This window comes from Vigna unguiculata, chromosome 3, assembly GCF_004118075.2.
Source record: "Vigna unguiculata cultivar IT97K-499-35 chromosome 3, ASM411807v1, whole genome shotgun sequence".
Classification (NCBI taxonomy): Eukaryota; Viridiplantae; Streptophyta; class Magnoliopsida; order Fabales; family Fabaceae; genus Vigna; species Vigna unguiculata.
In genome coordinates, this window is record NC_040281.1 from 63,921,155 (window position 1) to 64,061,932 (window position 140,778).

Sequence of the window (140,778 nt, forward strand, 5' to 3'; positions counted from 1 at the left end):
ATTCATATTTCCCACCTCTATATTTCACCAGTACATCTTTTTTCATGGGATTTAGTGTATTTAAAAACTCTGCATGCAAATATTCTCTTACGCTATTAGTATTTTAGAATTTGATATTTGGACTTATATTCGTTTACTTAGCATAAAATTGTTTTTTTCTTTAATTATTATACTAGTCTCTATATGAGTTCTTCTGAATCTTGTTTGAATCCAACTCACCCAACAGGTTGTAAAAATGTTAGCTTCTTTTTCGTATGTTGTTTGGTTTAACTCACATAATTCATGGACAGAAGCATGTCAAACACAATAAACGGGTTCAATTTTTATATCATCCATGTCCATGTATTTTTATTTTTTTAATATTCATTTACTTTTGTTGATTTTCGTTTTTGTTATTATATGCTATTGGTTTTTTATATTTTATTTTTCTATATTTCTTATATATATATATATATATATATATATATATATATATATATATATATATGTTAAATTGTGTGAGCCTTCTAGCCTTTAGTAAGGCCCAACAACTATAATATTTTGTCTAATTTTTCCAATGATTTATACGTGTTCTATAATTTGTCAAAGTTACTTTGTGATGAAGAGGACTTGTCTTGCATTTTTGTTTATATAGTTATAGGCATCTTTCGTTGTTCATGCCATACGGAACGGTTACAAGACATTATTCAATTCAATGGAAAATTTTAGTCTTTAGGAATATTAAAATTATATATTCAAATTAAGTGCAAATTCAAGAATAATGCAAGATTGGTGTAGGGCTTGCACTATTAAAGATTCTTGTATTACATGAATTTTTTTTTTTACAAATTTGTTAAAAGAATTTACAGGAAAATACCTTTTTCTATTATTTTTCCTAAAAAAATCTTAATTGGTAGGTAATTCATTTCGTGGATAATTATTTCCTACAAAATTATAAAATTTGTAAGTATTTCCTACAAATTTTATTGTGAAAAGCGTTTTATACAAAATAGTTTTATAAAAAAATTGACAACAATTTCTTACAATTTTTTTTTTCATAACAAAATTTACAAGTATTTTTTATTAAAAAAATTTTAAAATAAAATTAACAGAAAATATAAATTTTTTTAATAGTGTTGCCCGCAGGTTCACAAGAAAAAGTGTAAGACATATTAAGTTTGAGTCTACTAGTTTGATTTAGTCCTGTTTATTTCACATCCTATAAAGCAATAACGAGTAGGACAGACTCATCGGCATAATTTGCATAAATTTATAATACAAAAAAAATTATATTTAATATCAAATGGAAAGACAAATAGTTTATTATGCAAAATAGTGTGATTTGTAATCATTTGGTGTATATAACTAAAGAACTATTAAGTAAATGTTCAGATAAATACGCATACCTAACCATTATGATTAATAATGCAAATAATTTTAATAGAATAAAATGATTGATTTAGTAACAAAGTTGTGGGATAGAGGGCACCTCTTGCCCTTTATAAGCCCCACCACTACTCCAATAGCACGTGCTCGTTTTATCACCACAAGGGATATAAGGGAATAGAAGTGAAGAGTAAAAATATGGAAAGTGGAAGGAAAAATACTCAAATGATGTGACATGATGACAATATGAAGATCACCAATGTGGTAAGTTACCAACTTTAATCAATATTGAAATAGCACAACAGATAAATTTTGGTATCAATTGAATATGTTAGAATAATTTATAAAAGAGTTCTACATAGTCCAATGGTACAAACATCGATCATATATTTTGATGTTAGAAGACTTTATAGAGTTGTACTCTAATTTTGCCACGCGAGTTAATTTTTTCTAGCATAGTTAGACATATTATTTCTAATTTATGTTTTTGATAGGGAAAAAGGATATGAAACGTTCTATATTTCAATTATCTTTTATATATGATTTTAAATACCTGTAATGCTTCATTCATTTACATATTTGTATATGTTGATAAAAAAAAGAAGTCTTAAGAGCGAACTCAACCGCTTAACATGCAAAGAACTAAATGCAGCCTAGGGTTGTTGTTGTTGTTTGCTATGGAAGGATATATACTTGTCTAATATCCACCAACTTGAGCACTGTATTGTTTGCGGTACGACGACGCTTTTAAAGCTTGGTCCACTGTGACATTTCTCAACCACTCCAACAATTACTTCCTAAAACACGAATCATGAATGATTCATTGCGCAAACTTTTATTCCCGGGGGAAATATAGTTTGCAAGCTACACCATAATCTAAACCATTAATATTTTTATCTTATTCAATAAAAAGGGTCAGCTGCATCAGTTTTTTCTTACTACTTGAGCATTCTTCTGATACTACTGATCAGTGCAAAGTCTCAAACAGTTCCACATGTTAAAGAGAAGCGAAACAGTAGTATCCATGTATAATATTTCATGTAATCACACTTTAGATTGAGATGTTTAATACTCTGAATGGAAGATTTTCAAGTGTTATAACCAGGTGACATTATCGTATAATATGAAATGCATGTGATGGTTTTGGTTAGTGTTAAAAGATGTCTAAAAAAACATTGACATGAATGTTAATGATGTGCTGTGTGTAGATGAATTATGGTTCGTGTGGCATGGTAATGGCAGTAAAATGAGACAGAAGAAGGTATAGGAATTAGGATAGTTGTTCCTACTAGTTTGTGACGTGTGGATGTGCATATAGCCCCCACGGCTACAAGTTCCATTGGTCAAGTCAGAGTCAGAAAGACCTCACAGGTGGATTCAGCACATACTAACACACTCAGAGACCTGTCAGAAACAAAACAACAAATGCATCAATTTTCTCATGTTTGTATTAGTTCAGCAGGTTCCTCAGTTTTTGGCTCAGAAATTAGCCAAGTATTAATTGCGAAAATTAAAAAAAAAGGGGAAAAAAGATGAAGCTGCATTTCGTATTGAAACGCGTATCTGGATGAATTGAATGAGATTGCTGGGAGAAATTCGTAGTTGAAAATAATAAATGGGGAAAATCAGAAGAAGGGGAATTGCATGAAACACACAAAAGTATTGGCGGGTGGGTCCACAATTAAACGGTTGGATCCATTCCATTAAATGGGTCATTGGATCCAAATGAAAGCAGTGACCGGTCAATCATTTGACCATCTGACCCTAATCCTGACCCATTTTTGACCCTCTGACTCTGCATTTATTCTTCTTTAGATTTAAAAAGACTTTGGAACTAACTTCTTGTTGGTTGGTCCGGTTGAACCCAAAAAGAAAAAAAAAGTACCGTCAATTGTTTCCTCTCAGTGTCTCTCTCACTGCCCTTCTTCTGTAGGACCATACTTCATATGCAGGCAAGCATCCCGTGATTACATGCAAGCTTGGATACCACTAATCAATGCTTTCTGTTATTTTCTACTCCTCTCTATCTCATTTAATCTTTTTTTTATTTCACCACATCACCCAAGACAACAATATCTTTTCCTCACTCCAATACAAAACCAGCTTAACCAGTTCCTCAAAACTTATAATCAATTATATTATATTTCTGCATATTTCTTCACAGATCTACCTGCAAAATTATCTCTTTCATCGTCTTCTTTTTCCTATTCTCTTCATACATGCGCTGCAGAGAATCCTAAACCATAAATAGATAAAACCTTTGTAATGTTAACATACCCACAAATCATAGTGTACCGAAAGAAAATACTGAGGGTGTAAAATGTCGACTTATGAATAACCGTGTATCAACTTCAGGAGAATTTACCAAAAACAGAAAAATATACTGACAGCTGCAGTGACCCTTAACATTTATAGTAATTAACCTATAACCTCAATGCATAAAGAATTCTGGTAATTGAACACAAAGAATTTGGATTAGCTTTTACCGAAATCATAATTTTGGATCGAAACCGAACATGCAATGTGATGCAAAAAAAAATGATACGGACAGAGTGGTGGGGTATGAGTCAGACGACCAGTGCATTGATGTCGCACTCATTCCTTGGCGTTGGAAGTTACAGGTGTAGTACAACGACTGCCATAGTCTGTGACTCCCTCTGTCTCTGTCTACCATGAGGTAAGATTTATCAATCACACTGCTGCAAACAATATTTGAATAATAGCAGATATAAACAAACATGGAAAAACAATTAGATGTTGAGAGTTACAGCATGAATCTAACCTCAAATAAACCATCATTTCATTAGCATCTGCTGTCAAATGTTCACACAAATAGCATATTATATATGCACCACATAGGGACAAAATTTATACGTAAATAGCAAATCTAATAGATTAATGTACAGATTTACATAAGCAATGGCATTATCACACACCAACAGTAAGTAAAAACACTACATAATGAAATGATGTGGAACTTCTTTGTTAATTGAAGTTAAACAAATTCACAATGAATACAGTTTAAACTAATACATATTACACTTATAAACACAAACAGTAAAAAATAACGTCTCATACTTTAGTGGTCTGGTTCAGTCGCTTGCACAAGCGAAAGAAAATCGCAGATTGTAATTATAAAATAGACGATTAACAAATGGTCAGTGATTGGCCTCCAACTGGGCTACTTGTGGAGTTTGTAAGGACTTGAAGCAGGATCTTCACATTTGATCAATCTTGCTGGCCATCGAGCATGGTCTTTCCAAACTTTGTTCTGCATAACAGATTACCGAGAAACCATCAATTTGACTGAATATTTCTGCTCATGGAGCGATCATAACAGATATCAGGTGTCTTGTAGAGTTGGTTATTGATCATGTAATATGGTAAATACAATTTGTTTTATTTTTAAGAAACACACTGTGTTCACAGCAATCTTCTACAGGTAAACCACTTATGCAGTATAGAGCATGAATTTTTAAACTGATTGGCACCTTATCACATTAACCAATACAAACTAGAGTGAATGGAACATTGCATTTGGAGAGAGAGAAATAGAAAATGTTACACTAGCAACACCTACTCCACCTCCCCCATTTCCGCTACACAGATACATGCATTGATTGTAGTATATTCAAATATTGAGTGACCTATTCGTACAAAATGTCTCCACATCAGAAACTCATGATCTTACTTATGTACCCTTTAGCCAATGGGGGACTTTTTGTCCAACCCTTTAGACAAATTGTGACTTGTCAATGTCCAACTTGGGCTTATATATTAAGTTTGGGCTTCAGAGACCACAGGTCTTGCTTTCTCTTTTTTTCAGATAAGCCAGTCTTTCTCTCATTTATTGTCCGAGTGAGCTGTTTATCCAAAAATGTTATACCATGCACTCGTGATATTTTACTTGTACACCTCTAACTTGTTTTCTAATCCATAATTGTGCAACTTGTACTCCAACACTCGCCCTCAACTTCAATTAGCTTAAGCCAATTGTGACTTGTTATTAATCCCCTGCTTGGACTTCATTTTGAGTCCTATTGTTCATACAACTACTCATGCAACAATATATTTTCTTTTAAGAAGAAACAAACGTATTTTGACTCTTACTTTGTATTCCTTGATTCAGCTTAGTGTGGAGCATTAATTAATGCACCACTATCTTTTTTTTTGAAACAATCAATGCCTAATACTAAACAACGTCAGAAGTACAAAATGGGAGTCAAAATAATATTATATCTCCTTTTTTTTAAACCGGTAAAAACATAGATCAAAAGTTCAATATGCTATTGCGGAAATCAACAAAATAAAATTGCCATAATAGTTAAATAATATCAAAAAAATATAATATCGCGATTTTTTGATGCTAAAATAAATAAAAATGAAATATAAACTTAAAGTTTCCAAGCATAAATGTTCAAATAGAATATTATCATTCTTAAATTGAAATTTCAATAATATACATCAATAATAAATAATAGAGTTAAATATGTTTTTAATCCTTCAACTTTTAATGAAAATTGAAATGGATTCCTCTCGAAAACCTTGAACCAATTTAATCTTTCATCTCTATAAACGCGTGAATGTAGTCCTTTAAATCAACATTTTTTAAATTTATTTGACGTTTTAAATGTGTTTCTCAACTAACATTGATGCGAAAATGTGTCAAATGGTATAAACAAACAAAAATATTATAATGAAATGTGTCTGAAACGTCAAATAAACTTAATAAATTTTGATTAAAAGAACTAAATTAACGTATTTAGAGAATTAAAGAACTAAATTGGTTTAAAGTTTCCAAGAGAAACTAATTTCAATTTTCACCAAAAGTTGAAGGATCAAAAACATATTTAACCCTAAATAATAACAAGTTTATGAGAAAAAAAATTGATGAACAATTTAGATTGTTTTTTCTTTTTTAAGAAAAAGAAAAGTTAAAACAGTACTCTATTTAGCTATTTATTTATTAATCTTATTTGGACCAAATTTTCCAGACTAGTTTCTCGATAGATCGATTTTTCTTCAGGCTGATTAATGATTTATTGAACCCGTTACCTAACTAGACTAACAGTTACCGGATCCTACCAGCCAGTCCTATTCCTAAAACACCTATTTCTTTCTATTTCATCATTTATTTTTTCTGGGTTTGAGCTCCTTTTCTTGACTTTTAGAGCCATCACCATCAATTCTATATATCTTTTTGCCTGACTTTTTATTTTTATAGTTTAGGTATTTTAAATACTGTGGTTTCTTGTTTTGTTTTGGGCTATATAATCTTTGATGCTTTTTTCTTCCTTCACTCCCATAATTTCTTGGGGCACTCCCATAACTTTCAAAATGACATTTTATTTTTCGTAAAAGTAACTTTTAGATGACCTGTTCTGGAAATTTTTGCAGCAAACTTTCCATAATGGAATTTCTGCAATAGGATTTTCAAAACGAAATTTTCAAATGGAATTTACAAAAACACATGATGTAGATTTTGGAACAAGCTTTTCAAAATGTACGCAATCAATTTTAGAAAGGTTTTCTAGAATGAGTTTTCTAAAAATATGAAATGTAATTCGAAAAGAGCTTTCTTTTGCAACACATTCTCTCCTTCCTAACATTCTTTATCTTTTCTTTCTCTGCAGAGCGGCAGCGGCAACGGTGGTGTAGGATGGTGAGGGAGGGTATTATAATTCTTTTTCCGTTAGTATGAAGGGCAAGAAGCAAAAGAAGTTTTCTTCTTGCACCCCCATAAATTTTAAAATGACCATTGTGACCTTTATGTTATTTCAGCGGTGATTTCAAATTGCCTATTTCAAAAATCTTTTAGAATAAGCTTTTCGAGACAATTTCTAGAACAAGATTTCTGAAAATGACTTCTAGAACATGAGATATTTTTCCAAACAAACTTTCCAAATAAGGTTTTCGGAACAAGTTTTTTAAAATAAGTTTTCTTAAACAAGTTATCCAAAACATGAGATGTTTTCGGGATCAAACTCTCCGAAACTCTAGGTAAAGATCTATCTTCCCTTTCTAGATTGAATAATCTAGAAACATTCCAGATTAAGCAATCTAGAAATTTCAAGGATTAGGCAATCTGAAAGGGGAAAAACTACATCTACACCAAACCCAATATTTTGCTCTCTCCTTATCTCTCTCTTCATTCTCACCATCTCCGACATCTCCCTGGAGAAGGCTTCAAGCTTCCTAGAGACCATCAGCAACACCCGTTAATCTTGTCATCGTCATTGCGAGACTCAATAGCAAAGGCATAGTGGCGGGTTGCAGCACAAAAGAAGAAGACGCAGTGACAGCAAGTGACAACAACATGGTGCAACAAAGGAAGATATTTTAGTCTTTTGCTGTTTACAAGGAGGTGCAGGTAGCAATCTTGGAGGTGCTGGAAGCAAAAGCCTCTTTGACATTATCTTCAAATTTATGGATTTAATTTGAATGGTCTAGATGTCCAAGAAAAGGTCTTGAATTTTGTACTCAGTATCTTGTTTCTCCTTCATTTGTTTCTAACCTACCAATGTAGGATTTGTTCTTTAACAGTTGGCTTGACTCAGTTGTGACTTCTTTCAAATCCAGACACTACACTACCATAAGTTTTGAGAACTTGTTCTCTAAGTTTATACTTCAATTTTTGGATCTCAGGCTGGAGGTCTTTTTATTTCAGTTATTGCCTAGACTTTTGTTGACTTTATAGAGGCCTTCAATGTTTTTTCTTTATTGTTATTTCTAGATAATAGTAACCTAGCTAGGTACACCATATCCCAAATCATATGTTCTTTTCATTTCAATAATCAACTGGATAATGAGGTTTGAATCAATACGTTAAACCACTTTTTTATAAATGTCGTGAAAAAAAATATACAAATGCTTATAGGCTAATTAACAAACAATAAAAAGTAACAAAAATACTCGCATTACTCCTAAACGAGTTTTGGTCATCTGCTAAGTAGAATTATTTCCTACAAATCATTCAGAGAGAAAAGAATTAGTAATACATCAGCTCTAAATTACAGTGATTTTGCATTTCTTTCATGAGCAAAAATCAATCTTAACAGTCCTTGTGAGGGTATATTATTGATCATTCAAGGTACTGATTACTAAGATATTAAAAGCATGTTGATTGATGTTAGGTGTATCAGTAAATACAATATCTCAGTTCACTTTAATGTAGGCAGTGTCATTTTCCATAGTTGACGTTGATTGTGTGCTGTTTGTGTTTAGTCATTACGTAAAAAAATATTTCAACCAAAGCGTCAAAGGTTCCAGCAGCACTATAATAAATGCACGTCTGCATGCCTAAAAATGAAAAGTATCAAGCACTAGATAAAGTATTAAAACCTTGTAGAGAATTTTTCTGTCAGACATCATATTTTACTTCAACTCATTTTCAGATAGTTGTTTCCTCAGGTCCTTTAGGGCATCCACTACTTCTGCATCAAGATTGTGCTTCAATAATCTACCTTGAAAAGAGGTGGAACTGTACACAACATGCAGCAAACAAATAAGCAAGATCTGTCACTGTGATAGCATGGTGTGTTCTCAAAAGACCAACATAAATAGCACAATCAAATTGATTCAATTCAATTGTAAAAACATTATGCGCCATAGTGATGTTCAGAACCAAACTGCTCCAAAAAAATAACCAAAAAACAATCCAAAAATCCAACAATCAATTAAATTTCTATCAATTTGAATAGTTTTTTACAGTACGGAGTGATTCGGTTCATTTGCTGAAATCAATTATTTAAATATTATTATATACCTACTTTGTTTGCGCAAGAAAAAAAATGTAATGAGTATTTTCAAAATATGAATGGAGTGATAGAGGATATATCTTGGTAGTGTGAAGATTAAATCAAGAGTCTTGGGAGAAAAAAGGTACTAAAGCAAAATAAAATATTACTAAAATAAACCGATACGGTTTTGGTTTTGAATTTTGTGTAATATTGTATAAATGTGTGCATGAGATTTGTCAGGGTTATCGGATGTATATTATGCAAGTTATACAGTATATATGTCACAATATATAAATATAACATAACCAATTTTGGTCTTTAGTTTTCTTTTATTGTAAAAGGATAAGCACCCCTTGTGTCTTTATATTTTATTATAGTTTCTTTGCTGATAAAAAATTTTGCTAATTTGTATAAACAAATTGTTTAATAATATGCACCATGCTGAAGAGAACAATCTTTAGTAAAAAATGAAACTATTTGTAACTATATAACATTAGATTATCATGTCAAAAAAATAAGATTGGATGTACTATTGCAAATTTATACAAGAAAACCATAAAACCGATCAAACCAAATTGTAAAAATTGGTTTGATTTGGATTTTTTATTTTCAATCCAAATGGCCTATAAATTTAATGTTTGGTTCAGATGCATTTATAACCAAGAGTCGAACCAAACTATGCAACAAACACCCCTAATATGTGCATTTTAACAAAGCAAAATATCAAACTTCAAAGGTTGCTTGTCATTTTTCTTTCTTTATTGTAAGTTTTGTTTTATTGGAGGGATGTGGGTAGGGTTTTGGATGCTGGTTTTGCCAATGATTGCATGAACTTACAAAAATACATGTCAAATACTGTTTTCTTTTCCTTCTTATTTTGGTGTATTTTATTTTATTACAGGAAGCCTGTCAAGAATTAAAATGGAAGCATATACAGTATAAACCAAGATGTCTATTAACTGAGTGAGTTTTGCTCTAGTAACCACTGTCTTATTTTTCTTTTTTCTTTTTTTTATTTCACGTGTCATTTTGGTATGCTACAAATGATTGATGCAGCTTGGAGTGTTAACCAACTGGAGATGGTAAACCATATAATAGCAACCTAGATTATTGCACACACTAACCCATAAAGCATACTGAGAAATAAATTATGAGAGAATAACCAAACCAAACTTCAGACACAAAATCAATATTTTCTCAAATTATTGCAGTCAGGGCACACCTTTGCTCTTGAAGCATCCTTTCAACCTCCTTTTGCGATGCTTTGATCTACTACCCAAAAAATTAGGAAAACGGACCAATGTAAATATCATTAAAGGGAATAAAATTCATATGGTATGTTAAAATAAAGAAATTTCTATATAATTTAAACAGACGTAAACTAATAAATCTAATATACCACCAGAAAACCTGCAATTGTGTGCCATGTAGAGTGTCAGATAATTTAAGAAAGAAATTTTTTTGACGATAACAGAACAATGCTGCCTCAAATTAATGTTTTACCTCTGTTACCAACGCCTTGCAACTCCAAATAAAGGCTCCCTGAAAGTAAGCAGCAATATAAATATCTCTCACCAATAAAAATAGCACAATGCAGACACTGTTACTTAATGTTCAATTGATGATATTTACCAACATTTGAAGAATCAAGAAAAGGAAAACATGATCAGATCCGAGAATTACTTTTATTTATGCAGAAATTAAATAATTTGCATATTTTGCTAAGGAGAGTCAAATACTCATAGCTGGAAAAGAATTGTGAAGACAATTGACAATCAAGTTGCATCCATTTCACTCAAGTTTTCAATTTATAGGAAGGAAGCATACAGCTCCATGTGCTGCTTGCTGATGGCAATGATCAGAAGTGACTACCCAGACTTTGGGGCAACCATCCTCTCTTAAAGCTGCAACCTAAAATGAGCAAAAAATACTACTGTTAAGTTCCACTCGAAGAATGAGAGGAAATGAAAGATGTGCTGTACTCATAAAGATGACGTGATTCTCTACTGAAGATTCACTGAATGAAAGCAAGATTGAAGCACTGTAAAAGGAGATGACCTTAGTTCTAAAGCACATGCCTGGCATTCATAATGATTCATCGCAATTTAAGGCCCGTGTGTTTATATAGAAGTGACATTGGAAACAGGATCCACAGGGCAATGGAAGAGCTTATGTGGGTTTACAGAAATGGCTTGTGACCTTCCTATAAGATCTGGCTAGCTTATTTCAATAAGTTTCATGAAACTAGTTAACATAATAAACTACATTTCAGCTTATTCCAGTAAACTTTACAGTACAGCTTTTTAATAAATTCCCAATAAATACTTATAGGAAAAGAATAAGAGATTAAAATGAATTGAACTTCTGCCTGGTAAGTTAAAATCAACTCATAAACTTCAACTTTTATAAAAGTTTTCCCATCAGACTAGATGGATTTTGTTTCTTATTTTGTTCTCTTATAGGATACAAGTGATTATGAACAGGTTTATTCAAACTGATCCAAAGTATTTAAGTTATTTACTCAAACACATTAGTAGTATATCAAACTGACAGTAAAATTCAGTTTCCTAAATCCTGTTACAAAAGAAGGAAGTTGGGAGCTACAGTAAAGCATCCTGTAGTAATATCTAACCTCTTTTTCAATCCATGTATCAGCGCATGTTTCCCCTGAGAAAATAATATCAAGACTGCAAAATGGCCAAAATACAACATCAGAACATGGAGGAATTTAAAATGTAAATTGATATGTTAAAGAAATGGTCCTTCACTGCGACTATATAGTATGGCAAAAATAGATAAAAGAGTACCCTGCGAAATCTTCTTTGTGGCTGGGGAGTCCAGACATCATTGCATCAAAGACAACAACCACTTTGACCTCTGCACAAAAGAAAAGACGACTAAATTTAGAGACAAAAAAAATACTTGCAGTGTGGGGATTGATAGGCAAATAAGAGGTAGAGAGAGGGACCTCTAAGCATGCTGAAGGTCACAAGCTCGTCAATTAGCTTTTGGCGAGCAATATCAAGTCTTCCTTTCATGAAATGTTTCTTGAGTTTCATCCAATATCCACACACATTATAGCCATCCACAAGCAATACAGGGACGGCATTGTCAATACCCACCTGGTTCGTACTGCAGAGGACATTCATATAATGTTATATTTAAAGATAATTAAGCGAAAGAAAGATGAAAGAATGATTGTGGAGTTACTAGTAGAGAGAGGAGGTGGGGTCACGATAGAGGTCGGTGTCCACAACATCCTCATCCTTCTCCACCTTCTTCTTGCGGTAACTGGTTGAAGGTCTTGGAGTTGCAGAATTTCTACTTTGGAAGCTCTATCGAATGGCATAAGAGTAGAAATGAGTATGCATATGAGGGTAGGGTTGGGGAAATTGAGTGAGGTTAAGTTACCTTCCATAGCTTGAGGAAGCGGAGGTTTTGCTTGACGTTGGATGTGATTCTTGGAGGAGTGGATTCGGAACCCTGAGTCTCGTGCTGCTTCCTGTTTTTGTTTGCAACTATCACAATGCTTTGTCTGTGACAGGATGATGATGATGATGAAGAAGAAGATGAAGAAGCAGCAACATTGTGATTGCAGTCTCCACCTACTACAAAGGAATTACGCGATGAAGGAATAGCTTTCAATTTCATAATATTATTCTGCTAATTCAGTTTCATATTTTTCAACGTTCCTGCTTTTTTCCTCTCTTCTCACCATTCATCCGTTCCTCCGGTTCTCATCCTCAGCCACCAATTCCAAACAAATACCAACTTATTATAATTAAATAAAATAATAAAATAAATAAACAATACTACATCTTTCTCTGTTTTGCTTTTTGTGGTTCTGGGGCTCTTACGTGTTCAATTTGGGGGTTATTCGATGTTATTCGCTCCCTTTATTTCTTCTTCCACCCCTATTTTTTCAAAATTTATTTGAGATTCAATTTACATTCTTAACTAAACTTATAAAATCAATTACGAGGTCTGTGTTACTTTATTCGAAGTTTTTTTTTTTTAATAATAAGCTTTTGAAGAACAAATGTACAGTAACTTATTCTCTCTATAGAAAATTGATGCATGGCCAGTCAAGTTCTTTGTCATAATTTTCTTTTATGACAGGTGTATAATTTATTTCTGAGTCAATGTATAAATTTAAATAATTGAGTTTAGAGAATGTATTTTTTTAATAAATGTTTGAAATATGTTATTTTATGATGTGATAAGTTTAATTGGTATATGATTTTTTTTTATGAACTGATTTACCCTCTTTTATTGTTGTTTATATATATTGTGTTTTTCTCTTACAATGATCATCTTATTGGTGTGGAGGGATGGAGATAAAAATGAGAGACACCTCTTGATGTTGAGAAATTTGATGTCTTAGAAATGAACAACTTTATATCATGTTATGTAGAAGCATGATATTGTAATAGGATCATGATATAATAACTGTATAATAACTTGAGAATGTATATAAGTGATGTGAGAATAGTATTGTAAAATTATATTAATTTATGCTATATTTTAGTAATATTTAAACTATTAAAATGGGACATTATAATTGTTATTGTTATAATTATGAAATTTAATATAAATAAATTTTGTAACTTTGTGATAAATAGTTTTTATTTATTTTATAACTGCTTTTTTTTTAATTTAAAAGTGGTTAAATTTAAGAAAATGATCAAATAGAAAAAAATGTTAAACACAAATAGGGATGGCAACGGGGCGGGGCGGGGCGGGTATCATGATCCCATCCCCATAATAAAAATTCATCCCCATCCCCATCCCCAAACCCAACGGGTATACAACTTTTGACCCATCCTCATCCCCACCGGGTAACGGGTATTTTCTTATACCCATACCCATACCCATTTTTTTATTGTTCCATATATCAATTAAATATTTTTTATAAAAAAAATTTAAAAATCACACCAACGGAATCATGATACTATCAAAATATTCAATATTAAAATAACATACTCTTTTTGATTTTCATGATGTCAAATATTAAGAAAAATATTATAATAGTATAAATCTCAAATTAAAGTATCAAATAACAACTAAATAAAATTCAAATAATTATATAAAAGCTAAAAAATTACACATTACTAAAATTTTATAATAACCAAAATATTTATTAATTTTACAAATGATCAGTGGTTTCATTTGCATTCGATCCACCTACACATAGAAAAAAAATGAAAAATTAGATATGATATAATAATTGAAATTGAAAATTTTAATTACTAGAATATAATGTACCTTATTCATCAGATTCATTTTCACTCATGAGAACATCTTTTCCTTTTAATTTTTTAACACCTACAAACACCAAATGTAGAATATTAGATGAGAATTCACAAAAAATACTAACAAAAAATATTAATAAATTTGAGTAACTTACCTAAATGGTTTGAGTTCCATATCCAACTTCTTGTACACATCAAAGCCTCTATAGTAATATGATGAAGTCGACTACGGTGAGAAGTTAATATCTGACCACCAGTACTAAAAGCAGATTCAGAAGCTACAATTGTTATTGGAATAGCTAAAACATCCCTTGCAATTGCTTGAAGGGTTGGAAACTTTAACCCATTTGTTTTCCACCATGATAGGATATCAAATTCTTGTGTAACCGGCAAATTATCTTCTTCCAAGTAATAATCCAACTCTGTTTTCATAACTGTAGTTTTAGATTTTTTCTTTTTTGCCATAAACTCTAAAAATTCATTCGCATCATTATCAACATCCTTTCCCAACTCCAATGATGTAGCTCTATAAGAAGAAGTTTCATTCTTTTTTTATTGATATTCCAAAACCAAATCATAGCACATTTGACGAATCCTACTAAGTTTCAGATCAAAATCATTACCATACAATTTATAAAAATAATATTCTAACATGTCCATCTTGTACCTTGGATCTAAAACTGAAGCAATTGCCAATATATCATGAATAACACTCCAGTAACTTTCAAATTTCTTTAACATTTGTATTGCCATATTTTGAATGGTTATCTCAGGAGATTTAACCCAATCATTTATTGCAATCTTGATCTCACAAATCTTTGGGAAAAAGATGTTGGCAGTTGGGTATTTGGAGCCAGAAATGATTTCTGTGATGTCATTAAATAATTTTAGCCTTCGACAAACATCCTTTGCAAATTCCCACTGCATATCAGTTGGCAAAGAAGTGTATTGAGCTTCACGTTGCTTTAACCTAAAAAACACATCCTTATAACATATGGCAATATCAAGCATCTTGTAAGTAGAATTCCATCTAGTTGGGCAATCCAAACTTAACTTTTTAGTGAAAGAAATTCGCAATTGTCTAGCTGTTTCCTCAAATTTTTACATTCTTTTAGGAGTTGCTGTCCAATATGCTACACTTTCTCAAATTTTTTCCACCCCTTCTTTTAGGACGGCTAACCATTCTTTCACAATCAAATTAAGGATATGTGCTGAACAACGCATATGAAGCAAAGACCCTTTCTTAATGAGTGTGTCCAACTTCAACTTATCCTTAATTTTTTCAATCATGCTATCATTTGTGCTGCAGTTGTCTAAAGTGATAGTAGACAATTTTATATCAATATTCCAATCGAACAAACAATCAACTAATACATTGCAAAGTCGATCAGCTGTGTGAGGTGCGGGAACATAAATGAACCTATAAATTAAGCAATATTTTGTAAGACATATAATCTTTCTAGAGGTGCATAAAAAAATTACTGGAAAATTTATAAATTAAAAAAGGTGTACCTCAAAATTATATTTTGCAATGTCCAATTGTCATCAATATAGTGAGCTGTGATAGACATATACCCTTTCTTTTGATTGCTTGCAGTCCACATATCCGATGTAATTGCTATTCTTCCTTTATTTGTATCTATCAAATTCATAACAACTTGTTTTTCATGTTCATAGATGCTGAGTATCTCTTTCTTTATCGTATTTCGTGAAGGAAGTTGAAATAATGGTTGAATTGTTGTCACGAATCTAATAAAACCAATATGGTCCACTATTGACAATGGATATTCATGCAATATAATCATTGTTGCAAGTTCCCTCTTGGCATTTTCTTCATTATAAGCTCCACAAGCCAATTCCTTTTTGCCACTTGAAATCTTAGAAAAAAGTGTTTTTTGTCCCCCTTTTCCTTTTGCTAAAGCCTTCTTTTGAATACATATGTTTGTATGATGGTGCAAGTGCTTTGTTCCATTCTTTGTTTCTCCACCAAGCAGTTTCTTGCAATAGTTACATTTAGCTTTGTATTTTCCATCAACTTTTATCTTTTCAAAGTGTTCCCACACAACACTTTTCAATTTCCCTTTCTCAGGCTCTACTTGTGTTGTTGAATGTATTTCATCATGAACTTCTGAAGGTGTTTGCGTAGATGGATTCAATGGAGATTGACTGTCATTATTGGAACTTTGAAAGGGAGTTGGTTGTTGTGAACACTGTGGTGGACTTGGTACCTGCAAATCTTGATCTCCTGTGCTCATTTTCTCTAGAAACTAACATACGTAACAAAAAAAAATCAAACAAAGTAAAAAGGTTAATTTCTTTTTTAACAAAATATAAAAGAAAAACCAATAATCAAGTTTAAAAATATTTCAAATATTTTTTATACTATTAAAAATTTATATTATACCACTTAAACGAAATAGCACAAATAACAAAATTAAATTAATAATAATTCAAATTTAAACATAGATTCTTCATCTTTTGATCTTGAATTAAATTAAGGATTTATGCAATTGAGCACTTAAAATTGAGAATTAAACATTATCATGAAACAAAAAATAAATAATAAATAAAATTATCATAAAGGAGTAAAGATAATTAAATGTGTGACCCAAATTTGAGAATATCCATTTGAACATAACATAACGGAAAAAAAATGTATAATTAAGATTATGATAAAAGGAAAAGTACCTTGAAGATCTGCTTAAACCTTACAGAACAAGCCAAACAATTAAAAGAGAGTAAAAAAGTGTATAACCAAAGTAACAAAAAGAAGAGCTACAAAATAAGAGTCAAACATTTTCATGAAAATAAATAAATAAATAAAGATAATCAAATGTGTAACCTAAAAATTATTTCATAGAATGAAATTGAGGAACACCTATTTGAACATAACCATGTACAGAGAGTAAAAATTATGTAATAAGAAGAAGAAAAATTACCTTCAAAATTAAATCTTGAAAAACAAACCAGACAATTGAGAGAGTAAACAAAGTGTATAACAAAAAACAAAGAGAATGAGAAATATGTTATATATATATATATATATATATATATATATATATATATTATATTATATTATATTATATTATATTATATATTATATTACTATGTATATATATATTATATGTGTGGATATCTTATGTTTATATATATATATATATATATAATTATTTATATATATTATATTATATTATATATTATATTATTATTACTATGTATATATATTATATGTGTGGATATCTTATGTTTATATATATATATATATATATATATATATATATTTTTTTTATAGATATATATTTATTTTAAGTATATATTATATTATATTATATAATAATATAAATATAATAATATATATTATATTATTATGAATATATATTATATGTATATGCGTAGATATTTTATGCTTTTATATATATATATATATATATATATATATATATATATATTTCTTTTAAATTTTTATAAATTTGTAATGTTATAAATTTGTTTATAAAAGATCTCACTAGTTAAATGATTAATTTGTTTTATACGTATATATTATATATTATATATATTATATTATATTATTATGTATATATATTATATGTATATTATATTATATTATATTATATTACATGTATATGTGTAAATATATATATATATATATATATATATATATATATATAAAAGTATATTTTATTTATATGTATATATACTATATTATATTATATTATATTATATTATATTATATTATATTATATTATATTTTATGTGTAAATATATTATTTATTTATATATATTTTTTAGATTATTTAATAAATTATAAATAGTTTAGTAATTTAAGCGGGGACGGGTATTTGGGCGGGTATATATATATCCCCATCCCCATCCCCAGTTGAAAATTTCGGGTATTACCCATACCCATACCCATACCCAGTCAAAGCGGGGATTCTCCGTCAAAACGGGGACGGGTTCGGGTGATACCCACGGGCACGGGTTTATTTGTCATCTCTAAACACAAAGATATTAATAAAATTGATAAAATAATTATTTTAATTTAAAAAACATTAAATGATAAAATTGAAAAATATGTGTACACTGAAAAGAGAAATTATTTATATTGGAAAATATTGTTATAATTATAAAATTAAATGTAACTTTTTTTATAACTTCAGTGTAAATATTTTTTATTTTTTATAAGAATTAGTTACATAAAGAGTAAAATTGATAAAATAATTATTTTAATAAAAAATATTTTTATTATAAATTTGGACACTCAAAAAGAAATATTTTCTTTATAGATGTATAGAAGATATTAATTTTATAATAGTTTTTTGTTTAAATATAAACTCAATGTATACTAATTTTCCATCAAACTTTTGTTAAATCATAACAAAATTTGTTAAGAAATTTAATTATATATAATATATAAAATACATTTTTTATCACTGCAAATTTAAAATTTAATTCTTAAAATGTATTTAAAACACAAATGTTTTATAAATTATACTATTTAAAACTTTTTTTAATTATATAATAATCTCTTGAATTGCACAATAAAAAAAAAAGTCTTTTTTAATTGTTAATCTCTTTGATGTTTTAACAACCGAAGAATCAATAGGAACAAAATGACAAAAAATCATGAGTACCTTCTCATATCATATTATTGATTTTTTTTTTTAGAAAATTCCTTAGAAAGACATAATAGAAATGAAAGATAAGTTTAATCCACAAGTTATTAATATAATATTTTTTCTTATATATTACTAAATTTGTTAATTTCTAATGGGTTAAATATGTTTTTCTCCTTCATTTCCTGTGAAAATTTGAATTAATCTTTTTTCAAATTTTGATCAAATTTAGTCCTAGAATTTTAGAAATGTCTGTATTTAGTATTTTTAAAACAAATTTTGTTAAATTTATCTAACGCTTTAAGTTTTAAATGCATTTATCAACTAACATTGAAATGAAAATTTGTCAAACGGTCTAAATAACTGAAATGTGATCATGAAACATGTTAGAAACGTCAAATAAATTTAATAAAATTTGGTTAAAATGACAAAATGTATGTATTTCTAAGGTTGGAAGACTAAATTAAGTCAGAATTTGAAATATGGACTAATTTTAACTTTCATCGAAAGTTAAGAGATCAAAAACATATTTCACCATCTTCTAATCAATGTGAAACTAAAAGTCACACTTACATTTTTAAAACATTCATCCAATCTAGTCCCCTCTACTTTAACTTTATAAATGTGTATATTTAGTTTTTCTATCCCAATTTTGTTAAGTTTATTTGACGTTTCAAACACGTTTTATGATAACATTTGAGTTGTTTAGACCATTTTACACATTTTCACTCTAACATTAGTTGACAAACACGTTTTAAATTTTAAATAAATTTAACAAAATTTTGTTAAATGGACTAAATCTATGCACTTTTAAAGATGAGAGACTAAATTGTTTTAAAATTTTGAAGATGAACTAAATATAATTTTGATTGAAAGTTAAAGGACAAAAATTATATTTAACCCAAAAATATTATTTTTCCTAAGGTCTTTCTCCTCTACTTAGATCATATTTGTTCTTTATGTAGTTTTGTTCGAGATGAAAATATTTTATTACCTAAATTATAGGTTTGTATAACAACACAAAATATTGTATAATAAAAAAATCATTAATTTAGTTTTTGATTTGTAAGAGAGTAAAATATTATAATAACATATTATTTGTATATAAAAATACTTAATAAAAATCATATAATAAATCATACTTTTCAATTTGGTACGAGAGCTTAGGATTTTCTTTTTGTATGAATTCTTGGAGAGATGTAAGAGAAACCAAATTTAATGGTAGTTTAATTCAATGGTTATGAAATAAGTGTACAGGACATGCATGTTATATAAAAAAATTATTATCAATTGTATTTGATTAAATTGACACTTCAAAATTATATTGTGAATGTGCAAAGAGTCACAAAATTCATTTTCCTCTAATTTTAATAAAAATCTTTTTTTGTGATCATTCACTAATGTATGGTCCATCCAAGGTTAAAAGGTTGGGTGAGTGGTTTGTAATCATCTAAGGTTAAAAGGTTGGGTGAGTGGTTTGTAATATCAGTGATGATTGTACTTGTTTATGTTCAATGAAGTCCTTAAGTGAAATTTAAAGAAAATTTGAGAAATTTTACAAAATAATTGAGACTCGGTACACAAAACAAGTTACAATCAAAACTTAGGTGTTGTATAAGGAGAATGGAGGATAATATATGCAATCAAAACTTTAACTTTAACTTTTTTGAGTATTTAACACGAAATTTCACGTTAATTATAAATAAGAAAATTTCGTAATACATAAGTAAAGTACAAATTTTACTTTAAAAACCAATTTTGTAATTTTGTATGAATTAGACTTTAAACTCACGTGTAAAATTAAAGAATTGTTCATCTATGATATCGTTCAAATAGCCATCATAATTTAAATATTTCTTGTTCTCTTCACCCTCCATGGCGCGTTGAAAAAGTGTATCGTTTACTCCTGAAAATGTTTGGTTACATATTGGGCTTCCCCACAGGCCGCATCTGGATAAGAATTAGTTTGGTTTGATTTTTGAAGAGTAGCATAATGGTGGTTTTCGGCCCCCATTATTATACTTATTTGTAGTGCTGTCCAAACATGTCTAATAATTCCGAGTCCCACCTTTTGGTTCGTGGGGTTTCATCCACATTATTGGTCTCTGCATTTACATCCAACACAACCATGTGTGGCTAGTACCCAACAACTTACAAGCTTCCAAACTCATGTTCTAGGTTCCCACTCGACTTATGTTATGTGCGAACCTACTATGTCACATAAATAATGTAGTTGTGGAAGCACAATTCAAAGACAGTGATTGTATTGCAATTGACCATGCCGCTGTTTCCCTTCTCAAGCCAAAGGTTGGTTTCAGCTCCCCCATTGAGTAGGTCATTGATTTTTTTATGCGAATCTTTCATCTCTCTCACAATATTGTTTTTCAAAAGATAGATAGAAAAAATTAGTGGTATAAAAATAGTTACTTTGAAGCCGATGTTTAGTAAAATTCTAGGTTATGAAATCTAAGTCCAAGAACATTGAGAATTGGTGAACCAAAAAATAAAACATTGAAGACTTTGCAGGTTTGAAGCATGAAAAGCAAAAGTGGATCTCCTTTTAAGTATTATTCTGTGTATTGTCTTTAAGTGGGTGATCTTGACTTGATGAAAGTCATGATCCTTATACACATAATAATTAAACATCACATTCAAAATTCTTTCCCCCTATCCCGCCTCTGCTCTTATTTTCTTTTGTTGATGTATGGGCAATGATTGGATTGGAGAAAAGCAACTCGATGATCTGCTTTCTAATAAATGGTTTTTGTAACTTTACTTGGCATTTTAAGGCAGGATCAGTTGTCAATATGCCTCATGTTGGAAACAGGACAACCTGGATTCATAGATCAATACAAAATCACAGTTTATCTAATTAAGCATGATGCAAGTTGGACCATCTTCATGGCTACCCTATACTATTTTCTATTTTCAATTTACAGTTGGCACATGTTACATAAAATTCTGTTCCTTTTTAAAACTGTTCCTGTACTTTTGTTCTGCTAAATTGTCCTGCTATGCTACTTCTAACAAAGTTTACATTAAAATGAATTCGAATAAACATAATATAACATAACATAACCACTCCTTTGTTTATTTATATTCGATAAGGTGGATGTAATAATGAATGTAATGAAATCGTAGAAGGCGTATCTGAATGGATAATTTTCTTGCTTTCATTATACTCTTGGGTGTCTTTTTTAAAACACCAACATTGTACACATGTACATCACTTATCACAGCGTAACGTTGTTGTCACTTTGTTAAATGTGTGAAAAAGGAGCACTACTCGGCGCCCACTTCGGTCTTTAACTGCTCCACAAACTAGAGCATGTGGAATTCAACACAAGTCTGGTCACATATCAGAACATATGTGGCTCAGTATATATATATATATATATATATATATATATATATATATATATATTATATAAAATAAGAGGCTAACACTGCAGGTACAGTGCAGGAAAAAGTTTTTGGTGAATAGAATGGGAAGTTAGTTGTTGCTACTGCACCTAACGTTACGCTTAGGACAATCCCAAATACCGTGCCAAAGACTTCACTGGGACCGCTTCTTCTTGCCTTGCTGTTTGAAATGCAATCCAGCTCTATCAACTATCATCACACGTGACTGGGGCCTCACATTCCAAAGTGGTAGGGATTTTCCATTCAGGATACACAAACAAATACACTTTCTATACCGGTTGTATCTAAAATCGTGTAAAGAGTGAAAACTTTCTATATGGCTATATCTATACCAGTTTCAGAGTCGATATAGTAAATCTTTTTTAACAAGCCTTGGTTGTAACCTTACACCATGTCTTTTTCTACAAATTCCCCGGTTAAACCGTGCATGGTATTTGAATCTTGTTATTATTTTAGTTGCTATGTGAAATACATGTAAATGACTCTTTATCTGTGGATGAATTTCTTGTATTTTTATTTTCCAATGTTTTGTTCCCCTCACAAAAGCCACCAACACTCCATGTGCATCATATTTTCGACCCTTGTTCTTGCTGCTTTTTTGGAAGAAAAGAATCTATCTTTTATCTAGAGAGAGGGTTATTGCTCTAATCATGTAAGGTTCTTCTGGCACTGCATGTGCAGCAATCACCTCTGCCCACTTCACATATTATTTTGCAGTTCTCAACCTCTCTTTAAACCACTCATATCATCACACCACACCACACAATACAACACAACCCTCTCCCTTTTACATATAACATTTGTATAAATATATATAATGCAATCGCCTTTCAATTTACCAAGTGTTTTATTGTCGTAAAGAATTCAACTTCTGAAGGCAATTGATACCCTCATTCCAGCCACGATGAGTAGCAGCCCTGCACCTTGCAGCCGATCCTGGTGAACACCAAACTAAACCTTATATTTTTTCTGGGAGTGTGTTCGTGTTTGACACATGATGCAGTGACCATTTTGTTCAATCTTGTTATGACTTATCTGTGTTCATGAAATTAAGATTCTGTGTCACCATGGTTTTGTTAAAGGTCTATTAGCGAGGACTCCCTGAGAAGGTTTGTGCAGTTTGCAAGTGAAAGCTGCATACAAGAGTTGTTGGCAGCTTCAGACACAAACAGAGGGAAGGACAGTGATGGATGGAAGGTTCTAACTCTTGACAACGGTGTGGAGATATCAAAACGAAGGTCAGGCTCACTCCACACGTTCCGCAGCCGTTGGATTCTTAGATCTGTCTCTCCCCAACAGTTCATCACAGTGGCCAATGCCATTGATGCTGCAAAGGTGAATGTCAAGTTTCTCATAAAATGACAGAAAATAAAGTGAGGGAGGTGAATGGGAGTAAAAGGAAAAGAAAATGAAAAGAGAATAAAAGTATACCTTAAACAGGAGAGTTAAGAGGATTAGATTCCCATCCAGCATGTTGAAAAGAAAACTTTTGTCTCTAGCACTGTCCTTGATCCTATCTTTATTTTTTAGTTTGTGGCTGACATCCATAGGAATGACAAAAAAAATGCACGATTCCTTGTCTTTTACTTTCTTCTTTATTCCTCCTCTTTGTACATGTGAATGTGGCTTGTTCCTTGTAATGGGGGTTCAATTTGATTAAGAAATTATTTTTGTACCTGCAGAATAGTTATTTTCTGATTACATTCTGATCTTGGTTTTTGATTATTTCTTTAAGCCAGCAATGGGACTCTGATCTGGTGGAAGCCAGGTACATAAAAGATCTTGAAGACAACCTCAGCATAATTCGTCTCAGGTTCGGAGATAACTCGAAGCCTCTCTTCAGGAATAGGGAGTTCATTGTCTATGAACGCCGTGAAACAATGGAAGATGGTACCTTGGTTAGTACGAAAATTCCTATCAAACATAAACAACGTATTCATCAAAACTTTTACAACGTTGCTGAGTTCAAATGTACTTTTTGTCTTTGAAATCATTGGACAAAATGTTAATGGGGTGTTACAGGTGGTAGCAGTTGCTTCACTGCCAAAGGAAATAGCTGCAGGATTGCATCCGAAGCAAAGTAATGCGATCAGAGGATTGTTGCTTCAGTCAGGTTGGGTGGTAGAGAAGCTTGAAGATGATTCATGTGTGGTCACTTATGTTGTTCAGGTAATTAACAATCATAAGATAAAAATGTTCTTTTAAGTTTACACGCATTTATATACTTACGAAATTAACTTAGTAAAATAAAGTTTGCACCAACGATCTCGTTGATCATCTCGTTGATTTTTTTGTTTTGTTTTGTTTTCAGTTGGATCCTGCAGGGTGGCTGCCAAAGTGCTTTGTGAATCGATTTAACACGAAACTAGTTATGATCATTGAAAACCTTAAAAAATTAGCCCAAGCATGTCCCAGTGAAGGTGAAATTTGATTACTTTGTAAAGTTGCAAAGAAAGCCAGTGCAACCAAGTATAGTATATATATATGCTCATCATTTCATAGATAAACTTAAATAACTTTTAGGTTTATAATACATACTTTTTATTTTCAATTTTTGTGGTAAATAAATTACCTAATAAATTAACTATGTTGATTTAAGTTTCTCGTGTTATCTTCCATCTGTCACAGTTTTAAGGGTTGAACAATAATTAGTATTAAATATCTTTTATTTCTCGAATTCGTACGATGTGTTCATCATATAACACAAAACAAGCAAGTTGTTATGACAAAAAAATAAAAAATAAGATTTTGGTGCTTAATATATAATTATTTTTTATTTTAATTACCTAATCCAAAATATTAAGAATATGAAGAGGGAGTTTTTTAAAAAGGTTTGAAATTTAAATATATATATATATATATATATAATTAAATTTAAGAACATAAACAAAAATAATTCAATTTAAAGAATAAATTTATTGAATATTAAAAAAAACGATGATTTCTTAGCCACTTGAAACTTACTTTAAGTCATAAATATAATTAGTTTGGTGTATGAATATGTATATTTAAGTTTGTAGTTAATAAATTACAGCTAAGCAAGCTGAACGGGTTTGGGCTCTGTTTCGGCTTTTATTGGCAATGAAGTCAAAGGCTAATTTGGCGGTTTTGGATTTGAATAAATATATATTTATAAACATGAATTATAATAATATCCAATAAAATTGTTTGGTATATCTATGTAATCAATCAATCTCACCTAGTGAGAGGAGAATAAAAAAGGTTGACCTATGCTATAAAAAAGAAAAAAATAGGCTGAAAAATATCATAAAACAAAAACAAAATAATAATATGATTAATATTTTTTAAGTCTTTGATAAATTAATTAATATACTTAATTAAATAAATTAAAATAATTACATATTAAATTAATTTATTGTTGTAATAATAATAAATAAATAAATAAATATTTTTATTGTTATTTTATTTTTTATTTTTATTCTTTTAATTATATAATAAAAATAAATTTTTAAATTATTTTCATTTTAAATTTTAATATTTTTAAAGAGTAAGTATTTAGATAAAGTTTAGTAACATAAAAAATTAATAAAGTCAATTTTAATAAAAATATAGTATAATATTTATATCAAAAAATTGATCTCAATTTAGATATAGAATTAAATAAAATTGGAATTGAAAATACAAAACCACACAAATGTCTTTAGTGTGTTGATATAATATTAATGAAAATAACTTAATTGATATTTTTTTCAAAAATTAAAACTTAATTAAAAAAAACTACTTAAAATTTTTCAATCAAAATTGAAATGAAAAACTAATAGAAAAAAAAAAGACGATACTTAATAGAGTAAAGGATTTGTGAGTTGGGCCCAAAATCTTGTGCTAAGAAGTATGACATATGCTACCTAGCGCTTTCTTTTTCCATAAAAAAATGGTGGTTAACACCTATCAAATAAATATGTGTATTTTATAATTTAAAATAATAATAATTTATTTCTTTAAAAATAATATACTCACTTTAAAATCTTTTATAATAATATAATAATACATATTAAAATTTTAAATATAAAAAATAATAATTAAAACATTATTATTTTAAGTTGTTATATATATATATATATATATATATATAAATAATTATTTGTTTATTTTTTAAACATTAACCGTTATTTGTATATGTTTTCTATAAAACTATTAGCAAAAACACAAACACTCTCGCGTACATGTGTATGCAAAAACACAAACACTCTTGCATAAAATAATTAATTTTTAAAATAATAATTAAGGGTTAAACTCAAATAACGAAATGTGGATAAAAAAATGATATCCTTTTTTATATATTGTTATAAATTCTACAGTTATTTTTTTTATTCATTAACAATTATTTTATCTTCTTTTCTCTATCTATTATACTTTAATTTTAATAAATATAAATTTACTTTATATATTAACCTAATAATATTATAATATTATTATCTATTAATATAATATCATATATATTTAAAATATATTTTTTAATTATAATTTTTAAAATAAAAATATCTTAAATTTATAAAATATATTTTTTTATGACATTGATTATAGACAATTTTTTATTGTAAATTGAGTTTAAAAATAATTATAAAATTTAAAAATTAAAAGTAAAATAATAAAATAAATTATATAAACGAAGATACAACTAATATGGAGTTGTTACACTAAAAACAATTACAAAGTGTCAATAATTATAAGGAACAAAAATTAATGTCCTTTAAAAGTGATAGATTATGTTTGATTTGAAGTGATAAGAGAAAAAAGAAAAAGAAAAAACAGTTTGTAAAGAGAAAGACTCTGGAGGCTAGTTGAAAAGAAAAGTATTTTTATTTTAAATTAATAAATCATTTTTTTCTCATTTTGTTTTTGCGCCAAATAAGAGTTTATTTTCGATTTTATCTCTTTTGGTTTTAAGAATGACATTAATTTTCTATAAGCATTTTATTTTATGATTGATTTTTTAATATTAAACAACCTTAATCCATTATTAATTTATCATTAAAACACTAATAAAAATGCTTACATAATAAAAAATATAAAAACTTCTGCACATTCAATAGCATTATTGAAGTGTCATAAAACAACAACAAAAACATTAAACCACACTAATAAAATATAATTCACTAGTTTTTATCTTTACTTGGATCATTTTGTGCAAAACGTCCACACCCCACACCAGTGCTTCACAATGAGCCAAATCCCATAGGATAACTATAAACACAGAATTATATTTCTTCCCTGCTTCACCTCTCTATCAACAATCTCTGTAAATTGCATAACCATTGGTTCACTTCTTTGCACTTCTGCCACATCGCCATTGGAGAAGAAATATAGCCAGTAAAATAATGCAGCTCAAGATGAAGATTCCTCACAAAAGAAGCAACATCTAGCAAACTAATATATAAACAAGTTTGGCTTGGACTTGAGGTACTTAAAATGTTGAACACCACTTAATTAGGGTCAACTTTTGTGTATGGAGACCCTGCACTTACATTATCAAAGGTGTCGTTGCTGTTATAAGGATGGCTGGAACTTCCTCTGCTTACTTCTTCATAGCTAGAAGAGATGGAGGGTGATTCCTCAGTAGGGTTTGCACCAGCTGACTTCAATATGTTCTCAATTTCTCTTACCACATCACTCATTTTAGGCCTTTCTTCACCTGACTCTTCAACACATTTCAGGGTCAAATTCACAAACTTGTCAAAACCTATCAGTGTTGTGGACGACACTCCCATGGCTGGATCAATAAATTCATGAAGACCGTATAAGCCTTTTGTCTTATCCACAGCATTCCTAATCTCTTTCACTATATACTTCCCTCGTTCCAATGGCTTTCTTGCAGATATCAGCTCCAGCATTAGCACTCCAAAGCTATACACGTCACTCTTCTCAGTCAATTGTTGAGACATATAATACTCTGGATCCAGGTAACCCTACATCACCAACCAAAAGTTCTCCATTCTCAGCATTGTTAGCATTAGAGTTTTATATATTTTCAGGAAGATACTATACTAACCAGTGTTCCTTTAACTTGGGTGGTAACATGATCCTTTTCTGCATCTACCATAGACTTGGAGAGACCAAAATCAGAAACTTTGGCATTTAGGCGGTTATCCAGCAAAATATTGTTTGATTTTATGTCCCTATGTATGATGGGAGGATTAACAAGTTCGTGAAGATAAGCAAGACCACGGGCAGTACCAAGGGCTATTTTTAGCCTTCTAATCCAATCTAGCTTAATCCCTGACTTCCCTGCATAATCAGTTACAGGAAAATTGAGTTACAAATCTAACACATGAGCAATTCCTTTAGCAGCAGGTATCGTATCAAAGATGTCATAGCAGAGAGAGGAATATGCAAGTTCAATAACACTGAGTGATGTAAAAAAAGAAATAAATTGAGAATCATTTGGTAACCATTTGCTCATATACCTGATAGAGCGTCCTTTAAACTACCATTTTTAAGATACTCATAAACCAGCATTTGCTCTCCTTGGTCAAAGCAGAAGCCCAAAAGGCTGACAAGATTCTTGTGGTGAACCCTTGATAGAAGTTCAATCTCCGCTTTAAACTCGAGCTTTCCCTGCATAGATTCTTTTTGAGCTCTTTTTATTGCTACCACGTTTCCATCGGGAAGGGTTCCCTTATAAACCTGTGTGTGGACTTTTACACATTACAAAGTTGGTTTATGTATTATAAGCACAGATGAACTTATGTCACAGTTGATTATACTACGATCACAGTAGTACATTCGGTACCTTCCCAAAACCCCCAGATCCAATGTCATTGACTTGAGAAAAACTTTTGGTGTACTTTTTAAGGTCTTCAAAAGAAAACATTCTTGCTTCTTTCAACTGAGGGACATCACTCTTGCTATCAACCGTATCCCAGCGTTCTGCACTCGTGAAATTTAAGCATGTTAGTTAAATCAATTCCATGTGAATGATTAGAATGCAGGAGATATAAGTATAGAGCTATATTACTAAAAGGATTGCTTTGTCCAATCGCTTTTTCGGCCCTTTTCTTCTGGCGGAAAGCATAAAGACCAGCTAAGAGTAATAACACTAGCAAGACCAAACCACCAACTGCAGCCCCAATTATGATTCCAATGTTTGAATGTTTACCCGATTCACTCAATCCTTCTACACAACAAGAAAGGTTGAGAAGAAGGTTATCTTAAAATGGAGCAATTACTACTACAATTTTATTCCAATCGTGTGTGAAATTGTTTTTACCATGGTTCCCAAAGTGTTCATATCCATCTGCAAGAAAAAAAAATGGTCCAAAATCCGGCTGTGGAGGCTTAAAAGTCTGGTTGCTTAGCATAAAACCAATTGTTGAAGTCCCAGTTCGATTGAAATAATCTAGTCCTGATGGGAAGACTTGTAAGCTCAATTTGAGATACCCAGTTGAATCAATACTTGGATGGCTCAACAAGACCGAATCCACAGGTACAAAATGTGACTTAAAAGACCGCATAAGAGAATCCTCAAGCATTGAGTAGTGTGTTATGTTATCCAAGTCCGAAAAGGAAGGTGACCTGAAAGCTAAGGTTCCTGTATATGGATATGCGCATTTACAGTTGGGACTCGAAGTCTGTTCGGAACTGCAGGCATCAGGTTCACAGTTATTTGGTTGTGTTGAATACGAGAAATTGGATTGAGAAGAGGAGCAATATGTCCCTCGTTCATTAGTTTCTTGGCAAACTGGGTTATCTTTGAGTCTGCAGGAAAAAAAGTTCAGAAAAATGGAACACCTTATAAAACTATTCGAATTACTAATCCTATGCAGTGACATACACAAAAGATGTCAGCTTACATTATCCTGACACCTGAAACTTCATTTTGCTTAATGTTGTCGATTGAATTTGTCTCCAAATCAATAAGTCGCAGCCGGCTGCTGTTGGAGGAGCCAACATCCAAGGTTCCATTTATCTTGTTGTCTTTTAGCACCCTGTGGTCAGATGTTAGGACATAATAAATATAGATTACTATTAGGAACTTTATTTAAAAAGATAAATTCACATATTTATAGAAACTTTCCCTAGTCAAGATGCTGAAGATAGGTGTACTTACACAGTCTGTAAATTGACAAGTTCAAACAAAGAAGAGGGAACCTGTCCTTGAAGTTGTGTTCGCTCCATCTCTCTGCCATGAAAAACAAGGACTAACTGTGTAACCGGATTTCATTCACGAAAGTAGAGAGAGGGTGGTGAAAGGTCAAAGAAGTGCACAATGAAAGACTTACAATGTTACTAAGGACTTGAGAGTAGAAAACCATTCTGGAAAATCCAATGGTTTAAAACTATTGTTGCTCATGTCCCTTCAAAATAGATTAAAGAGGTTACTCACTCACCATTACAAGGTAGAATAACTTTGAGTAAACATAGGATACGGAATGATAGTAACAACTACAATACAACTATCATAACTAAATGCTTTGAAATTTACAGGTAGTTGAGGGCATTCATTCCAGTAAGGTCTGGCAGGGAGCCTGAAAGTTTATTGTTGGACAAGTACCTGAAATGCATAAATCAAAGCCAAAAAAGTTCACTTTTCAAGTAAAAGTGTGGGTGCAGGGAAAGGAAATGTTTCACATGTTCTTCATGTTTGCTTACAGATCTCGAACATTTGTAAGATTGTTGATGTTTGAAGGCACAGGTCCATCCAATGAGTTACTATCTAAGCGCCTATTCACACAACAACAGTGTATTAATGCCAAAAGCAGAAAAAAAATTCATGAACTTGTTTGAGGAGTAATGTAGACACTTACACCACCTCCAGACTCTGAACTAGTCCAAGTGTAGCTGGAATTTTGCCTTCGAGTTTATTGCTTTCCAAAAGCCTGCCAAGAAGATTTTCAGGATCACAGGTGTATATTTTAACATATATGGGAGAAACAATGAAGATTTTTTGTGCACAAAATAAATCTAGATACTTCAGCATTGCAAGGAATCGAATATTAAAAATTCCCCGACAGATAAAACAGAAACGAATATGTTAATTCAACCCTTTGTAGCAACCATAATTTGAATTCTCTATTGGATTTTACTGTATTGTTCCTCTGCTGTGCTGTGTCTTTAAGATACACCGAAGAACACTGATTTTGAAGTTTTAAAATCTATTAAAAGGATTTTTAGAATATCAACATAGTATATTTTGAATGTTCAGCAGTTCAATGCAGGGTAATGTTACACGTGTTCAATTATCTGAATGGAGTCTACATGAAGAAAAAATGTAAGAACTGTTCTTACAAATGAATGAGAGCCATTTCCGGGCTAAAAAGTCCAGGAGGGATGGTGCCTGAGAGATTATTCTTCCCAAGATGACTGTATAAAATGGAGATGTGTTAATGTTTTTAGTATGTACAACGAAAAACGTGTTAGAAAAAATTGACAAGCCAAGTACTACAGAATAAGAGATTTGACATACAAATGTTTGGCATGGTGTAACTTATCAAGACCAAATGGGTCATCACCAGATACCGGGATGCTCCCTTCAAGTTGATTGTCTGCTAAATCTAACCAATAAAGCTTTGATAGATTACCTATAGAATTCGGAATCACTCCACTAAAGCCATTGGAATTTAAAGACCTGCAATTCGAAGTCTATGATTTAGACTAGGATCCAAGATCTTCTATTATAATGCCAAAACTAAAAACACAAACGAACATGAATGATGAAACCATCATTCAGTGAATTTTGCAGCAATTAATGAATTAAAAGGCATTACAAAAACAGGAGCTCCTGCATATTTCCTATGCTGTCTGGAATAGGACCACTGAAGCTGCAGCTAACGAGAATTCTGTTGACAAACGAATAAGAAAAATTTGTTGTTAGAATTGTTTTCATCAAAAACCACTTAAAACGAGTTACTACTTTAGCAATCAATTCTGCATTACAAGGTTGTCAGCTTCCTCAAATCCCCGATGGATTGTGGAAGTGGTCCAGTCATGTCCTTGTTGTAAGATAGATCCCTGTAGAGAAAAATCACTAGTTTAAGCAGAAAAAGAAGAATCAAGAACCGAAAAATAGATCAAATCATAAAATCGCGAGCTTAATAGTTTAACTGAGATGCATTAAAATACTTACAAAATCTCCAATTCAGACAGTGATCCAATATCTCCAGAAAGCTGACCACCCAAACCAGTACTTGCTAGTGTTCTGAAATAAATAAAATGAATCTCTCAAAAACACACTTAGGATAAGCGAAAAACAATTAAACATATTCAGTAACAGACGCTACATTGATGTAACACGTGTATTCTTGCACTTGATTCCTTCCCAATCATCACAAGGATCTGAACCCTCCCACTCTGGAGGGGTGTTCTTCCAGGTACTCGTAAGAGACTTTAGTGTGCTAACTGCAAAAAAGTTACACAAAGAATACAATTCAGTAACTGAAATCTTGTGTACATAATTGTCTAACTTTTGATTGCTCTGAAGATGTCCAGAAGAAATAATTGGTCCTGACAAACTTTTTCTAAAGCTTGCAATGTAAGAAAGATGGTATTCGCAGGTGAAGAAAAGGATCAAATACACAGTATATAACTAGAAAACTGAACTTACAATCCACATCATTTGTTTCTCCTTTTGCAACCAACACATAATTCAAAACAATCAGCAGAACTACTAATATTCTTTCCCACATTATCAACTTCAATGGATCTCAAAACCTCACCACTGATAACTATGTGATTACTGAAACCCTTTCTCATCCACCTTCCGTCCAAATTTATTCACTATACATTAATTATACAATCCAAAGTCAACAATGAACTAAAAGAGAAGCAGTCAATAAAGGTTGTTCTAGGGTAAAGGCTTTAAAGTTCTTCCTTTTCATGTTCTGTCACATATAGTCCCTCGTATATGTATTTTCCTTTTCAGGAACCTCCTGACAAAAATATCTTGACACTTTTTTACTATGATCTTGTGTTACATTATTTTTTCTTCACTGTCTTCAATTACTCAACAACCTTTTTTCGAATTTAGATTCTCTGTCATGTTTCTCACCGGGGAGATACAACACTAACTAAATCTGAGCTCAACCGCATAAGGTATTGACACCATTCTCAACCCAAAAACTTAAGATAATGGGTTTATAGGTATTTATTCTTATATAGTGCTCTACTTTCTCATTTCCATTTCTAGTATAGAATTTGGACTATTTTTTTTCAAAAAAAGTGGATTTTTTATTTATGAAAAACCATATATTGAAAGAGACAGTAATCTAACACGTACATGGATATGTAGACTTAGTAAGAGTGGGAGATATTGGAGAGATAGAAAGAAAGGTAATATGTTTGAAGGTTGATGAGAAGGAGTTAGAAGAAAAAGAAGATTATTGTATTGTTATCTAGAATAGGGTTGTGGCGTCACTGTCAGCGTAGGGAAGACTGCATTGAATTAGTGTCTCTTCAGCCACACTGGAAACAGGCACTGGTGTGGTGTGCAGTTGACGTAGTCATTCAAATCTCTCTTTCTTGTTTTGCTATGCTCACCATTCAATTCCTTCAACTTGTATCCCCACTCATTACCCACTTATATGCATTAAGCTAGATTTTTAAAATCTGTTCAATTCAACTATTCTATCTACCACTTTTCCAACTATTTCATTACAATACTCTATACAGATAACAGAGCCTTGTATTCCTGACTGAGAAAGGGGTAGAATTGAATGTTTCAGCTACAATCCAATCGCTACCATTTTGGAGGACTACGTTGGTTTTGGTCTTCGCATGCTCGCAGACTTTAGTGTCGCTGTTAGGTTCACTTTTATTTAATATGAGATTTTATTACTAACATTGGCGTTTTGGAATAAGAGTCACACTGACTTTTCTTTTTCGGGTTCAAGATCCTTTTCAATTCACTTACCATGCACACTTTTTCTTAACTACTCATGTAAATTTCACTTTCTGATATATAAACTCATCAAAAACTTAAAAATGAAATTTTATTAATCGAAATAAATTATTTTATTCAATTTAATATCTTATCTTAAGAATATATACTTGTACTTTTTTATTTTGTAGTCTTTATATGATAGTATTTCAACTGATAATTTTTTTAATTTAATAAAATAGTTTTCAATAAAGAAAAATCGATGAGTTTTGACTATGATGTCTATCAAACTTTTCTTATTTTACCTATGCAAATTTTAATCACATTGTTTCTTTACAAATGTGACGATTTTAGTTTTAGTTTTTTTTTTCATTCTTTAGATAATTGACATTATTATATATATATATATATATATATATTATTAATTTATTATTATCTTTTCTAATATTTCAAGTTTTATTTAATAAATTTAAAGAATATAAATATTTGATTTATATCGTGTAGATAGGTGAAAATATCAAATATTTAAAAATATTATTAATAGAATTAGTAAAGATGATCGAATATTAAAAGAATATATCAACAAAATCAATTATCTACCTAAGTTAGTTCTTCAATTACAAATCACAATATTTGAAGAATATTTCAAAAATATAGAATCTCCAAATATTAATATATATATATATATATATATATATATATATATATTTAGGATATTCAATTATAAAATTAAGTACAAATTGAGAGATCTACTCCAATAAAAATCTATAAATTATAAAATTAAGTACAAATTGAGAGATCTACTCCAATAAAAATCTATAAATAAGAGGCTTGACAAGAATAAAAAACAAAAGTTAAAAGTTAATTATTGATGGTCCAATAACTTAAAAAAATGTATTAGATATATATAATTTATTTTATAATTACAGTTAAATTTTATAATATTTTTTATTATATCGGTAACAATGATAAAATATATAAATTTTAAATATATTATTTTGAATGTCATTAGCACCTGATAACTTGTCTTTTAAGGAAATATATAGTTTTACTATTTTAGAATACACTATTAATTTATTCATCCCAACATTTACTTAAAATTAATTTAATAAAATTTGTGATATTAAATCTGCATAAACAGTTATTGTTTTTATTTTAAAAATAGAACGGCTGCATTTCGATGCCATATTAATTTTAAAAAATATTGAATATTTATATTTAAACTTTCCTATATATTAAGGACACTAATTGTGAGATAGTAAAAAAATATTAAATATTTCTTAAAAAAATAATAATTTAATTATGAAAATGCACGATTTAACGATAATTGAACAAGTCTCGTTCAAATCTAACATCCACCACAAAAAACTTTATCCAGACTTTTTCAACTCATTAACCTTTACCAAGACTTACTTTGAGTCAATATCTTTTAGTCACACATTTCAGTTGTCAATCTCAGTTTTCTAGTACATCAGAATACTTTCTTAAGAGAATGACAAGTAAGAAATATAAATTTAAATAATATAATTATATATTAGTTATGAAGATTACAAATAATTCAGTGAATTCATAAAATTTATGTACATTTTTTAAAATTTTAATAATCTATCTGTGATTGTATGATTTAAATTATTGTTCAATCTTGTTTCTTTTATAATAATAATAATAATAAAGTATTTTCACATAAACATTATCAATGCTAATGAAAATAAATGAGTAGCAGAGCAGTGTTATTTTTTTTATAAGGTTTTGTTCATGTTTCCGTCTCAATTGGATTTTTAGATTTGAAGTCGTTTTAATTGAGTTTTTTTTATTTTTTAAATATGTATTAAATAAGTCATTTTCGTTATGTAGTGTCAAACAACATCAACATAGGTGTCATATCATGTGTTAGCTGTGTTTTTTTTCTTTTTTTCTAAATTTATATTTTTTTATAGAATAAAAAGAAATATATATATATATATATATATATATATATATATATATATATATATATATATATATATATATATATATATATATATATATATACTCTTCTAATATGTTTGTGACTTTAAATGCATAGTCCACATGACTAATTTAGTATGGGAAAATAAACATATACCAAAAAGCAGACCCATGTAAATTTTTTAATCTTAAATCCTAGAAAAAAAATGTTTTATTAGTTTTCATTAACATGAGAAATAAACTTTTGAGAAATTTTTGTACTCAGAATTTGAGTCTCAAATTTTTAACTTTAATGAAAGAGACCTTCAAAGTTTATAAAATTTCTACAATCTCCATTATTTTACTCTAAATTTGCATACTCCATTAATCACGCATCGACCATGATAGAAGGTCCAAAATGCAGTCAAGTCAATAAACCATCAAAGAAACAAAGCAGCGAATAGTAGGAACAGGTAGATCGTTAAGAATTATGTAATCTCAGTAAACTAGCAGCAGCGAGATGAAAGCTATAATCACAAGGATTTTTAACCATACAAAATAAATCACTTTCATCCACTCTCCATCATATTGTATCTAACAACTCTATTGCAAGAGTAACTAGTGACGCTGAATCAATTGCTGCTTCTGCAATATTTCCAACCTAATACCAGATATTTCTCTGATCAATGATTGGTGTTTAAAGTCATTAAAACCAAATAAAACTTGTATAATATAATGTATAATATGCCCTGTTATCTTCATCACAGAACTAAGCCAAATATGGCTATGAAAAATTGCATAGTTCTGGTCACTTACCACTCCCAAATTATTGGTTCAACTAATGAACTGCATCTGGCTGGTTCTCTGGCAAAGCCTCCCGAAATGCTGGGATTTCATTATATGCCTCATGTAATCTTGATAGAGTAGGGAATTCCTTCTGTTTGAACAAGAAAAGGAATAAAGATATATGAATCCAGACAGTTATATGAACTAAGATTTTGTATCATGAAAATACCATATGTATGTATGGAAAACGATAAAATATGAAAATATTTTACACAATGAGTTTCGTCTTGATAAAGTGTAAGTTTGAAAAATCTAACAGTATCAACTGAGGATTTAATCAGTATGGAGTAACAGTATAATACTTTTTTACACTCGTCCAATTATGGGCTGTTATCTGTGGTAAGATTATAGTTATGAACAACAGAGAAATCTTACTACTAGAGAACCATATTAAGTTTGGGAATATCACTGGCATAACTTGGAGGACGTTGAAGGGTGAGTATTAAAAAATGAAGGCAGAGAAGATCACATCACACACTTTTATCAATGAAGCTATCGTAATGATACCAAAGTAACTCAATTAAAACATCTTTTTATCACACTCTATTCCGCACCAAAATGGTAGAGGCCGAATCATGGACAGAATAATACCATGTCAACGTTGAATCTCTGGATTGCTGTATCTAACTGAGGTGCTAAAAACAAATCTGCCTGCAAACCATAATCATTTCTCTGTTATATTATAAATAGAGATGTGGAACATGCAACTGAAAAGTATACTCTGACAAAGATACAGAACAAGACAGAAAAAAGGAAGAAGCAGTGCATGCCGATTGATTTTCTTTATCCTTTCTCATTCTCTCTAGCTTCTCATCTTGTATAAAAATCTGATTTCATATCTCATCTTCTTCAAGATCGGATCATAACTTATGGATAGTTGTGAGATAGGGAGCAAATCCACCCAATTAGATTTGGAAACAGAGTAAGATAATTTTTGCTCTAAAATCCCTATGATTTCCACATTCTTCCTTAGTTGTGTAATTGAGAACTTTGATTATTCTCAACTAACCTTTAAATTGTTTGTAATTTGTGTTTTTGTTATTTTGGAATTAAAGGCTTCTGGGTGCAAAGGTTTTTCGAGACCTTGTTCTTGATCCTTTCGTGGATTTCAATTCAGTTCAAGGTAACACGGGAGTTATTACTTAGTTTTGTTTTAATTGGATGTGTAAATGTTGATATACATTGAAGATGTGTTGTTGATATTAATGAAAGTTGTATTTTTGGATGTTAGCTTCATAATGGCTTTTAAATCACCTAAACAGCAGGTCAAAAACTGTTTGTGAGTAAAGGTCAAGCTATCAGATTTAGTTGAAGTTGTTATAACTTTTTAACTTTTAAATAAGTAAATGTTATTTTTTACAACTTGAAGACTTCATATTCTCTTAGCTTTCTTATAAGTCATATTTAAGTTTGTTTGGATGAGTAGAACTTAGTATAAATTGCTATCTTTAACTATTATCGTGGAATGATTTATGTTTTATGAATTGTTTGTGTTTTGTTGGGATACCCTGCTGTGATTGTATTGGATAAGCAGGGGATGATGCAGGTATTGATGGAAACTCTGAGCATTATTAAGGTAGTTATGCATCAACATTAGCACACACATACGTATATTGGCTTATGTATTTTTTTTTTCAGCGGAATATTGGCTTATGTATTAAGTTGTTTTACAAAACCTTTGTTGGTAAAAGCTTAAACTATGTTGGATTTATTATCAGATTAGTGGATTTTTTTTTTGTGTCTTTTGAGTTAAGTTTTTAAGGGTGTAACATTGTCATTTTCAGAAATTTGTGCTGACTTTTTAGTTAAAAATGTGCTCCAAAGCATAAGTAGAAATGTTACATTACAGCAGGTGGGCATGCAAAGCAAGTGAAGATTTTTATTTTTTAGGTTATCGGACCTTGGAAAAGAAGAAAAGTTATGATATTAAACTCCATTAACATACCAGGAAAATTTCATCTCCAGTTGCATATCTTCCTGCATGGTCTTTCAACAGTTTTTCAAGTGCTGAAACACATGTACAATAGCATTTCAGTATTTAATTAATCCTAATCCACAACACTCCATTAAATGGCTCAAAATATTGCATTTTTTTGTGTTAAATTTCGTATTAGCCAAAGGGTGATATATACTTGTATACACACACAGAGAGCAGGACCCTAGAAGTTTAAAAGGCATAATTTGGAGCATTGCCCCAACCCTTCACCCTTCACCGAAAAAATAAAATGCAAATGTACAACAAGACCCCAAATCAAACTAGTGGTGATATTATCTCTACAAAGAGATAAGCTAAGTAACAACCTCAGCCATTATTCTTGGATAACAAGCTAGCTTGTAAAGTAAACAGAGTTACACAGCTGGAAAAACAGGAACAAAACAATCTTATATGTTCTTATCCTCTTAATTGGAATTTCATTCTTGTATATTGAGCTGAGTTTTAGTTACTGTAGTTAGTTTTTTGTCAATAACAGGAACAAAACAATCTTATGTGTTCTTATCCTCTTAATTGGAATTTCATTCTTGTATATTGAGCTGAGTTTTAGTTACTGTAGTTAGTTTTTTGTCAATAAGCGTTAGCTTAAATAATTTTCAGTCTCTAATATATGATTGATCTTTGGTTTGAACACTCAATAGATTTTTCTTTCAAATTGGATATGTGGTAAAGTAAACATTTTGATTTCAGTTCTTAAATGAACTATTTAATTTTTATTTCATTTTTTGCTTTAAGTTTCTAAAATAATTTTATTTTTTTCTTTCAGTTTCTCAAAATGATTTTTATCATAACAATAGATATTTTTGCATCATATGGTGATGTATAATATAGGGAATGGAAGAGACTTGTTCACTCAAAATGATGAGACACATGGATAAATTTAACTATAACTAATAGAACTGATACAGATAATATAAAAGACTTAAACCACAATGGTTAATTTATTAAGTACCCAATTTAAATGAAATTGTTATTGATAGAAGGGATTGAATAATCTGAAAGCATAGTGAAAGGATCTCAACTTATTTCATATGACTAGAGAAACTGAGAAATGAATTCTGCATTCATAATTGAAAGCAATGGTGCAATGGTTCCTTAGATAGATAATGAACTTGGCATAATACTTGACAGAGTAAATGAACTCAGAAATCCAAACTTTAAGAATACGGACAGAATGTCTTACAGTTGAAATGTTGGAATTAACTAACACAGGGAAGAACTTTTCCCTTAAGTTTTGAGCAGGCAACTTAATGAAACTGACACGAAAAACCTTTTCCAATTAAACTGTAAAGTGATGGTGAACAAGTTAGAGAAAACCTCACCCATAAAGCCTTTTCCTATTACACGTTGGGTCCAAGGAAGTTTTTCATCAGGGCCGATTTTTTCCCCTATATACTTCTGCAAATACAAAAGGACCAAAATAAATAATACATGATATACACCCTTGCGTCGTGATAAAGTTGCTTCAAGAAAAGAAATAAACGAACAATAATGTGTAACATCTAGATACGCTTAACTGATCAATAAAAAGAAAAAAGCACTTAAAATGTACCACAACAGTATAGTTTTGAAAAGGTTGTATGGACGAGGAAACAATGGTGACAGCCTGTGAATGTGGATGAAAGTATTAGAAGAGATGGCATGTGATATAGAATTCAAAGTTGAAACGAATCAAGTAATAATATTGTACCTGGAAATTGATTGCTCTTTTGAGAATGTCATGAGGCAGCAAAGGAGGGTGAGGATACTTATCTTCCAAGTACTGCATGTGAAAAATAAAAATGAGACAATGGAAAAGAAATGAGGAATCACTCACTCCGTCACTCACTTACCATAATAATGGCAAAGGAGTCAAAAATTACTGAATCGCCATCCACCAGCACAGGGACAAATCCAATAGGGTTGTGCTTGAGAAACTCTAAACACAGGTCAAAGGAAAAAGAAGAAGGTCACAAAGAGGGAACTGAATTTATCAGCACAACTCAACTTACAATTTTGGTAGAACAGAAAAGAAACAAACAAACAAACCGGGCTCGGAAAATGTGGTGACTGTTTGATAATCGTAAGGTAATCCTAAATAGAAGAAAAAAAATGGGAAGGTGAGACATTTGGAAGATAGGAAGTAAGAGAGTAAGAGGGTAGTGATGAGTGAGTTGACCTTTGATGTTGAGAGCAAATCGGACTCGGAAGGAACAGGAGCTTATCCAGTGTGAATACAGCTTCAGCTTATTCTCAGAGGCCTCCTCATCAAACATGAAATATGCACAAACAAAGAATAAAAGGGTAAAGAAAAAAAGAAAAGCAAGTTGGTGTGGTGGCTTAATGCCATAACATAGTTCCATACCCTACCATGTCAGTACCACCAATGAAGCTCAGTCGCAGGCTAAACCCTCCGCTGCTGTTAGTATTTCCGCACTACTAACCCTGTTTGACTTATTTGCATCAACTTGCACATGGAAATTATATACAATACTGTGATGTGACTAGTCAAGTCTCTTGTTTGTTTTTCATCGCACAAGTTCAAGTATTGACATCAGCAGTGACACATACAGGTTCATTTTGTGATTTTATAAGAATTCTTCTTGTAATAATCATTTTCAAGTTTGTTACGAGGAGAAAAAAAAAGTATCAAACATGCAACATTTGTAAAGTGGTACCGTTTTCAGTAAAGTATTTGATATGATTTGGATAAGTTTTATATACTCTTTAAGAACTACTATTATAATAGATTAAAGACTTCATCCGAAACGCTGAATTTGATTTATTGGTGATCAGATCGAAGGTTTTGTCGGACAAACCCTAAAGCTTAGACAAATTAAAACTTTTACTGACACGTGCATGAGTCTTGTTAGACTTCATCCATGTTTCATAAAATTCTAACACTATGGACAGATCGAAGGTTTTGTTTGACGCGATTAACCCAACAAATTGTACAAGACAAAGTGAGCTTGGAGCCTCGCGTGACAATAGTGGGGAACTTTGAAGAAAGACAAAATAGAGTTAAGATAGTGGTGTGCTAACATGGAGGTTTTGTAAAGTCGTCAGACGAGTTGCACTGATAAAATGAAAACTCCATGCTATTGATAAATCCACTGATAAATGAAAACTTCCTAAACTTTTGTAGATAGCGTTCGGCCTAAGTTTTTTTTTTTTTTTTTTGTGGGGTAATGCAAACTTCAGTTTTCGCATTTCTTATATAAAAAAAATCTGATATAGAATGTTATAAATATTATGGACACTTCTTTACTTACATTTAAATGTTTACTTATTAGTGTTACTTTTTACTAATATTTAAATTTTACTTTAACAATATATATTTTTACTAAATGCTTTGTATAGTACCAAGATAAAACTTTTAATATAATTAGAGAAAATAGATACAATATATAAGTTTTCTGTCATTATTTTTTGAGATACGAATTTGATATCACTTTTCCTATCATACACACTGAAAAAACAAGAAGCTTCTAATCTGATAAAATAATTGTAGATGATGTCCTTAAAGAATGTTACTTTGTACAAAACATAGGTCAAGTTGTTGAATTTTTTATTTTTTTATTTTTTTTTAATTTACCCAAAGTTTTGTAACTGTAAAAAAAAACGTTACTAAACAGTTTCAATTACCTAAAAGCAATAACCAAATGATATAATGTTATTCCAATTCTAACCTGTTTCTCGGTTATGTTAAACAGATTAAAACACAACTAAGAAAGCATAAAAGATAGCAATTTCAAATGATGTATAGTTATAACATATTTGATGATATAGTCAATCATAGAAGATAAAAGAGATGTAGAGGATATGAAATTCACTCCTGCTATTAATCCCACAACAATAAAGTGTTCATTATTTTCAATGGAATGTCCTAATTAATGCATTAAGTACCTGTATGTCACCTTCACGATCTAGGTACGTGACACTTACTTTAAATATGTATGATTTTCAAAGGAATGCACTGAACTTCAGATGCATAAAAGTAACATTTTTTAGAAGAAAAACGTTTTACAAATTTCAACCAACATTCTAAGAAAACGTAAAATGAAGACTTTTAATTTCTTCCAACCATGCACAATTGGAGTCAGTCTGACATAACTAATGAGAGAATAAAGGGAATGGCGAGGTTTATGGTTGGTGCAGTGACACATGTCATAAGCTTGTGTTCTCCATTCTCACATTCACATAATATGAAAATGACATCATTCTAATGCATGACTAGGACTTCACCCCATAAATCCACTTTTGACTGCGTAAGGGTTGAATAATATGTTGAACCTAATCTCCAGAACTTACAAAGTGAGTTTTAAAATTGGTTCATTGTTAAAAAACCATCATTCTCATAAGCTCAAACTTTTTTGAAACATTGATTTAACGTAAAACATGATCATTAAGATTTGGAACTAAAGATAATATAACACTTTACGGACATACAATATAACCCAAATCAAAATATCTCTTGAACTACACAGGATGTGTGATACAACAAGATGTGGTAACCTTATTACTGAGTATCTTTTTATACCTTAATAACAACAAATTCAACCGGATGACAAATCCCTGCTGCAACTTCCCCTATTAATATCAGATCAAATTTCCTGAGAACAATAAATTAAAATAGTTTGAAATTAAAAACTGCTACCCAAATAAAAGGAGGGACACCCAAAATTAGTATGATATAAAAGCCTTAATAATAATTTTTGTTTGAAGTACTCAATAATATTTTTTGAAATTGAACTTTGAATAAATTACAAAATTTTAGTTTAAGGCCAAAATAAATATTTATTAATCCTTCCAATATTTTTAAATTATCTTTTATTTGCTCAACGTATCTTTATCATGACAACCAATGTGCCACGTCAGTATAAGTGACAGAAGATACTTAATGTATATCATTCTTCAATACTCTAGATCATATGAATCGCTACTAATGAACTCCTGAATAGTAAAACCGATGGACATTAAAGAAGAGACTTAAATCAAAATGTTTAATCTATTAGGTATCCAAATCGAAAAATAAAAATAAAAATTAGGTTCTCCAAAAAAATCAGTCACATTGAAAATCTGGAATTTAATTAGGCCTAATATATACGGTTCAAATAATAAATGGAGGTTATAAAAGTTTTCTAAAGTTCGTTAGAGATTGATTACCGGTCCCAAATTATTGGTTGAATTAGTGTACTGCATCTGGCTGGTTCTCTGGTAGAGCCTCCTGGAATGCGGGGATCTCACTATATGTCTCATGCAATCTTGACAAAACAGGGAACTCGTTCTGCTTGGACAATAAAGAGCAAATAAGTTGTCACAATAAAAATATTCAACAAACAATAAAAAAATTTGCAAACAACAAACAAAAGTTGTAAATTTTAAAATTTATAATCGATATCATGTCAATAAAATGGGACCGTAGATGAAGAAGAAACAATTCAAAGAGAAGATGAGAACTTGGAAGGATAAGAATCACCTCAAGAAGTCACTATTAGGGACATGACCAAAGAAATAGAAGAGAAGTACATGGGAAGAATAACTAAAAGAAGAATGAAGGAACCAGAAGAAGAAATTAGGAAGTATAACATGATTTGTAATTTTTAGAAAAATGACGAAAACGTATTTTACAAGTTTCTAGAGAGTTCTAAACATTTATATAAATTTTTAGTAGTTTATAAAATATTCTAAGGTGGAACAAAGTGGAAAGATGCATGAACTCACCTAATCACATCATTAATGGGGAAGTTACCCAAATTCCTGAATTTAACCACATTAATGAGAAAATTATGCAAGTTCATGAACTTAACCACATCGACTTCCTCCTTAGATCACCATCATGCATATTCAGCCAAGTAAGATTCATTAGACTTGCATAGGTTTGCTTTGCTTCATTAACACTTTTACAAATGCTTCTTTAACCCTTCAACACTATAGAGTTTCCTCTCTACTCATATATTGACTAGTTCTACCCAAATTTGAAGTCCTACAATTATCACATCCTCCAGATGCTTCAAGTACCAGTTTTAGTTTTATGAAATTGCCTGCAAGTATTGTAGCAACCAATGTGTAGTTAAAGTGAGAAATTCATGTATTTTTGAGAAATACTACTGTCAAACAGATCTGAACAAACAGAGACCAAAGACAGAATACTACCATTGGGATGTCGAATCTTTTAAATGCTGTATGTAACTGAGGTGCTAAAAATACGTCTGCCTGCAAATGGTAATCATCCTGTTAGATTATAATTTTTAAATAACTATGATGTGCAAGCAACATTATGCTAAAAACTATATTCCAAAAGAAGATAACAACTCGGTGCTTGTTTAAAATAGTTAATGCTGTTCATTTTCAAAGTGTTGTGATGATTGACTTTGAGTTTGGAGTTCAATCGCATTGTAATAATGATCCAACATATTAGAGCTAGAACTGTCAACATGGACCAAAGCTCGTGAGTCAATCCGGCTCACCCCGAATTCAAGCCAGGTTTGGGTAAGAAAATTGCAAATTTTAGTACGAACCGAAATCAAACCCAACCAACTAAGAAATCCGCTCACCAACATGTGACAAAAAAAAAATTAAAGAACACCCTAAAGTGGCCCAACAACAGCACAACACAACTAAAAAAATGGGATGGGGGAAATATACATGGCAGGGGTCCGTTCTCCTCCCCAGCTCTTCTCTCCTTCAGCTCTTTTCTCTCAAAATCAAAATCTCTCACTTCACGGGTTATTTTCTCCCTCTACTCTAGGGTTATTGACTTTCCACCGCCTATTACTGCACCTACCACCTCCCGTCACTCCACTCTTCATTGCCTGATGTTGCTGAATTACATTATTCTTCCAGCTTATTTCATATCACTGCCAGCAACGCTGCACATCAAATTATTTATTATTTAATCTTTCACTGTTATTAGTTAAGTTAAGATTTCTTTTTATTGTAGATGAGAATAAAAAAGATGCTTCAGGATATGAATGTGTTTTGAATTTCTCCATTCAAGACTCTAACTCTGATGTTAAAGAAAGACAGGGGACATAAATCATTTGATGTTAGATAGCAATTTGTATTTTTATGATCTTGAATCGTATGAGTTTAAGTTTTAAGATGATTTAGATTTTATTTGGATGTTATTTAGAAGTATCGTTTAGTGTTTGTGTTTGGTATGCACGTTATTTTGATGTTTAGAAGTATCATTTGCAGGTATTTATATATACACACACATACATATGGCATGGCTGTTTTATATATATTAACATATGATGATTTATTTGTCACCGTTATTTTAAATATATTAACATATGATGATTGATTTGTCATGGTTATTCCAGTGATTTGGAATTTGGTTCCGATTTTCATATTAGAAAAAAAAAAAGTAGATTGAAGAGAAAAACAACAAAACTAGAAAGTTGCAATTTTATTTTCTTTTAAATTGAGTGAGTCGCCAAACGGTGATGGGCTGGGAATGGCTCCTTTTTCTGAAGCTCACTGAAAAGTGAGTTGGCCCATTTAACCCGCTAAACTGTGATGATTTGGCAGAGCTCAGTTTTCAGAAGCTCACTCATAAGTGAACCATGTTGGTTTGGTCTACCAAGTGGCAAACACATGGTGGCTACTACAGGTAACCCATGTTGACAGTTCTAATCAGAGGATCAATGTGAAGATATTGCATTGGGCCACCGTCAGACACAGGAACTTCTGATATTGCTAGTTAAGGCTACTATATGGGAAGACGTCCTCTTTTCCATTTATTAATTTTCAAATGACTAAACTCCAATAAGTACCAACATACCAGGAAAACCTCATCTCCGGTTGCATATCTTCCTGCGTGGTCTTTCAATAGCTTTTCAAGTGCTGAAACACAGGTTTTATAAATAGCATTTGATTAAGATAAAAACAAACCAAAATCTGGAAAGACGTACATAAACAGGATATATCTTAACAACAAGGAGGGATAACAGTGAATATTTTCTTAAAAACTACACCAACTTAGGGATAATTTGGAACATTGGATAGGATACGTTATCACCAAAGATTTCCCTCTTCTTTTTTTGCCCAAATCATAACTGCAATTTAAAAAACAAATTGTTTATAAAATGCTGTAGTGCTAACTACTGGATTCTCAATTTCCCTGCTCCCGATTGACTGTCATTTTCAATTTGGTATAGTCAAATTCTGTATGTACTGCCTATAAATGAAAACCTTACAATATTTAAGAAAACACCAATTAGGATGGTAGGATCCACTGTATAGGAAGAAAATTTTAATTAACGGGGTCATCCCCCTTTTGAGTCGTTTAGATATAAGCTATATAATATAACACTGGGCTCTTAAGTTTCAAACAAATGAGATCTACAGAACTAAAATTGAGAAAATAAAACTGTTTTATGAATTATCTGTTATGTTATAGAGAGAAATAAGCTAGTATTTCATAGTAAATTGTTTAACTTCGAACAAATTCTTGACACTTCAAAATCTCTATTTTTGCGTCTACTTCCGTTCTTACTATCTATATAAAGCAGTGGCAGCAAGCTAATCAAACCTCACCTGTAAAGCCTCTTCTAATTACACTTTGGGCCCAACGAAGTTTTTCATCAGGGCCAACTTTCTCCCCGATGTAGTTCTGCAAAGATAAAAGTAAAATAACAATAAAACATATCACAGGCAATCCAGCACCCAGCTATGGCTTCTTGGTAAACAAAAATAAATAAGGCAACAATATGTTAAAAATAATCAGCAAACTAAAAAACTGAACGCATAACTTACCAGTAAACTCAAGTTCTGAAGAGGTTGTATTGTTGAGGAAACAACACTAGTAACCTGCGGATCAAAACATCAGAAGAGAATGCACGCATTAGGTTGCGAAACTCCCCACTTTCTCTTTCCTTCAATATTGAATAAAAAGGAATAACATTATTATCGTCAGTTTCATCTTGGAGGAATGGGATGTAAGTGTACCTGGAAATTGATTGTTCTCTTAGGAATATCACGAGGGAGCAGAGGATTGTGAGGATACTTATCTTCCAAATACTGCATGCATTAGAACAGAAAATGCGATAAAGAAAAACTAACAGCGAAGATGAGACATTAAAGATTTTGAAGTGAAAGAAAAGACAGAAGACCAAAATAATGGCGAGAGAATCATAAAGAACAGCGTGGCCGTCCACTAGAACGGGAACCCAACCAACAGGGTTGAGCTGCAGAAACTCTGGAAAAAGATGAAACTCCTTCGTTAATCGATGAATATCTTGAAATTAGAGAAATTTAGGGTTAGAAAACAAACCGGGGCTAAATTGTTCTCCCTTCAACAGATTGACGGGCTTGTAGTCGTATTTAAGGCCTGAATCGAATGCAACAAACAATGGCGAGTGAGTGAGTGAGAGATAGAGAGATAAAGGAAGGAAGTTGGAGTACCTTTGAGGTTGAGAGCGATTCGGACTCGGAAGGAACAAGAGCTCCTCCAATACGAATAGAGCGTGAGTTTGTTATCTTCTTCTTTAGCAACACTTGCGCTTGCCTGTTATTCAATTACAAACAAGTGTAACAGTGATCAGTGAGTAGCCATCAACATAGCAGATTAAGGCATCAGAGGCATTGCATACCATTGCTGATGCTTCCAACTTCAGACACCGACCAGAGTAGTGTTTTGCCCATTCTTCCAACTTCATTCCTTTAAACACTGTCAGCCATTTGATTTTACTAATGCTTCAGATTTTGCCACATGTCCTCGCATTCTTCAATACGTCTTAAATACATTTTCCGTACTCATTTTCCTAGTGTTTGTTACGGATATTCACATATTGACACAATGTTTAAAATGATTCTCATATTAACGGAGTACAGGTGATACTATTTATATTACGTTGCATGTGTAGTGTATATATGGCTAATTAATGATAACTTTTTAATTTGGGAGAAATTTTGCAATTAGTGCTTGAGTTGGATTGCAATCGTGTTTTTTATCGTTGGAGACGATTTCTTCATCTTCAATTTTCCAGTTAATCATCATCAACAAGGTAGGTGGGATTAGGGTTTTCTAGGTTGTGTTTTCTCGTGGGTTAGGGTTTCTATTTTGGAGTTTGTTTTTGTTCAAACATTCGTTACCAAAATCTTAACTCACATATTTATCCTCAAATATCTAATTACACATGTACAGACCACGTAACACATTCTAATACATACAAATAGTGTCACCTGTACAGTGTTCCGTTACTGATTTAAACGGCGTCACAAAAAAGGACCAAATAAAATACGAATTACAAAAATGAGAACTATTTTAAATATTTTGTCAAAATAAAGACCATTCAAAACAAACACTACAAAAATAAGACAAAAAAAGGTATTTAGGCCTTTCAATAACAGAATTTGTTTATCAGCTCCAGGTTTTGCAAACGGGTGTTTATGCCTCCTAATTTGTCTCTTGAAAATAATCTTTGGAAGCCTTTACGAGCATGTAATAATTCTCTTGAAAATTCATATTATTCCATTGAAATGTCTATATTTAGTCATCTAATATGGCATTATTTTATTACATTCTAACTTTTTGGCATCATTCATTTTTTTTTGTGCGTGCTTGATTAGAAAGTATAAGAAAAGAGAAAAGGTAATTTATAAGAACAAGAATTTATGTTTTTTTTAATTTTTAATTCAAATTTCAATGATTTTTATGCATCTTTATTTTTCTTCTAATATTAGGAAAGAAACCATAGGATAATAATGAGAGAATAATAAATTTGGTAGTGGCCAGTTGGAAATTTGGAATGTATGCTTGCGGTCAAATTGGACGCAGCTGGACGGCCCAAAAGCCATGATACACAATGGCCCATTATGGAATCAACTTCTCCAATTTTAAGAAACGCATTATTATTTTGAGAAAGAAGATTAAGAAACGCGTTAATATTTTAAGAAAGAAGATTAAACAAGACCATATACTAAAAACTCTGTTAGAATATTAATTAGTTTTTAGGTTTATTTATTTATATTTTTATTTAATGAAGTAATTTCCACAAATTTATTTTTCATACTATTTTCATTGTGTAACTTTTATTGTTAATCAGTTAATTTGTCACCTTATATATCTGAAGAAAATATTTCAATGACTACGGATGATTAATGTATAAAATAGTTTATTGTTAACTAGTTTGAATTTCGCCGGTGCTAATTTTTACACTATCACATTGGTACATGTGTTACTAACTACTTTCATAACTAAAATACTAAAATGACAAATTTGTAAAGAAATTAAAGAGACTAAATTAACAGAACAATGATCGAAACGAAGGTAGAAATGAAAAGAAAAAGAAGATTTGTGTTGTGTGGTATACAGCTCTGTTTCTGTTCCTAATTTTGTCGTATTTAAATAATTGCATAAATTATTTAAGTTGATTTTGCTGAAAAATAATTATTAATTGTTGGTTGATAAAAAGGAAGAAAAAGAAAAAGGAGTGGAAGAGAGAGCCGTTGGATGAGAGAGTGCAGATTAGTGAGAGTGAGCTGGCTAATGGGTGTCGCGAACGTCAATAATTTAATATGCGAAGAAAAAAGAGAAAGAAAGAAGAGTAAGGCGCGTCACAGTCACGTGTCTCAGTAGTCGTCTCTTTCTTCTGTCTCCAGAACCGACACTCCCTGCACACACAGAGAAGGAGTCACTGCAAATCTACTTTTCCAATCACAACATTGCATTACTGCATTACGTTGTTAGATTAGGGATTGGGGATTGGAGATTGGGGATTGGGAAGTAGGGGTTGGTATCGAAAATGAGTATGTACGGTAGGGATCCGTGGGGTGGGCCGCTGGAGATCCACGCCACGGACTCCGCCACCGACGACGAGCGCAGCCGCAATCTTCAGGAGTTGGACCGCCCGGCGTTAGACGAGACTCAACAGAGCTGGCTCCTGGGCGCCGGAGAACAGAAAAAGAAGAAGAAGAAATACGTAGATCTGGGCTGCATCATCGTCAGCCGCAAAATCTTCATCTGGACACTTGGCACTCTCGCCGTCTCCGCTGTACTCGCCGGTTTAATCACTCTCATAGTCAAAACCGTCCCACGCCACCACCACAAGCCCGCCCCTCCCGATAACTACACTCTTGCTCTCCACAAAGCCCTCCTCTTCTTCAACGCCCAAAAATGTAACTACTCATTTCACCATTTTTATTTCTTTATCGTAATTCTTATTTAACTGATTAGTTGATTTGGTTTCTTGTGTTGTGCGTAGCGGGAAAGCTTCCGAGGCATAACAACGTTTCGTGGAGAGGGAACTCGTGCATGGCCGATGGGAAGAAGTCTCAAGGTACGTCGAGTGCGATCAAGGATCTGATAGGCGGTTACTACGACGCCGGTGACGCTATCAAATTCCACTTCCCCAAGGCCTTCGCCATGACGATGCTCAGTTGGAGCGTTATCGAGTACAGCGCTAAGTACGAGGCTGCCGGAGAGTTGGCTCACGTCAAGGAACTCATCAAGTGGGGAACCGATTACTTTCTCAAGACCTTCAACCACACCGCCGACACCATAAATTCCATCGCCGCGCAGGTTGGCTCCGGCGACACCTCCGATGGGAGCACCACTCCCAACGACCACTACTGCTGGATGAGACCCGAGGACATCGATTACGACCGCCCCGTCAAGGAGTGCAGTAGCTGCTCCGATCTCGCCGCGGAGATGGCGGCGGCCTTGGCGGCCGCCTCGATTGTGTTCAAGGACAACAGGGCGTATTCGCAGAAGCTGGTTCACGGCGCCACCACGCTGTATGGCTTTTCGAGGAGGCAGAGAGGGAGGTACAGTCAGGGTAACGAGGCATCTGTGTTCTACAATTCGACTAGCTATTGGGATGAGTTTGTTTGGGGAGGGGCTTGGATGTACTTTGCCACTGGGAATTCGTCTTACCTGAAGCTGGCTACCACTCCCGGCCTTGCCAAACATGCTGGCGCCTTCTGGGGAGGGCCTGACTATGGTGTCCTCAGCTGGGACAACAAGCTTACTGGTGCTCAGGTAATTCCTTTCGTCTTCTCCCTTCGTTTTTTCACTTATCTGCGACCTTCAATTTTGACTCAACACCTCTAAGGCAGTTTGAATTGTCAACTTCTGTGTTCAGTTCCAATCAACCATAGCTTTTGATGGAAAAGTTTATCCAAATAGCTTTCAAGTATTTACTGCGTTTTCATTCTCAATGCTTTTCAACTCAAAACTTGACCCATTCTCATTACTTGTTTAACTTCAGAAGGTTCCCTTGCTTTCACCCCATGCTTAATTTGATCATGCTGTAGATCGTAGTCATGTGGACCATTTGATTGACTGCTTCGTTTTCAATTTATAAGAAAGTCAGTTCTGGATATATGTTCAAGAGTGGAAGGAAAGTAACTTAATGTTTTGTCTTGTATTTAGGTTCTTCTGAGTCGATTGAGGTTGTTCCTGAGTCCTGGTTATCCGTATGAAGAAATTTTAAGGACATTTCACAACCAGACAGGCATAATCATGTGCTCCTACCTGCCAATGTTCACCAGCTTTAATAGAACAAGGGGTAAATAATTCTCGAGTTTCGACCTTTTTTCTGCACAACAGGTTTTCCATCTATTGTTCTAATGAGAATAACGATGTCTTCTTCACCAGGCGGCTTGATTCAATTAAACCATGGTAGGCCTCAGCCTCTCCAATATGTTGTCAATGCAGCATTTTTGGCTGCCCTATACAGTGATTATCTCGATGCTGCTGATACTCCTGGATGGTACTGCGGACCCAATTTCTTTTCAACTGATGTTCTTCGAAATTTTGCGAAGACCCAGGTGTGTGCTATTATACTCTTTTAAATCATGCATAATGAAAGCCTAAATATCATGTGTTTGGGCTAATTTATTTTCCTTTTCTCTTTTCTGGGTGATTTTCTAGATTGATTACATTCTTGGGAAGAACCCTCGGAAAATGAGCTATATTGTAGGTTTTGGCAATCACTATCCAAAACATGTTCACCATAGAGGGGCTTCTATACCAAAGAATAAAATTAAGTACAACTGTAAAGGAGGATGGAAGTGGAGGGACACATCGAAGCCAAACCCGCATACAATTGTTGGAGCTATGGTTGCTGGTCCTGACAAGCACGACGGGTTCCATGATGTCCGAACCAACTATAACTACACAGAACCAACTCTTGCAGGCAATGCAGGTTTAGTAGCTGCGCTTGTGGCGTTGTCGGGTGATAAGAGCTCAGGAATAGACAAAAACACGCTTTTCTCTGCTGTTCCCCCAATGTTTCCAACGCCGCCCCCTCCTCCTGCACCATGGAAACCATGAGGTGTTTTGTCATTCATCATCCTCTATCCGCCAAGTACCACATGTGACTTCAGTGTATCGATGATTTTGAAGATGGAGGTACATTAAAGCCAAGGAAAAGTGGAAGTAGTGCAACTAGGCATAGTGAATCTTGTTTGTCTAAGAACAATCTTCGCTTCAAGATTAGCATTAAAATTGATAGTGGTACTTGAGACTGTTTTTTTTTTTTTTTTTGTGATATACGTAGTATGTATGTATGTATCAAATCTTGAATTCTTTAAACTTGAAAACGAGCATAATGTAAGGAACACGTTGAACTAATGTTTTAGAGTAGTTACTTTACCCAACTTTCTTTTTTCTTTACAAGTTTGAGGACTTATTTTTTTTTTCAATTTTGCAAAAGCTCGTTTGTTCTACATGTGTTCACTCAAATTGCTCCTTCATTCTCAAATAATTGATTGTTGGTATAAAAAATTGCTATTTACAACGAAACAAGTGTTTATGAGATTTGAGGTTGAGACCAATTCCTCTAGACCTGCATGCACTTGCCAATTCAAATAAAACAAAAATCATTATATCAAAACCGGAGGCGGCGACAAGTTGCATTTCGTTACTGAACGCTGTGCTGATTTTATATTCCAACTTCAAAGCCGCTGAATGTTCTTTCCTGTACTGCATCGAATCAGGTGCCATATTCTAGGGACTGGTCCTCATGTCTAGTCTAGCACTGTGGGACATCATTTCTTTTTCATGCGGGAGTTGTGGAAATCATTGACCGACACATGTTCCCCATGTCTACATTGGTGCGTGTAAAAGAAATATAATTGATGAATATGGCATTACCATTAACTTGATGAAGGGGGCATCAACATCTACAATTGAGCTTCCGTGCTGTCCAATCTCTCTACTGGCAGTGGCAAAACAGGAGTGTCATACCAAGGTTCCAAACCACCGATACACTGTTTCACACGCATCTGCTGAATAAACGACTAGCACATTGTATGACAGCATAAGATGGTGATTCAGACTATAATGCAGTGTCAGTCAGTCAGCACCGGAACAGAACGACATAAGGATAGTTCAAGAGAGGTCACAAATTTACATCTGCAATATACATGGTTCCAATTTGAAACTCAGACGTATTGCACAAAACAATTCAATCAGCCCTTCTCAACTCTCTACATAAACCATTGTTGGCCTTTTTGTATTTTCTCCTTTAACCTGTTCTCAAAATATTGTTATTATATTACAACCCAAAATGGCCTATGGGAGAAATGGGGTTGTCATATGAAAATCAAAAAGACATAAAAGGGAAAAATATTATAATTTATAAATGTAATTCAAGAGCAACTTGTTAATAAACGAGTCACGAAAATTTCGACCAACTAGGCTGTTTAGGCCGTTCAAGGGGAAGCTTCTCCAGCTCAAAACACCCCTTCTCAGAAACAGAGGTCACTTCCTCATTCAACCCTGTCAATTTGAGTTCATTGAGCGTTCTCTTTGCATAAACAGTGAAAGCAATGGTGGTAACTATTGCACTAAAGAAAGAAATAATGTTGTATACGATTTCCACAGTAGTCAAGTGGTGCCTCCCGTACTGTGCGTCAGCCAACGTCTTTAATAACCGACCACTGACGAAAAACATTAAGATGTTAGTGTGGGGGTTAAGAATTATAAAGAAAAACACAAACACCCTGGTAATCGTGGTAAGAAAAAAGAGTTTGAGTTAGTGAGGGTATTTGTCTGAAGATCTAACAGAACTCCAAAAAACTTCGTCTTCTAGCCATATAAGAATGGAGGAAATGGCAAGTGTCTTTGCAATTACAATACATTTACAGTTCCTCTTTCTTTCTAATCTTTTTCTTTAGGGAACTCATTAAGCCAATGAAGGACCCTAAATAGAAAGAAAACAAACCTGTAGATATAGATGAAAGCTTCTGGTACCATTCCAGCAACTGACCCACCTAAGTAGGGCCAAAACCTCATATTTGTGACTACCACAGCATAATTGAATATAGTATAAGGAAAAGGAGAAACCCTAAACAGTGCAACGACTTGAAATTGATGAAACCAGTTCCCCTCCCCAGCAAGCCTAATCATTGCAGCATTCCGGGGCCATCTCCTTAACCATCGCTGGAGAATATAAAGGCAACAATCACAAACAAAAGGAAAAAAACTAGTCAGAAAAAATACAGCACGAAATTTAAGAAGACTCTTGATCATATAAGAAATAAAATGACTTACATGAATGCGGTCACGGAACGGTAGCCCAATTAAGTAAGGCAGGACCATCCCAACAGTTGTTCCAAACATTATTATAGCGAAGCCAATGCCATAACCAAAAATCATCCCGCTCAGCCACATGGAGGGGCCAGAAGGGATTAAGAATACTGGGAATAAAGCCAGAGAAGCAACAAGTACCAGAGCAAGAACTGGACGGCCAAAGGCAGCAGCTTCCCATGCCATAAATGGGTAAACAGCCTGCATATCAAAATTAAAATGATGAAGCATCAAAAAACTAATTTAATCAAATATTACAAGCATCCATATGGAATGCATTCCATTCCACAAGAGCTGAAATATAGAGTCTGAGCTTGCTTTTAGTAGTAAAGATGTCATTACTATAATGCTCTTTTTTAATATCATGCTCAGAAGTAACCTTAAAATGTCAGCGGGATTTGGAAAGTGAAAATGAAAACAGAAAGTGTGCAAAAATAATTTCTTGCTGAGTTGAAAGAAAAGAGTCCCTCTTGTGCTTCTGCATAATTTCATCCATGCCATAGATCGCACATCAAGTCAACTCATCTAGGGTGTGTTTGGATTGCACTTAAAAAAATTACATTTGGTTGAATGAAACTGAAAAAGTTTTATGATTTTGCTTTGAAAACAAACCACGTTTAAAGTTCAATGAAACAGAAAAAAAAATTTCAAACATCATTTGTAACTTTCTATGTAAAGTAAACTTGGATTTGAACTCCGAAACATTAAACCAAACACACAACTAGAGATTTCCTTCAACACATTTACAAAAAATATGGTAAATTGTTCGTTTGTGAAGCATGATTTAAATCAAGTGGGAGGAGAGCATGGAACTAGCAACAATAACTATGAAGATTGGCTCGGTGAAATCTTGATTATGGTTTCTAGACTGTCTAATGTAGTAGACCGCTTGATATTTCAAGAGTGTTTGATGGTACAAGACCATTTGTCTACAGAGCATGTGGTGATCGCCTAACCGTTATCAGACTGTAACTTCTTTCATTTGTCATTAGAGACTCCGCCTTGTTGTTGACGTTTCAAGCTCAGATGTGGGAGCACTATTTATGTGTCTTCTCCAACAGTTTAGGCGTGTAACAATTATTTCTCTAGATATAAAACTTTGTATAAATTATTTAACCAATTGAGAATTGAGAGTTCATTGAGAGAAACTTTGAGTTGTAACTTTGGTTAATAGTAAATTTTTTACTGTGAATGTAGATTGAAGGTCGTTAATACTTCGATTGAATCATGTTAATTTTATGCGTTTTCTTCATTACTCCTCTTTGTTAAACGTCTAACTGTTGCAGGTTTCTCTATTATCATTGTTATTCATTTGTGTTTGGTAAACGGTCTAGTAGGTTTGTTTGAACAATTTCCACAACAATTACTGAGCTAACATATCATTTCATATATCATCATATATCATCTCTTCAATAATATATTTCAGTTAAAAACATTATAAGAACAGCGAAGGTGACACAGGATTGCCACAATTTAGTCCATATCAACGAATGCATATTAGCCAAATAACGTCAATACCAGTTCATTCTGAACAGAAAATGAAACTGTAGTACCAAAATGGTTGTAAAAGTAAGAGCAAATACCTTTTTGAAAAAGAGTGGCACTCCCCATCTGATAAGAATAAAAGCAAGTAACACAATGACAACACACCATAAAGAGGATTTAGTCCACCACCAGAAAGACTGTAATCTTGATTCTGCTCGAGGCAGCAAGATTTCAGATTCAACCGCCCTTGTTTCATCAGGTATGACCAGTCTAACATATTCACTATTCCCCCTCGCATGAGAGCCCGAGCCTGCATGTTTTTCCAACACCTCTGATGATTCTTGTGTCATCATTGAGATGCCGGCAGGCTATAATAACAGCAGAAAAAAAAAATCAGAATATAAGCATCAAACTGAGAGTGTATGATTCAAAATTCAAAGTGCATATCTGATTCCACTCTAAATAGTTACATTACGGCAAGAACAGTCAGCAAATAACAATATATAAAAAAAAGAGGGACACAAGGGATTATATACCATCATTGTAGGCAAGTAGCATTCCCAATATTATGACAATAAAGCCAACTTAATAAAATAACCCAAAAAGAGATATAAGACACCGAAAAGATGTTGAACTGTCTTATAATTATATGCAGGTGAGTATTAAGGACGTAAATATTTCAGAGATCCGGTAGGGTGCTCTCTTAGAATAAATCCAAGTCAGACAGAAAGAAAAAAAAAATGGACTACAAGAGTTTTGCATGAGTAAAATAATTTTAATCTTATGGGTGGAGCAAATTTTCTTCAAGCATAATAAAAATTATGGCTGATGGACAAAAACTAAATGTAGACAGCAATATCGGTAGGTTTATAATGCATTTCAATCAGATATATCAGTAATCCCACGTCTTCGATGAAACTCTCAATTTTATATACTTTAAGAAACTGCACCTCCTGCTACGTAATTCCAAAACACTATGTTTGAACTTCTAAATTTCCCAGAATCCACTCAATTTCCTAAGCAAAAATCAATTAAATAAAAAATATTCTGCTATCGAAGTATCTACTTGGAGACCGTGACGGAAAGAAAAAATATAAAGACAACCTAGAAACAATTGCAGCAACTAGACGGAACCTACCTTCTAATTCTCCCACCAATCGATTGAATAACATTTGTATTCAAAAGAAAAGCGAGAATGGGTAGGGAAAGGATAAATATTATATACAGAAGAGTTGAAATTGGTGAATTGGTGAATTGTTGAATTGGTGAATTGGTGAATTGACAAAGAAACATAATTATTTTGGAGGAATACCCAATTAAAAAACAAAGAAAATATATGAAAGTAGCTTTTGCGACAAGTGAGACAATGAAACGAACCTTGGGAGAAGGAGTTGAGCTCTGGCAATTTACGAACACAACAGAGCAAAACAGAACAAAAGTGAATGGTTGTGGCTGGGTTGGGTTAGATTCTGAATTTGATGGAAACGTCCCACTCAGGCTACCATACTCATTAACCAACTAACTCCTTTTTGCCCCTACCTTGCCTTTGCTTTTACAAATGTTTCCTTGTCACATTACACCAACCATACAAACGCACCACAACCTTGTCTTTTTCTTTTTTCTTTCTTCTATTACAAATATAATGCATCCACTTTTTTCCTCTTCATTATTTAGTTATTTAATTTTTTAAAAGTTCCACAACATTAATTCATTATTAATGTAGTATCAATTTGCTAACATAATATATTCATTTCTTAATATTAATGTCAATTACTTATATATTAATTGTAAGCTTTCAAAAAAAATACTTTAATAGTTACTGCTACATTCACATCTTGTAATAATAGTTGTAGTATATATTTAATAATGGATAAAGTTACAAACTAAATAACCAAGTACATGATTCAAATAATATAAAGTTCAAAATTAAGCATTAACAAATTATAGCGTGAAAAGTGGTTTCAATAAAAATATAAGAAAACTATTTTAGTCTTATTATCTATTTAATTTTATTTAGCTTCGGGCATCGAGGTGTTCAAACAAATGTTTCAATTTTTAAAAGTGCAACCTTGGGACAATTTTTCTATAAATCAACAATGAATGGTTAACAAATAGATATTGATGATTTTAATTTAAGGATAATTTAATTTATAACCAACAAAAAACAAGAATTTGTTAAATTTAGAAATTATAAAAGGGGTTAATGACTTGTTTGGATTTGCAAAAAATGCATTATAGCATAATAGTGAACCAATGAAAAACATGTTGGAAAGCTTTACCCACCCTTCCTAGGGGTTCCTACGGGTGACTATCAAAAACTAAAAAAATATAGAAAAAAGGCATATTATTTTCTTTATAAAACTAATTTAAATAGACGACTTTAATTACAAAAACTAAAGTATGTGCATGATTTACTTTAAAACTTATTTGAACATTATTTTTTATTAACATTAGAGAAATCAAATTCATAAAATAATCTAATGCTAACAAACATAAATTTTAATTCTTTAAAAATATTACACAATAAAAACATTTAACATACAATAATTATAGTCTTCATCAATTATTTAAATAAGTATATTTTTATTTATTAGACTTTGACAAAAAGAAAATTTGAAATTCGCTAATGTGTTAAACTTTGATAGAGTTTAATCATAAAATTTTGAAAATTAATATATATAACTTTGTAAACCAAACTTTAGTTATGTATTAACTAATATTTTAAATTAATATTTAACTTATTTACAAGTAAGATTAAACTCAAATATTAGATTGTTTAATACGTAAAAAAATTGATTTTATTGAGTTAAAATAATTATTTTAATTAATTTTTTAACTTTAAAAATTAATATATATATATATATATATATATCAAAATTTGGAATAATAAAAATTATTTATTGGTATAAATATTAATAGTAAGGCTAAAAAAATTAGTAGTTGTTTATATATAAATATTTTCTATTAATAATTAGATTGATTATAATAATGAATAAATTCATTTAATATAAAAAATAGAAAAATGAAATATATAATTAAAATTTTATAGTCCAAAACACGTTTACAAATTATAGACTGAGAAGTGAGTTTAATTCCAATATAATCAAAATATCTTCAGCCTCACTGTTAATAAAAATATTGATTCAAATCTGTCAATTTTTTAAAAAAGTGGATGAGTAAGGAGTGAGTGATGGATCTTTTAAGAATCTAAAGGTTTGTACTCTCCAAAATTTCTATATAAATTTTGTAAGTAAAAATATATACGTATATATATATAATATTTAATTTTTATATTAAATTATGTATTGATTTTCTACATTTTATTTTAAACTTTTTATTCCTTCAAAATTATTTCAAATTTTTTATCCCCAAATTTTGTAATAAAGTTTAACTGCTTTATAGACTTCGTTTTCAAAATTACAGTAAAACGTTTAGAAACAAACATTGATGATTTAAATTTACTTATAATTCAATTTATAACCAATGTATATATAATGTATAAACTTTAGAAATAAAGTCCTACCAAATTTAAATAAAAAAAGAGATAGTCTACCAATGAAAAAATAGTCCGAAAAGTTTTATACATATGACTGAATTAGGATACCAACCCACCAAAACATTATAAAGAAGAAAAAGAAAACAAAAGAAAAAATTATATTATTTACATTGTAAAATTAGTTCAAATAGGTAAGTTTACTTAAAAAGACGTAAAATATTTAATAATTTAGTTTAAATATTATTTACATAATTTTTATTAGAAGAAATTAAATTCATAAAATAAACTAACAATGTCATAAAAAACGTATATTTTAATTCTTTCAAAACATTAAAATTAAAAATTACATAGTAGAAAATTTAAACATAATATTTTATATAGTTATTTTGTCAATTGAAGAAAAGTGGGTTGGCCCGCGTGATCTGAGATTTTGAAGTGCACGTGATAGTGGAGTGACACGTGGATATTGGACTTATCAAAGAATATAATAAACAATTTAAAACGTGATAATGGAGTGACACGTGGATATTGGACTATATACGAGGAAATATAATAAACAATTTAAAGTAGGTTAGAACATAAAGTCAAAAATGCACTTTATGTGTGAAAGGACAGATGGCAAAGGCGCTGACTTCCACGTGGCAACCCAAACTGAAACGGGCCATAGCAAGCAATGCAGAAACTATAAATTACGATTATTTGATATTTAATTAATGGTTTAGTTACTTTTTACAAGAAGAGAGCGTGATAGAGACAGCGAAAGGGAATTGGGTCGATTGAACTGATGACGGAGGGTAGCAATCCAATATCTCCGGCGGACGGCGTGGACGTGATCGGCGGCGGCAAAGAGCAGCAGGCGGCGGGAGTGGGGATTCTCCTTCAAATAATGATGCTGGTTTTGTCTTTCGTGTTAGGTCACATCCTTCGTCGCAAAAAGGTTTACGTTCTTCCCGAAGCCAGCGCTTCTCTTCTCATTGGCTTGCTCGTTGGTACACTCGCTAACATTTCTCACACTCAAACTAGTATCAGGTCTCAATTCACTTTCTATTGCCATTCCTATTCTCTCATTTCTTTTTCTGATTCTCTGGAACCTCACTCACTTTCTATCACAAACAGGGCGTGGTTCAACTTTCACGAGGAGTTTTTCTTCCTCTTCCTTTTACCTCCTATAATATTATATCCTTAACCACTCGCATTCTTCTGCTGTTCTTTAATTTCATCACAATTACTTATTGTTTTCATTTCCTTGACCTTGCGCTTTCGCTTTACTCAGTCTGGCTTCAGTCTCTCGCCTGTAAGTTCTTTTTTCTTGTCCTTTCACTCTTGTTGCATTCTTTTGTTTTCAAATTGGTTCTTTCACTTTGCGTTTTCGCTCTTTGCAGAAACCTTTTTTTTCTAATTTTGGAGCTATTGTCACGTTTGCCATACTGGGCACCTTTCTGGCTTCCATTGTGACGGGTGTCTTAGTGTAAGCATTTTTTTTTTTTGGCATTTTTCATTTTTTCCATTCCAGTTTGTTACCTTGTGATTCGTTTCCTTGGTTTGCTTCTCTGTCCACAGTTATATGGCTGGATTGATGCACCTTATCTACAGATTACCTTTTGTTGAGTGTCTAATGTTTGGTGCACTGATATCCGCAACCGATCCTGTTACTGTTTTGTCCATATTTCAGGTGATGTAGTTTACGTATTGCTTTAATTTTTGTTTTCCTATTTGCTTGTACTACATGCTACATACACTTGTTCCGAGTCTCCTCGCTTCTAAGGTTATGTGCCAATTGCTCCTTAATGCAACATGGTGTTAGTTGTGAAGAACCATTTTGGGTAACCTCTTTCTAGAGCTCTTCTGCTCCCTTTACCAATGCTTTTCACTACCATTTTATTAACTTGTGAAGGTTTTGGCTTTCCTAATTTCAATCCCACTACCCTGTCATCTGTTATCTTTCTATTTCATTTTAGTATTATAATATGTTATGCACCTTACATTCTGATTCGATTTGTTCCTGATGGGCGCTTTTGCCTGCCTTATTGCAGGAGCTTGGCACAGACGTCAATCTTTATGCCTTGGTTTTTGGAGAATCTGTTTTGAATGATGCTGTAATTTTCTATTACTACAACGTTTCTTTTTTACTCGTGAAAGTGAATCAATTGTGATTTAAATATGGATGGTACCACTTGCTGATCTTTTCCCTCTTTTATGTCTCTCCTTTCTGACCCTTAATCTACGCTGGCAGATGGCTATTTCTTTGTACAGGTATATGGAAATTTCTACGTTTATAAAAGATAACCTATCATTATTTTGACTCAAATATTCACCTTGCAGGACAATGACAGTGATTAAAAGTAATCCATCTGGACAAAATTTCTTCATGGTGGTTGTTAGATTTTTAGAGACTTTTGTCGGGTCACTGTCTGCTGGTTGGTTTTAGAAATCTTACACGAACTCTTTATGTAGTGTTTATGGGCTTTAAAGTTGATTATCCCCATCTACTTTCGTACTTTCCCAACCTACTCCCCCCAATTTTTGTGTTACTTAATCCCTTCTACTTGGGATTTAGATTAAAACGAAACTAAGTTTCTTATCAATTTTAATGGTTACATAAAATCCTTATATTTGGTGAAAATAATCCTTTTGGTGTCAATTTATTAAAACATGTTAAGGAGAATTCAGAAAGTACTTTTTATTTGTACCACTTAATGAATTCACATATATTATCAAAATAGGTGAATACCACTTTTATGATAGAAATTAGATGCAAATTGATATTCCAGTTGTTCAAATGAAGCATTCAGACTCCAACTTGTTTGAAAGGAGTTTGTCATGTTTAAAAGAAGCACACATAATTATATTGGTAATAACAAATTTGGATCTACCTGTGGAAGATTGTTGTAATACTTGATTGATGAATAATAGTAGAAAGTGTTAACAGTTGGTGGAGGATGCAATGTCCGCTGTGTGATAGACATGAGAAACTATTATTCTTGTTCCAAAATTAGATGAATACCACTTTTGTGTTAGAAGTTAGATGCAGATTGATATTCCAGTTGTTCAAATGAAGCATTCAGTCTCCAACTTGTTAAAAGGAGTTTGTCCTCTTTAGCAGAAGCACACATAATTATATTGGTATTAACAAATTTGGATCTACTTGTGGAAGATTGTTGTAATACTTTACTAATGAATAATAATGGATAGTGTTAACAGTTGATGGAGGATGCAATGTCCGTTGTTGTGACAGACATGAGAAACTATTATTCATGTTAGAAGTGGAGTTTAAGTCTAACTGAACCCCACAAAATTGACTTGTAAGATGAGGTTTGCATCCCACTTATATAGTATGAAATTGCCTTATCTCTAGTTGATGTGGGACTTCCAACCCCCCTCCCCCCCACCCCTCATGTCAAGGTATATATATCTCGTGCGTGGTCTTATCTCTGGTTGATGTGGGACTTTCAACTTCCCCCCCCCCTCACGTCGAGGTATATATATCTCGTGTGTGGATCTAGAAATGGGTGGTCCGTTAGCGGCCCGATAGCGGGTGGAGCAGAATGTCCAAGAAATCTCATTAGGATAGGTTCTAACCTGTCTCTGATAGCATATTAGAAGCGGAGTTTAAGCCAACTCAACCTCACAAACCAGCTTGTAAGGTGAGATTTGCACCCCACTTATATTGTATATTGTATGAAATTGCCTTATCTCTAGTCGACTTCCAACAATTCCTATTGAAAAATTAGATGAATACCACTTTTATGATAGAAATTAGATGCAGATTGATATTCCAGTTGTTCAAATGAAACATTCAGATTTGAACTTGTTATAATGATACTAACAAATTTGGATCTACTTGTGGAAGATTGTTGTAATACTTTAGTGATGAATAATAATAGAAAGTGTTAACAATTGGTGGAGGATGCAATGTCCGTTTTGTGACAGACATGAGAAACTATTATTCCTGTTCTTGGAGATCATATTGACCGGTTAATGTAGAATAGATTGTCTTCTTCACAAGACCGAGATGGTTGAATCCTTTGTTGTGGTGACTCTTGTTGTTATCCTTGTCCTTCTACATTTCTCCAAGAGTCAACTAAGGAGGGTTGTCACCTGTAAGAATTAAGATACCTGAGTTAGTGAGGTCAAAAGGTGAGAAAGTAAAGAATGATGTGTACTTGGTTAGGGTTTATCCTCCCCTATATATACCACATTTATCACAATGGTCATGATCATGCGAATCGTCATGATAAGGATTGATTTGTATGTTCATACTCCTTGTTTCCTACTACAATTATGTGATCATTTTGGGGATTGAGCAATTGTACATGTGATGCAGGAAAAGATTGTGCCAACTTATTTGTTGAACGATATTGGTTGGTGGCTTTGGGCTACTCTGGGTGCTTGGTCATTGATAAGTATCCAAACATTTAAAGAACCCACCTTCAAAATCTAGCTATTTAGTGGGGATAAGAGCATTTCAAGGAATCGCTTAACCACTCTTTTTCAAGAGGTAAGTAACCAATCACCTGGAGAACCCACCCTTAAAAGCTAACCATCAAGGGATGAGAACCAAATACTTTAATACTCTATTGAACATTTCATCCCTACTCGATGTGGGAGCACCCCGTAAAACTCAAGTCCCTATTAGTTATTCTAGAACAAATGATTCATTGTACTTGCTACTATGAATTTTTCTATTTTATTTTAAAATGGCTGTTGTTAGTAACTCAATGGTTGTTAAATAATCTCTTACACTTTGTTTGATGAGGTGATTGAAAGAGAGGGATTGAATAAGGAAAGAAGAAAGAGAATTAGAGTGAAAGGTAGGGATGACAAATAAACTTGTACCAATGAGTATTGTTTGAACTCGTTTTGAGGACATCGGAATGTCTATGAGTAATACCGTCCCCTTTTAAATTACTAAAACGCCTGTAGTTTATTTAGTATTATATTTTGAAATTTATGTAATTATAATTTATTATTATTATTATATTTGATTATTTGACATTGAAGAGAAGAAAATGTGTGTCCTTTTGGTATTCAATATTCCTGATTTGGCATTTTTTCTGTGGCTCTGCAGGTGTTGGAGTTGGTTTTGTATCTGCATTAATATCCTTTTAAATTAACCGTTGTGCTAAACATATACATATATATGGATCTTAGCAATTCTTTGGAGATTTGAAAATCAAAATATAGTGAAACCTTAACTATCAATACCTATTCAAATATTCAGGGTTGGATATTGACAAGTAAGTATTTATATTTAGTTTCTTGGTTGAATATAACCAGGTCATATCTTGAAATTACTGATCTTTTTGTTCTTCAATTTAGTCTTCAGAACTTGGAGAGCTGTCTTTTTGTTCTTTTCCCGTATTTCTCGTAAGAAAACTCCTTGGACCATTTCTACATAACTTTATTGTAAAATTTCTATAAATTTCCTTATGCTGGTGCAAATTATTTTATTTCTCAGGTACATGCTTGCTGAAGGTCTTGGACTGTCTGGTATCGTATCAATATTGTTCACAGGAATGGTAATTGCATCTTATATTATTTTATTGGTCATTTCATGTGTTTTAAAACATTCTTATGCCGACTTTTGTGTTCATTTTAGGTCATGAAGCATTACACATATTCGAATTTGTCACGTAGTTCTCAAAGATTCGTCTCTGCATTTTTTGAGTTGATATCATCATTAGCTGAGACATTTGTGTAAGGAGGATTTAATGGCAGATTCCCTTCTAGTTCAGCATTACCTCTAAATGATGCACGTGAATCATTTTATCTAATGATCTACAGATTTATCTACATGGGCTTTGATATTGCTATGGAGAAACATAGTTGGTCGCATGTTGGATTTATATTCTCTTCCATTGTATCCTTTCCTTGGTCCTATAAATTTCAATTTTTGTGATTTGTACTATCCTGATGTTTCATATTTGTCCTCCTCCTCAACTTGCCTGGTAACCACTTCAGATATTCATTGGAATTGCAAGGTATCTATGCTGTAATTTCTGTAGTCATGAGTTGTTGATCAGTGACATATGAGCCTGTCAGGCTTTTAGCTAGTTTGGTAAAATATAAAGAAATGCATGCACTTTGACACCTCTCTGCTTAGCTTTCATATTTGTCCACGAAAATATAAGTACACTGTTTGATCACTTTGTGCAGGGCAGCCAATGTGTTCTCATGTGCTTATTTGGTCAACTTGGTTAGACCTGCCTATCGACAGATTCCGCGAAAACACCAGAAAGCACTTTGGTATAGTGGTAAGGTTTCAGAATTTTACAAATCCTTGAGTATAATCTGGAAAGCTTTCTTGATTCGGTAAATAAAACAGACTACTTGATTTTGGTGTGTTGTTCAATGCCCTGTCTTTTTGTGTTGAGTTTTGTACTTTATGAACATGTACAGGACTTCGAGGGGCAATGGCTTTTGCCCTTGCTCTGCAATCAATTCATGATCTGCCAAATGGACATGGACAGATCATCTTGACTGCAACTACTGCAATAGTTGTTTTGACGGTAGGCTTTCTCATGCTTGTCATCAAATATTTTAAGCTAATCATTAGTCATTACACTAGAAATAAATTCATGTGGAAGCAGAGTACGGTCCTTTGCTATTTCACTCTTTTGAATGTTATTTTCACGCTTTATTCTGTTTCTGATATTCCATATCTATATTCCTATCTAAAAGGCTATTTAAAGAAAGAAAACTTTATATAAAGCATGGTATGCCATTTCTATCCTTTTTTAAATTGTCATTGTGTGCATCTTTTTCTTTCTTACCTCCATAGATATTCACTGCCATGCCAGATACAAGAAATTGGTATTCTGACTAAAATCATTTGGTGCAATACACTATCCTACCTTTCTATTGTTCAAGGAGGAGTGTAGTTGCTTGCACACTCTAACACTTTATTTCTACTTGAAATTTATTAAAAATTACAAAATCATGACTGAAACTTATTAATAAAGAAATGAGACTCAAAAAAGAGTGGTTCCAAAGGTTGTTTCACTAGCACTTTTATTGTGCAAATGTGGGTTTGTCTAGGCTTGGGGGGAAATTCTCATGAATGCTTCATAATTTCTGACTGTAACCAACTAATTTGGGTTTCTCCATTCAACATACGATTTGATTGGCTGATGTAGGATCTTCCATGAAAAGGCAATCTTAGCAGTTGGACTATTATTAGCTCCATCTTCAGATGCAAGAGGGGCAAAGAAGGTTGAGAAGGAAATCAATCTATAGAGCAGGAAGGCATCAAGAAACGTGAGGATTGTATTACAATAAAACATGAAAAGAAACTGCAGGGAAAAAACATCAAGGAGACTGAGTAGTAAACTTAAAGTTTATTTAAAAAATAATATTAAGTTAGCATATTCTTGAATTTTCTGGACGAATCTTGATAAAAATGTGCAAGATCTGAATCCAATGTTAAGGAAACACTGTCAGCTTACTGATATTTAAGATAAATAGACCATTCAAGAATCTCAGCGGGAGAGACAGAAATTTGGACATTTCCAATGGAGAATACTGTGCCTCATCATCTGTCAAAAATGTACTAGTTCTGGGGTGAATTGGACAACTTGATAGGAACTTCTGGAAAATTACACGGAAGTTTGGTCCACCTTTATTTTTCTTCTTAAGTTACTTGCAGCGACCTATTTTTTTCACCACCTTTTCACAGTCCCTATACCTGGCTAGTTATTCACAATAAAGTTTGGTTACTTTATTTCAGGTATTACTGATTGGTGGTTCAACAGGCACCATGCTGGAAGCTTTACAAGTTGTAGGTAGTGACAGTCCTATCATCCAGAGTCCTTTGGCTTCAGTTACCAGATCGGTAAGTTTTTCCTAGATGAGGTTCTTTTGCTTATCAAACAGTAGAACCATCTCTTCATTTTTGTTTCCACATAATTGCCTTTTACCTGTGGAATAGCAAGAAACACATAGCTGACTTCTGCTCGAGTGAGATGTGGTTGGGGGACTGCCTAAATTGAAAAATACTTGACACATGTTTGGGATGGATTTTGTAGGCAAAATAATCGTTTCTTTTTTTATCAAAAGATTTTATTTAGATCTTGTGTATGTGACTAGGCTATATATTTGTTGCTGAAAGTAACAGAAGCATGAAAATTGACTTATGTTATAATTATGCTCTTAAATGGCATACAAAACTGAAGTTGAGTCATTCCATTAGGGAAAACAAATCTCTTGGATCTATAGTCAACCCTATAAAACCAGTTTATAAGCGAGGTTTGCACCTATTTATATATTATAATTTGGTTATATCTTTAGTCAATGTGGATCTCCAACAAAATTAAATAGTCCAGAGCTATGATCTGGAACCAAGTTTAAGTGTTAGATATAGAATATATGTAAAACTCTGAATGCAATTTAAATTCAAAGAAACTACATATTTATGAACTTTGTCATGGAATTGTATGTTTGTTTTTATTCTCTTTCAACTAACATCTTTGGTTTCATCCACAAGACTTTTGGGGGAACCAATGGTTATCTTTCTCCTGAAGATGAAGAATCATCATCAGGGAACAAAATCAAGATGAGGCTACAAGAATTTCAAAGAAGGTACCATCCGTGCTCTGAAATTGAAGATATTTTAAATGTATGTTTACATTACTGAAATTTCTAGTTTTGATTTTTCTTTGCTTTTCTGTTGTAGTGCTGCATCTTTTACAGCATTAGATAAAAACTACCTCACCCCATTCTTCACTAGTCAAAATGAAGATGAAGGTATGTTTGACTTGGCATTGATTTCTAATCAATAATATATGTTAAATTCTCGCAGAAGATTAAGAATTAGTATTTGGTGTTACTATATCTGACGTTTTTGCTTTTTAATATGCTGTTTTATGCGTCTTACTAGTTCAACAAGCTAAGTCGTAGTCTTGCATTCTAAATATGAATTACCTTATTTTGAATCGGAGATTTCTTGGATGTTTTTCCCTTTCGTACTTCTATCTGCTTACAAGCACAATTCTATCCCGTTAAAGAGGAAGGAGGAGCAGGAGCATTTTTGGGTATTATCTTGTTTTTTCAAGCGATTATGACCATATTTTGGGCATTTAGAAACTAACTATTTTTTAACCTTTAAAATCTTGTTTTGTTGTTACTGTCAAACTTACATTGCAGTATTTGATCCATATTATGCACGTATGCTTCATAGTAAGTCATAAAATTCCTCCTTTATACGAATGCAAATTTTTCATGAAATATCTATCAGTTGCGATTCTGACATGATTTCTTCTCTTTGATGTTGGTGTGCACTACTATACTTGTTTGAATTTTATGAATTAATTTTAGGCTTAGTGAATAAATTTTGTTGACTTCGTATTTGCGCAATTTGGCCCTGGTCTTGGTCTTAACAGCTATGCCCCTGACTTCGGAGAACATGGGATTGGATGATGATGACCGTGAAAACTACTCGTCATGATATTTTTGGAGCAACGTACTCAATAATACTATGAAGGTTCCTTTTTGTACACCCTTGAGTCACGTGCAATTTATTGATAACTTGGAGGAATTGCCATAATAGAAGGATCATTCCAAGTTTCCAACAGAATTCAGAAACTTCGTCAAGTAGGCAGATTAGGTTGGAAGACAGACATCTTATCTGCTGCATTAGTATTCTATGCTTTCAAGTTGATGACTATGGTTCTTTCACGAAGCTGGGGATTTGTAAACTTGATCTAACATACGTGTTTACTCACTCTAATATCGATAGTCCAAGATTAGGCAAGCACATGATCTTCATATAAAATATTCGCGTTATTTGTTCCTTGCAGTAATCAAAAAGATGGAGAGAATATGCATGTTGTACAAGTGATGATGATAGAAAGAAATACTAAAATGTTTCAATTATGCTATAAATTCGTTCGAGTTTGAAATAGTCTTAAACAGTCCTAGCATAATTGTATTCAAAAAGTTCATATTACCTTGTACATATTTTATTTATTTATGCTGGCTCACTGCTAGTCTTGTACGAAGTCTAATGAATATAATAGTGTATCAAGTACTTGTGTATATCAACTTTATTTTAAAAACTGTGACTAGTGGCCCAAATATTTTGGACTGAGGTGGAAAAGATGAATGAACTCCGTCTTTTTTTTTTTCTCTTAATAAAAGATTTTCAAACTAAATAATTTGAAAGCCAAAATTGACTTTTGGATTGTGTAATCAAAAGTTAAATGACTTTTAATGGATGGTGTAATTCAAAAGTTATATTTAACTTTTGAAATATACAATTACTTTTAGGTTATGTAAAAAGAAAAATAACTTAACTTTCAGATTACGTATTGTGAAAATCATTTTTTTACTTTCGGAGTGTACATGTTGAGTGTGAATTTGAGGAAAAAAAAGTTAATATGATTTTGTTTGAATAAGAAATGATATCATTTGAGATGAAAATTTATAAAAGTTAGTGGCTTGACTATTTGATACTTTTCAATATTAGAATATTGTTAAATTTAGCTTCTATAGTTTAAATACTTAATTTATTTGTTTATCAAATTATATAATTTGACATTTTAATTTTTAACCTCCAGCTTTATAATAATGTTGAAATAAATGAATATTCTAATCATAGTGAACGAATTCAATTTGATTGTACAACAATATACTTATAATATAAATTTTATACTTTTAAATGAGTCGTTCCATCAATCTATAATGGACGAAGTCGAATTATAAAAAAAATTATCAAAAAATAATTAAGTTTATCTGATTTATTTTTATTTCAACTCATAGTGAGTTAATTTGTATGAGCTAAATTAACACACTTTAATATTTTTAATTATAATATTCTGTCAAAACATGATTATAAGAGATAAGGTATTTTTTTCTTTTTTAGCCCACAGATACTCCCTAACAGTTTACCCATTGATATCAAATTTTAAGACGAGAAAGGTAAAATAAAGTTAAAATACTCTTTATAATAAAATTATTAGAAAATATATTTTACGTAACACATTCATAGTGTTAGCTTATAAAAAGCTTATTTAAATATTTTTTTTATTTTTTAAAAATGATTATAGATTAAAAAAGTCCAAACGAATTTGTAGTTTAATTATGGTAAAAAAATTATCAAGAGTATACTACTTGGACATTAAGAATGTGTTTGGATTGGGATGTCATACCGTCAAAGTGTGAGTGCGAGAATGGATGTGCGAATGTCTGGAGTGATTGTTTCAGGAAATTTAGAAGAATTTGAGGATGATGACATCACTCATAACCATCCGCAGATATACACACGATGTGTGGAGAAGAACTATTCAACTTTAACAAAAGACAAAAATTAACCTTCTTTTTTTGTATTAGATAGTGACTTTGTATTTTAATTTGTCAGCACTTTGTTTTTGTGGCATTTTCACAAGTCACTCTAGTCTCTAATTTTTGTAATTAGAACATTTGCATATATATATATATAATGTAACATAGAAAAGTCTTAGTGGTATTAATTTTATCTACTAAACAGTTTTATTATTTTTGGTTAATTGTAGGAATTTAATTTAGGTTTAAGAAGATATATTACTTATAAAACTTTATTGTTGTTTATGACTATAATGTTTACAATAGTTATACCATTAATATAGAAATTATTATATAGAAAAATGTAATTAAATATTTTATTTACAATTCCCTTTTAATTTTAAATTTAGCTTCCTAATTTTAATTTAATTTGATATCATTTGTACTATTTCTTTTAAAATTTTATTACATTTATTCTCAAAGGTAAAATAGTAATTACTTAATTTTATTTATTAAAATATTTTTTTTAATTTATCATACACAAACTTTCATTTCAAATTTATTCAAATCACATAATCTCTTTCTTAATCCAAACAACACAATTTCTTCTTTATTTCCTCAAATTCATTCGTTCACTCTCTCCTAAATCCACTCTTTGATCCAAACAATCCTAATATTCACTATTAATAGTAAATATGACACAAGAATGGTAAGTTTAAAAAAAAATGTATATCTAATACATGTAAATTGTGATTTCAATCTATATGGTACAAAATTTACCTAACTTATCCTAAAGTATATTAGTCTACAAATCGTAGTTTTTATGATTATAAAACAACAAACCGGTACCGGTATCTTCCGAAACACTTACATTAATTTACTCATTTCAAACACTTTTAATGCACACATAAGTTTATTTGTATATATACAATTGTAAGTGTGGTACAATAACTAATCACCTTGTCACCACCCAATATCTTAATCTTTAAGATAAGTTTATTTTACAAATATTTGTAACATTGGTGTAAGAACTCTAATAACCTTAACACCACCGAATGACTTAATTAATGTGATTTATATTACACCGGAACAAGGGTAATTTTTAATAATAGATTACTGTACTTAATATTACAAATCACAATCATTAGATCAAAAGTTTTGACCTAATATTAAGTATTTAATCTGATAATTAGTATTTAAGTCAGGGTCTCAAATTTAATTTCTAATGAGATGATTGTGGAGGCATCAGTTGTCTAATAACAAAGACGGAGTGAGTTAAGTCACATTCCGTTGAGATGTAGGTGGGGAATTTATTTTGCAGGTGAAAGAGTGAAAGGTGAATTCTGTCTATTGCCTTTTATGAACCATGAATAAGCCCGTCTAGAGTACAAATTTAGCACACATTCTTCCATCTATGGCAAAAGATATTGAAATAAAAATAAAAAGGTAAGAGATAGGAAATCAAGGTTATTTAAAACAACGGAGTTTATGTAACGACCTTATCATCCTACATTGTATGATGAAGCATGCCACCGATCATTTTTTTTTTTTTAGTGAGGTGGTGCCACAATTCCTAGACAGAAGAACATAAACTGTAGGTTCTTATAGACAAGGGGTATGCAGTCCGATTTACATGCAGTCGAGATATTTATAGTTTCGCCGCCGATTGTACTGAAGAAGGCTTCCATAGGTGCGATCCCAAACACCAATGAAAAGTGATTCTGTGTCAGGGCTAAAAGATAAACCAGAGATCTCCCCAAAAAAATCGATCTCCTGCTCCTTCTCGAACCCACTCTTTGCATCATAGACATGCACAAAGTCAGCTGGCTCAGCCATTGCCATGAATCGCCCATCAGATGTGAACCTTATGGAACGTATAGCTCCAAGGTTGCCCTTAAGCACAGCAACAGACTTTGACAAGTTCCTAACATCCCAAACACGGCATGTTTTGTCTTGGTTACCGGTAGCAAAAATGTGGCCATCAGGATGCCATGCAGATGCAAATGAGTAGTCCAAGTGTCCAGATAAAGACTTCACAGTCTACAAGAACCAAAATTTAATTCATTTCTAATTTACTCATACACCGCACATAAGGAATTTATGACATAAATCAACAGAATACACCACCTTTCCAGTTTGAGAATCTACTAGTAATCCTTCTGGGTTATCTCCAACAATCACAAGCAGTTTCGCATCTGGGCTCAATGAAGTATGCTGCGGACAGAAAGGGAAACAAATTCAGATAATTTATTCTATCTATTAGAAGATGAATATCCTATTTTCCGACATTTGGCAGTGTGCACAGTAATGAGCATGCAGAGAGAAAAAATTTATATGTAGACATGCTCTCAATTCTATCTCCTTTTAAAGCTTAAAAATTTCCCCATTACTATTCTACTATCCTGTTTGAAGTTTCCTTAATAATAGTAGACCCATAGATCTCTATAAGAAGCTCTTCCAAAATAAACCCATAAATCGATGTGATCATTTACAACTTAGATTAGTAATGGGTTTTGCATGGGTGCTGAAAATTTAAATATTAGGAATCTTGTGATTTCCTTAAAATCCTAAGCCCTATAAACTGGGGGATTTAGTGACTTCCTTTGGTGTCTATCTACTATAATGCAGCTACAGGGGTAAGATAGGAGCAACAATCTCTTTATTTTGAGTTGTAGGTAATACTACCATTGGATAGCAAGGTTGAAAAGTTCCGATAATTACTATGTGGAGTGATAAGGTGACCTAGTGATTAGAAGGAGGCAAAAAGAGGGGAAGGTTGTGGGTTCAATCCCTCCTGCTAACAACTAACAATTGTCGATAAAAAAAAAAACAAAAAAAAAGATAATTATTATGTATGAATTACATGATTCCTATATGAACTATTAAAAAATGTTTATGCCAAGGGCCTAAGCTATGATGTATGGTTTGTGACACTTGATTGTTGGTTTGCAGATATATATGTACAAATCCCACATGGATTTCTATACAAAATTAAAAACTTAACCTAATAAAGACTTACATTTACAGGCCAAGAGAAGGAGAAATGCTTGGAAAGCTGAAACTTTTCCATGTCAAAGTCTCGAACTCCACAGTCATTATTCGAAGCCATGAAATGAACAGCTCCACTGAGATATCAATTAATTATTAGTATCCTTTGTGATCAATAATTGCTAGCACCATATGAATCAATAAAGATCCAAAATAAATAGAGAAAATAAAAGAAAATTAGTGAAATGAACAGCTCCACTGAGATATCAATTAACTGTTAGTATTCTTTGTGATTATAGTTGCTAGCACCATATGAATCATTAAACATCCAAAACAAATAAAGAAAATAAAAGAAAAATAGTAGAGCAGAGAATCAAGACCTTGGATGCTCATATATCTCAACAGCATTTGTTATTGCATTGTCATCGTAAGTAGTTCTTGAACAAAAACTAACCCCCGGTCGATCTAGGTACTGCAAGAAGAGATGTATCATTTAACCACTCAAGAATTTTCAATTATATGGAATGAAAACAAAGTTCAAATAAATGAGAATGAATTCATATTATTCAGTTTGGCTAGTCAGTAATTGTTCAATTAATCACATCCATTTTAAGGAAAAATAATTTCTATACCATTTAAAAACAATGTAGAAATCTAACAAATATATAGAGTACAAAATTCGTAATCTTGTTTGAACATCCAAGGCAAAAGATAAAATATTGAGCACAATAAATCATAGTGACCAAGTATCCTGCATGGTGTGTAACTATAGTGTATTCAAATAAATAATAATAAATACTAAACATATAGGGAACAAGAATGAAAACTACAACCCCCATAATAGTAGAAGTACCTTGCAAATAAGTTCTCCTTGAAAACCCCCAGCAATCAACAAATTATCCCGCACAGCCAGTGTACTAATTTGTGTTTGAGTAAATCCTTCCAAAAGGCTTCCAGGATGTTTCTATCACCAACAAGCACAAACGGCTTAATTTCATTTCTAGAAGTGATCCTTTTGATAACAAAGGAGTGCATAAATGATTACCTCGCATGGAGCTACATGCCCTGATACATTCAGTATTTCTGATTTCTTGGAACTTAAAGAAGACCAGTGCATAATTGAGTAACTAGAAACAAGATACACATCATGCTTAGATGTTGACCACACCAAATTCCTCAACTGCAAATGGCAGATTGGAGGTATCACATTAACATTAGTTAACTCATTGAGCATGGCACACTGAATTTCTAGGAGGTAATAGTCTAATATTCATCGCATCATCTGAAATGATTCAATATAATTCATTAGTATATAAACGTACCTGGAAATGAAGTATTGTCGATTTCACAGATCTGGTGTTTTGCCAGAAATCATAATACTTTCCTCCCTTATATGTTTGTGAGCATTCCTGTAGGCAAGAGATGAATAGATGTGAAAAAGATAAAAATCCCTAAAAAGCATTACTCAAATGCCACAGAACTCGAGTAAAACACAGTATACCTTTTCTGACAGTTCGCCCGATTGAGGTATATTTTCATAATTCTTGTACTGCTCTAGTCTAGTTTGTCTATACTTCTCACGACTAATGCTCAGTCTATCCCAAGGTATACCTTGAATATCCTTTCCTTTCCTAGCTTCTGCAGCAGTGGTGTCTGTCATTCGATTTTCCTGCAACAGAGAAGCAAGAACCCGCAACCCAACAAGGGCAATCAGAAAGGAAAAGATTATGTCAAAGTCATTTCATAACATTTTACTTATGTAATCGTAAATTAAGCACATAAGACAAAACCAAAAGACATGAACATTTTACTTATGAGGGGAAACCAACCATTGATTCATATTCATCATCATCATCGGATTCGGACTCTGAATCGCCAAACACTCTGCCCCTAAAATATATATCATCTTCTGCATCCGCCATTTCATTATCGTCAGCTACATACTCCATTTCGTCCCCCTGTCGTTGAGCCATCGTTCCCTACGTTATCGATTCCTGCTAAACAAAGGGTGGGAGGTAAAAAGCGGAAAACTCGTCAATTTCACCCGTACGAAAATAAACAAACAAACAAACACCCAATGTCACATAACCCTGAACTAAATTTCAATTTCAATCTCAATTCCAAGTATAAAGATGATAGTCCTCGGTCTCAGAACAGTGACCGGAAAAGGAATAACAAGCAAGCAGTAACCTAACCCTAAAAACGTGAAACCTTCAAAAAAAGCATTTAAATTCTAAAGCTAACCGACAAAGGAGTTGACGAGAAGTGGAAAATCATGAGCAAAACAATGCATGAATTTGGAGAATTCAGAGAGGCGTTAATGCGTAAGGTGCAGAAAGGTTTTATCTTCAAGTTTGGAGACGATGAATTGACGAGAGAAGGCCTCAAAATAAAATAAACCTTCATCGAAAAATAAAAGGGGAAGGAGGAAGAAACGGCATGGAGAGAGGTGAAGGTGGAATTGGGAAACATATTAGAAGGTACAGAGAGATAGAGTTAGAGCTAGAGCTATATATAGAGAGAGAAAGAAGGAGAGAGAGACCTTAGTGTTGGTGAATGGAAGAAGAAAAATAAAAGAAGAGAAGAGAAGAAAAGGAGAAGACCTTGAATTGAAATTGAAATGAATTGAGAGAGACAGATAGAGAGAGGATCTGATCTGCGTTCAAGATTCAAGCACTTTCCTCGGATAGATATATAGGACACATCCCAAACTGTCACTGCGCGTTCCATGTTTTCTTTTTTTCTTTTCATCACTCTTCTTTAATTAATCTTTTAAATTAACTGTCACTGCACGTTTTCCTGTCTCTTCTTTTTTCTAATTATTTACTTTATTTATTACTAGCGTACACACAGACGTTATCGCGTCTGTGTATCCGCATTTTTTAAACATAAATGATAGTATGTTAGTAGGTGATAATAGTATAATGTTATTAAATTAATTTATAAAATAAATTTATATTTATTAAAAATGAAGTGAAATGTTAAAAATAAAGTGAAATAAATAGAGAAATTAACTGTTGATGAATAAAAAAAATAAAAATGATAAACAGTTATATAGAAAATTGATAAAAATAACCATTAATTTTAAAAAATTTAATAAATAATTATACTGTAAAGGGTAAAATTGGTATTATGAAATGTGTACACAAAAAATAGAATTCCCTTTATATATTGTTATAGATTTATTATTGGTATTATGATACATGAATACCGTACGTATGTAATATATAAATATATGATACGTTTATCTATAATAATATAATAATATACAGAGTAGGGATTCTCTTTTATTTTCTCACATTTAAAAATATCAATTTTACTCTTTAAATATAATAATTTATTAAATTTTAAAAAATTGACTGTTATTTTTACAAATTCTTTTATAAAATCTGATTTCTACTTTTTCTCTTTTTTATTTATCAATAGTTATTCTTTCATCTTTTCTGATATATTTTACTTTATTTTTCATAAATATAATTTTAGTTTATATATTTAGTTTATATATTAACTTAATAACATTACAATATTATCACCTACTAATATAATATCACGCATATTTAAAAAATGCATACACACAAACGCGATAACGCCTGTGTTTATGCTAGTTTAAAATAAAATAGGATACGGAATATATATATATATATATATATATATTAAAAAGTGTAAAATAATTTTTAAAAATATGATAAATATATTAATGTTATCGTATGCATTCAAAATAAAATCACAGGTATTCAAGTTGTTAACATAAAAATTATAAACTATTATTATCTTACAAGTATCGTTGTTTTATACATTAAATACTTCATTAATAAATATTGATAAAATTTTAAAAAATATTGAATACGAATACATGTCATGAATACAAATACGTGTTACATATGAATACATTACCCAAATTAAAGTATAAATGTTTCATAGTACCACATTTTTTTCCACTCTGTGTGTGTGTTTGATCAAATAAATTTTATGCAATTAATACAAAATTGAAATATATTCTTTATCATCCTTTTTATTGTTTATTGTAGATTTTTAAACTTTTTATTAATTATTATATATGTTTATACGTTTTTATTATTTGTTGATTGATAAATAATCTAATTTTCTAATAACTAAATTTAATTAGATCATTACACAAAAATTTATTAAACTAAAATAACATAGGAACCTCATTTGAATAATAATTTAGTACTATTATTTAAAAGAATTTCATAACACCTACGATATAAATGGACAATGTTCATAAAGTGTTACTTTCATTCTATGACACTAGCGTAACACAGGCACTATTGCGCCCATACATTTTTTAAATATGCGTAATATTATATTAGTAGGTGATAATATTATAATGTTATTAAGTTAATATATATATATATATATATATATATATATATATATATATATTAAAATTATATTTATTAAAAATAAAGTGAAATATATTATAACAGATAAAAGAATAACCATTGATAAATAAAGAAGAAGAGAAGAAATAGAGACATATGATTTTATAAAAAGTTTGTAAAAGTAACAGTCATTTTTTAAAAATTTAATAAATTATTATATTTAAATGATAAAATCGGTATTTTAAAAAGTGGATACAAAAAGGGAAATCTCCTTTGTATATTGTTATGGATATTAAAGGAATACTTTAGCTGTTAAAATTACTACCGAACTAAATTAATCAACCTTCTAGATTTACTTTAGATTTAGAAGTAAATTTGAACGGATGGAAATAAGTAGATTTTAGGGGAAATAAAGGTGATAATAAAGTTGTTTTATAAATTTGTTTGGATCGGAAAGGAGATTTGAAATAATGAAAATGAATGGATTTCAGGAGAAATATAGGTGAGAATGAAACTCTTTTGATCAAAAGATAGTCAAGATCAATATTTAAATAGTAAATTCATAATATCCACAATTTATATAATATTTACGAGTCAGATCCCACCATGCATAATCCTAAAATCGTGTAATTTGTTTTGTTTTTTTCAAATTTTCAGTTGCACTGGTTATTATTTTTTTTAATAATTAAAATTTTACATTGTTATTACATGCATTCTTAGTCACATAACCATTTTTTATCTAATTAAATTAAATATTAATTCAATTAATTTACTTTTATATAAAATAATAATACACTTAAAATCCAACTACAACACAGCACCACAACATTTCAATTAAAATTTAATACAATTATAATTTTCAAGTTTTCGATCACAATTTTGTATAGACCAAAAATATAATAACGTTTAGTATTTATTAATTATAATATTAGTGTTTCTCTTATTTATTAATTATAACGTTATTATTTATTTTTTCTTTGTTTAAAGAAATTTTTATATCAATATTATGTATGAAAATTGATAACAAATTAATTATTTTAATTTATTTTCCATATGTTATTTTATTTTAATTATTTTCCATTACATTAATTACTTTTATACATGCTATTTAATTTTTTTTTAAAAAAGATTAATTTATATTCTTATAAAAAGAACTTTTCTATACATGGTACTATCTTATGATTTACAATTATATAAACCCTTCTATCTTATGATTTACAATTATATAAACCCCTCAAGATTCTATTTATAATCTCGAATTTTAATAATTTGTTACATAAAGTATTGATTGATGTAATAAATTTAAGTTTAATTACTCTCGTTTAAATGTGTCAATTTGATATTTGTGTTTAAAAATATTTTAATTGAGTCACAACTTTTAAGAAAATGTCTCAATTAGGTTCTTTTTTTATTAATATCTACATGGTATTAATATTTAAAATGATTTATAAAATTAAGCATTGATATTTATATTAAAATTTAGTGATAAAAATCATGAATAAAGTGAACGGTGTTAATAAAGAATGGACCTAATTGAGACATATTTTTAAAAGTGGGTACTAAACTAACACATCCGAACAAAAATGGATATCATTTGACTAATTAAACCAATAAATTTAATAGATTAAAAATATATTTTAATTGATAAAAATGAAATGTTATTTATATTTATTATTATTATATTATTTATTATTATTGTTTATCTTTTGTTTATAATTATTTATTTTATTAATGTTGTTATCATTTATTTTATTAATATAACTATTATTATTTATTATATTATATTATTATTATTTGTTTTATTATACTCTATTTGATTTTAATTAATTGGATTTATTTATATAATAATTATGAAATTAGTTTTTGATATAAAAAAACGTACTTTCTTATCGAATCTTTCCAAAGGAGAGAGGAAAGTTAAATGAAGAGTTTTGTCTTATTTTTCGTCATTTATTGTTTCAAATTTTTAACGTCTTTTGCATTTATGAACTTACAAACTTTCCATATGCAGAAATAAACATACCATTAACAAATGATTTATTCCACTTTCCATCTTATTTTTAGGTTTAGTGATCTTTTCCCCCTTTTATTATTTATAATATTTAGTCCACCTTGCATCTTATTTTTAGGTATAATTATTTTTTCCGTTTTATTATTTATAATTATTAACAGGATTGTCTTTGTTAATCTTTTGGTAAATGTTTTCTTAACAGAGATATATGTCGTAAATATTTTTTATTTATTTTAAATATATTTTTGTAATTAAAAAATTGTTAAATTTTATAAAACAGTCAAATAAAAAATATTAAATTTTAAGAAACATGAATAATATTAATAATATAATTATTTTAATTTAAAACAAACTTTATTTAGATAAAATTGAGAAATAAATGTGAAAGGTAATCTCCTTAGTATAAATTATTTTATCACTTATTTTATATATCATTTAACTATTTTTTGTAATTATTTTAAAAAAATATATATTTATATAAATTTAAAATATTTTTTATTTTAACCATAATAATTAGAAAAAATAATTTTATTTACTATTAGAAATAGGATGTAAAATTATAAAATTTTATAATTTCATCATTTAGATCGTGAGTTAATAAATTGTCATTTTAACTCCTCATGATATTACAACTCTTTATATGAATGTTTTTATTGAAAATATTTAATAAACAGGTTGTATTTAATGAATTTTATGAATACATCATTTAACATTTACATTTATATATTGTTTATTACTTACATTATATTTAATATATAATTTAATACTTACATTATATTTAATTTGTGAGTTAATAAATTGTCATTTTAACTCCTCATGATATTACAACTCTTTATATGAATGTTTTTATTGAAAATATTTAATAAACAGGTTGTATTTAATGAATTTTATGAATACATCATTTAACATTTACATTTATATATTGTTTATTACTTACATACATTATATTTAATATATAATTTAATACTTACATTATATTTAATTTAATGACTATGTTAATTAAAATATTCACTTTAAAAAAATTAATATAATATTCACATTATACTTAACTAGCAAAAATATACCTTTTGTTTTACATATCTTATTTGTGTATATATATATATATATATATATATATATATATATATATATACGTGTATTAATTTTTGTGATAATACAATAATTATTATTATTTTAATTATGAAATTAAATATAAATTGTTTTATAGTTTTATTGTAAATAATTTTTATTAATTTTATAGATAATTAAATAATTAAAAAAATGGTTCAGTTTTAAAAAATTGTCAAATTGAAAAAAATAAACACCGTTAAATTTGAAAAAGAAAACGATTTTAAGAAAGTTTAAATTAATAAAAAACCAACAAAAATATAGTATTAAAAATCTAAAGATTTTATAAAAAAAGCCAGCATAAGAAAATTTAATTTAACAGAAATCAACAAAAAGAGTAGCGTTAAAGATCTGCAAATTTAAAAAAAAAAACAATTAAAGTGTCAATTTGAGGTTTTATTGATTTTTTTTTTCTTTTTAGTAGAAATTTTAAAATTTTCAAAGTCTTTGTTCTATATCAGAAAGTTATTGTCTATAAATTTAAAAAGGTACTTTTATCTTTATAACATTTGTTATGTGCATTTATACTATTTTAATTATTGTACTTAATTATTTCAAATTTCAATGTAAAAATGATAATACCAATGCACATTCATTATTCCCTTACCAGTGTCCACTGGTTAGTATTCTCCTAACATTCTCCTAATTGTTATTAGGTTATATTTTATGGGTCTTCCTAACCAGTGCCCTAAGGACACTAGTTAAGGATAATTAATATACATTGGATCCTACAAAAATACATAGAAAAGTGTAATATTAAATAAAATATGACCTAATAACCATTAATGTAATTTTATTTTTTTTAAAAGACAAAAATGCCCATAAATATTGTACATGTGTATTTAATATTTTATTTAATGTTCACAAATAAAATTTAAAAACTAATTAAATAATAAAATAACTATATTTTTAATGTTGCTAAAAATTAAATATAAGAAAATTAAATTAACATAAAACCAACAAAAAAATAGTGTTAAACATCTAAAACTTAAAAAAAAATAACATAAAAAAGTATAAATTAACAGAAAAACCAACAAAAAAAAAATACTTTTAAACATATAAAAATGTTACAAAAAAAGAATAATTAAAGTGTCAATTTAAGACTTAATTGATTTTTTTTTCTTTTTAGTAGAGACTTTAAAAATTCTAAAAACTTGTTTTGTAACAGTAAGTTATTGTCTACACATTTAAAAGGGTGTTTTTGTCTTTATAAAATTTATTATGTACATTTATACTATTTTAATTACTGTATTTAATTATTTCAGTTTTCAATATAAAAATGATGATATCAAAGTACATTTATTATTCCTTAACCAGTGCCCTTAGGGCACTGGTTAGCATTCTCCATATTTTATATATCACACTTAATTATATATTTTTGTAGGATTCAATGTATATTAATTATCCTTAACTAATATCCTTAGAACACTGGTTACCAAAACTCAAAATTTATTTCATTTGTATTTATTCTGGTATCCGTCATATTCTATCCTCTTTCTCCTCTTCATCATGTGTATATTTTTATTTGTGTATATATTTTTTATTGTTTCAAATGTCAATTAAAATATTTTATAAATATGTAAGAGAGATTGTTGTTGTAAAAATTATGAATTCAATAAATTATATATATATATATATATATATATATATATTTGTCTATTTTATTTGTAAGTTAATATAGGTAGCATATAAAAAAATAGTGAAAAGCTAAAACATAAAACAAAAATAATAAAGTTATAAAATAATTTAAAATGAAATTATAAAAAATGAAATAACATAAAAAAGATAAACTAATAATAATTTGAATTAAAAAATAAACATTTTATTTTTTAAACTTTAATACCAAAGATGTTGGTTAAAAAATATGATATCCAAAATTACATTTGTGATATTAAGTTGAAAATATAACTATATTAATAATATCAAATATAAATAACAAATAAAAATATTTAAAAAATAATAAATATATGTGATAAAAACAATTTGATAAATTATGGAAATCAAACCGAAAAAAAAACAAAAATAATAAAGATTTGATAAGAGAACTTGGAGATTTAAGAAATCTTATTATCAGCCATTGAATCATTGAGGAACAATTAAAATAGTTGCAAGGAAACAAATGTTGTGCAAATGAAAAAATAAAAATAAAACTAAGATCAAAGAAAAAAAATAGAAATAAGTTTGTGTTACCACACACAAGTAAGAGATTACACCATTGGACACTTGAAATAAAAAATAAATTACAAATCATTAATAAAAATATTAAAAAATATTACAAATAATGAAATGTGTAACTTGTAATAATCTATTTGATTCAATAAATTTGGGAATAAGAAAAAAAATGTTTAATGAAGATTGTGCGGAAAATAAAAGTACTTTGAAGACTTTAGTAAATTTTGTAGATATAAATAAATCTAATATTTGAGAGACAAGGAAAATGTGTGTAAAAAATTATTAATATATATGTAAAAAATTATTGTTAAAATGAAAACAGATTTGAACAATATTTAAGATATCAGTTTGTCACCTCTATATACAAAACTAGTGTATACAAATATGTATATATAATGTATTTGTTTTATCATAATTATAAATAAAATATATAATTATAGATTAATTACTACAATAATTAGTAAAACATATTTTAATTTTTTAAAATGTTATAATTATATAATAGACAAAAAAATTCTTATTATTTATAAACTATTATCCACTTGTTGTTGTATATACTAAAAGTGATTAAAAGAAATTATAAAGAAAGAATATGTATCAATTATTGTGGATCTTGGAATATAATATCTGATGCATAATAGTACATTCAATTTTTTTTTAATGATTAACGAGGATGAAATTGTGCCTTAGAGATCTGATATACTTTATTGAAAAGATAAAAAAAAATTGTACAATTTTAATATGAAACGTGTAGAGTGAAAGAATTTTATTTGATTTTATGATGTGTCACCACCTACATTTTTGGTTATTTGGATTTTGTTGTATATAATCATTTATCCATAGATTTTAAACATTAAAAATAAAAGGAGTAATTTTATACTTTCTGTGTTTTTTGTGGAAATGTTAAATTTTCTTTTACTTATTCTTTCATTAAGTTTTTATGGATTAAACAAAAACTAATTAACAAAAAATAAAATTATTTTTTAATACAGACATTACACATTAATTATTTTTTATCTTTTTTATTTAGAAAATAAATAATATTTTTTAATTTATTCTTTTACATTTAATTATATTTTAATCTATTATTTAAAATATAATTATTTTATTACAACGATATAATATTTGTGGACAATTTTGTTTTCCAAATGAAATAAATGTATACTAAAAATTATTAATGTCATAGTTTATTTAATATTACATATATTTTATGAACTTTTATAAACTTTAACATTTATAAATTATGTATAATATCTTTAGGAACTCTTGTTTGTAAATATATATTAATACACTTAATTAATATAAGTAATAAATAAATCGCATTAAATAAATTATTAGCAGTATTTTTGAAACTATTTATGTACCATAATTGGAAATATTTAATAAATACCATGTATTTAATGATTTTATAGTTTAATGCTTATATTTTATGGATTTCACGAAACATCATTTAATACTTTTACTTATAGTTTTACAGTATACTACTTATGTTTAATGAATTGTATTATATTGAATATTTTTAGGAATAACATTTCAATATTTTTATACATGTATTAATACATTTAATTAATATATTTAATAAATAAGTCGCATTAACTAAATGTTTTAGCGGTATTTTTAAAGCTAGTTATGCATCACAATTAATGTTGTCAGTAAATCTTTATATTATTATTAATTGAAAACATTTAAGAAATACCATGTATATTAATGATTTTATCGTTTAATACTTATATTAATGAATTTCATGAAGGCATCATTTAATATTTACATTAATGATTTTATAGATTAATACTTATATTTAATAAACTGTATTATATAGACTATTCTACTTTATATAACGTTAAATCTAAAAGTCTCATAATGATATTTTAATTTTTTTGAAAATAAGTTTCTTTTATTATTTATGGATAAAACATTAAATATTTTAGCATAGTTAGTTGACGTGTACATAAGCAAAATCTTGAAAATTTAATAACATTATATGTTTTTGTAAAATTATTTATCATACTTTATATTTTAAAAATATTAATTTTGAACTAATTCATTAGATGTGTAAGAGAAAGAAGTAAGCGTTAAATACGTGAAACAAAAAACTACATGATTAGATAAACTACACAAACATTACTTCATATAAAAATATTTATAATTTCTTGGCCACGTAGAGCTTTATAAGAACATGAAGGGGTAAGAGATAAAAAAATAAAAAGAAGAAAAAGGACAATGTTACAACATTTACGTAATTAATTAAGAAAATAAAGAGGTACGTTTAGATAAACAAAAACCACTACTCAACAGAAAGAAAGACAGCTGGCTATTACCGCTCTTCTTTTCTTTCTTACATTACATTCATTTCTCATCTTCTTTCATTCAAATTCAATTCTCCTTCTCACAAACCACAGCACCAAAACCAACAACAACAACAAAAACAAGAACCAACTTCTTTTTCAATCCACCTTTTTCATTATTTCATCTCTTTCTTTTACTTCTTCAGACAAGCATTTGCTTTTGGGTGGTAAGTCCTAACACCTTCCCACTTTTTTATTCGGGTAAAGTTGTTTGCTTTTCCCCCATTCTTTGCAGCTTCTCCGTTTCTTTTGTTGAGAAAGTAAGAGGGGAACTGCATCCATGGGCTTCAATGTGGTATTTTGGATGTGGGATCTCGTCTGACTTGGAATTCGTGCCTGTTATATTACCCCACATTTCTGCTTTACGAACTTTTACCATTTTAAACACTTTTCTTTCTTGTTTTGCATTTGGGACCCTTCTGTTGAGTTGACGTGTACCCAGTCATCCAAGTTTGAATTTTTTTTGACATTGGATAAATAAAGTTTATTTTCCTGCAATCATGGTACAACTCCAAGGAGTTTAATCTAAACTTTTCTTTTCTTTTCTTTTTCTTTCTGAGGAGGGGTGTGTGAATGAAAATTTTTGGTTACCGTAACTTTTTCTGGTTTTAGGATATGCATTCCTTTTCAGGGCATTTGGATCTGGAAGAGCCTTTTGAGCCTGAAGATTCTTTTCTCTCTTCCACTCTCTCTCTTCAATTCATATGATTAGTTGGGACCTGCTTCTGTGTAAATTTTTGAATTTTTTTTACCACTGCTGCCACTGGGTTTCTTGCTTCTTCTTTTCTTTTGTTATTTAAATTCAAATACCACTCTAAGCTGGCGTCGTTTCTCTCAGGAATTGGGCACTGGCAGTTTAGCTTGTATGTCTGGCATTGACATTGATGAGTAAAAATTATTTGTGAGATTTGAGATCTTTGAGTTGCGAAGATGGTGTGGCCAATTGCCTTTGAGCTTCTTAGCGAGGTCAACTTGTAAGGTGATGAGGTGGAGTTGCAGTGAGCTACATGTAGGAACAAGATGATTGAACAATTCATCAATTTCGTTATTCGGCCTCCCAGGTATTAATTTTTGCCTCTCTGGTTGGTGGCATGGCACTATTCAAATAAGCAGGTACTGTTATGATGCCTACATGAAAGAGAATGTTAACTGTGCCATATTCATTAGGGCTCTTTCTTTTCACAAGAGGATTCCTATTTTGTTCCCCACCCTAGTAATTACGTGTGTCCTGTACTTTTTTGTTTTTGTTTTCATGTTTATCTCTTGCCTTTGATTTCCATACCTCTTTTTACTAATATAGAATCGTATTAAATTTTCATGGCCATGTCATCTTAGTTGTTGAGAATTTAGGGGGAAAGTACTTATATGCATCAAAATCGTCTTTAGCTTTTTAATAGGTTGGTTCTTTCCTTGATAAGCTATGTTCGAATAAGTAGTTTTTTTTAATTTGATTTTAAATTTCATTTAGGGTATTTTTGTTTATAGGTTAAAGTTGTAAGTATTTGAATGTCTGTTCAACCCAATCAAGTTTGAATCATACTTTTCTCTTGAGATGTTTTGAATGTTTTCAAACCTGTAAACCAAGCACACACTCAATCATCTTCAAACAACTATGTTAGACAGGCTTCGTTGTAGATCTTATCAACTTTTTCTTTACTCCAGTAAATAACTATAATAGTGCCCCTGCATCCATGTCCATTTCTCAACTTGTGATTATTTTTTCCAGCAAATTTAGTTACAACTGTATCTACTTTGTCAGGGCGGAGTATAATCCTGACCAGTACCTGTGGGAAAAAGAATTCACCCTTGCAAGTCGAACATACCAAAGGCAGGATTTGGAGGCAAGTATGGACATCATTTATTTGATGGTTTTTTGTTATTATCATCATATGTATTTAGTTAAATCATGATTTCAATTATTTGCTTACTGTTAGATTATCTGTTTTCCAATTCTGCAGCTTAAGAATGCCAGAGGCTATACCTTGAAGTGTAGCCACTATCTTCCATCTCCTTTCCCAGAAGATACTTCTCTTCCTTGTGTTATATATTGCCATGGAAACAGGTGTCTGTTATTTAAAGGGCTCTTGTCTTGACGCTTTGAAAAAATTTTAAATTTAATTTTTTTTAGCTATTCTATTATTCTCCCTTGTGATATATGTGTGCACATGTACAATTATGCAGTGGATGTAGGGCAGACGCCAATGAAGCTGCTGTAATTCTCCTTCCTTCAAATATTACTGTTTTTACCCTTGACTTCTCGGGTTCAGGTTTATCAGATGGAGAATATGTCAGTCTAGGCTGGCACGAAGTAAGTTATCTCTATATGCATGTTTTAATTCCTTTATTAATTTCTGGCTATTAACTTAAGTTTTTGCCTATCCCATCTTTTATGAAAGTACTAATATGTGTCCATTCCTTTGTGTGGTAGAAAGATGATCTCAAGATGGTGGTGTCATATTTGAGAAGCAACAAACAAATATCTCATATAGGACTTTGGGGACGGTCAATGGGTGCAGTTACTAGGTATTAAATCTCCCAACTAACTTGCTTGATGTTGATTTTTACAAGTATTTCTGCACCTTTTATACTTTATAGTTTCTATGTGTACCCCGTACTAAAAAAGGTCCTAGGTGGATGATTTTAATGTTTGTTCTAGTATAGTTTGATGACCTAAGTTATACATCTTCCTTGTATATCTGTCTGCGTGAGATCAAAACTGTTTAGGCCTTCCTATGGGAAGTCATTCTTTTAATTATCCAAGTAAGGAGAATGCTAACAAATGTCTTTAGGACACTCGTGAAGAAATAAAAAGTGAAATTTTTTTGGGAATATTATCAATACCTTCACCGTGATTACCAATACAAGTTTTTATTCATTAATTCTTAGTCAGTGTTTGTAGTATACTTGTTTGCAAGACCCGCCACCCTTTGAGAAATTGGGACAAAAAAGAGGAAAATAACTGACCCCCCTTTTGGAATGCACATTTTTCATAATTTTGATGTCTAAGTTAGTAGGTTTTGTAGTATATCACATTCCCAACCTTACCTGTATTAATGTCGTTATGAGCTACCATTATGCACATATATCTAGTTTCATTGACTGTTCACTTTTGCTTTGGTATGATGCAGTCTTCTTTATGGAGCTGAAGATCCTTCTATTGCTGGAATGGTGTTGGATAGCGCCTTTTCAAATTTATATAATCTTATGATGGAGCTTGTGGATGTTTATAAAATTCGGCTTCCTAAATTCACTGTAATCTCTCTCTCTCTCTCTCTCTCTCTCTGTACCATCTTCCTTTGTAGTAAATGCTCAATCAAAAGAGAAAAAAGGGACTCTATCTGGTCCCATCCCAAAAGTCATGCATCACTATATGAATCTTTAGGGCATGATATCTGCCAGAGGTCTTTAAAACTATTTGTAGTAGATTTAGTAAAATGGGTGGATATAAAAAACTATTAATATGGTCAAATTATAATATAGGTGGAAGCCAATATGACCTTACCAAGCCAGCTTTTAGGTTGAGTTGGAGTTAAATTCCACTTTCTTAATATGGTATCAAAGTTATTCATAGTCAATTCTAGTTAAACTATGGTTCCTCCACTAACATATTACCCCATTTTACTATGCTACAAATAATTTTAAAGACCGTTGATATCATGCCCTAAAGACTCATATCACTACATGCATGACTGGAATGGTTGCTCTACGTGCAACTTTTTTTAAGGGGATATTGCTCGATTTACTTTCTTGGTGGTTGCTTTTGTCTCCAAAACATTCAAACAACATGGATATAAAGCCTATAGCTGTCAACTATGTTTATTTGGTCTGATATTCTGCTGGATTTGCCTCAATTAGGTTAAAATGGCTGTACAGTACATGCGGCGGGTTATTGAGAAGAAGGCAAAGTTTGATATCATGAACCTGAATTGTTTGCTGGTATGTATTAGTTGTGCAGTTCTGTTTTATTTTTCAGAAGAATGGCAAGGCATATTTCGGGCGTTCTACATTTTTTAATTATTAAAATTATTAATGTAATTAGTAAACTCCATTAACCATGACAAGGATGCATTGACACTCCTCGTTTGAGGTGTTTGGTATTTTACACATCTCCCACATCGACACCTCCCTTATATCCTTATGACATGTGTTAGGCAATCTAGTCTTCAGTAGCTTCAATTAAAAAACTTTTTTTTTTTTTATCAACTCAGTTACTACTTGAGTAAACACTTTAGTATGCATGGACACTTGCAAGGTCACTAGTAGTATAATAAAATTTTGCAATTTTTTATCTAACTTTTAGAAACAAATATAGCCTAAAATGTAATATAAAAAATATTTAATGACTCTTCTTGCAAGGCTTGTATATGTGTGTGTGGTGTCCCATTATCCTACATTTTGAACACTAGTCATGTTAGAATGTTTTCTAATTTTTACTATGGAATCTGGGCATTACAGTTTTTATTTTCTGCCTAAACAAATTTTTAAGTAGAGTTATTTCCTTTCCATGTCTGAATTAATGTGTTTTAAATCCACAGGTTGCACCAAAGACATTCATTCCTGTTTTATTTGGACATGCAAGTGATGACAAATTCATTCAGCCCCACCATTCTGATCTCATCTCTGAATCCTATGCGGTATTGATTTATTCCAAATCTTTCAGAACAAAATATTCTGAAAGCAATTTATACTTTCTCTTAATTTGCCGACAAAACATCTAACTTTTTTTCTGATTCTGTAGGGTGATAAAAATGTCATAAAATTTGATGGTGATCACAACTCCTCTCGGCCACAATTCTTTTATGATTCAGTTTCCATTTTCTTCTACAATGTCCTTCGCCCTCCTAATGTTCCTAGAGCTCATAATAAGCTTGAGAAATATTATGATTTGGGGAATTTGAAACTTGGTTCTGGTGTGGAGGAGGTAATTAGCATTTAGAATTTCATGTCTTGATTTCGTGCTCAGTTAAATTCTGTCCTCAATATATTTATTCCCTACGAACACTGCTGCCTACTGGCCATTTTTTGTTTTCTTCACTTCAATTGTAGAATGTTATCAAAATACAAAACCAACTAAAATTGACTAATGAAATGTAGCTGATTTTGCACATTATGGCTAGAGTGCAGCTTGTGGACTAATGAAATGATACATAAAAAGATGCAAACTACAACCCTTAACATTCTCATTTCCGTCCCTAATAGATTAGGTAGTACATTTTCTTGACCTTAGTGCCAACCTTACTCAAATTGCTAGGCTATAGCTTGCCTGAAACCTCTAAAACATGTTTAAGATATGTGGTGGGTCATTGTTAGCATTGATTGAGTCGGGCCAACTTGATGGACCCAAGAATCCAAACCAAACCAGTTAAATTGTTTAGAGTTTTGTGTTAGATCGGGCTCTGTGGAACTGAACCAATCAAAATTCGATGTTAATTAGTCAAAAGTCAGATTCACATTTTTGTATGCATGATGACCCAAAACGACACTTGTTCTAAATTATGTAGAAATTTTCTGTTAGATTGGGTCTTGTGTAACAAAATCAATCAAATTTAATGTTAATAAGTGAGGAGTCAGATTCACATTTTGTATGCATGACGACACTTGCTCTATTATTAATATTTATATTTTAGTTTTTGTACTAACTTACTAAATACTAAGGGACTACATGAGTAAACCTGAGCCCCGTAATCACCATTTTGTGTCATTCCTCATTTGTGGGAGACTTTGTTTCCCAAGCCCCAAATGGCAGACAGTCGCTCCTTATGGTCACTCTGACAATACCTGGCAATGGTATGAACTCCATCACAGTTTGAAAGGTTCAAACCTGTTTTTTTCTTTTTTCACTGTTTGGGCTTTTCTGCTTTCTTTTGTGGGTTCTTCGGTGGGAGACACCATTAAGAACGGGAAATGTGTTAAACCCAAACGTATATTTAAAAAATGTTCTTAATGGTGTTCTCTCTATTTCTATCTGTTATGATAGGTTCAAAGTAGGATAAGTAAGCTTTTTTCAAAAGCTGCTTGGGTTGTACCTAAATTACTTGTTTTTTACTCTTTCATCTATCAACGTTGTATCACATATTAACTCTAAATACATATGACTACCTAAGGGAGAACTTTTCAAGCTCTCAAAATACACTTTCTCCTTTTCTTTAATTTCTCAAATTGGTATCAGAGTGGGACCTGCTCTGCCAATCCTTACCTTGTTTTTGTTCGTTGTCGTTGTTCGGCATTGTCAACCGTCCAATTTTGTCCAGCAACCATCAGATATGGATTGTCTCCGAATGACAACCAACCCTACCAGTCTGTTCTCAGAAATGTCCACATGTGCCTCCATGTAAAAAGTTTAAAACTGTGTAAGTTTTTGGAAAATCAACAGATGAGTTGAAGGGTTTTAAGAAGCAGAAGAGAGGAATAAATAAGGCCAAAAGACCAAAGTGGTAAAGTAAGTAAGATAAAAAGAACAATAGTTTGGCTGAACTAGTGAAAAGACAGCCAAGAAATGGGTAAGTGAAATAGAAATAGGGAGTGAAAAGTCAAGACTTTATTTTCCATTAATTTCAAAAGTAATTTGGTTAAATTCCTCAATTTTATTTTATCTCATTTTCCTTTTAAGCTTTGAGGCTTTGAACTTCTCTTATTTACTTGCCTGTTCTTCCTCAAGCCCCTTAACTTATCTTACTTCTTTACATCATTGACCTAATGGATCTATCTGAAATTTATTGCTGCAATTTTCTAATCCTTATACTCAACCTATGAGGGACTTAAAACTTAATTAAATTGTTTTTTTATTTTTCATGTGGAGACACTTAAGTTATGTTGATGCAAGGTAACAACTATGTTACCAAATTGACAGCAAAATCAAACGGTGGATACTCAAATAAAAAACTAAAATAAAGATCGAGTACTCAATATGGTGAAAATTTTTAATAGGGACTCAATTGAAAATCCCCAAAATTATAAGATACTTAAAATTTAATTAAGCCTTTTTATTCATCTTATTTTCCTTTTTGAGCTTTGATGCTTTGAACTTTTTTCCCTTATTTACTCGCCTCTTCTTCCTCAATCCCCTTAAGTTATCTTTTTTCTTTATATCATTGACCTAATGGATCTATCTGAAACTTGTTGCTGCAATTTTCTAATCCTTATATTTGTCTAAATTTCCAGTCCCTAAACCAGCTTGCATGTCTGATCCTTAAATCTAGTTTTGCCACATTTGCATCCTTTGCACTTTAGATGTGCGCACATTCTGAATCTGATTATTATTTATTGTGTGGAGACTGTTTGACAAAGATAAATAGTCAATTATCAGAAGTCAAACACACCATTAGGAATTTTAGGCAAAGCTTGCTTAAGTTGTCCTTCACTGTATTAATTTTGTTGGAAAAAGTGTCCCCACATTAGATCTTAGTTAGATAGAAGTTCCCTTATTTGATTGCTTCAAATATTGGATAATGATAAAAAATTATTTCATCATTTTTGGATAAAGCCTATGCTAATGGCATATGAAGATATTCTTAAATTTCACCTTCGTTTGCAAAATAATTTGTTGTGTAATGGTGACCTTTTCGTATTTGTTGTTGTGTTCATATACTTGATTGTTCAAGAGGGTTCGAAAGTGTGGAATGGTGCACTTTATAAAATTTAAGAATCAAATGGGAGGATGGTTCTTTCAAATATTGTTTTCAAGATTCTATTATTGACATTATTGTTAATTTAAGATTGGATGTATCAACCAGGTGGGATTCAATATAGCTGATGTTTGGAAGTGCACTTAAATTTGTAAGAACATTTGATATTATTAGGCTGTCAGATGCAAATTTTTAGGATGTCCATCTAATGAAGATTTGAGGGGATAAAAATGACAGTTTCTGGAACCATTTTGAGAGCATAAACATGATACCAGATTCATCTTACCCAACCTCAAACCTATATTTTTAGCATGTATAGAATATTGAATGCATGTTCAATGAGAACTTGCTCGATAATGGAAACGTGTGCAAGAATGAAAAGAAAATTGGGTATTAGTCAACATTAGAAAATAAGGTTAAATGTACAAGATGTTGAGAAGCTTTATGGAAAATTTGATTAATTTTAATGCACAAAGTGCATCTCAATCATGGTATGTTAGATAAGTCAAGTGGGGAAGGAAGTAGGAACAAGAGGTCAAAAGTACTCAAAATAATTTTTTTAAACGATTAGTCATTACTTTCATACTTTCATCAACTTTTTTGTTAAGATGACTGATTAATAAATTACTTTTTGCTGGAGCTTAACAAGTTTCAAAATGGAAATAAATCTTAACATTAAGAAAAGTGAACTGAATGTTTGTTTGGAAGTAAAACCACTTTATTATGATGGCAATGAAGATTTAGACGTGTTAAGTTAGAAAACTAATAAAAAAGATTCTCTGCACATGCACTCATGGCATAAGACGTATTAAGTATTCCAATCGCCACAGTAGCATTAGTGCACATGCTCTTACTAGATGAAGAAGTTTTTTCTCACCGCAGAAGATACAAAAGTTTGAGGCACTGTTATTGAGATTGACTGTCTTATTTTTGTCTTTTTCTATTAGATGAAGATAGTTCAATGTGCTATCAAGATGAATATAATTTTAGAACAATTCATGAAGGACAATTAATGAAGCCCACATATTTCTATATGTGGTTATGTATTGATATGGTCATATGATTGAGCTTATGTTATGTGAGCATTTTTTTTGAAGAACAGGAACTAATTTGCTCTTGTTTTCATTCTAGAGCTTATTGTATGAGATTCTCTCTAGTCTGCGGTCTGCATCAACCAATGCTGCAAGTTCATCTTCTGTGCTTCCAGCAATTTCCACCACAAAATCAGTTACAGAACTTCTTTCGGACGTCACACCACTGACTGATGTAGTAGGGCCTGTTCATTACTTTTTATTTAAACAACATTTTAATGTTTAGTTCATTCATCACTTGTAAATTTATAATGCAGGAATCCTTTTTCAGAGAAGATAGTGTTGGCAATGGTGAAACTGGCCGTGATGAACCCACGGATGTGCAGGTGATCTTATCACGAGATAGAGTGTTGTGTTGAAGTGTGGCATTTTATAATTTTAGCAGTCTTTATTTTAAGTGTGGCATGGTTGAATTTGATAGGATAAGCTGAACGGCGAGGGTGAAGATTGCTGTTCATATACTAGCTCAAATAGAGAAAGTTGGGGCAGATGTTCTTCGTTAGGAGGCAGTGATGAAGAATGTTGTGCAGATTTAAGGGCTGATGATACCCTCTCTCAGGTATGACATAATAATACATTGAAAATGATATTGGAAGTGATTCAGTAGTGTAGCATCGATTATGTCAATCAGAACCAGTTCTGACATGCTTCATTTATAAATAAACAATGTCAGAATAATGTGAAGGTGTTTGCAACACCCATGCGTGGCACTAGAGAGAAACCGTCGTACCCAAAAGAAGATGAGAAGAAGCAGAAGAAGAATAAGAGTAAGAAAAAGAAAGATGAAAGCGTTGTGAAGAAGCCGAAGAGCGAGAGGTTTGAGAAGCTGGAAGCTCTAAGCAGACGCCTGCGGCATTGCCTTATGAAGGGATCAAACCATCGAAGGCACAAGTCCTCTTAGACTAACCTCTCACCCCTTTCTCTTTTGTATTATATTATATTATCTCCATCCATCTTTTAACTCTAATGTTCTTTCAACATTAAATATTACAATACTATTTCTAGGTAGTTCTCCAAATTCAACTTGGTTTTTAGGTTACTTTAGGAATTGCATAACATTTGTTTCTCTTCGGCTTTGATTTACCCCACTGTGATTATTACTTGATATGAACATTATTACTTTTTGTAACTTTTCGGGTTATAAAAAAGAGTATCTTCGTAAAAATCTCAAATCATGCATTATTAGCGCTTGTTATGTTCTAATAATGTATCGATGATTTCGGACGTGTATAGGTTCAATATATTTCAGACGAGTTTATGAATAAAAATTTGACAGCATTTCAAAACGGAAACAAAAAAAATAGTGATTTAACAGTCAACAATCTTGAAGCCAGAAAGATAACGATTTGATTCAATTCATGCAACTGGAAGGATCCATACAAAAAAAAATTGTCTCATTCTCATTTACTGTCACGATTTGATCCTGTAAAGCAAAATAGGAAAAAGAAAAATTCCAAAAGCAATATTTAACAAAAAAATAAATAATGGTGGACTGGGCCAGTCCAGGGACGGGACGGGCTATATTTCCTGAGTGCTGTGTTAACGGGCTGGCCCGGCCCGACTTCAACGGGTCAGACACGGGTTGTGGCTGAGTTCTTCCTTCTCACCACCGCCGCTACGTACGTCTCTCTTCGTCGTCTCCTCTGACTTCCCTCTTCTCAGCAATCGTCGTCTGTCGGTTCCAACTTCTCACCGCCATCGGGCTTAGCTTCGCGAAGTCTATCGCTCATCTCTCTCGCTCCACCACTTTGATTGTTTATTCCCCTCCATCTCTCCCACCTACTCTCGGTTATGGCTTGCCCCATTGCATATTCGAATCTCAACATTGGATTGCCCTAGTGCCCTAGTCTATCGTTCTGTAGATGTGTTGCTGTATTACATTCTTCCATCTATCTAATTTTTATTTTGTCTCGGTTAATTTGTTTGAATTTGGATTTATCGTTTAATTTTGTTAGTTTTCCTTTTGTCTATAATCTAGGGTTAATTTTACCCCACACAACTATTTGTCGAAATAAAGTGATATTTTCAGGACTGTATATTTAAATCTGAAATAAAGAATAAGAATAACCAATGTCGCAAAGAAGCTTCCAATTTCTCCAGAAAAAGAAATCATTTTTTCGTTCCGTTGTGTAGCTCTCACTCACGCTTGGGACTGCGAGGGGAAACCAACGAAGAAGACTTGATTCGTGTCTCGGCTAATGACGGTCTCGAGGTAATTTACTTCGCTCTGTCAAACCTTTATTTGGATGTCTTCTTGAAGTTCATTCTGTAATATGCTTGCTATTGTAATCGTTTCTGATCAATATTCTTTTCTGTTGATCATCATTCTTTGTATACTTCTGATATTTGAAACACTGTTGCTTCCTGTTGGATTTGTCTTGACTTAATCATGCCTCAAATCCTCGCTGTATAAAAATTTAACACAAAAAAGGAAGATACACATAGAGACCGACAAATGATAAGACGGTGACATATGAGATTCGCAAAATTAAGACTTGGGACAGAAAAGTATGATTTATATTGCTGCAAAAAGCATCAGCCTTAGTGTGTTGAGTGTTAGTGTTTATATTAATCGGTATAACGAAAAACCTCTGATATACCGAGTGCCGGGAATTTGAAAGTTCCATATCTTGTAAAAGGTAATTTCTTTGTCGTTAATAAGATTGTACTGGTTTGTTTTTATTCTATATTTCTAAATGTTAAAAAATCAATTTAGTTTTCTACATTTGCAAAGTTAGAGTGGTTATATTTAATTTGGAAATTTACGTAGGTTTTATTTTTTCCTTTTAAAAGCAATGATAAGGAGTGAATTTTAAGTCTAACTCAACTCTACAAAATCAGCTTGTTAGGATGAGTTAGGTTTAAAGTCCACTTCTTAATATAGTATCGGAGTTATGACTTGAGCCTATTTTAGTGAAGTTTGTTCTTTATTTGGTTTATGGTTTCACTTGCTATTGAGACGTTATTGAACCACCCATTAATGTTACAAATGACAAACTTTACTAGGATAGGCTTAACCAAGGTCCTTTATAGCATGTTGAGAGGTGAATTTTAGATCTAATTCAACCTTACAGAACCAACTTGTAAGGTGCAATCTGTACTTATATATTATAAATTGAATTTATCTATAGTCAATAGTAGCTTTCAACACACATATCGAGACATATACATCTCAAGAGTGAGACTAAACATTACTCAGGAAAAGTGTAAATTATTTTGAAGAAAGCTCTCCTCGTGGAGCTGTACTGGCTAAGAGCAGTTCTTCAACAAACTGATGACTGTTATATAATGTAAAGATAATTAGAAAGCTCTTGGAAACTAATTTTTTGTTTGATATATTTTTATCCTCCTATACTTTTCTTCTCTTTTATTCTTCAATACTTTATTTTTATAATGTGAAAATATGAAAGTAGAAATATGGTTATACACCATACCTGACAATATCCATGGAAAAGTAATAGCTTGGGAAGGCCTAAGCACGGTACTGCTGAAGTTTGTCCTTTGTTTGAGTGAACAGAACTTCAATTTAAAGCATAATTTTGCAAGATAAATATTTAGGTGTGGGATGTGCAATCTGTAGGAATTATGTTTTATTCACATACCTGTCTTATATACTCAGTAATTAGCATAAGGGGCATCCTGTCAGTCACACAGTAAAGTTAACTGACGAGTTTCATGTGTAACCTGTGTATTCCATGGGGATTCACATCTAGATTTTATTGCTTGTTTACTACCACAATAGTAATCTAGGGATTAAGTGTTACACTTGACTAATGGGCCAACAACTAAATTTAAATATTTTTGGTCTATATAGGTTTTTCAATTTTCAATCTGTAACTTGGATAACTTTCAATAACTCTTGGATGTAGTTCAGGATATGCGTCAAATGTTTTAGATTGAGTTTGAATTTCAAAAGAATTCTTTTAGTGGAGCACTTCATCATTTTATATTTACATTCAACAAGTGATTTAGACTTTTGGGTTTTTGAATGCCAACAAGGTTAATACGAATGGGGTTGCTTATCAAATGATATAAAGTTGTGCACACAGAAGTCAGGTCATATATTGACTTGATGGGTTTGGGTTTTTGTTTCTGTCGGGCTTATGATGAACAGTTCTGTAATTGATATTTGAAGGACATGGATTTCGTTGTATTTAACTTGTATTCTTGAGTTCATATAATTCTCAAGCTTTTGCCTGTTTTAGAACATTTTCTTTTGATACAGGAATAGTTAAAAAGGTTACTGGGGAAATCGAAGAAATTACCGTGGAAAAGCTGACTTCGTTTTTGAACAATTAATTGCAAATCAAAACAAGTTTACATCAGGTTTTTTAAAGCTTCATTAGCACAGTTGCTCCCTTTTGTTTAACCATAATAGTATTTGAATAAATATTTATCATGAGTTTTGTTACAAACACTATATTTTTAAATAGTATTGTTTTTGTTGTGTAGTTCTGAACTGATTAGAAACCACTTCTGGCTTAGTTGACTTGTTTGTGTTTTGGATGTATTTTACTGTTAAGATGTATGCATCATTAGTTTTTTTTTTTTTTTTTTTTTTTTTTTTAACTTTTTGAGACATGATCTTTTCATGATCAATCTTAACAGATTAAACTTCAAATTGAAATGCTATTGACTAATAATAATTTGTTGATTTTGCTGAAATATTACTGTTTCTCTTCTCATGTTATTTCAAACCATGCCAGGATAAAAATCTCCGTGGACTCTTAAATTTTTTTGATACTTTGATACTTCTCATGCGTTGAACACATGATGAAAAGAAGGTGAACATTTTTTTTTATCAACATTGTGTTATAATCTGAAATTTAAGCATGATAATGGAAGGAAGATGTTTTGTTATCTGAAATTTATAGAGTCAGAACTACCATTATGGGCTATGTTATGATTTAGTTATAGGGTCATAGTTATCGTTTTGGGATGAAATTACTTTCATACTGACATAAAATCAAGTCCCACATTTGTTAGAGATAGAACCTGAAATGAGTATGTAAATGGAGCGTGACTCTCACCTCACAAGCTAAGTTCTGTAGTTAGACTCAATTTACATTCTAAGATGGTAATTGAGAATCTAAACTAGATCTATTTAAAAAAGGGTCACCTCTTATATTATCTACTCACCTAGCCCAATATCATAGGATGTGAGAGGGTGTATTGGAAAAAATTGAGTCCCATATTGGTTAAAGATAAAGTCTAGATAAAGTATGTAAATGGAGAATAACTCTCACTTTGCAGGTTGGTCTTATTGGGTTGGGTTAAGCCAAATCCTATTCTAAGATAGATCATATCATTTTCTCTTGCTGACAAAAAGAAAAAGAGGGATGAGGAGGGATTTTCCCTCCATTCCTCTCAGTTCCTCTCCTTCTCCTTGTAACTTTGAACCTTTATCTGATTGTTTCACTTAATGTCATATTTACTAAATATAAAAATAATATAATAGTACACTGGCACGTGAAATGTTAATAAATATCATGTCCTAATGTGTCAATATTCCATCTATTAACAAAGATCAACTATGTGAATCCACTTTCTGCATAGCACACTTCTTAATTCACAAATGATTTTTTGATGTTATGTTTATCTATTAAGAGTGATGAGATAGTTTCTCCCTTTTCCCAATGAAAATAATTCAAGACATTTGCCAGCCATATAGTCAATTAATCTAGGATACATGATTCATTTTATTCAATTTGACCCTTGTTTTGTAAACAAGCCTTCAAAATATTCACTTGAAAAATTTTCTTGAACTTTATTTTAAAAAGTTCTAGAGTAAAAAAACTGCAATAACATTTTTTTTTGTTCAATATTTTTATGAAATTAATTTTTAAATTGAATAAATATTTAAAGTAAAAAATAAAAACATATTTACATTAATTTAAAATTATAAAATATTTTAATTGACTTTTTAGTAAATATATTCTTAATTTTGCTTTAATTATATATTTAAAATCGAAATACTATATTTTTATTTATCTTCACTCTAGTTTTACTCTTCAACACTATATTTAATAAGGCCTTTATTACATGTTTATTAACATTCTCTATGTTTGATGTAATTTTTTGAAAAATATTTTTCTTATTAATTTGATTAAGAAACCAGTTTAGACAAAATAATATTTATTACTTTAACAGGTAATATAACTGTGTGGAAGATTTAAGTGGGTTGATAATCATGAAACAACAATAGGAAAAAATGGGAACTTAAGAAGAATGTTGTTTTCAAAGAAATTCTGTTATCCCATAATTTTAGTTATATTAGTTTTTTATGTTGCTAATTGTTATATTCAAATGTATTTAATTTCTTTTATGGAACAAAGTTGTTAAACTTTATCTTGGTAATTTGACATATTTATTTTTATTCATTATGTAAATAATTTTTTGCATTTTTACAGTAATTAATTATGATAAAACTTTTACATGGATGATTGATCCGTACAGTGTAGGGGCTAAAATACTTGTATTTATTAGTGTGGACTGTCCCGGCAATATCTTCCTACCTGTTGATTGAGAATACAATATATATTATACACAGTCACTGCCTAAATTTCAGAAGTGGTTCTCTGAAACTTGATTATATCAGTGAGAAGGAGGAATGGATTGTTCAATTCCAGAGGCAGCAGAATGCGATCTCTCCATTCCAATTCCGAGAGGTGGACCCATTTACGTTCCCAACATGGTCGGCCCCTCCACTAGGGTTCCTCACTTTCAGACTTCTCTTCTTTCTGAACTTCAGGTTGGCTCATTATCTCTCTTCTCTTCCCTCCTTTTCATCTTTTCCTTCTAATTTATTCCTTTTCTTGCAGAATCTTGAGGCCGAATTGTCTGAAGATTTCTCTCACCTTGATATCTCGTATGGATTGTTCCTCTCTACCACTACCGTCTTTCTCGGGTCACCATTAATTTATGATGATTGTCTTTGCAGGGTGGATGACCTTAAAATATTTACCGAGGACCAGTTGATGGATATGGCTCTCAAAGAAGTATTTAAGGTATTATACACATGCACTAGCCTATGCTGTTTTTTTTTATTCCATTGCTGGAGTTCTTTAGGTTTCACTCCTTGACATTAGTAATGGAAGTGATATTACAGGGTTCGGAGAACGATGAAAATCATCCTCCTCTTCCAGACCAACCCAATGCAAGGTCATTCTTTTTTTCTTCTTTTTGTTGTTGTTATGGTTGCTGTTGCTCTTGTTGCAAGGATGGCTTAGTTTGATTAGTGGGTAACCAAGAATGGGAAATTGAGAGAAAGAAGAAAATCTTCTATATGTCAATTGAAAATTGTCATCTTTCTGGAGGGGGAAAAGATCTAGCTAGTCACCAACATATGCCCAGTCTTATGTCATCCTGCACCTAATCTCATTGATGTTACGCCCAAACAGTTTACCCAGTTTTTCTTGAAAAACTAATTATGACGTTTATCTAAGTATATCCATCATGTATGCATACTTTGTACATGGCCATTATGGGTACGACTCAATAAAATCCTGACACTTAGACGAAAAAGTTTACTGTTACAAGACATTCACCTTCCGTTACACAGCAATTTTCTTTTCCGTGTTTTATTCTATTCTTTCTTTCTTATTTAAACTTCCTAGTTCACATTTTGGTAATTTGAATATAATTTGTAATGTGTTTTTTCCCATTAATTTCACCATCATCTTTCATTGCTATGCCTTTATTGCTCCCAGATTGATTGTGATTATGAGTGTTTATTGTTCATCATGGATTCCTTTCTTTATTTTTGTTTTTGAGTATTTATATGTGTAATATCAATTATTTAGTTTGTATCATAATATTTAAAATATTGACCATCCTGCTTTACTTTAGCCTGCTTTAGCAGTTTTAGAGTTGGCCTCTCAATGCCAATATCTAATATTGATAACTTAGCCTAATCTGTGTGTGTAATTTCCTGCAGATATGGTTGTAACTTCATGTTTTTGTGATCTTTTATCAAGTGATAGAGAATTAAGTAGTTTTCTTATACTTGTATTGAATCTCTGTAAGTGCTCTGCTGGAAACCTAACAATGACTAAGAATGTGCACCTATTCATTACATGCGGTCTGAACTTGTCAGTTAAGAATTGTTGGTGGATTTGGCTGCAGGTGTGGTGAGAAGAAATCAAAAAGAAAGAGAAGTGGAACAAATAATTCTGTTCTCGACGTAAGCTAATTCTCTAAAAACATTTATGTTTCCCTATAACTATTTGATACTTATATTGCTCTTGTCAGTTTAATGCCTGAAATGAGATAAAAGTTTATTACATGTATTAGAAGTTGAGAATTAGTCATTCTAAGTTATGAATTTAAGTTTTTAAGTTTCTTTTGGATTAGAAAGAAAACTATATCATTCAGTTTCAATTGTTATTCTTTTGCTCCTACCAAAATGTCAAAAAACTTAAATTGCTCCTAAATAATTGAGACAAACAAAATGTGGTACTGTTCAATACTCCCTTCATAATACCTGCTAGACTGGCAATACATGGTGAAAACTAAGAAAATGGTAGGGATTACCCTTCACAAGCCACCAAAACCCCAGAAATGATATATATAGTCTCTGATACAATGTCAAAGATAAAGTGATATCATGAAAAAGACTGAAGAAAGGTTTTTGGTACTGTTCTCTGGCCTTTATGTCATTAAATTAACAAATCCAGTTCTTTATAAATACATGAACGATTGCAAGATATTTTGTCCTAAAGTCTAGCCTGGAGAATATTCTGTTAGTTACAATATATTCATGGTAAGAATGTAGGGGTACAAGTAATAAACACGTGACAACGTTCATTGCAGCTTGGCCTAGTTGATGGTGGTACATGTCAGTTGAAAATAAAGTGTCCAAGTTTAGGATAACTGAATAAGCATATTAAGTGTGTTCATGATTCATACACCATAACCATTTTCAATTTATTTTTATGCTGTCATAATTTTGACTATGTTGTTAGAATAGTTTAGTTAGACTTTTCAAATTGTTTAAAACTGTTTCACACAGGACCTAGACATGAATACGTGTTTAGATCTCTGGACCATTTAGCTTCCAAAATGTTGTTTAGAATCGAATGTGTTGTCAAGTCAATCATAAAGCCTTAACAATTTTTTTTGGGTTGAAGGTGGGGGTGTTGTTATGTATCTCTTCTTATGTATAATTAATTTTCAGATTGACTGTATAGAAAAGGTGGAGCATGTGGTGAGAATCAAACAGAAGCAGGAAGAAGACAAAGCAGCCGTCAAACTTCATTCATTTAAGTTGGTATTGCTAATATTTAGTGATTATTCTATTTTGTATATAAGGTCTGATTTCATGTATCTTGTCTTTGTGCAGTCCTGCTTTCAAGATCAATGAAGCTGCACATAAATCAACTAAGACAGAAAGGATGAGGACTCTTAGGTCTATGAGTTCCACCAGAAAGGTTACTTCAAAATCTTATATGATTATTGTTGCTATTGAGATTGTTTCTTCAATTTGAAACATTTTACTGATGAATCCAACTTTCAGATAAGTTAAAGCAGTTAGTTATTATAGCCTCTCATATGTGTACCTTCTAAGCTTTTGGCTTGCCTAATATATATTCCTTTCTCAATTGGATTAATTATTTTATCTTGAAGTAAAGACGTATAAAACCCGAGAGTTCATGAGAAATTATATTCAACTAAAACATGAAATTCAATTAGAAATTGTATCAGGAGTTCCTTTTGTTGGGTGTTATAGTTCCGTTCTTGCAACTGACTAAAGTTGGTTTTGCCCTGTCTGAATGGCTGCAAGTGCAAAGTTGATATTGTAAACATGTCCAAACAGGAATGAGTTTTATGCATTTCCCCACATATTTTCTTATTTATAATCCCCATTATATTTTAGATTAATGTTTGGCAGGTCAACGCAGTCAACCTTCAGGAACACGTACCTGTGCAGTATCCTGAAGTTGTTTTGTTTGTGGAGGTGTACCATAATGTTCGCAAGGGTACCAAGGTATTTCTCAAATTTAGAAGGACTAATATTCTACTTTATTGTATAAATTATCAGGTCATTGGACCTATAAATGCATCAACATGCTGGTTATTTTAAAAAATATGGACAGCTAATTCTAAGGAGACAAATATAGAACTTATACACAATGAGCACCCACCACGGTTTTGACAGTATTGAATACCATGCTGATATGAACTAAATTGAAATTTTATATCTGATTTGTTGAAGGAATCATGAATCGCTACCATTCTGAAATAGCTGTTTAACCAGTAGGATATCTGTTCTTTAATTTTTGGGTAGATCCAGGAGTTATTAGTTCTTGGAGGACAGATGTTAACTGCACTAAGGGACAAGATCTTTTGCTCAACAGACCAGTTGATGCACAAAGCTGGGCAGCATGATCCTTCTGGATATTTTCTCATAGAAGTATGCATGATCACTTATTCTTATCTTCTTATGATGTTAATATGCTAATTATTTTTTCTTTGAATTTGACGACAAGCTATTTCTCTGTAGGATGTATTCTGCCCTGATTTGAGGGATCCATCCGCTATTGATCTCACAAGACCTATTTTGGATTGGCTCCAAAACTCCAAGGAGGAGGCACAAAAGAAATGGGAATATATTATAACTGGGGAGCTGCAAAAGAAACAAAAGGCAATCATGGGTGAACAATCTGCATCACAGTTGCCTCACTTTAGATCCATTGAGATGCAGAAGTTACGTTTTTGTGACTTAAGCTTTCGACTTGGTGCTGGATATCTCTATTGTCATCAGGTACATTATTTTTTCTGTCTCAGATTAATAGGTATGGTATATGAAGGGGGGTTTTATAATGTCAAATACCATGGTTTCACCTGTGGCACTTGATGCTAGATGTAGTCTGTTGGTTTAATTGAGTAAAATATGTTCTTTAAATAAGTATCCATATACCCTAGCCTTCAGCCACTGCCAACAAACCAGGAGAACAAGGACATAATCATGCCCAAAAGGACAGAACCAGGAGAACAACTTAAATAAATATGATGGAGAAAGTACATGATATTCAACTTATACTATTTTACCTTCTATTGATGTGTGTGTGTGTGGTTACAAGAAGAGGCTAGACACTTACCTTAAACCTAACCTTAAAGCGGGATACAAGATAAAAAAGAAGAAAATAACATTAAATTCCACAAAGAGGATGTTTCATACCAGTTTGAGAGTATTATTTTTATATATATTTGTAATTTTTTCATGTGAGATATACTTTGTAGTTTTTCTTTTATGTTGTGAATTGTTCTCTGCGTGAAACCTGCAGGGTAACTGCACCCATACCTTAGTGATACGAGATATGAGGTTAATTCATCCCGATGACGTGCATAATCGAGCTCTCTATCCAATAGTCACGTTTCAACTGAAGTTGCGTTTTCAGAAGTGTAGTGTTTGCAAGATATTCAGAGCTACAAAGATCACTGTGGATGACAAGTGGACACCAGAAAACCCTTGTTATTTTTGTGATGACTGTTTTTCCCTACTTCATCAAGCAGATGATGGCACTGCATTATATACCGACTTTGTAGAGTATGATTACAACCATGATTGATTGCTGTTAGCCTTGGACGAACACCAACACCCGATTAAAGTTGCTTACAAAAAGCTCATTCAAAATTGCTTCTTTCATTTATGTATTGAATTTTTTTTATCTTTGAAAGTAAAATCTATAGGTCTACAGGGTAGGAGAAAATTTGTTAGATGCCTTCTTGAAGATGCTTATGTATAAATATTATTTACAATAATGTCTTTTTAGGATCAACTGAAAGAGTAGGTACGCTGCCGCATACACAAACAAAAAATATACTCCAGTTTCTACCTCTAAAGCTAATGCTAATATATTTAGTTTCTACCTTCAAAGCTAATACTGTATTTATACTTTAAATGATATCTTTATGGATTAAAGATAAAATTAATTTATAATATATATATATATATATATATATATATCTATATATATATATAATATAAATTATTATTACTTCAAACGGACGGGAAAGTTTAAAGCTGACATATATTACATTCACCACATCAAATAAGTGGCGGAGTACTGTTGGTGTAGGGAGGGCCATGTCCCCCAAAGTTTTAATTTTTTTATATATTATAAATATTAAAAAATATATATTATAACTAAATCAAATATTTTATTTTTTTTATAAACATTCTAATTAATGTTAATAAATAATTAAATATAAAATTAAATATAATAAAAAATAAAGAATATAAAGATTTATTAAGATATTTTTTTATTTTTTTATTTATTATGGTTTGAGTTTCAAACAGTTTTCGTATTCTATTTCCACTTGTTTTTTCTTATTTTTGAAGAGAAAAAGATCTATTATTTTTGCTCTTATTTATCTTCTGTCATCTTCCTTCCATTATCATGGAAGTAAAGAAGAAGATAATTCTTTGGTCTCAATTGATAGTGAAATATTAGTTTAATAATTTATTTAATGATCATCTTTTATATTAATTGTTTATTTCATGAATATAGAAAAAAATATTGTACTGTGTTTTTTTATAACCGAATCTTAATTGTGGTTCCATTATATGTTTTGAGTTTTTCACAAATTGTTCTCATATCTAATTCTCAGGTGTTTTCTTTTGGTTTTGAAGAGAAAAAGATCTAACATTTTTGCTCTTATTTCTCCTCTGTTCTCTTCCATACTCAAGGAGAAAAAAAGAAGAAAGTAATTTTTTGGTCTCATTGGTGAAATATTAGTTTAATAATTTATTTAATGAGTCTGTTTTATATTCATTTTTTATTTTATGAACATAGAAGAAAAAATATTATATTGTGTGTTTTTTTTATAATTAAATTTTAGTTGTAGTTCCATTATATGTTGAGTTTCTTATAAATTGTTCTCACCTATCTTCTTTTGTTTCCTAAGAGAAAAAGATTTATTATTTTTGCTCTCATCTTTCAACGATTTTCTTCCATTCTTGAAGAAATAAAAAAGAAAGTAATTATCTCTTGTCTCACTTGATAGTAAAATATTAGTTTAATCAGCTTCTTGTATATTAATTTTTCATTTTATGATAGTAAAGTATTGTACTTTGTGTTTTTTATAACTGGATTTTAAGTGTGGTTTGATTATTATTGAATTTTCTTTTGACAATTTTTTAAATGTGTGATTTCTTTTTTAGTTATTGTTATACTAAATTATATATTTAATTTTATTTTATTAGTGACAATAAAAAAATATATAAATTTTGGACGTATTATTTTAGCTTTCCAAACAATTTTCATCGAGATCTGCCACTACATCAAACTGTTTTGAATCTGAAGTTGATTTTTATTCACCTAAATTAAAACATAAAGTTAGGAGTATTCTACTTTAGTCCATAAACTTGTGAAGTGAAGTACTTACGTGTTACGTGCTTACAATGAATACATGGACACCTTATTAGCTCGGAAGTCGTGCTGCTTCCACATTAGTTACGTCACATATGCAATGGCGGATCTTCACCAAAATTTTTGGGGAGCCAAAATAATATACTCAAAATTTATATATTTAATATTATTGTGACTAATTCAATAAAAATGAATACATGGTCTAGTACATATATATTTATCAAAGAAATTACACAATCTAAAGGAATGTCTATCATTTTTTCATATTTTTGAACTCATGGTAATTTAATTATAATTAGATTTTTTAGTTAACTTTTTTCGATGTAAATAATCATATTATCTGCAAAATATTCATCTTCTGTTTTATTAACATACATTTGATTCAAAAAATATTCACAAGTTTTCATTTCATTGTTATGTGATAAATAACCATATTGTCATGTTTTCATCTTCACCTGTAGTTTCTCTATCAATTTTAAAAAATAAATTTATTCTTTTGTTTTTCATTAATATATCTTTTTAAAAAATAAGTTTAAGACTAAAAAATAATTTATCATAATCTAATTAAAAGTTGAGACAATTATTAAAAAAAACTATGATAATCAAGTTACAATTAAAAATTGACTATGAAAAATCACATAGTACATTGTTTTTTCTTTTATATTAATAAAAAATTAATATACAAAAAGGTCATGAGATAAAAAATAATGTTAAATGTTAAACAAATAGTTCATTATCAAGTGAGACAAGAGAAAGTTACCTTATTTATTTATTTAACAATGGAAGAGAAAATATAAAAAGATGAGGAGAGAAATACTGAATTTATACCTAACTTTCTTTTAGTAACAAAAGAAAATAAATAAACATAAAAGAAGAATACAACATATGAAAAACTCAAAAGATAATAAGAGAGAAAATAAAAAATATCTTAATAATTTTGTTTTCTTATATATTTAATTTTATATTTTATTATTTATTAGTATATTTTATAAAATAAATAAAAAATACTTAATTTAATTTTTATTAATTTTAAATATAATATTATTTAATTTAAAAAAATATAAAAAATTTAAAAATTTAAAAGATTTAAAAAAAATTAAATGTAAAATAATGAAAAAAAAATAAAAAAAAATTGGCACCCGTCTACCCCTTGCATCCTCCGTCACTGGACATATGTGCTTTTAACAATATTTTCCTCCTACAAAATTTCAGGGTTTGATTTCAGTCACCCATCATGTTTAGACTCAAATTTATCTTTAGTCTCCATAAATTAATTTTAAATTAAGTTTATCGCTTATATTTAAGATTTAAATAATTTATTGGGCTTCGTAATTTTAGTCTATACATTTTTACATCTGCTTTGAAAAAACTAATCACTTGTTTTACGCAAACAACGAATTAAGACCCGAAAATGAGAAAAAAAAAAAAAAACACGTTATAAGATAGGTTTAATTTTTCATGTGAATGTGAAAGAAAAACCGTCGATATTGCTAATAATTTATAGATATTTATACTACATTACATATCTTACGTGTTTGGTATAATTGACTGTATGATTACTATTTTATCAATATTTATACTTTTTCAGAATAACAATAATAAATAATGCATTACCTTTTACATATCTTATTTCCTTTTTTCTACACCAAATTGTTTTATTTTTCATGTTTTTACCTTTTCATTTTCCATCATTCGTTTAAACTAAAGGATGAAAGAAAATTATAAAAAACTAAAAATGAAAGACATTAAATTATAAGAATTAAATTCATATTTAATTATTGTTATTATTTTTTTTTCATTTCCTTAGGTAAATCAAATATTTTTCGTCTTGTTGCTTATGCATATTTAGAATCCCATAAATAGTCTTTTTGGTTGTAGGATAATTATGATAAACTGATATCTTTTTTTTTATAGTAAATTATAAGTGTTACATTCTATTTTAATTTTCTGTAATTTTGACTTTTATCTTTGTATGTGTAAAGCATCCTAAGTGCTCTTTATTTTATATATAATTTTATTGTTGATAAAAAAAAAGTTTGACACGGACACCTCACCTCACCGTACCAGAGAGAAAATAGTTGATCATACTCTGAATTCCTTAACGCTATTCAAATCCCTGTAATCATCCATATTAAGGTCACTGAATGAGGGTGTTTGGGTGTTCTCAGAACTTCACATAAACATAAATCAGTAATAGCAATACACACGCTTACAATGTGATGTGATCAATGAAGAAGCAGAGGGTTCCACCACCACGTGATCATAACTCACAAAATCCTTTGTTTTTCAAACCCCAACCTGTATATGGGACCCTGCTTTGAATGTGATGTGACATATTCACCCCACACAATCTTTTTTTGTTTCAGTTGAGTCAGTGGTACTAAATTGTCGGTGCATGCCCACAAAATGTTTTTCTTCCATTCAACTAATAAGGATTAGAAGCGCTAGTAAACCGAAAGGAATTTAAATAACACTAACATTCCATTTACATGTACAGAGGTAGAAATGTCTCTGCAGGTATGTATCTATGCGATTTGATTTTAACTGATGTTGCATACCTATAACAAGATACTCATGAAGCTGTAACAGAATACAAGCTCTACACATGGAGTTGCAGACCTATAAGAACATACCAAATGCCAAGAAAACTTTGAAAATTGAATGTATCATCTATGCATTGATGTTGCATTCTCGCAAATACACAAGATCATGGTCAACATATTTTGTCCAATAACCTCGAAACTTGGGAATAGTGATCTCAAGCCATGGTTTCATGTTTCCATTGTAGTGTATAACAGCAGCCCGTTCAATTTCCTTTTGGTTGGTATTGGGGTTGTAGCCTAGACCTAAGACATGCCAAGAACGGTGCAGTGGAAAAGTGCGTTTCCAGAATGTTATAAGACCTGGTGGCAGTGTTCCTAGCTTCCACAGTTGTCTATCTTCATTCTGTATATCAGTTTAGTTACAAAGGAAACATCAGTTCAGAGTTCAAATCAGAAAGAAACAAAATGAATTTGAATTATCTGTTGAGTTTTCATTTATTGTTCCTTTACACTGATGTTTTAAAATACTAACATAAGTAGTGCCGAGATTAAGCACAACAAAAGTGCATGGTAGATTGAATTCCAGAGAGAAATACAGTTGTAAGGACACACAAGAGATGTAAGGGAAGTAGAAGAAAGTAACCGTCATGATAAAGAAAATGGAAAACAATGCGTTTTGCTTACCAGCTTCTGCCAATTGTGGTACACCTCGGTGATGTTTTGCTTCTTCCATTGAACCAAATCAAAAATATTCATGCCGTATGCCCATCCACATGCACGAGGATCAAAATTCTTTGCAATAAGAGGATTTGAGAAATTGAGATAGCGATCAAAACGATGGAAACTTTGTTGACAAGTTTCTACTGCACCATTAACATTGCCCTTCAAATCAATTGACCAAAGACCTGTCAGATCCTTCTGCACAACTATATCATCATCTAAGAATAACACTTTGTTGAGCTTTGGAAAGATCTCAGGCAGGTAGAAACGAAGGTGGTTCAATATAGATAAATATTTCGGATTCCGGAACTTTAAGTTCGAATCAGAATTTGCCCGTTGAGTCTTAAAGTAAAAATCTATCATAGTAGGAGAACCCAACTGCTTAAGAACTGGACTGTAACTCGAATTCAACCATGTAAAGTCTTCAATGTTCTGAACTTGAATGGTTGCCTTCCGTGGTGGATTCACCAAAAACCACATCCTCATTGCCGCATAATTGAGCCTATCAGTGACGATGTGGAAAACATGTTTTGAGGTGTCCTGAAAATTTATTAATGTAACATGCTTAATGATATGATCCAAAATGGCACAGCCACTGTTAATATCAAATAGCCCCAGTTTCTTTCTTTTCATTCTTAATTCTTCACTAACTATAGGAGGCAGAAGAAATGGAAACGAATTTCTGAGTCAAAATAGAGACAGTATTACAGTAACTGCAAAAACAAACCAAATTTTCATTGGTGTTTCATAAGCCTGGGAGATAAAAACTACCTAAGAAATTTCTGCGAAAATAATTTACCTTGGCATGGGAAACAGTAGAATTCACAACAACAGCTGTTGCCAATATGTTGTCTGAAAATATAGCATAATGGTATAGTTGAGGGTCTTCTAACTTCTGTTGGTTTGGGAATTGTTGCTGAGAAGTATTCAAGCTATAATACTCAGATGTAAGGCGCAATGGAAGACAATGGAGACCTTTAGGCAATGTTTTTGCTATCAACTGTGATAAGAACATGGTCTGCTTCTTGTGCACACGAAGCTGCTCCTCTGTTGAGTGGAGCATAGCCCTAAGCTTCTTCACAGCAGAAGCACAATCATTTTGAACTTGCCTTCCTTTTAGCAATGTTTGCTCCATTGCCTTCATTCTCTCATTTGCACTGCATTAGTAAAGAGTAAAAAATAAGACTAAAGACTGAATAATAAAATGTAGCTCAGTGCAGAATTGAACTACTCAACATGTGCGATAAACTTAAAAGATGAAAAACTAATGAGTTATAAAAACATGAAAACCCGACATATATAACAAGATTCTTTAAGCTACACTTACTTCCTTGGTAAATCAGAATCTTTGGTTGCATCTCCCAGTGTTCGTGAGACTTCCTTCACCCGTAATCGAAGCTCTCGAGTGATATGGGGAATGTTCCTTATTACCTGAAGGGAAAGAAATACCTTGGCCTGGATGAGCTGATCTTTTAGTTGTCTCAGTCGAGCATCAGCTGGTTTTAGGTCATTATGCTTATCAGTTTCCAATGATGAGGGTCCTTTCTTAGTTATTTGACCAGAAGATTCAGTATGCTGTTGCTCCTGCTTAGTGTCCTGAAAGAGGATGCACCAAATGTAAAGAAGAAAACTTCAACCTATATTGAGGTTGTTTAACATTTATTATATTAATATAATGTGATATTTTTTTCTGAATATGCAAGCTAAGAAAATAAAGTAAAGAGCAGTGATGGCAACACTTTGTTCCTTTTCCTTGTTCAGCAGGCCCGGGAAAGAAATAATTAAAACTATATAAGTGTGATCCAGGAAACACGACCACAGATTAGGAGTTCTAGTTTTACTCATATTGATAGCCTCTTTACTCGAGCTTTTTCTGAAGCTCTAAAAGGAACATATTTATGAAAGCCAAATAAGAGAGTGAGAGAAGAAAAAGGGTTGAACTCAACCAACGTATATATGTTTCTTAACATAATTACACTGCCACAATTGCACTCTAAACCCTATCTGCTATATTTCGGTCTCAACCAGATATGTAAATAAATTTGGTCCAAGATGTGCTCATCAAGGGCATAAAAACCTGCATTTTTAGATTACAATGGTATCATCTTGACAAAAAGAGCATTCAAACATGAACACATTTTCAATTAAGAATGAAGTATAGCAAGCAATGGAAACAAAACAGCTTGATCTTAAATTCCTCATAGCATTATCAATTCGGGGTTCAAGCACCAGAAGCATTCAAGTAACCAGCTACTAGACATACATGCACTAGATGCACATAATTTGTTTAGCATGACCAAAATCTTATAGGAACTTTTGAACTCAAACTGAGCAAAGAAACAAGCAGAAAAATCAAGAGGCACATATATCGCATACCATGGTTTCAGATGCTTGATCAGAAGCATCAAAAGATTTAGCTAGTTTCCCTTCATTGTCATCAACATCAATAGCATCTTCCCCATTTACACTATCACCGGTTGTATCATATTTCTCCAGGTTGCTGCTTTGATTTCCTCTCTTAATTCCATCGGTCACCAGTTTGATGGGGTTCTCACCTATAGTTTGACCTTCCTCATTTGTAGCTGACAATACCCTCGCAGATGCATGCTCCCCCGGTTTGGAAAAGAGAAAGCCTGGGCCAACCAAACAATATCATAGACAATAGTGAAAATTACAAGAAATAGAAGCCCAACAGAGACGGGGAGAAAAAAAATCTTGCTGAACAAGAAGAACAAACAAAATACCACGAGGCAAATTCTTTGTGTTTGTAGTGTCCTCGATATGTACAACCTCACTTGGTTCCTCAAGGGCAGCAGAAAATTCCTGTTTTCGGAGAAATTATCAAGGATTTAGTTCACCCACACATGCAGTTGCCAGCCATAAAAGAAAAATTTCATCACAAAGTTGCGTTGTGGAGTAAAAGGAAAAAGAAAGAAGGAAAATATGCCTGGGGCAGGAGATTCAAATGGCCAGAATCTGCTGCATTGACGGCCTGAGACATCATAACAATAGAAAATCCACTAAGTCAGAGATCTCATTCTGCTTAAACAAAAATTCAATTTATCTATCACTATCAGGTATATTACTCACAAAAGCAGTTACAGCTTCAATAAACTCCTGCTCAGCTGCAAACCCCATACAAAAGACAAACCAGACAAACAAAGAATTTAGCTCATTGCAAAAGCATAGGAGAAATTAGAACCATTTGTTAGCAGTTTCCAATAAATGAAGAAAAGGAGAGAGAAATACCAAAGGGATAGTTGAATGTGCCAAGACGTTCAGTGTAGAGCACAATCGGAGCAACAACAGTAATAGAAAGCAGCAGCAACACAATATTTCTGGTGGTTACCATCTCTGCTCAAACCCACTGCAATGATTGGTGCCGCAAAGGAGCCACAATGCCTCTGCTGTCTTTTTCCCGTGTAGAATCTATCTCATAGGGCACTGGCAAGACCAAAAGCAAAGAAATTTCATCCCAAGACACAAACTTTTTAAGCTGTAAAACAGACCCACTTGGTGTTTTAAGCTCTGGGCACGTTACAAATCTGAGGATTGTAGAAAAGGAGGATGAAGAAGCGAATCTGAATCAAGTACATAGAGTTGGCGAAAAAAACGCATTTTGGGGTGGTAAAGAGAGAGATGCGTAGAAAACGTGGCCACAAACCACACAAACAAAGAGATAGGACCCGTTCTTCAAAAGCCGCTACTTTGTTGTTGTAATGTAAAAACAAGAGATGAGGAAGTCGTAGACAATAGATGGCAGCTAAAGCATTGATGAAAGACAAAGGAGAGATAATAAGAGAGATATGAAGACAATGACACCAAAAGTCTCTCAACCAACATAATCATCAACTCATAATGAATCCGTGTTTAGCTGTGTTGTAGTCTCTGTGTGCGTCCGTGATATCTTCTTTATTTGCTAATGCCAACTTTTTTTCCTTCTTGGTAACGCATGAATTCAATGAAAAAACACTGAATGGTGTATGATGCATGCCCAAAATCGACAAAATATTGGTAAAGAAAAAGTAAAGATCGATTCTTGAAATTAATCTTTGTATTAATTTTGCTATTAGTGGCAACGCGGGTGGGACATTGCCCAATAAGGTAATCCCTACACACGCTTCTCTGGCATTTTCGAATTACACATTTGTCCTAGGATGTTATTGTCGGAGCTTATTTTATTTCATCAATGAAATTTTGTTGCAAATCTAAGAAATCATCAATGGATTCTCTCCAACACCCCAAACAAGTAAATAAATCTTCGATTGTTATGTAAATTTAATATTACGATAATGACAACAACCTGCAAATTTATGAAAAACTGTTCATCCCTTTTGAGTTTTGAAGGAAAGTTTTCTTTGGTAATTGTTTGATTGAGCTGGTTGTTATGGGATTGGTCAAATACTCTTGCTAAATTCGTTACTAAAATGAAAACAATGTAACTCAATATTGAAAGGTAAGACATGAGAGAATAATATATTCAAAATTAGTTAACTTTGTGATTATGTTTAGTTCAAAGAATTCTTATGTTTTATATCAACTGTGTTTTTTTTTATGCGATTAAAAACCGAAAACATAATAAGCATTTATAGTTCATTATCTATATTCAATAATTACATAAGTAAATATGTTTTCAGTATCTTGATTTTGACATAAAATTAAAATTTAATTTTGCCTAAAAATTTATTATATTTTAATTTTTAAACTTAAAAAAATATAGTCATTTTAACTTAATCATATTCTAAATTTCATTAATTTTTCTAAATTTAAAAATCAAAATATATTAAAATTTTGAAAAAAAATTAATTTTAATTTTGTGTCTAAGTTCAAATATTAAAAATATACTTTAACTTATAATTATTATATATGTAAATATGTTGAGGATTTCTAATATTTTTGTGTGATTGATCCATACATGTTATAATATTGTTGTTCATTTCAGATTCTACTTTTTTTTAACCTTTTTTCCATGATTAAAAAAACTCTAACCAATACATTATACAAGGGAATAACGTTTAGTAGATGTATTATTCTAGTTAATTCAGCATTCAATTTTGTTGTGTATCAACTAATTGTTTTATGCTAATTAATTCAGCATTCAATTTTGTTTTTATGTATCAACTAAGTTATCTCAAACATGGATCAAGTTGACTTCCAAAGTTAACTAAAACACCACTTAATACAAATTATAATTATATACCATTTTTAGAAAATAATTGACACAAATTTTCAAATTTAATAATTATGTTTATAATATTAAATAGCAAATTTACTGATTAGTAATATTATTTTTAAATATTAAATTAATTAACATTATAAAACTCTCACTCCAATCAAAACTCCATACATATAACATCCAACACACAATTTACATAATTAAAAGTTATAAGAAAAAAAAATATATACATATAACATGTATAAATTTATCCCAAAAATAATTAAATATAATTGATTTGTTATTCTTATTTCTCCATATTACAATAAACAATGATTATTATAAATATGTTAAAATATCTTTTTTGTCTCAATTTTTGTCAAGTTTTGTCAAATCAGTCCTAATTTTGTTTTTCACAATTTTCGTCAATTTTATTCAATTTTGTCCTTTTTTGCTAATACTATTTAAATTATTAACGGTCATGAAAAATGACTACCACATGACATTTCATGATTTTTTTATTTTTTTTATTTTAATTTTAATATTTTTTAATATTTTTAAACGAAGTTAGTAAAAAGAGACAAAATTAAATAAAATTAACGAAAATTAGAACTTATTTGAAAAAAAAAAATTAGAACTTATTTAACAAATTTTGATGAAAATTGAAATTAAAATATATTTTAACCTTAACAATAAAAATAAAGATGTATACAAATTCAATTATATAAGCTATGATATTTTAATTAAAATTAATTCAATTTTCTTAATCAGTCATCAATTATAAATCAACACATAAATCAACGCATGAAATTTACATAGTTAAAAAATAGTTGATATAGAATATTATTCAAAATTTAGCAAAATTTCTATTAAGCATGTCACTAAATATTATCACTTTATCCATTTATGTACATTAGATACATAAACATTGATTTCAAACATCAATGACGTAAGTTTCAGACATTCTATATATGAAACCATCTACGTTCCGAACGTGCATTAAACTCAGTTTGTACCTTAATACATATATTCAAACAAAGGAATCGTCCTACATTTATAGTAAACTTCATTTCTTACGCATTCCAATAATATTTAAATCACCACAACACCATTCAAATTCACAAAATCACTTAATTCTATGAATAAATAAGCTTAAAGAATACAAATAACATTTAAAAATGTCGCTTGATCAGCAATACCAACTCAGTTGAGTGAAATTAAAAGAATATGATATGTTTTTTTTTTCTTGAGGAAAACAAAAATTAACATAAACAAAGTTCAACTATTTATCTTACTTTTGTTTGAGCGATAATATCTCACTTGAGTAAAAATGAATGTCTTTATCCGATAAATACAAATATTGTAGTTATACCCTCATAAATGGTTTAACATACCAAATTTTAACTTTTAATTGCACAAAATCCACTTTTCACCATTTAAACTCAATTTGACGAGGCAAAACTCAAAATACTATTTAATGAAGTTTGTGTACAATTTAATTTAACAAACAAGATCTCAATGTTCTACTAAATTTTAAACTATAATTGACTGCGACTTCTACTATAACATGCATTAAGTTTCAATTAAAACTACAATTATCATCTAATACAATATCCACTCAACTCTTAAATACATCTGAAATAGAATAGCACATATACTACCTAAACAATATATAATAACCAATGTAAACCAACTTAATGTGAGTTTAAAGAACAAATATTAAAAGTTGAGGTTATATTTTAGGTCTTTATTTTTATATAGTGTTTAATTTTGTCTATTTTAGACTATTTCCAACAATCTCCTTTCAAGGGTGAGTCTCTTATGATTATATGACATTAATCTTATACATATAAGATATTTGACACCACTTTAACCCCAAAAGACAATAGTGTTATAGGTCTTTATTCTTATATAATGTTTAATTTTGTCTATTCTATTCAATGTGAGACTTTTTGACTCACACTTGAACTATTCTCAACACTTTACTACTCCTATTAAAATAGAATTTTCCATAGAACTTCATGAAAAGTAATTAGACCACTTCAAACTCTATATAGTTATAAAATGTCGAAAATTCTCATTTAAAATTAACATTTACTTCTCAACTCATTCATACATGTATTTCTTCAATTCAATCAAATCGCAACACAATATTATTTCAATAGTAATTCACTTCCTAAATAGATCCTAAAAAATATAATAATATTTCAAAAATAACAAGTCATCATAAATCTAATCTAACAAAAACTCCTTTATCCAGTTACACCTGCGATAAACACCTGCGATAACCAGGGACGGATCATTCAAAGGGCAGGGAGGGGCCATGGCCCCCTATATTTTTGATTTTTTTTAATTATTTGTATATTTGTATATTTTTTTATATTATATTTATATTTTTTAAATTATATATTTCTTTTAAAAAATTTTAATCTTTTTAAATTATGTGTAGTATATTTTAGAAATTAATGAAAATTAAATTGTGTGGCTTTTTATTTCTTTTATACAACACAATCTTTAATTTTAACAAAGTTGGTCATCTAGTTTTTTTTAGTCTCAATTTAGTTCAAATTTTTTTAAAAGTTGATGCAATTTAGTTCTTTTTATTAAATTTCTTGAAGCAGATCAAAAGATTTTTTATCAAAATTAATACTAGGGTTATGTTAATTGCACCAACAAAGCAAATCATCCTTATTAACCGTTTCAATTTTCAACAAAATTCAGTCTACAAAAACACTAGATAACCTACTAGACATTTTTTGACAAATACAGAAACAACAAAAATAATTAAAGCAAATATTTATTAAGATATTTTTTATTTCCTTCTCATTGCCTTTCTAGTTTTTCACAAATTGTATTCATCTCTCACTCTCATATGTTTTCTTTTTGTTTTTGAAGCAAAAAGAAAATTAGACACAAACTCATTATTTTTTTTCTTTGAGTTCTTATTTGTTTTCTTTCTTTCTTGAAGAAAAAAAGGTAAAACCCTATCGTCTTACATGATAATAAAATATTAGTTTAAGAGTTATTAACTGCTTTTTTATCTCACAAGCCTTTTGCAGATTATTTTTTATGAATATATAAGAAAAAATTTGTATTATATGTTTTTATAACTAATTTTTAATTGTGACTTGATTATAATATATATTTTTTAATAATTATGTGTCTAAATTCTTTATTAGATTATGATAAACAATTTTTTAATATTATTTTGAAAACAAATATTTATACGGATGGAAAATAAAATAATAGATTTATTTTTTAAAAGTAATAAAAGATAAACTATTTCATGAAAATGAAAACAGATATATTTTATTTTTTCATATCTTTTGAAATAATTATACTAATGATACAACCTAATGATCAAATTATTTAATTAGAGAAATCATTTTTTAAAACATTATATTAATAATATAATTTAATAATAAAAAATTATATTATTTTAACTCCTCCAAAATTTTTGATAAAGATCTACTGACGATAATAAAGACCTCTAACTACCAAATAAATAAAAACTCTCCGAATTGGATAAAATATAAAACTTATTCTCATCAAGTTTTCAATCAATAAAAATTGATATTCATTTTACTATGTGATGATGACAAAAATTAACTTAAGAAAGTTAATATATATATATATAGTATTTACAAATAAATAACTAAATGATTAAAAATCTAATTTGCATTATCGACCTAAAATAAAATAAAATCACAACTGTAATTAAAAAAAAAAAAAAACATCTCTACTGGTGTGATAATAATAGTTATGTGTTACTTTTCTTATAATGCTAAAGACTCTCTAACTATAAAATTTAATGCGATACGACTCTTTCTGCGTTATTTTCTACATTAACATAGTACAAAATATTCTTAAAATGTAAAACTGCTAAAATTCTAGTCTCAAGTCCAAAGAAAAAAAAAATTATTATTATTATTATTGAAAAAAAGGCACTATAAACTTTTATTTGTTTCCAATAATTCTTAAATTTAAAACTTTTTCTACATTAACATAGTACAAAATATTCTTAAAAGGTAAAACTGCTAAAATTCAAGTCTCAAGTCCAAAGAAAAAAATTATTATTATTATTGAAAAAAAGGCACTATAAACTTTTATTTGTTTCCAATAATTCTTAAAATTAAAACTTTTTCAGGCAAAACATAAATTTAAATATAATCTCAATTAATTCTTAAAATTTACTTCTTTGATAGAGAGTGCCTTTTACTAATTTGGGTTAAATTACTGAACTCATACGAATTGTTTATTTGATTTAGTCTCTACTAATTATTACCTTTTTTGTAAATATATCTTTTCACTGCTTTTATCATTTTCCTTTTTTATATCTTCTAAAACTATATTTTTATTATACATTAAATGAAAACCGAGTTTTTAAAAATAAGTGACTAAAATTTAAGATAAATAATTATTAGACCTTTTATCTCGAGCTAGCAATTTAAGGATACAAAAACTTCAATCAAAAGAATAAATTTTAAAGATCAATTGGATTATAATTAAGATGGCAACGAGATGGGATGAGATGGATTTCGTTGTCTGATACTTATCTTTAAGAAAAAAGTTTATCTCATTTATATATTTGGATATCAAATTTTTCTTATTATCATCTCATCGAGTATATATTCATACTTATATTCGTACTCTCTTTCTTATTATTTCAATATTAATTAATTATTTTTTATAAAATAATGAAAAATCACGGCAAAAAAACATAATGTTATCAAATATTTAATATTAAGATTATGATTGTTTCTTCGATATCAAATATTTAAAAATAAATTATAATTCTCAAATTAGAATATCAAATAAAATTTCACGAGAACCAAAACATTTATTAAATTTTCAAACATTAATAAAACCTAGTTGATAAAATTTAAAAATATTTTTAAAAAATATAAAAGGAATTATTCAAATTAAAATATATTTAAAATATTTGTTTATTTCATTTTTTTGAATTTTAATGAATCTCTTTTTTATACCCTACTAAAAGTTATAATACAACATTTGATCAAAATCACGCAAAGAATAAGATTAAACTAATAGTAATAAATTTTTAACATAGATCTTGTATCTTTTGAATATGTTAGATGGTGATAAAAAGATTTCATGACAATTACATTTTATTTTTATAGTATAGTAAATAAAATTTATTTATACAATTATAGTGAAAAAATTACAGTATGATCATAAATTAGAAAATAAAAAATATTTATATAAAATATATCAAAATAGTATTCTACATGATAAAAATAAACAACAAATAAAAATATTAAAATATTATTAAATATATGTCTTAGAAACAATTTCAAATAAAACCGTACAAAGGAAAACAAATATATAATTAAATATATAATAAGATGAAAAATAGCTTAAAGATCTAAGAAAACTTTTCAAATATCAACATTGTTGATGATTGAAAAATAACGAAAATTGTTTTAGCGAAACAAAAAAAGTTCTTCAAGTGAAACAAAAATTAATAATAATAGAGTAAATAAGATAAAATTTTTATATTACCTAGTAAATGGAAGGTTTATCCTATTGAACACTTAAACTTAGAGTGTTAAACATTCTCATGTTAAAAGAAAGTATACAATAAAGAAAAATATTTAAAAAGAATATAAATATTCAAATGTAAGACATAAAAAATATTTAATTGACGTACATCAATTGAACAATTGATCATAATTGCCTAAAAGTTATAATAAGATGAAAAATATATTGGAGATGCAAATGAATTTTATGAAAAATCAAACAATTAGAAAAAATAAAAAATAAAGTGTGTAATATATGCATACACACACAAACACACATACATATATTCATTGACTATGAATGTTCTAATAATTTAAACGGAGACACGAACATGGCGGGGATATAGGTATTATGGTGGGTAAGAGGATTGAAACCGGTCAGATATGTACATCCCGATATCCAATTGAAAAAGTCAGAAATTTCTCATACCCATACCTAGTCAATATGAGAATTTCCCGTCAAAACGTGAATAGGTTCGGACAATACTTCCGAGAACAAGTTTATTTGTCATCCTTAATTATAATGGAACTTCAACGTCATTTTATGAAAAACGTTAAAGCTTAATTTTTATCTTTAAATTTAAAATGTTTCAACATTGAAAAATAGGGGTTTCGGCATTTTTTTTGTTATGATTTCTATAAAAAAAAAACATGCCATTGATTTTTTTTTATCAAATTAGTGTAATTTTTTTTAAATTTATCAAAATTAATATTTTTTAAAAATATTATGGTTAAGACATGTCATCTTGATACAAATTCATTACAAAGAAGTTGAATTCATGTTGATACCACAACTTTAGTTTAATGAATTTTAAATTGAAGTTGTATCAAGATAACATGACTTTAATTTATTTTTTTGTTAAAATTATGTCAAAGTGACACAATTTAAGTTTAAAATGGTTTTAACTAAAGTTATGCCAACTTGACATAATTTCACTTTTAAAAATATTTTGAACCAAAATCATGTTACATCGACATAACTTATTCACAATAAAATTGTATCACTTTGATATGGCTTAGCCATATCCATAATTTTTAAAAATTATCTATTTCAGTAAATAAATAAAAAAAAATACTCTACTTAAGTGAAAAAGCCATAAGATTTTCTAAAGTTAAAATCCCTCTAAATTTTTTTTCTACTAATCATGTAATTTCAGTATGATTTTTTTTAGCATATTTATTAAGAGTTTTTATATATGTATGAGTATACTTTAAACATTACTTTTTAGCAAATTCAATTTATATAAAAACACCTGCACATATGTGTATTTTCTTTTTTTATTATATTCAAAAATTAATAATAATAATAATAATATTATTATTATTATAATTATAAAATCAAATATAAATAATTTGTATAATTTAATTATAAACAGTTTTATTTATTTTGTAAATAATTTTGTAGTCAAAAAATTTTTAAGTTTAAGAAAATGTCGAGAAAAATCGTTAAATTAAAAAAACGATTACTTGAAGGGTAAAATAAAAAAAAATGATTTTAATTTAATTTTTTTATTTAAAAGATAAAATCAAAAAGAAAATATGGATGTCAAAAAAAGGTATCTTCCTCTATATCTCTCTCTCTCTCTATATATATATATATATATATATATATATATATATATATATATATATATATTCAAACAACTTTTTAAAAATTGAACTTTTAATTTATTTTTATACTAATTTTAACAAATAAAAACTCATATAATAGTATTTTGATACATCATTAATGAACTCTAAATAAATAATAGTTAGTAATTTGGTCATTTTATTTAGATATTATATTCATTTTGCTGTGGTCTTTTCTGATAAATTAAATTGATGTTAAGACTCTTAAAAAGTGTTACATATTAAAATTTAAATTTGTCAAAAGAGATACTTTTATATATTGTTACCCTAAGTTAACCGGAAGAAGTCATGTTAAGTCTTCTAAGAAAAATAAAGACTCAATTAATTTATAAAAAAATAAAAACTCAATTAATTAAACATTATATAAAAGCAAAAGAAATCAAATGTCTAAGCCAAATTACTAAGATATAAAAATATTCGCAATGTTTTAACACATTAGTTATTTAATAGAAAAGGTCATCTCTAATGGTAGAACTTATTCAGGTTCAGTGCACTTTTTTTCTAGATAAGCTAGTGTCATATATAATTATATAATTAAAATATATGAAGAACTTTCAGAGTTTTTTTTGCCCTCTGATACTAAAATCTGGTTTCAGTTTTTAACTTGATATCTTTTCTCTTCTTCTTTTCTGTCATATATGTTTGTGAGATAACAATTCAAAATTTTCATACAAAAACTGAATTTATATGTGACAGTAGCTCATCCTCTTAAAATATAAAAATAAAATAAACAAAATTCTTATTATAGAGCATGAGAAGAGGAGAAGATCCAAGAGAGTTTTTATATCTAGGCATGCATCAATCTGGGTACAGTATGAGCTCCAGATTTAACTGATAATACAGTCCATGTAATTTAATTTGGACAATGAACGAAAAGGGTGATATATGTGACAATGTCTTCCAGATCCATGCAGAAAAAAGGAAGGAATTTAAATTACAATGGAAAAAGAGAAGAAGAAAACGACGAAAATTAACATATTAAAAATATTTTACACCTAACTCCAATGAAGAATGATAGAAAATGTTGGTGGTGATGTGGTCAGAGAGGGTGTTTGAGAAGAGAGCTCCAAATGCAATCCACATCTTCTGCTTCGTGCTCTACCATCTCACTCTCAAATGGCTGCCATGCAATATGCTCCAACTTCTCTTCTGGAGTCTCAAACAAACCAACACTAGAACCTTTGGAGGACGCGTCTTCTTGTTCCAGCAATGATGAAAAATTGTCTTCAAAACCCAGAAAATACTCTTCTGATTTACACCTCACACCATCTTTCAGCCATGGGAAATCAAACACCCCAAGTCCCAATTGGGATTCCCATGCATCTGAAGAACAACCCTCCTTCTCCTTCTCCTTCTCTTTCTCTTTCTCCACCTCCTTCATCAACTTCATGCCACACACGTCTCTTCTCTTTGCGTTGTTCGCATTCTCATACCATTCCTTCTCACTCTCATCATCATCTTCTTGTCTTCCTCTCTTCGTCTTCTGCTGCTGCTCCATTTGTAAACCACTGCAAGATTTACAAAAGAAAAAACTTAATCAAACATTTTCACACGGGAGAGATCAAACACAAAAACTCAGATACATTATTTCAAGATCCTTTGTAATTGAAGCATGCATGCATGCATTTCTCCATCTCAGATTTATCCAGAGAGTAATGGGGTAGGTGGGGCACCTTTAGATGAGTCTTGAGGCGAAGAACCAATAGCTAGGTAGAATGGGTATATATATCTTAGGTATGCATCTGAGGGTGGTAACGTATGCATGTGTCGAATGATTAGAAATGGTGATGGTTACACACGCCACGCCATATAAATAAATATATTAAGCGAAGCCAATTAAACCGTCTCTAAACTCATCATCATCGCAGAAACACATGCATGAGCACACTGTCACACATTTTATTTCATGCCATCCACCCTTCCCCCGTGGCCTAAGACCAACAAAAGCAATCTGAGATACGTGTTTGCCCCTTCTTTTGCGTCCCTAATTTTGGCCACCACAAACAATCAAAGGGGTTTATGTTTAACGTTCCTACTCTCCACTCCCAACGTAACACTTTTTGCGTTTTCATCGTTTCACAGTTATTTTGGGCGTGAAAAGGACACTTTTTTGAGTTTTTCTTTTCTCGGGTTTTTGCTAACCAACTATTGGGTGTGACGACCCATAATCTATCACAAAACAGGACCATTCAATTCAACTGTCAAATCATCCAATTGTTAATTCTCAAACTTCGATACAATGAATACTTCTAGCGGTTATCACGAGGTTAGTCACATTTTCACTGATTAAATATTGTTAGCTTTTTTGATGACTGAATGATATACAAAGTAAGCAGGGATTTTATGCATTGATCTAATTGGACTGGGTTTATTGATTATGAGATTTGATTTTACCCTTAAACATGGAGCCAAACTACATAGAATAATTGTTGGTGAAGCTTACCCGAAATCAGTAATTGGTTGTTATTCAGCAGGTGAAAAAATTATGCAGATATGGATCAAGTTTCTAATATGTACAGTTCAGTGAGAATAAATCAACTGACCATATGTACGAGGGCAACAAACCATGCAGAGATGTAAACTTTTTCTTTTCTCCTGTTAGGGTTAAAGTTTCGTATGAATAGTTTACGTAAACCTATCAAAATAAAATCCTAATACCGATTGAAACACACACACACTATTATTATGTTATAGAGACATAGATATAGATAGAACAAACATTTATTTATTTATTTTGTTCTGACAAATGATGACCTTGAAAAGGATGGAGCTTTATTTGTTCTCCCTTTTCTCAATCTCCTAAAAGGATGTACATAGAAAAGACTAAAGCAGATGAAAAAAAGATGTCATCCTAATTTTTAATCTAATCACAATTTCTAGCCTTTAACTCCACCAACTACAATTGGACTCCTGACATGATGTTTCCCATCTGACCAAGTTATGCCTCCAAATGCTGTAGCCTCACCCGGTAGTGTTACTTTCACTGTTATCTTGTAGCTCTTCTCTTCACCAATTTTGTCAAATTTCAACACACGAGGCTCCACAGAGATGGAAAGACTTTCTGGTACCTTTAGCCTTGCTGTGTAAGTGCCCGGTGAACCCACATTTTTCAACCTCCGTGTCAAAGTAGCTGTGGCATAAAGTTTTGGTATTGTAATTGAAGGGTAGTTGAAATCCAGGACTTTTATTATTTCAGGGCAACGATAATGTGCACCAGAGAATGTCGTTATCTGAGTCTGGTTATAGCCAGTGACACAAAGAAAGTTTAGGTAATCATTCATGCTTAAGTCATACACCAACCCGGGATCCATGGCACGATTTGGTCTGATGTGGCCAGACCCATAGGCAAATGAATCTGCGTTCTCACCATCCACATCAAGAATTGGCTTACCAGTATTGTCCTTTGTCCTAGCTGAAACATGACATTAGTATATGGTGGCAAAAAAAACTTGACAAACAAAATATGGTAAAGGTCTTAATTAATTACCAGTTGTCATTATTGCAGATTTAATGGCTGCTGAACTCCAAGTAGGATAAAGAGTCCTGAGAAGGCCAACAACTCCAGCCACATGAGGACAAGACATGGATGTTCCAGACATGGTGATAAAAGGAACCCTGCGTTTATCATAATCGAAATCGGTCGGGCTAACAGCTCCTGAGTAGGCAGCGATAATGTCTACACCGGGAGCGGTGATATCAGGCTGGAGATATCAAAAAGAGGTGCATAAGGAATTAACTACAAATACTTACTAAGGAATCACATAATGGAGGAATGGGCAAACCTTAAGAATCTCTGACGTGACTGTGTTAGGCCCTCTTGAGGAGAAACCTGCCATGACTGGAGAAGGCTTTATCCCCAACTCGGTCATGGGTGGTTCAATATATCCTAACGGAGTCCTGCATCATAACATAATAAGATAGATGTTGACGGAAGAATATTATGTGGGGTGGAATGGAATGTTTGAAAGATAGGAAGAGAGAGCGAGAGAGTTACTCAGTTGAATTGATATAGGCATAGATAGCAAGACCATCTTTATAAGTAAGTTGTGATGCAGGAAGCATATGAGGATCAGCAGTAATGCCATTGCCAGTAGACTCGTCATTACAAAGAATCATCCCGGCTGCACCAGCGTTCAAAGCAACCGCACTCTTATCCATTCTTGCACTCTTACCTCTAAGGCAAACCAATATTTTGCCCCTTGCCTTTTCAGGGTCAATTGTTCCGCTCAGACACAGAGTACTACATACACAGGGACAAGCGTGTTAATCACCACTACATACATACAATACATTTTTTGGAGATGTTTTAAACAAACAGCTCTTACGCGTTTTCAACTGATTCATTGCCGCATTTTGCATCTGCAGCGTTGATGAGTGGATAAAGCTTGTCTTCCGGCATGGCTTTAGCAAGACTTGCTCCCTGATAACCAAGAATTCATATTTGTCTCTATCAACTACTGAGAGCACCTACTTAATTTACTATAAACAAAGAAATAGAAAAAATATATACCTTGAAGCGTTGTCCATTGTGGAGACGAACAACAGAGCGAAACTCTCTGTCCAAGGTGCTTGCAGCAACTGTTAGTATCCAAGGTGCAATATTAGAGACAGTTTTAGGATATGGTCCGGAATTTCCACCAGAACATACGACAGGAATGTTCTTCATGGTAGCATGAAAGGCCCCGATTGCTAAACCATCTTCAAAGTAATCCATAGGACCCGTTCCGAGAGAGAGGGAAAGAACATCAACCCCATCATGTATGGCCATGTCTAAGCCTGCCATGATATCGGCATCGGCGCACTGACCGCCATCAAATTCCGGCCAGCAAACCTTGTAAGAAACAACCCGGGCCTTAGGAGAGCCACCTTGGGCAGTTCCATTTCCAAACCCAAACACGCTCGCCCCAGGAACAAAGGTTCCTCCCATTGTTGACAGTGTGTGAGATCCATGACCCTCATAGTCCCGTACTGTGTTCTGTGACTTGTTAAATTTTGTTTCTCCTGCTTCTTCTAAAAACGAGAGATAACCTTTGTTGAAGTACCTTGCCCCTATAAGCTTCCTGCATGTATTATCACAACAATTCAACTTCTTTTTTTTTTCTCATTGCGCTAATGTTCGTTTTTAAGAAACAACTGCACCGTAATTGATACACATTCAGGTGACAGGGTGAAAAAAACCAAAAATTTGATCACCTGTTGCAACGGAATCCAGTCATATCATGCTGGCAAATTCCTTTCCACCGTGATGGTATGGGTCCCATCCCCTCATCACTAAAGCTTGGAGATTCTGGCCATACACCTAAGAGAAAAAAACTCCTGACATGTAAAAAATCCCTGCTTTGTGTTTGTGTGATACCAATACCATAACACATTCTAGTCAAAATCCCTTTACATGATCTAATGATAATTACAATACCAGTGTCAAGATGCGCAATAATACTGTCTTCACCATATCTGGCTTTTCTGAACACTGAATCGGGGGGAACTACATTGCCCCTTTTCATGTCCATGAATTCCCATGAATGAGTAGTGTGCAGTTTTCTTAATTTGTTTAAGAAAACTGACACAACCTCGGGATGTTCTGCATCAAACACACACTAGTAACTTTGTTAATTAAGGATGGACTTTCATTTGTGAACAATGTTTTTGTTTTGGTGACATTCTCACCTGCAATGTCAGCCGCTTCTTCCTCTTCCAGCATGGCGGCAAAACCATTGATGTGCCTTGTGTAAGAGTATATCATTGCCTCTTTTGCTTTCTCAAAGCTGTATTACAACGTTAATTAGAGGAGTTTTGCACCGAGGATTGAAGAAACATTAATTTAGTGTGTGTACCTTCCAACGTAAGGTTGAAGGAACTCATGATGAGCTTGTGTAACTCTATCAAAATCAGCATCCGTGGCTCCTTCACCATGCCCATGTGATCCCAAGTACACTATGTAAGACTATTAATATTTTTTTTAAGAAGAAGAAAGAAGTTAGTCACTTGAAAACTTGTGTAACAAAAAATTGTTAAGCAACCAACACACAGTGTTGCACAGAGAATAGTGACATAAAGCAAACCTTTTTTGTTGCAAAAGCAGGTGCACTGAAAACAGAAAAGAGAATGAAGGAGAGGAAGAGGAAGAGCAAAACTGAATGCTTTCCGGACATCATCTTATTATCTCTAATATAATGCAGGAACATTGAATTGAAAATTGAAGAAGAAAATTGAAGGGAGATAGATGAATTTAAAGTTCAAATGTACTCGTATTTATAAGTGGAATATACTGTTATGCAAAAGTGAAAGATACTGTTATGCAAAACAGAATTCCAGAGCCTATGGTTAAATTATAATAAATAAAAGTTAGAAAATTAAATATCTTTCCATAGTTAAAATTAAGATTGAATAAATAAAGATACAGTTGCTTTTATGTTGCTGGGCTGCTTTCTGTTTCATGTTGTTAATTATTTTTTAAAATTAAATACATAAAAATAATCTACAAAATGAATAAAAAATGTACAAATTATTTATATTAATTTTTATAATTATAATTTTTTTATTTTTTATTTTATTAAAAAAGTCAAGTGTAACAACCCATTTTAAATAGATAATTCCAATTTAAATAAACGCCACATATATTAAATATTCAGAGAGTGCAGAAAGACGGAATATGACGTACATAGTATCCCAACATATCCATAATAAAAGGAAGCGGCTCCACAGGCCTAAACGAGGTACAAAAACTCGCCAAGAGCGAGAGAAACTACTACTACTAAACTCCAAACGCTGAGGCCCCATAGTGAGCCTGATAGTCGTCCAAGATATCATCAAACCGCAGCATCTCAATTATCACCACTGTCAGAGGTTCTCACATCTGCTCACATCAACAAGGTTGATGATCATCGCAAAGGAAGAAACCACACACAATCATACAAACAAGCGAAAGGGTAAGCTAGTGTAACAAATCCTTATATTATAACACCCAGCAGGTAAATTCAAAACCAATCATAATTAACAGACATCCACACATGATATACCCAAACCACTTAAGGCTTTTAGACTTGACTAATCCGGATACATACGATGAGGCACCACCACCAAACTGTGGAATTACGTCCTAGCAGTGAGGCATCACCACGAGGTCTTCGCGGAATTACATCCTTACATGAGGCACCACCACGAGACCTCCGTGAAATTACGTCCTGGCCTTGAGGCACCACCACGATACCCCGTGGAATTACGTCCTTATGTTGAGGCACCACCATGAGTTATCACCCTGAGGTCCATGGAATTAAGTCCAATAGATGAGGCACCACCATTGACTCCCCCCCAAGAGGGTCCATGGAATTACGCCCATACGATGAGGCACCACCATTGACTCCCCCTAAGAGGGTCCATGGAATTAGGTCCTATTGCTGAGGCACCACCGGCGACTCCTCCGAGAAGGGCATGCGGAATTACGTCCGTAAGATGAGGCACCACCACGAGCCCCGCTACAAGGGTCATGGAATTATGTCCTAAACCACCCTTACTCATACATTATCAATCAATCATGAAATTCCTATGCATACCCTTAACACGTCATTTAGTATGAGTGATCAACCATCAAATATATCTCATGCCAAGCTCATTTCCAATTCATTTGTTCTCACCCATAACATACATAGCACATGCATATCCACCCCCTTTGTACTTAATAAGTCAATGAACCAGCCAATCAAACAACCATCAACATTCAAGAGACAAAGCATAGCAAAAACCCAAAAGAGGTCTCGCTCAAGCTGGAGTCCTCGCTCAGGCGAGAAGAGTGCTCTCGCTCAAACAGCAGACTCTCGCTTAGGCGAGACTGCAACAGTGGCTCCTGAAAAATGTCGCGAGCTCTCGCTTAGGCGAGGCGAGACGGTCTCGCCTGGGCGAGACTGTTTGTCGCTCAAAAATACAGCAGCTCGCCTAGGCGAGCGCTCGAGCAGAAACCTGAGCGAGTTCCTGCTATTCTCGCCTGGGCGAGATGAGCTCGCCTGGGCGAGTATATCAGTTTCCACAACTGTTCCACGCATGCTCAAACACAAACTCACTCATGACAGCACCCAAAGCATTTTTACATCATCATAAGCAACATACTAGCACCAGAACTCGAAACGGAACCAACACATACAAAAGTGAATCAAAACGCGAAGTCTAGCTTCCCTTACCTGGAGAGGGCTTATACGGGACCTCGACACCAACTGCGGAGTGCAATAGTTCGAGAAATGGAGCGAAAACAAAGCTGAGCTCGAGAAATCTTTGGCCAAGATTGGAGTCAAGCCCTAACAGAGCATCCTGAAAGGAAGGGGGCAACGCTTAGGGTTCTGTTTTGCAAGAAATAAATCAGAATTGGAAACCCTAACAGCTTTAGGGCCTTAGCACCCTATGGGCCAGCCCTTAAGCCCAACAGATTAAGGCCAACCCTTAAACATTAGGGCAAACATAAAACTGGGCCTTACATCAAGTGGTTTTACTCATTTATATTTATTTATTATATATATATATATATATATATATATATATATATATATATATATAAAACATTGTTCATAGGTACACATGAATCTTTTTGTATTTCTGTTCTAGATTACTTATAAGGAGTTTCTGACTAATAACTTAGGTCTTACTTTCTAGAGTGTTTGTTTCTCTCTTGCAGATGAGATCTTCTATTAAGTATCAATGAAATAATTACTTTATATTATGTTATGCTAAGTTCTTGGTAGAGTAAATCCAGACACAATCTTATCTGAAAATTCATTGGAACTACTCTTACTATCTATAACATGTAAGAGAAGTGTATATTTTATGACAGGTTGATATAGTGTGTTTGAGGACTCAATAGAATATGAATGATTAAAAAAATTTTCTCATGTATTCATTATACATGTGTGTTCATAGGATAGTATATACAATTTGTTGTGAAGATTTATAGAGAGATAAGCATGATTTTTGTAACTAAAATTATACGCTAAATTTCTTGGATTTTGAATGGAGTTTTTTTATTTGTGAAAGAGTTAAGACACTTCAAACATTTTATCATTAATATTAATATATCTATATTTATTTGTTGATAAAAAAAATAATTTTATTTTTTTAAATGTAATCAGTTTTTAACACTAAAATAACTTTTTATAATTAAAAAATTATCTGGTATGAAATAAATAAAATATCTATATTTTTTATAGTTATTTATAATGTTGTATAAAATAACTCTTTTGATTTACACATTTTTGTTTATAAATATCTCTCTTAGAGGGTTTGTTTTAAAATTTTAACTATTTTTTAAATGTAAAGAGTTTCTAAAACTAAAATAATTTTTATAATTACGTATGAAATAAATAAAATATCTATATCTTTATATTTTTATGAATTAATGGTAGTTTATATTTTTATGAATTAATGGTAGTTCATGCGTATACTTGTATAATTTATTAATAAATATTTGTATTAATTATTTTGTTTGTATCCTGAATGGTTGATTTTTAAACTTTAACCAATTTTGTATTTATTTATTTTTTAAATCTAATTACTTTTAAAAACTAAATTAATAATTTTTTATCATAAAAAATATTTATAAAATAATATATATATATATATATTTTTTATAATTATAAAAATAATAATTTAATTATTTTTTATAATAAAAATAATATCCATATATGTTTTTACCGGTAATATATAATAATTGATATGTGTTTTACTATTAATATATAATTAGTATATAATTATAAACAAATAGCTAATCAGATGAGATATGCCATCTAAAACATATCCACTCATTGAAATTTGAACTAATATAGAAACATTTATATTTCTTATGAAATTTTAATTTGAGTGGACTTTATGCAATTCAAGATGTCTTATAATTATAAATATTAGGATTAGTTAAGAGAATGCAGGAACATGAAATGAATTGAGAAGTGAACAGGAGGGAATGAAAGAGAAACCAAGTGGAGTGAGAAAAATGTATTTATTCGGATTTATAACTGAAAGATACTGTCATGCAAAACAGAATTCCAATTCCGTTATTTTAAAATTATAACAAATAAAAATTAGAATGTTAAATATCTTACCATAGTTAAAATTAAAATTGAATAAATAAAAAATACTCTTGCTTTTATGTTTCTTCGTTGTATTTATTTTTGTTAATTATTTGTTAAAATTAAATAAATAAAAATAATTTATAAAATAAATAAAAATTATTTAGAGATTGTAAAAATTATTTATCTTAATTTTATAATTTTTTGATTTTATAAAAAAAAATCTTTTTACTAATTTTATTTATTATATAAAAAATTCTTCTTAGTGTACACATTAATATTTTGGGTTAAATATGTTTTTCGTCCCTTAAATTTCATTGAATTTTGAAATTAGTCTATTTCAAAACTTTGAACCAATTTAGTTATTCATTTTTTAAAATACGTAAATTTAATTATTTTAATCAAATTTTGTTAGGCTTATTTGATGTTTCATACGCATTTCAAAATTGTATTTATGTTGTTTATACTGTTTGACACATTTTTATTTTAAATATTAAGTCAAATACTATTATAAACGTGCTTAAAAAATATCAAATAAACTTAATAAAATTTGATTAAAATAATTAAATTCATGTATTTCAAAAAATGATGGATTAAATTAATTTAAAATTTCGTATTAAACTAATTTTAAAATTAATTAAAAATTTAAGGACAAAAATATATTCAACTTTTTTTTATTACTGTTCTAGGGGCTATAATATGTTACTTTACTTATAGAGACTTTCTACCCTATATCGGTTTTACGGTCCAGAGTATTTGATTTTTTTTTTGCAGATATGATTTGTTGAGTTCTTTGTAGGTATGCTTAGGGATAATCTTACCTGAAAATTCATTAGAATTATTTCTTCTATATATTATATATAATATGTAAGAGGAATGTATATTTTATGACAGACTGATATATTATACTGATGGTTAAATAGAACATGAATGATTAAAAAATACAGTCTCATATATTTATTGTAATTGTGTTCATAGATAATATATAGAACTATTTATGAAAATATATAAAAAAATGAACATGTCTCTGTAGGTAAAATTGTATGTTAAAATTGTTAGATTTGTATTGGATGAACTAAATTTTTTACGTGTAAAAGGTGCAAAAGGTTAAAGCATCCAACTGCTTCATCGTTAATATATCTATTTATTTGTCCAATAGAAATAATATTTTTATGTTTTTAAATGTCACCGATTTCTAAAACTAAAATAACTTTTTATAATTAAAAATTTACATGTGAAATAAATAAAAATATCTATATTTATTTGTATAATTATCTATATTATTATATAAAGGAACTCTTTCTAGTATAAGTTACATCGTTTTAAAACTTTAACAATTCTCACGTAACCAGTTTCTATCACTAAAATAACATTTATATATACTATTATATAAAGTATATAAATTATGTTGTTAAGTATATATCGTTTTAAAACTTTAATATCTTTTGTATTTAATTATTTTTTAAAATCTAATTATTTTAAAAAATTAAAATAATAACTTTTTATAATAAAAAATTACTTATGAAATAAATAATATATATACATATATTTTAATTATAATAACAATAATTTTATTACTTTTTATAATCCATCATTTTTACCAATAATATATAATTAATATGTGTTTTACTATTAATATATAATTCTAAATAAATATGAATAATTTAGCATCTAAAACATATTCTTCTAAACGTGGGAAACAAGACAAAGATATAAAATGTAACCGTTCAAATCCTGTCATCCTATCACTAACAATATGTTCATACCACAAAAACTCGCATTAATAAGTGAGGGGAGACTGATACTTTGAAAACAATCTCACAAATAATATGCTGAACAGAAATTTTAAAACAAAATACTACCATTAACTAAGATGTATAATAATGAATTATAATATAATTAAATATTATAATACAATTATATATATATATATATATTAATTTTCTAAGTTTATCCTTAAATATCTATTGTCAGGCACCTCTACTGTTTTTATTGAAAAATAGCTTTTGATTTGTATAATTTAAAATGTATTTTTTATTTTGTATTCTATATTATTTAATTTATAACATAGTTTTATTTATATTTTAAAAATATAAATTTATATTTTAAAATAAAATCTACAATATAATTTTTTATTTTCGAATACAATTATTTTAATTATATATTTAAAATGACTCCAAATTAAATCGTGGGAGAATAAATTTATAATGTAAATTTATGTGGTGCAGATTGAAATATTCAAGTAGAGAAATAAATGGGCCAAGCCCAATAAATGTAAATAAAAACTTAATTATTGTAGAAATGAAGGCCCATCAATCTTAGTGGATTTTATTCTAGGGTTACATAAGAGGCTGTGTGAGGGTGTTTTCCTGCTAGTGCCAGTGCCTTCACTTGTTTGTTGTCGTTGGAAACCAAAACCCTAGCATCCGGCAACAATGGTGTGGGTTCTTCTTCTCCGATGAGACGAGATACATTTGTGGTGGCTGTTATCCTTAATATTTTTTCTTTTTTTTTATATGCAGGCAGACGTTGAGGTTGATGTGGCGGCAGGAGCACAGCCGAAGAAGAGAACATTCAAGAAGTTCAGTTTCAGAGGCGTGGATCTGGACGCGCTTCTTGACATGTCCACTGATGAACTTGTCAAGCTCTTCAGTGCCCGTGCTCGTAGAAGGTTTCAGAGAGGGCTTACCAGAAAGCCCATGGCCTTGATTAAGAAGCTTCGCAAAGCGGTACTCTTTTCTCTCATCATCATACGATTCATTTCACCTGCGTTCCTTTTAAATATATATAGATTTTGTTAGGTTTTGCTGATTTTATTTTCCTATCAATCTGAAATTGTTTGAATAAGCAAATTGATGACCTTCAAACGGATTTTGTTAGGCTTTTGTTGATTTTTTTCCTCTATCAATCTGAAATTGTTCGAATAAGCAAATAAATGACCTTGTTTGTTTCGAATTGTGTTTGCCTGATTTTACTGACAGAAAAGGGAGGCACCGGCAGGTGAGAAGCCAGAGCCCGTGCGTACTCATCTGCGTAACATGATTATTGTCCCTGAGATGATTGGTAGTATCATTGGAGTGTACAATGGCAAGACCTTCAATCAGGTTGAAATCAAACCCGAAATGATTGGCCATTATCTCGCCGAATTTTCAATTTCATACAAACCTGTCAAGCACGGTAGACCCGGTATTGGTGCCACTCACTCGTCTAGGTTCATTCCTCTCAAGTGAAAACAGTCATGCTTTAGTAATTTCGTGCGACCTATTGGATTTTGTTTGTTATTTAAGTGTTTTATTTTCAGTTCCTTATTGTATGGTTTATCCTGACTTGATTCCATATATCAACATTGTAGTTTGTTTTATTTTCACAACTTGTTCATTTAAAGCATGGATTTATCGATATAGTCTTTTAAATTTGATTTGCGGATGTGTTCATGGCTGAATTCTTTGCCCTGTGCTTGGTCTTACTTTGACTAACTGGTATGCGATAAAGTAATAACTCGTCCCATTCAGAATGTGAATCTTCCAACTGTGGTTGTGGTAGATAGAAAATCTTTTATTGTTCGTAGTGGTTTTGGTTCGGTTTGATATGTTTTATTTTTACATATAATAGGTTATGTTGTTTTTGTTCAATTTAATATAATGTCTGTTTAATGTATCAGACTGTGTTACATCACTTGCTTTGGTGTACAATGCAATCATATGATAGAAATTACGATGGTTTTGAGATTTCTGTTCTTAGTTTTAAACTAATACGATTTTCAAAGCATATTATGTTGTATTTTTTCTATCAAACTTATACACACATCACCTAATTCATCCCACAACCTCTTTTTATCTCTGAATTAACACCTTATGCTCACTGAAAACTGAATAAATATGGCTAAATTCCCTTCAGTGTTCTATTATTGTTGCTGCAACTGTATGAACTATTATCTGTCGGTTATTTGTTACCCATGATGGAGCAGTAATATTAGTGTTAGTTCATATTGCTCTTAATGGCTAAGAGAACTAAGTACGTTGAAGATGCAATTATAATTGGTCTTCCTAGGTTTGGTTTGTTTGGAGTTGTTTCAGGCATTTAGTCTGATCTCGGAATAGAAGGGAATGAAATCGATTTACAGAGGATCTTTGGGGAAAATTTATACTGTTGATAGGGATTTCAACTGATTTAATAAAAAATGCAATTTTGTATTATACAAATATTTTAAGTAATAAACAATTTTACATTTTAACTTATTAGCACTCCTTTTAATAAAAAAATAAAAAGTATTATTTAAATAATATTTGAAAAATGATACTTTGACTTTTTTTTTTATCTATTTTTAACCTAGTGTTACAATTATTCTTTTATTATTTATTTTCTTTTATCATTTATCCTTTTTTTATTAAAAATGAATAAAAAAAGTAGGTCAAATATTATTTATTTTTATTTAATATATTCATGTATTAAAATATAAGTCTAAATTGTTTTATTGGTTATTTGTTACAAAGGTGTTGTTTTATGGTTTATTGAATGATTCAAGTTCTTTTTTCTCTTTGCACAATAATTAAGATTATGTTGCACAAGTTACGACTTTAAGGACCAATTTAATTTCATCAACCTAGTATAATAATTATGTTTACGCTATGTTATTTTTCATTATGTTTTGTAATGCTATGCTATTTTTCATGTAAAACGACCTTCTTTGTGAATGGAAATATTTAAAACATAACAGTATTGGATCAAATTTACCATTCTTTCCAACAAAAGAAGTTCATCCTTACATTCTTAATGTTTTATCTAGGGAACAAATGATATACTCTTTTGAACTTTCTTTTGTTAAATTAGTGTATTTTCTTTTAAATTTATCAAAATAATAAGTTTTAAAAATATTATGGATAAGTCTTGCCTTCATTTTGAAAAAAATGTTTTAGAGTAGCATCAACACATCTTAAATTCATGCAATATTGACACAAAATTGTTTTAGGGTAGCATCAATATATAATTTTAGTTTAATTTTGGTGAAAGTTGCATCGAAAAGATACAATTTCAAAGTGAAATACCTTAGTATGACTTATCCATATACATAATTGTTTTTTTTTAAATTATCTATTTTAGTAAATCTAAAAAAACGCAATTTTGATAAAAAAAAAACCTTTTGAACATTTGTGATCATCCCGAACTCGTATTATCATTAACTTAAAGTTAGAAATGGAATATTTAGTCATCGTGTTAATATGATATTAACTTATATGTATACATCACGTATTATTAAGATTATGAACAAAACGTTTCGTTAAATATATTTTTGGAAATATTGAATAAGAGGAGTAGTTTCTCCTAATGTTAGATTTAGAAAACCTATATCTAAATTTATTTTTCATATTAATTTATATAAGGTATAATTATTCGCAACGTACCCAGATTCGTTCCAATGTGTCTAAATGGTACCCGCTTTTAACTTTGCTTCTATTTAGTACCCAAATTAGTTAATTTGCATCAATTTGGTCCCTTTTAATTGACTTCGTTAAATGACTTAACGTCTGACCATGTTAACTACTTAAGTGGGAAAAAAATATTACGTGGCATTACCAGGTGTGTGATGTGGAACAATGTTTCGAAAAAATGAAATTGAAAAATAAAAAGGGATGCGATTTGGGAACGAATTAGAAGTTGAAGTTAGGGTTCAATTCGAATTGACAATTTCGAGCGTTGTGGAGGAAATTGAAGCTGTAATTGACATCAAAGTAGCAAGTATTTCGGATTCCATGTGCGCGAATCATTTTAATTTGTCTTTCATTGAATTAATTGTTTTTAGAATGGTGGGGTTTAGGGTTTGATTAATTTAATTATTTTATGCGGTGCTATTTCAATTTTTTATGATTTGTTTGACGATGGTTGTCCTTTTTTATGATTTCATTGACGATGGTGGTTCATGAAGTGTGTTTGTGGGCACGAGCAGTGGTCCCCTATTATGCTTTTGTCTATTTTCATGTTTTTGTCGGTCTTATAGTGGTATGAAATTGTAATTTGTGTTGCTTTGTTTGGGTAAAATGGTATTTCGCAGGGTAGTATTTATATGTTATTGTTGGTATGGACGACCATTTCGAAGTTGTTTTTCATCATGGTGGGAGGTTTGAGAGCAATGGGTCACTGCAATATGTTGGACAATTAAGTATTTTGGCATGTGACCCAGATAGATGGAGCTATTTCGAGATTTTGGGTATTCTGAAGGAGATGGGTTATGCAAATGTGAAAGAGATGTGGTATGCAGTGGGTGGAGGATCTGTTTTGGAGGGTAGATTGGAGTTGTTGTCTGATGACCGAGGGGCATGTCATATGGTGAATATTGCCACTCT

The 140,778-nt window shown here is 30.8% G+C and overlaps 16 protein-coding genes across 50 annotated transcripts; 7 read left to right on the plus strand and 9 right to left on the minus strand.

Annotated features, from left to right (window-relative positions):
* Positions 1 to 8,127: 8,127 nt before the first annotated feature.
* On the minus strand, positions 8,128 to 12,881 carry LOC114175636 (uncharacterized protein YacP). Of its 3 annotated transcripts, XR_003602870.1 has the most exons (10): positions 12,516 to 12,879; positions 12,315 to 12,439; positions 12,073 to 12,236; positions 11,912 to 11,981; positions 11,737 to 11,791; positions 10,932 to 11,015; positions 10,608 to 10,646; positions 10,327 to 10,376; positions 8,707 to 8,845; positions 8,128 to 8,327 (listed from the first exon to the last, which is right to left on the minus strand). XR_003602870.1 is itself a non-coding variant. In XM_028060404.1 (9 exons), the coding sequence occupies exons 1-9, from the start codon at positions 12,753 to 12,755 to the stop codon at positions 8,740 to 8,742; spliced, it is 930 nt and encodes a 309-aa protein (XP_027916205.1). In that variant the 5' UTR covers positions 12,756 to 12,879; the 3' UTR covers positions 8,504 to 8,739. The 3 variants fall into 3 exon arrangements, 2 of the variants coding, with proteins under 2 accessions (XP_027916208.1, XP_027916205.1); XM_028060404.1 differs by lacking the exon at positions 8,128 to 8,327 and having other exon boundaries at positions 8,504 to 8,845; positions 10,327 to 10,373; XM_028060407.1 differs by lacking the exons at positions 8,128 to 8,327; positions 10,932 to 11,015 and having other exon boundaries at positions 8,467 to 8,845; positions 10,327 to 10,373; positions 12,516 to 12,881.
* Positions 12,882 to 21,098: 8,217 nt separating this feature from the next.
* On the plus strand, positions 21,099 to 24,990 carry LOC114177097 (START domain-containing protein 10). Of its 3 annotated transcripts, XM_028062337.1 has the most exons (7): positions 21,099 to 21,276; positions 22,428 to 22,620; positions 23,254 to 23,331; positions 23,475 to 23,727; positions 24,132 to 24,290; positions 24,415 to 24,561; positions 24,704 to 24,990. In XM_028062337.1, the coding sequence occupies exons 3-7, from the start codon at positions 23,297 to 23,299 to the stop codon at positions 24,821 to 24,823; spliced, it is 714 nt and encodes a 237-aa protein (XP_027918138.1). In that variant the 5' UTR covers positions 21,099 to 21,276; positions 22,428 to 22,620; positions 23,254 to 23,296; the 3' UTR covers positions 24,824 to 24,990. The 3 variants fall into 3 exon arrangements, with proteins under 3 accessions (XP_027918138.1, XP_027918139.1, XP_027918137.1); XM_028062338.1 differs by lacking the exons at positions 21,099 to 21,276; positions 22,428 to 22,620 and adding an exon at positions 22,697 to 22,822; XM_028062336.1 differs by lacking the exons at positions 21,099 to 21,276; positions 22,428 to 22,620 and having other exon boundaries at positions 22,868 to 23,331.
* Positions 24,991 to 27,420: 2,430 nt separating this feature from the next.
* LOC114176737 (probable leucine-rich repeat receptor-like protein kinase At5g49770) lies at positions 27,421 to 33,232 on the minus strand. The gene is made up of 19 exons (XM_028061871.1): positions 32,954 to 33,232; positions 32,631 to 32,748; positions 32,477 to 32,548; positions 32,287 to 32,361; positions 32,118 to 32,189; positions 31,817 to 31,978; positions 31,639 to 31,713; positions 31,158 to 31,229; positions 31,003 to 31,074; positions 30,836 to 30,904; positions 30,633 to 30,707; positions 30,461 to 30,532; positions 30,204 to 30,338; positions 29,621 to 30,108; positions 29,369 to 29,527; positions 29,144 to 29,280; positions 28,818 to 29,037; positions 28,403 to 28,638; positions 27,421 to 28,319 (listed from the first exon to the last, which is right to left on the minus strand). Exons 1-19 carry the CDS (start codon positions 33,033 to 33,035, stop codon positions 27,837 to 27,839), a joined length of 2,874 nt encoding a protein of 957 aa, XP_027917672.1. The 5' UTR covers positions 33,036 to 33,232; the 3' UTR covers positions 27,421 to 27,836.
* Positions 33,233 to 36,584: 3,352 nt separating this feature from the next.
* LOC114177855 (glutathione S-transferase zeta class-like) lies at positions 36,585 to 42,162 on the minus strand. Of its 5 annotated transcripts, none has more exons than XM_028063433.1 (11): positions 41,340 to 42,142; positions 41,149 to 41,233; positions 41,019 to 41,063; positions 40,823 to 40,908; positions 40,681 to 40,752; positions 40,543 to 40,596; positions 40,313 to 40,388; positions 38,943 to 39,004; positions 37,589 to 37,648; positions 36,968 to 37,088; positions 36,585 to 36,812 (listed from the first exon to the last, which is right to left on the minus strand). In XM_028063433.1, exons 1-10 carry the CDS (start codon positions 41,340 to 41,342, stop codon positions 36,990 to 36,992), a joined length of 642 nt encoding a protein of 213 aa, XP_027919234.1. In that variant the 5' UTR covers positions 41,343 to 42,142; the 3' UTR covers positions 36,585 to 36,812; positions 36,968 to 36,989. The 5 variants fall into 5 exon arrangements, 4 of the variants coding, with proteins under 4 accessions (XP_027919234.1, XP_027919235.1, XP_027919233.1 ...); XM_028063434.1 differs by having other exon boundaries at positions 41,149 to 41,230; positions 41,340 to 42,140; XM_028063432.1 differs by having other exon boundaries at positions 41,149 to 42,142.
* Positions 42,163 to 43,307: 1,145 nt separating this feature from the next.
* Positions 43,308 to 48,671, minus strand: LOC114177856 (glutathione S-transferase zeta class-like). Of its 3 annotated transcripts, none has more exons than XR_003603233.1 (12): positions 48,569 to 48,671; positions 48,381 to 48,483; positions 48,250 to 48,306; positions 48,089 to 48,174; positions 47,925 to 47,996; positions 47,733 to 47,786; positions 47,514 to 47,589; positions 46,759 to 46,820; positions 45,126 to 45,185; positions 44,991 to 45,013; positions 44,136 to 44,256; positions 43,355 to 43,582 (listed from the first exon to the last, which is right to left on the minus strand). XR_003603233.1 is itself a non-coding variant. In XM_028063437.1 (11 exons), the coding sequence occupies exons 1-10, from the start codon at positions 48,632 to 48,634 to the stop codon at positions 44,158 to 44,160; spliced, it is 735 nt and encodes a 244-aa protein (XP_027919238.1). In that variant the 5' UTR covers positions 48,635 to 48,671; the 3' UTR covers positions 43,308 to 43,582; positions 44,136 to 44,157. The 3 variants fall into 3 exon arrangements, 1 of the variants encoding a protein (XP_027919238.1); XR_003603232.1 differs by having other exon boundaries at positions 44,960 to 45,013; XM_028063437.1 differs by lacking the exon at positions 44,991 to 45,013 and having other exon boundaries at positions 43,308 to 43,582.
* A 1,782-nt stretch (positions 48,672 to 50,453) lies between these two features.
* LOC114175854 (endoglucanase 25-like) lies at positions 50,454 to 53,574 on the plus strand. The gene is made up of 5 exons (XM_028060691.1): positions 50,454 to 51,095; positions 51,182 to 51,957; positions 52,351 to 52,486; positions 52,576 to 52,748; positions 52,852 to 53,574. The coding sequence occupies exons 1-5, from the start codon at positions 50,723 to 50,725 to the stop codon at positions 53,251 to 53,253; spliced, it is 1,860 nt and encodes a 619-aa protein (XP_027916492.1). The 5' UTR covers positions 50,454 to 50,722; the 3' UTR covers positions 53,254 to 53,574.
* LOC114175856 (transmembrane protein 64-like) lies at positions 53,450 to 58,523 on the minus strand. 2 transcript variants are annotated; one of them, XM_028060692.1, is made up of 5 exons: positions 58,375 to 58,523; positions 57,096 to 57,365; positions 55,477 to 55,713; positions 55,148 to 55,365; positions 53,450 to 54,863 (listed from the first exon to the last, which is right to left on the minus strand). In XM_028060692.1, exons 2-5 carry the CDS (start codon positions 57,348 to 57,350, stop codon positions 54,599 to 54,601), a joined length of 975 nt encoding a protein of 324 aa, XP_027916493.1. In that variant the 5' UTR covers positions 57,351 to 57,365; positions 58,375 to 58,523; the 3' UTR covers positions 53,450 to 54,598. The 2 variants fall into 2 exon arrangements, with proteins under 2 accessions (XP_027916493.1, XP_027916494.1); XM_028060693.1 differs by lacking the exon at positions 58,375 to 58,523 and adding an exon at positions 58,136 to 58,239.
* Positions 58,524 to 61,231: 2,708 nt separating this feature from the next.
* LOC114177175 (sodium/hydrogen exchanger 6-like) lies at positions 61,232 to 61,874 on the plus strand. Its single transcript, XM_028062431.1, has 2 exons — positions 61,232 to 61,522; positions 61,610 to 61,874. Exons 1-2 carry the CDS (start codon positions 61,278 to 61,280, stop codon positions 61,677 to 61,679), a joined length of 315 nt encoding a protein of 104 aa, XP_027918232.1. The 5' UTR covers positions 61,232 to 61,277; the 3' UTR covers positions 61,680 to 61,874.
* On the plus strand, positions 61,793 to 70,061 carry LOC114177173 (sodium/hydrogen exchanger 6-like). Of its 2 annotated transcripts, XM_028062430.1 has the most exons (18): positions 61,793 to 61,961; positions 62,054 to 62,165; positions 62,527 to 62,589; positions 62,727 to 62,746; positions 62,816 to 62,910; positions 65,562 to 65,590; positions 65,699 to 65,730; positions 65,813 to 65,860; positions 65,952 to 66,012; positions 66,093 to 66,190; positions 66,278 to 66,353; positions 66,455 to 66,474; positions 66,650 to 66,747; positions 66,893 to 67,002; positions 68,220 to 68,324; positions 68,976 to 69,070; positions 69,165 to 69,235; positions 69,871 to 70,061. In XM_028062430.1, the coding sequence occupies exons 2-18, from the start codon at positions 62,058 to 62,060 to the stop codon at positions 69,933 to 69,935; spliced, it is 1,194 nt and encodes a 397-aa protein (XP_027918231.1). In that variant the 5' UTR covers positions 61,793 to 61,961; positions 62,054 to 62,057; the 3' UTR covers positions 69,936 to 70,061. The 2 variants fall into 2 exon arrangements, with proteins under 2 accessions (XP_027918231.1, XP_027918229.1); XM_028062428.1 differs by lacking the exon at positions 61,793 to 61,961 and having other exon boundaries at positions 62,126 to 62,165; positions 62,827 to 62,910.
* A 3,020-nt stretch (positions 70,062 to 73,081) lies between these two features.
* LOC114179513 (uncharacterized WD repeat-containing protein C2A9.03-like) lies at positions 73,082 to 77,455 on the minus strand. 5 transcript variants are annotated; one of them, XM_028065873.1, is made up of 10 exons: positions 77,341 to 77,455; positions 76,567 to 76,731; positions 76,239 to 76,406; positions 76,060 to 76,146; positions 75,783 to 75,917; positions 75,591 to 75,701; positions 75,118 to 75,209; positions 74,769 to 74,874; positions 73,877 to 73,963; positions 73,082 to 73,789 (listed from the first exon to the last, which is right to left on the minus strand). In XM_028065873.1, exons 2-10 carry the CDS (start codon positions 76,708 to 76,710, stop codon positions 73,379 to 73,381), a joined length of 1,341 nt encoding a protein of 446 aa, XP_027921674.1. In that variant the 5' UTR covers positions 76,711 to 76,731; positions 77,341 to 77,455; the 3' UTR covers positions 73,082 to 73,378. The 5 variants fall into 5 exon arrangements, with proteins under 5 accessions (XP_027921674.1, XP_027921675.1, XP_027921678.1 ...); XM_028065874.1 differs by having other exon boundaries at positions 76,567 to 76,734; positions 77,341 to 77,450; XM_028065877.1 differs by lacking the exon at positions 77,341 to 77,455 and adding an exon at positions 77,280 to 77,300.
* Positions 77,456 to 86,693: 9,238 nt separating this feature from the next.
* On the plus strand, positions 86,694 to 96,596 carry LOC114179752. 8 transcript variants are annotated; one of them, XM_028066180.1, is made up of 15 exons: positions 86,711 to 86,882; positions 87,328 to 87,444; positions 87,554 to 87,776; positions 88,475 to 88,556; positions 88,674 to 88,777; positions 88,897 to 89,023; positions 89,144 to 89,238; positions 89,844 to 89,967; positions 90,571 to 90,651; positions 91,251 to 91,349; positions 91,454 to 91,636; positions 95,472 to 95,609; positions 95,689 to 95,757; positions 95,853 to 95,990; positions 96,105 to 96,596. In XM_028066180.1, the coding sequence occupies exons 3-15, from the start codon at positions 87,736 to 87,738 to the stop codon at positions 96,330 to 96,332; spliced, it is 1,509 nt and encodes a 502-aa protein (XP_027921981.1). In that variant the 5' UTR covers positions 86,711 to 86,882; positions 87,328 to 87,444; positions 87,554 to 87,735; the 3' UTR covers positions 96,333 to 96,596. The 8 variants fall into 8 exon arrangements, with proteins under 8 accessions (XP_027921984.1, XP_027921981.1, XP_027921985.1 ...); XM_028066184.1 differs by having other exon boundaries at positions 87,328 to 87,426; XM_028066181.1 differs by having other exon boundaries at positions 87,347 to 87,444.
* Positions 96,597 to 96,925: 329 nt separating this feature from the next.
* Positions 96,926 to 107,217, plus strand: LOC114179754 (snRNA-activating protein complex subunit). 12 transcript variants are annotated; one of them, XM_028066188.1, is made up of 15 exons: positions 96,926 to 97,303; positions 97,565 to 97,643; positions 99,657 to 99,757; positions 100,138 to 100,215; positions 101,888 to 102,182; positions 102,253 to 102,299; positions 102,372 to 102,438; positions 102,540 to 102,592; positions 103,556 to 103,613; positions 104,607 to 104,695; positions 104,772 to 104,859; positions 105,306 to 105,416; positions 105,717 to 105,842; positions 105,933 to 106,193; positions 106,717 to 107,217. In XM_028066188.1, exons 5-15 carry the CDS (start codon positions 102,042 to 102,044, stop codon positions 106,999 to 107,001), a joined length of 1,326 nt encoding a protein of 441 aa, XP_027921989.1. In that variant the 5' UTR covers positions 96,926 to 97,303; positions 97,565 to 97,643; positions 99,657 to 99,757; positions 100,138 to 100,215; positions 101,888 to 102,041; the 3' UTR covers positions 107,002 to 107,217. The 12 variants fall into 12 exon arrangements, with proteins under 12 accessions (XP_027921989.1, XP_027921991.1, XP_027921990.1 ...); XM_028066190.1 differs by having other exon boundaries at positions 101,982 to 102,182; XM_028066189.1 differs by having other exon boundaries at positions 102,000 to 102,182.
* A 4,035-nt stretch (positions 107,218 to 111,252) lies between these two features.
* On the minus strand, positions 111,253 to 116,031 carry LOC114178244 (probable galacturonosyltransferase 4). Its single transcript, XM_028064044.1, has 9 exons — positions 115,317 to 116,031; positions 115,158 to 115,192; positions 115,015 to 115,059; positions 114,812 to 114,890; positions 114,444 to 114,700; positions 113,395 to 113,663; positions 112,867 to 113,224; positions 112,032 to 112,607; positions 111,253 to 111,750 (listed from the first exon to the last, which is right to left on the minus strand). The coding sequence occupies exons 1-9, from the start codon at positions 115,417 to 115,419 to the stop codon at positions 111,475 to 111,477; spliced, it is 1,998 nt and encodes a 665-aa protein (XP_027919845.1). The 5' UTR covers positions 115,420 to 116,031; the 3' UTR covers positions 111,253 to 111,474.
* A 9,153-nt stretch (positions 116,032 to 125,184) lies between these two features.
* LOC114175306 lies at positions 125,185 to 126,071 on the minus strand. Its single transcript, XM_028060089.1, has 2 exons — positions 125,975 to 126,071; positions 125,185 to 125,899 (listed from the first exon to the last, which is right to left on the minus strand). The coding sequence occupies exons 1-2, from the start codon at positions 126,007 to 126,009 to the stop codon at positions 125,431 to 125,433; spliced, it is 504 nt and encodes a 167-aa protein (XP_027915890.1). The 5' UTR covers positions 126,010 to 126,071; the 3' UTR covers positions 125,185 to 125,430.
* A 1,096-nt stretch (positions 126,072 to 127,167) lies between these two features.
* On the minus strand, positions 127,168 to 135,270 carry LOC114175577 (subtilisin-like protease SBT5.4). Its single transcript, XM_028060330.1, has 12 exons — positions 135,259 to 135,270; positions 132,566 to 132,679; positions 130,226 to 130,335; positions 130,059 to 130,156; positions 129,808 to 129,972; positions 129,585 to 129,690; positions 128,902 to 129,451; positions 128,717 to 128,811; positions 128,386 to 128,631; positions 128,174 to 128,288; positions 127,879 to 128,092; positions 127,168 to 127,803 (listed from the first exon to the last, which is right to left on the minus strand). Exons 1-12 carry the CDS (start codon positions 135,268 to 135,270, stop codon positions 127,268 to 127,270), a joined length of 2,361 nt encoding a protein of 786 aa, XP_027916131.1. The 3' UTR covers positions 127,168 to 127,267.
* A 1,482-nt stretch (positions 135,271 to 136,752) lies between these two features.
* Positions 136,753 to 137,857, plus strand: LOC114176091 (40S ribosomal protein S15-4-like). Its single transcript, XM_028061005.1, has 3 exons — positions 136,753 to 136,875; positions 136,960 to 137,166; positions 137,419 to 137,857. The coding sequence occupies exons 1-3, from the start codon at positions 136,873 to 136,875 to the stop codon at positions 137,665 to 137,667; spliced, it is 459 nt and encodes a 152-aa protein (XP_027916806.1). The 5' UTR covers positions 136,753 to 136,872; the 3' UTR covers positions 137,668 to 137,857.
* The last annotated feature ends 2,921 nt before the right edge of the window (positions 137,858 to 140,778 follow it).

Bases quoted from the DNA above. Each gene is read 5' to 3' on its own strand.
- LOC114175636 (XM_028060404.1), bottom strand. From the start codon at position 12,755: ATGAAATTGAAAGCTATTCCTTCATCGCGTAATTCCTTTGTAGTAGGT. The intron at 12,237-12,314 runs GTAACTCCACAA...TGTCCTCTGCAG, and splicing joins CCCACCTCCTCTCTCTACTA to TACGAACCAGGTGGGTATTG. The intron at 8,846-10,326 runs GTGTGCCCTGAC...TGTTGTGTACAG, and splicing joins AGGATGCTTCAAGAGCAAAG to TTCCACCTCTTTTCAAGGTA.
- LOC114175306 (XM_028060089.1), bottom strand. From the start codon at position 126,009: ATGCATGCTTCAATTACAAAGGATCTTGAAATAAT. The intron at 125,900-125,974 runs GTATCTGAGTTT...TAAATCTTGCAG, and splicing joins ACAAAGGATCTTGAAATAAT to TGGTTTACAAATGGAGCAGC.
- LOC114175856 (XM_028060692.1), bottom strand. From the start codon at position 57,350: ATGATGACACAAGAATCATCAGAGGTGTTGGAAAAACATGCAGGCTCG. The intron at 55,714-57,095 runs GTATTTGCTCTT...TTTGATATGCAG, and splicing joins TGCCACTCTTTTTCAAAAAG to GCTGTTTACCCATTTATGGC. The intron at 55,366-55,476 runs GTAAGTCATTTT...TATATTCTCCAG, and splicing joins CGTTCCGTGACCGCATTCAT to CGATGGTTAAGGAGATGGCC.
- LOC114177173 (XM_028062430.1), top strand. From the start codon at position 62,058: ATGGCTGGATTGATGCACCTTATCTACAGATTACCTTTTGTTGAGTGT. The intron at 66,013-66,092 runs GTAATTGCATCT...TGTTCATTTTAG, and splicing joins CAATATTGTTCACAGGAATG to GTCATGAAGCATTACACATA. The intron at 67,003-68,219 runs GTAGGCTTTCTC...ACTTTATTTCAG, and splicing joins CTGCAATAGTTGTTTTGACG to GTATTACTGATTGGTGGTTC.
- LOC114177855 (XM_028063432.1), bottom strand. From the start codon at position 41,332: ATGGAACTATGTTATGGCATTAAGCCACCACACCAACTTGCTTTTCTT. The intron at 40,753-40,822 runs GTAAGTGAGTGA...TTTCACATGCAG, and splicing joins ACTCCTTTGCCATTATTATG to TACTTGGAAGATAAGTATCC. The intron at 39,005-40,312 runs GTGAGGTTTTCT...CATGTGTTTCAG, and splicing joins AATAGGAAAAGGCTTTATGG to CACTTGAAAAACTGTTGAAA.
- LOC114177097 (XM_028062337.1), top strand. From the start codon at position 23,297: ATGAGTAGCAGCCCTGCACCTTGCAGCCGATCCTG. The intron at 24,291-24,414 runs GTTAGTACGAAA...GGGGTGTTACAG, and splicing joins CAATGGAAGATGGTACCTTG to GTGGTAGCAGTTGCTTCACT. The intron at 24,562-24,703 runs GTAATTAACAAT...TTTTGTTTTCAG, and splicing joins TGGTCACTTATGTTGTTCAG to TTGGATCCTGCAGGGTGGCT.
- LOC114179752 (XM_028066183.1), top strand. From the start codon at position 87,736: ATGATTGAACAATTCATCAATTTCGTTATTCGGCCTCCCAG. The intron at 89,239-89,843 runs GTATTAAATCTC...GGTATGATGCAG, and splicing joins TCAATGGGTGCAGTTACTAG to TCTTCTTTATGGAGCTGAAG. The intron at 89,968-90,570 runs GTAATCTCTCTC...TGCCTCAATTAG, and splicing joins TTCGGCTTCCTAAATTCACT to GTTAAAATGGCTGTACAGTA.
- LOC114177856 (XM_028063437.1), bottom strand. From the start codon at position 48,634: ATGAAGTTGGAAGAATGGGCAAAACACTACTCTGGTCGGTGTCTGAAG. The intron at 47,787-47,924 runs GTACACTTACAT...TTTGATCCGCAG, and splicing joins AGAGAACAATCAATTTCCAG to GTTACTAGTGTTGTTTCCTC. The intron at 47,590-47,732 runs GTAAGTTATGCG...TTATCTTTGCAG, and splicing joins TTCAGAACTTGAGTTTACTG to AACTACATCGGGGAGAAAGT.
- LOC114179513 (XM_028065873.1), bottom strand. From the start codon at position 76,710: ATGGCTCAACGACAGGGGGACGAAATGGAGTATGTAGCTGACGATAAT. The intron at 76,147-76,238 runs GTATACTGTGTT...TCTTGCCTACAG, and splicing joins CGGGCGAACTGTCAGAAAAG to GAATGCTCACAAACATATAA. The intron at 75,210-75,590 runs GTACTTCTACTA...CTCTTCTTGCAG, and splicing joins AAGGAGAACTTATTTGCAAG to TACCTAGATCGACCGGGGGT.
- LOC114177175 (XM_028062431.1), top strand. From the start codon at position 61,278: ATGACGGAGGGTAGCAATCCAATATCTCCGGCGGACGGCGTGGACGTG. The intron at 61,523-61,609 runs GTCTCAATTCAC...TATCACAAACAG, and splicing joins CACACTCAAACTAGTATCAG to GGCGTGGTTCAACTTTCACG.
- LOC114178244 (XM_028064044.1), bottom strand. From the start codon at position 115,419: ATGGTAACCACCAGAAATATTGTGTTGCTGCTGCTTTCTATTACTGTT. The intron at 113,664-114,443 runs GTATGCGATATA...ATCCTCTTTCAG, and splicing joins ATCAAGCATCTGAAACCATG to GACACTAAGCAGGAGCAACA. The intron at 113,225-113,394 runs GTAAGTGTAGCT...TTACTAATGCAG, and splicing joins GATTCTGATTTACCAAGGAA to TGCAAATGAGAGAATGAAGG.
- LOC114175577 (XM_028060330.1), bottom strand. The intron at 130,336-132,565 runs GTAAGGGAAGCT...AAATATTAATAG, and splicing joins CCCGTATAAGCCCTCTCCAG to TCTTACATAGTGTACTTGGG. The intron at 130,157-130,225 runs GTACACACACTA...GTTGTAATACAG, and splicing joins CTTCAACCTTACGTTGGAAG to CTTTGAGAAAGCAAAAGAGG.
- LOC114179754 (XM_028066188.1), top strand. From the start codon at position 102,042: ATGGATTGTTCAATTCCAGAGGCAGCAGAATGCGATCTCTCCATTCCA. The intron at 104,696-104,771 runs GTTGGTATTGCT...GTCTTTGTGCAG, and splicing joins GTCAAACTTCATTCATTTAA to TCCTGCTTTCAAGATCAATG. The intron at 104,860-105,305 runs GTTACTTCAAAA...ATTATATTTTAG, and splicing joins CTATGAGTTCCACCAGAAAG to ATTAATGTTTGGCAGGTCAA.
- LOC114176091 (XM_028061005.1), top strand. The intron at 137,167-137,418 runs GTACTCTTTTCT...TTTTACTGACAG, and splicing joins TTAAGAAGCTTCGCAAAGCG to AAAAGGGAGGCACCGGCAGG.
- LOC114176737 (XM_028061871.1), bottom strand. From the start codon at position 33,035: ATGTGGGAAAGAATATTAGTAGTTCTGCTGATTGTTTTGAATTATGTG. The intron at 28,639-28,817 runs GTATATGAGCAA...CTGATTATGCAG, and splicing joins TTTAAAGGACGCTCTATCAG to GGAAGTCAGGGATTAAGCTA. The intron at 28,320-28,402 runs GTTAGTATAGTA...TTGGTGATGTAG, and splicing joins CCCAAGTTAAAGGAACACTG to GGTTACCTGGATCCAGAGTA.
- LOC114175854 (XM_028060691.1), top strand. From the start codon at position 50,723: ATGAGTATGTACGGTAGGGATCCGTGGGGTGGGCCGCTGGAGATCCAC. The intron at 51,096-51,181 runs GTAACTACTCAT...TGTTGTGCGTAG, and splicing joins CTTCTTCAACGCCCAAAAAT to CGGGAAAGCTTCCGAGGCAT. The intron at 51,958-52,350 runs GTAATTCCTTTC...TCTTGTATTTAG, and splicing joins ACAAGCTTACTGGTGCTCAG to GTTCTTCTGAGTCGATTGAG.